This window comes from Delphinus delphis, chromosome 3, assembly GCF_949987515.2.
Source record: "Delphinus delphis chromosome 3, mDelDel1.2, whole genome shotgun sequence".
Lineage (NCBI taxonomy): Eukaryota > Metazoa > Chordata > Mammalia > Artiodactyla > Delphinidae > Delphinus > Delphinus delphis.
This window is the reverse complement of record NC_082685.1, coordinates 62,952,847-63,086,056: the sequence shown is the minus strand read 5'-3', so window position 1 is coordinate 63,086,056 and position 133,210 is coordinate 62,952,847. Positions and strand designations below refer to the sequence as shown.

At 41.0% G+C, this 133,210-nt stretch overlaps 2 protein-coding genes and 1 non-coding gene across 6 annotated transcripts; 1 reads left to right on the top strand and 2 right to left on the bottom strand.

Moving 5' to 3' along the window:
• Positions 1–15,022: 15,022 nt before the first annotated feature.
• Positions 15,023–57,746, bottom strand: ZCCHC10 (zinc finger CCHC-type containing 10). 4 transcript variants are annotated; one of them, XM_060006939.1, is made up of 6 exons: positions 57,608–57,746; positions 50,690–50,744; positions 35,195–35,327; positions 20,611–20,772; positions 16,918–16,959; positions 15,023–16,263 (listed from the first exon to the last, which is right to left on the bottom strand). In XM_060006939.1, exons 3-6 carry the CDS (start codon positions 35,299–35,301, stop codon positions 15,996–15,998), a joined length of 579 nt encoding a protein of 192 aa, XP_059862922.1. In that variant the 5' UTR covers positions 35,302–35,327; positions 50,690–50,744; positions 57,608–57,746; the 3' UTR covers positions 15,023–15,995. The 4 variants fall into 4 exon arrangements, 3 of the variants coding, with proteins under 3 accessions (XP_059862922.1, XP_059862923.1, XP_069396619.1); XM_060006940.2 differs by lacking the exons at positions 50,690–50,744; positions 57,608–57,746 and adding an exon at positions 34,689–34,833 and having other exon boundaries at positions 35,195–35,288; XM_069540518.1 differs by lacking the exons at positions 35,195–35,327; positions 50,690–50,744; positions 57,608–57,746 and adding an exon at positions 34,689–34,743.
• TRNAG-CCC (transfer RNA glycine (anticodon CCC)) lies at positions 49,031–49,103 on the bottom strand. The gene has a single exon. It is a non-coding gene; the product is annotated as a tRNA-Gly (tRNA).
• A 310-nt stretch (positions 57,747–58,056) lies between the features above and the next one.
• HSPA4 (heat shock protein family A (Hsp70) member 4) lies at positions 58,057–100,700 on the top strand. The gene is made up of 19 exons (XM_060008852.1): positions 58,057–58,407; positions 68,846–68,903; positions 70,967–71,107; positions 72,945–73,067; positions 78,063–78,162; positions 78,810–78,943; positions 81,626–81,870; positions 85,807–85,883; positions 87,374–87,525; positions 88,018–88,124; positions 88,549–88,682; positions 89,903–90,084; positions 91,121–91,210; positions 92,960–93,112; positions 93,999–94,124; positions 94,905–95,012; positions 96,727–96,846; positions 98,151–98,312; positions 98,495–100,700. The coding sequence occupies exons 1-19, from the start codon at positions 58,301–58,303 to the stop codon at positions 98,696–98,698; spliced, it is 2,523 nt and encodes an 840-aa protein (XP_059864835.1). The 5' UTR covers positions 58,057–58,300; the 3' UTR covers positions 98,699–100,700.
• Positions 100,701–133,210: the final 32,510 nt, after the last annotated feature.

Here is a 133,210-nt window from a genome sequence, read left to right as displayed (position 1 = left end):
TTTGTCTTTACCTTACTAGTGTTTAACACAGTTAACCATTTTTTCTTGTTTGAGACACTTTCTTCTCCTGGTTTTTGAGAGGCCACACTCTCCAAGTTTCCCTCCTGGCTGCTGCTTTTCAGTCTCATTTGCAGGAGATCCTTTCCCTTTCCCTGACTTCTGAATAGAGGTGTCTCAAGACTTGATCTTTAGCTCTTTTCTCTCTCTTTCTTTCTGGGATCATTCACTTAGCATAATGCCTTTGAGATCCATCTATCGTTGTTGCATGTCTCAGTAATTTATCCCTTCTTATTGCTGAGTAGTATTCTTTTTCTGTAAAGGCCAGATAGTAAATATTTTAGGCTTCACAGGCCAAGTGGCAAAAATCAAGGATTTCGTGTAGGTACATAATAGGTTAAAATTTTTTTCTGTCAATTTTTCATGAAATTCAAAATGTAGTAATTAAGCTTTGTAATTCAAGTCTACTAATGAGAATAATAATTTTTCTTTTTCGGCAGGGAGCGGGGATAACATTTCACTTACTTGGGATTCAAAGTTAATATTTCCTATCATCAAGTGTGATTTCAGATATTCTTCTGTTAATGTTTATCTGTTGTAAAGTTTTATGTATTTAATTTTGAAAACATCTTTTCACACAGATAGGTACTGCCAAATACTGATATCAATACACTGGCATGTGATATTAGTTAAGAATATTCATTGCTGGGAATTCCCTGGTGGTCCAGTGGTTAGGACTCCATGCTTTCACTGCCACAAAGTCCAGAAACCTCCATGGGCACTGTAGTTCAAGCTTAGAAAAAATACATGCTGCAAATCTGTATGGTAATAGACATTTTACTTATAACTTTGAACAGCACAGGAAGTATACAAAACAACTTGATATTGTGATTCAAAAAAAGTTGTTGCTGAAATGACTTGTCTGCAGTAAAATTTCACATATAAACAGTTTGCCTTGTAACTTAGGTTGAACTTGTTAATAAGCATTATTGAGTCTTCAGTAAAAGTTAATTTCCAAGCCATTTAGTGTTCAACAGTCGTTGAGGGCACTTATTCACAAAAACTTCCATCTGACAACATTATTCCCAATAGCCAAAAGGTGGAAGCAACCCAAGTGTCCATTGATGGATGAATGGATAAGCAAAATGTGGTATATTCATTAACAAAATATTATTCAACCTTAAAAAGGAAGAGAAATTTGCACATGCTACAACATGAATGAACCTTGAGGATATTATGCTAGGTGAAATAAGCCAGTCACAAAAAGACAAACACTGTATGATTCCACTTATAAGAGATACCAAGAGTAGTTAAATTCATAGAGACAGATAGGAGAATACAGTTGTCAGGGGCTGGGGTGGAGGAAATGCGGAATTATTGTTTAATGGGTATAGAGTTTCAGTTTTGCAAGATGAAACAAGTTTTGGAGATGGATAGTGGTGATGGTTGCACAATAATGTGCATGTACTTAATACCACTGAACTGTACATTAAAAATCGGTTAAGATGTTAAATTTTATTTTATATGTATTCTACCACAATTTAAAAAATTTCTATCTCAGTCCAGAGCTCAAATAATCACAATAATACTTTACCATTACTAAGCCATCAAACTGCTGTGTCGTACAGCAAGTCAGAATATTCAGGCTTATTTCTAAAAAAATTCCTGGGACACGTGGTGGTTAAGTCCAGAAGAGCAAATGAAATTCACTGTTGATAATGTTGGTCTGATGACACATGATAAATTCAAGTATTTGCAACAGGCTTTAAACACCTTACATTTTCAAAAGCTTTGTAAATCTGTCCAACTAAGCTTTTTCTCCTCCACACATATTGGTACCACCATCAATTATAACACATCTTATTCAGCTCAACGGCAGGTTATACTGAATTAGGGTTTCCTCAACTTCTTTGAAAATATTCTCTTGTGTAGTTGTCCCACACAGACTACTCTTAGTGGTAATTCTTCAAACTCAACATTGATTTCTTGAATAAGCAACTGACTGGTATCAGTAACTTCTGTGTACTCATCAAGAGTCAAGTACATATATATGAATGGAATAGGATTGAAAGTCTAGACATAAGTCCTCATATTTATGGCCAGTTGATTTTCAACAAGGATTCTAAGACAATTCAATTGGCAAACAATAGTCTTTTCAACAACTTGTGCTGGGACAACTGGATACCCATATACAAAAGAATGACATTGGACTCCTACTTCACAACATACAAAAATCAGCTCAAAATGAATCCAAGCCCTAATTGTAAAAGCTAAAACTATAAAACTCTTAACAGAAAACATAGGCATAAATCTTCAATGGTTTATTAGATTAGATATGACACCAAAAGTACAAGCAACAAAAGAAAAACATAAACTGGACTTCAACAAAATTAAAAAGTTTTGTGCTTCAAAGGACAACATCAACAAAGTGAAAAGACAAAAGACAAATACCCAGTTTTTGAAAAATGCACAGAGGTTTTGTTTTGTTTTGGCTTTCCTCAAAAGGTTAAGCATAAAGTTACCATATAACCCAGAGTTTTAAGAATACACCCAAGAGAATTTTTAAAAGTCCTCAAAAAACCTGCACATGAATGTCCATGGCAATATTATTCATAATAGCCAAAAGATGGAAAACAACATCAATGTCCAACTAATGAATGGATAAACAATGTGGCATGTCCATACAATAGAATATTATTTGGCAATAAAAAGAAATGAAATACTGATATATGCTACACTACAGATGAACCTTGAAAACTTTATGCTGACTGAGAGAAGTCAGCACAAAGGACAATACACAATATGCTTCCATTTATATGAAATGTTCATAATAGGCAAATCTACAGAGACCGAAACAGATTAGTGGTTACCTACGGCTGGGTGCCTGGGGGCGAAATGGGTAAGGACTGCTAATGGGTACAAGGTCTCTTTTGAGGGTGATAAAAATGTTCAAAAATAGATTCTGTTGTTGGTTGTACAGCTCTGAATTGTATAGTTTCAATGGGTGAATTGTATGGCATGTTCATTATATCTCAAGAAGCTATTACAAAAACATTAAAGAGTCAAGGAAAACCAGTCGATATGACTTAGCTTGTGTCTTAATTGACTATTGATGTTGCTCTCAATGTCTTCAGCTCTGAGTAACTGTTCTCACAGAAAGGCTAATAATCTTAAGTTTATTTTCTGTGGATATATTTCTTTGGCTGCTACAATCAAACATGATGTAATGAACCTGCCATCAGTCAATGACTTTCCTTGCTTGCATAATGAGTCACTCAGAAACTTGGGTTAAAGCCTCTTTTTCATTTTTTAAATTGTTTGAAGAAATTCAGTTGGAATGAGATATTCCATTTAAAATTTCCAATGTCTTTTATGATCAGAAGTCCCATTCATTTCTGCAATATTCTATTGGTTGCACAAGTCAGCCCTATCCAGTGTGAGAGGGGACTGTACAAGGACATGAATACCAGGACTCAAAAGTCATTGGGAGCCATTTTAGAGGCTGCCTACCACAATGCCTTGTTAAGAAAAGGGGATCAACAAAAAATGTTGCTGTAAAAATGATCCTAATTCAAACATTAAGAAAAGTAGTTAGTACAAATTCACACATTGCTCATAGTCTCTGTACATATCTGCATCCCCAAAATAAAATCCAAGTATACTATTAAGGCAAATGAGAATATTAATGATTTTGTTATTATTAATTTATTCATTCTTTCAACAATTATTGGTAGAGTGCCTATGATACACCAGGTAGCGTTCTAAGCACTCTCGGTCTTAGGGGCAGTAGTGAACAAATAGTCCTTGTTCTCATGGGGCTTCCATTTTAGTGGAGAAGAAAGACACACACACAAACACACACACACACACACACACACACCTCTAAATTTCTGGGTATAAATGTAAAGAACAAAAAGCAGAGCAAAGGGATAGAATGAGTTCAGGGGTTATTTCAGCTAGGTTGTCTAGGAAAAACTTCTCAAAGGAGATGAGCGGAAGCTTGAATGTGGTCTTTGAATAAATGTTTACTTTAAAATATATGAGCATTAGGTTTTTAAAATTATTGCATAACAAATTGCTCAAAACTTAGTGGCTTAACACAACAATAACCAATTATTATCTCTCACAATTTCTGTGGGTCAGGAATTCAGGTGTGGCTTTGCTAGACAGTTCTGGCTTGGGTCTCTTAAGAGGCTGTAGTCATATGAAGACTTAACTCCGGATGGAGGACCTCCTTCCCAGGTGGCTCCTGGATGTGACTGGCAGGTTGTTGCTGGTTGTTGCTTGGAGGACTCAGTTCCTCTCCATACGGGTCTTTCTACAAGGTTGCTTGAGTATCCTCATACCACAGAGGCTGGTTCATCCTAGAGTGAATGTTTCAAGAGACAAGGCAGAAACTGCAATGCCTTTTATGACCTAGCCTCTGAAGTCACACACTGTCACTTTTGTACTGTTCTACTGGTCACAGAGGTTAGCCCTTATTCTTTTTTTTTTTTTTGGTTAGCCTTTATTCAATGTGGGAAGGGACTATACAAGGCCATAAACAACAGGAAATAGGATCTTTGGGAACCATCTAGGAGGGTAGTTATACCAATCCAAACCATAGTTTTCCTTCATATGATTTCAAGCAATTTACACAGGGAAAAAAACTCACTAATGAACAGTAAAGTCTACATTTTTTTTATATTGGTTCAATTTCATTTCCAGTCCTTATCCACATGCATAACCTGCGTACATTAACACTTATAGAAGACTCCACCCAACAATAGCAGAATATACATTCTTTTCATAGGGCACTCAGAACATTTACTAAAGTGTATTTACTAATGTAGTCCATATTCCAGATTGTAAAACAAGTCTCAATAAAGGTAAAAGAATTCAAGTCATACAAGATATTTCCAGGTATTATATCTGACCACAGTGGAATTAAACTAGAAATCAATAACAGAAACATCTCTGGAAAATCCCCTAATATATGGAAACTGAATAATACACTCTATATAACCCATGGGTCAAAGAAGAATTCCAAAGGAAAAATTAGACAATATTTTCTATTTCATGTATAAATTTAAATGTTTATAAAAGTACGAAATCACATTTTTGAAAATGTGAGTTCTCTTTGTGGGAAATTTTTTAACTAAAAATTCAATTCCTTTATAAATATACAAGTATTTAGTTCATCTGTTTATTCTTGAGTGAAACTTGTTAGTTCGGGTTTCAAGGAATTTTTCCATTTTACCTAATTTATTTTATTATTTATTTATTTATTTTGGGGTATGTGGGCCTCTCACTCTGTTGTGGCCTCTCCCGTTGTGGAGCACAGGCTCAACGGCCATGGCTCACATGCTCCGTGGCATGTGGGATCTTCCCGGGCTGGGGCACGAACCCGTGTCCCCTGCATCGGCAGGTGGACTCTCAACCACTGTGCCACCAGGGAAGCCCTTACCTAATTTATTAAATGAGTAAAGTTGTCTTACTATTCCCTTAGTGTCTTTTTAATATATGTGGAATCTGTAGTGATAGCATCTCTCTATTTCTGATATTGGTAATTTGCCTCTTCTCTCTTTTTGTTCTGAGCTGTCTGGCTAGAGATTTATTGATTTTATTAATCTTCTCTTAGAACTACCTTTTATGTTATTTTATTTTATCTCATTTTATTTATTTATTGGCCACACCGAGGGGCTTGTGAGATCTTATTTCCCTGACTAGGGATCAAACCCAGGTCCTCGGCAGTGAGAGCGAGGAGTCCTTACCACTGGACTGCCAGGGAATTCCCATAGAACTACCTTTTAGATTCATTGACTTTCTCTATGGTTTGTTTTCTATTTCATTGATCTCTGCTCTTGATCTTTATTATTTCCTTTCTTCTGTTTGTTTTGGGATTTATTCGCTCTTCTTTTTCTAGTTTCTTAAGGTGCAAGCTGAAGTCGTTGTTTTGAGAACTTTCTTTTTCTCTAATATTTAGTGCTATGAGTTTTCCCTAAGTATGCATCAGAAGCATCCCACAAATGTTCTGCTTTCATCTTTGGTTAGTTAAAAGTATTTTTGGGAAAAAAAAAAGTATTTGGGGGACTTCCCTGGTTGTCCAATGGTTAAGACTCTGTGCTTTCACTGCTGAGGTCCCAGGTTCGATCCCTGGTCAGGGAACTAGTATCCACAAGCTGGGCGGAGTGGCCTATACATATATATATATATATATATATATATATATATATATGTATGTAATATTCCTTTTGAGTTTATGAGTTCATTTTTTTAAATTAATTTATTATTTATTTTTGGTTGCATTGGGTCTTCGTTGCTGCACACGGGCTTTCTCTAGTTGCGGTGAGCGGGGGCTGCTCTTCATTGCGGTGCATGGGCTTAATTGCGGTGCGCGGGCTTCTCTTTGTGGTATGCAGGCTTCTCATTGCAGTGGCTTCTCTTGTGGCAGAGCATGGGCTCTAGGCACTTGGGCTTCAGTAGTTGCGGCACGAGGGCTCAGTAGTCCTGGCTTGTGGGCTCTAGAGTGCAGGCTTAGTAGCTGTGGCGCACGGGCTTAGCTGCTAGGCAGCACGTGGGATCTTCCCGGATCAGGGATCGAACCCATGTCCCCTGCATTGGCAGGCGAATTCTTAACCACTGTGCCACCAGGGAAGTATGAATGAGTTCGTTTTTGATCCGTGAGTTATATAGAAGTGTTGTTATTCAGTTTCCATATATTGGGGAATTATCTAGAGATGTTTCTGATATTGGTTTCTAGTTTAATTCCACTGTGGTCAGATAAACCTTGTCTGTACTGTAAACAAAGAAAAACAAAAGAGCATTTTTGCTCACCACCCAATTCTATAGGGATTAACCTGCTGCAGACACTCATAGACAGTGCAGTCCGTGCTTCAGACAGAGGAAATGACGATATCAGGATGCTCTGCACTTTTGACAAGGAGGCCCCTTAGATGTATATCTCAGGAAGAATTTTAATGAACTCAGATTCTTGCATCTTCCCACACATAGGAAAGCACTAAAATCATATAGACATCATGAGATATCTATCTTTTACCAAGATGTATACTTGAGTGCCAAAAATATCACATATAAACTGGCTTCTCTCCCACCTCTTCGGAGCAGTTTACTCAGAGCTACTGAGTAGCTGTCTGCTGGGCTATAGTCCTCAGTAAGACCTTGAATAAAACTCGTAACTCTGACTCACTTTGCTGTACAGCAGAAACTAACACAACATTGTAAATCAACTATACCCCAATAAAAGTTAATTTAAAAAATTTCTTTCAGGGACCTCCCTGGTGGTCCAGGGGTTAAGTGTCCGCCTTCCAATGCAGGGAACGCAGGTTCAATCTCTGGTGAGGAAACTAGGAGCCCACATGCCGTAGGGCAAGTAAGCTCAAGAGCTCTAGAGAGCAGCAACTGGAGAGCCCTCATGCCGCAACGAAAGATCCTGCATGCCACAGCAAAGATGCCGTGTGCTGCAACTAAGACCTGACACAGCCAAATAAATAAATATTCAAAAAAATTCTTTCAGTTGACTTGAATCCTTTTAGCTTTATTGAGACTTGTTTTACAATCTGGAATATGGGCTTACCTTAGTAAATATTCTGGATGCACTTTCAAAAGAATGTGTATTCTGCTATTGTTGGATGGAGTGTTCTATAAATGCTAATTATGTCAAATTGGTTGGTTGAATTGTTCAAGTCTTCTATACCCTTGGTGATTTTCTGTCTACTTGTTCTGCCAGTTACTGAGTATCGGTATTGAAATCTTTGACTATACTTGTGGATTTGTCTATTTCTCATTTTATTATTTCCATCAGTTTTACTTCACATATTTTAAAAATCTGTTATTATGTATAAATGTTTAGGATCATTATGTCCTCCTGATGAATTGACCACATTGTCATACACAGTGACTTTCTTTGGCCCTGGTAATATTCTTTCTTCTGAAATCTACTGGTCTGATATTAATATAGTCTCTCTAGTTTTCCTTTTATTAGTGTTAGTATACCTATGTGTGTGTTTATATTTAAGGTGCATTTCTGGTTGGCAGCGTGTCTTGCTCTTTTATCCAATCCGATAATCCCTAACTTTTAATTGGAGTGCTTAAATCATTTATATATAATGCGATTACAGACATGATTAGGTTTAAATCTGTCATGTTGATATTTATTGTCTATTTGTCCCATTTGAGTTTGTTTTCTTTTCCTCTTTTACTTTTTTTTTTTGAATTCCATTTATTTCCTTTGTTGGGTTATTAGCTATAGTGCTTCCTTTTGTTATTTTATTGGTTTATAGAGTTCATAGTATATTTAATAATTCCCCGCTAGGACTTTCCCCGAGAGAAATGAAAGCATATATCCACACAAAGACTTATACATGAATGTTCATAGCAGCTTTATTTCTAATAGCCAAAAACTAGAAACAGTCTAAATGTCCATCAATACATGAATGGATAAACGAATCTGGTATATCCATACAGTGGAATACTACTATCAATAAAAAGGAATGAACTGTTGACAGCCATAAGAACAAGAATGATTCCCAAAATAATTATGCTGAAAGAAGGTAGACCAAAAATGTACATACTATATAATTCTATTTATATAAATTCAAAAAATGCAAACTATTCCATAGTTAAATAAACTATATTTGTGGTTGTCTGGGGATTGGTGGGGGATAGGGTAAGCAAAGAGGAATGGGTGGGAAGGATTCCAAAAGGGCACATGGACACTTTATGGGGCAAGGTTTAATTATCTCGCTTGTGGTGATGATTTCATGAGTGTATACATATGTCAAAATCCATCAAATTATACACTTTAAACATGTGCAGATTATTGTAGGTCAAGTGCATCTCATAAAGTTTTAAAAAGAAAATTGAAGAGAATTTCCTGGCGGCCCAGTGGTTAGGCCTCGGCACTCACTGCCGTGGCCGAGGTTCAATCCCTCTTTGGGGACCTGCAAGCCACACAAGAAAGAAAAAAAGAGAGAGAGAGAAGGAAAGAAAGAAAGAAGGAAAGAAAGGAAGGAAGGAAGGAAGGAAGGGAGGAAGGAAGGAAGGAAGGAAGGAAGGAAGGAAGGAAGGAAGGAAGGAAGAAAGAAGGAAAGGAAGAAAGAAGGAAAGGAAGAAGGAAAGAAAGAAAATAAAATTGGAAAGTAAGGAAATAAAAAGTGTAATTTATAATCTTACCACCCAAATATGATAACTATTAGCAACTTGTTCACTATCAAACTCTATAGACACATTTTCAGATACCCAAGTGGTATCTGAAAATTTTCACAAACTGTAATATTCCATTATGTTAAAAATAGTTTGACGTTTCTCCCATTGCTAGCGTCAGTTTATATTTGCCAAGGTAGTAGTTGCTATTATTGTTATAATTATACTGAAATGAATACTTTTATTATACAGTCATCCAGACAACAGATCTTGAAACCTTCCTAGGTATACCTCTCTTACCACCAAAATCAACTGATCGCTAAATTCTGTCATTTCTACCTTCTCAATGTCTCTCATATGTCACCTCCTTTCCACTCTCATCTTTAATGTGTTAAGTTAGTATAATTGTGTTAGGCTTGCATAAATTACAAACAAGAACACAAAAATCATACAACAGAGACTCTACTGTAAGGGGATGTGTTCCCTCTGGCCTTGCAGAGAGTGATGGGGATGAGTAGCTGTATCAAGGCTCTGAGGACCAACGTCCCCAGGAGTGACCCTCATTATTCTTCTGAAAAAGTGAAATAATATCTCTCATTCTTTTATCATAATGTTAAAGATATTAAACCAATAAATCTAGTAAAATGTGAAAAAATCAATTTTTCTTGGACATTTAAATGTTAATTACAAGCTGATCAATTAACTATATTTTATATATCTGAGTATTAATCACACACATATATATATTTGCATGGGCTCAACAACTCTTTCTCAGCCAAATACACCTCCCTTGAAAGGCTTTACCGAACTCTCCCTGCAATTTTCTACTCTAAGCTCTCTAGTGACTTAAGTTTGCACCACTTAAGACATGTCTATAAGTGTTTAATAGCCTATGAATCCTCAGAGGACAAAGACAGGTACTTAATACTAGCTGTTAAATTTTATGTGAATGAGTGTTTTCTCCTTTGTCCACATACACACTGATTCCCCTCAAGGCAGCTAACTAGTTAGGGATGATTTTCTTTGTGCAAGTATCTAGTTGTATTGGCTTATATGTTTAGTGATCCTATGGATTTGCCTAGTACAGAACCAATCTTTTCAGAGTACCCTCAGGACTTCTTAAGGAAGGGAATTGTTTTATCAAGTGTATACCACAATGTCCATGTAAAAATGTTACCCAATAGTTCCATGCTTTTTCATTCTTGATTTTGTCCAGAATTTTGGGGAGAGTAAGATCCAGTGCTGGGGATTTATCAACGAGGTTTAATAGCATTTATTATCTATAACCCAAGTGGCTTGTAGCATATGGCAACTTGTACTATGTCTTATTTAATTTTAAATTAACATAGTATTCATTAATCATAGCAGGTTGAACCCAGGTGTATACTACTGCTAACTCACAGTATGTCACATTCAAGTAATAAAAAATAATAATAATAAAAATAAACCCACTGAAACAGCACAAACAGGAGAGGAGTACACAGGGGCACAGTTTCTTACATAAACTTAGCACCACTCTTTCTGTCTTCGAGCACTCCCTGCACCTTGGCTGATGAGTGTATTGTACCATCAAGTTTGGAGCCTTTGCAAAGTTCTGTGGCATAAATTGGTTTGCTTACTGTTGACTTTCTGTCACTGTAGACCAACAATTTGGCCTTGTTTTGTTGTTTAAGTTGGCATTCAGGATTCTATCAACTTTCCAGCTTCCAAAAGAGTTGCAATTTCTCATGTTTCATCTCCTCTACTTTTCTCTTTGCCTTATGGGTTTATGCTCTTTGTTTCTTTTCTACCATTTTAGTTAGGTGTGTAATAAACATGGGTTCAATTTGCTATGTTTCAATGAAAGTCTTCTTTCCGTTGCTCTCAATGATTTTGTGTGTGTCTCCCCAACGGATAGTGAACTCTAAGGAAATCACTGTTGAAGTGTTATTTATACATCGTGGTACAGTACCTTCCAAATAGGAGTTATACTGTTTGTGTTTATTACTGATTACCTTGAATAGCAGGTACAAGTGTCTTTGGGGGTACACAAAAGACTTTTCAAGGACATTGGCAATTTCCAGGTCCTCAACTTCCATCTGTAACCTCTCCTAAAATTCATCTGAGAATGTCTGCAACCCAGGTATTGTACTGGCTTTCCTTTCTCTCTTCCTCTCTCACACTGCCTTTCTCCCTCTTTCACACACACCACCACCACCACCACCACCACACCTACATCTTTTTATTTATTTATTTATGGCTGCCTTGGGTTTTTGCTGCTGCGCGCAGGCTTTTCCCACTTGCGGAGAGTGGGGGCTACTCTTCGTTGCGGTGCGCGCGCTTCTCATTGAAGTGGCTTCTCTTGTTGCGGAGCACGGGCTCTAGATGCGTGGGCTTCAGTAGTTGTGGCAAGTGGGCTCAGTAGTTGTGGCTCGCGGGCTCTAGAGTGCGGGCTCAGAAGTTGTGGTGCACGGGCTTAGTTGCTCCGTGGCATGTGGGAATCTTCCCAGACCAGGGATCAAACCAATGTTCCCTGCACTGGCATGCGGATTCTTAACCACTGCGCCACCAGGAAAGTCCCCACACCTAAATCTTTTTATGGCACAATTTTCCCAGGATGTATAAACTCACAGGACAGTATATAAAAATACAATTTGAAATATTACTTTGGGCCAATTTCTTTCAATTAAGGCACTATAACCCAAGGTCTGAATATGGATATATATTTGGCCTATGTCTCAATTTAGATATACTATAGAGTGGGGGATGGGAGGAAGTAATGACAAAATTTTTTTTTTTTTTGACTGCACGGCGCAGAATGTGGGATTTTAGTTTCCCTGACCAGGGATCGAAACCTCGTCCTCCGTCCTCTGCATTGGAACCACGGAGTCTTAACCACTGGACCACCAGGGAAGTCTCTAATGGCAATTTTTAATTAAAGACTTTGTCTCTTCCACCTGTTGTCAAAGAGCTTTGCTGCTGAGGAAGAGTCCTGTGAAAGCAAAAAAAGCTAACCTGAGAAATGTTGAATTAACTAATTTCTTCCTGCTAATGGCAGGTCTCCATGTCTTAACTACCTACCTTAGAACACTATTATACAAAATGTATAAGAAACCTACTAAGACAGCACCCAGATCATGGATTCTAAACACCATTCTCCAATTAAAAACCAGGGCAGGCCCCTTGGAGAAGTGGTTGCTTCCAAAGATGGGGCAAGGAGTCCACAAGATGAACCCGGAACATCTTGTGGTCCCACAAAGTAAGGAAGTCCTAACAAAAAGATGAGGATTTGTTGAAAGAATGAAGGAGCCTACGTGAAGGAACTCTTCTAATAGCCAAAGGTGTAAGAATTTGAGCAACAAAGGAACACTATTATTGAATTTTAACCCACAGAACAAAATAAACATCCAGGAGTCCACAGTACCATTGATTAAATGAATGGGGGAGAAGAGGCAGCTCTTCCTTAGAGTATAATTCCAATTAGTGTAGAAGTAAAGAGGGAAATGGAAAATCACCATTTGCAAAACATCACAGTAATAATTGTTCTAGACAAGATCCACTAAAAGTAGTGGCTGACTGTAAGGACAATTTGCAAAGTCTCAAAGTATCTCCTCCAAGATATCTATCAACTAAAAGGGGAAAGACAGTAACTTTGCAATGGAGAAACCTGATGAAACCACCTTCACCAAGTAATCAAGGTCAACATCACCAATAATAAATGACTTATTGACATTGGGAATTCTTCATTTCTGTGATATTCTTCCAAAAAGCATAACATGAGTTCAGTCATGAGAAAACACTAGGCAAACCCAAATTGAGGAACATTAGACAAAATAACTGATCAATACTCTTCAAAAGTGACAAGGGCATGAAAGACAAGGAAAGACTAAGGAACTCAGCCGCAGACTTAGAAGTAACTAAATGTACTTTCTGGGTAATATAATGGAACAGAAATAGAACATTACTGGGAAAGCTGATGAAATATGAGTAAGGCTTTTGATTTAATTAACAGTAGTTTATCAAATATTAATTTCTTGGTTCTGATCATTGTACTATGGTTATATAAGATGCTAACATTAGGGGAAGCTAGGTGAGGTATACACGGAAATTGTAATATTTTTACAAATTTTCTGTAAATCTACAGTCAGTTCAAAATAGCAAGTTAAAAAAGTAAATAGCGAGGCTTCCCTGGTGGCGCAGTGGTTGAGAATCTGCCTGCCGATGCAGGGGACACGGGTTCGTGCTCCGGTCCGGGAAGATCCCACATGCCGCGGAGCGGCTGGGCCCGTGAGCCATGGCCGCTGAGCCTGCGCGTCCGGAGCCTGTGCTCTGTAACGGGAGAGGCCCCAACAGTGAGAGGCCTGCATACCGCAATTAAAAAAAAAAAAAAAGTAAATAAAACCATGACTATAAAGTACACCTTCTCTGTATTTTTTTCCATTTCCAGTGCTAACTTGGCCTAATGCCATCTTTTGATCCCAAGACAAATTTACTATATTATATAGTCATACTAACAAATGTTTGTGGAGTGAAACCTATCATCTAATTATGTCTCCTTTTGATATGTTTGTGGTTGTGGTTGAGAAATAATACATTTATTACATTTGCCAGGGATTCAACATCCAGAGTTCTGCTTTTAGGCAGGATGGAGAGAAACTCTTTGGAAGTTACTCTCCACTTTGCCATTGATTCTGCTTTTTTGAGTAAACTGTGTGACTAGAATAAAGTTCCTGTCCTCTGTACTTTCCCAGGTATACCTTTTAACATCTGCAATAGTAAAAATAATTAGAATTTAAATGCTCTTACCATGTAAATAGATAAGAAGTGGCATTAAGTAAAACAGCAAAGAGATAAAAGCAGCTTACTAAGCTCGTCAGCACAAACTGAGCTTTATTTAACTGCAAGTGATGTAACCTATGTACACATTTGTTTCCCTTCCAAGTTTAACTGCTAAAATTGCCCTTACAGAGATTACATTGTAAACTGTATTTCGTTAGTAATTTATTAAATTTGCCTGTCAATTGACACATTCTGTATGGAGCCTTAAAATGATGTTTTGAGAGTTTATTTACAATCATTGAAAGCAACGGTTCTGTAAAACAGGTAATTACAGCTCTTTAAGCTCACAACATACATATACTTAAACATTTAAATAGAAGTCCATTTTCTTCAAAAGTAATTTTCTACTGCTTTTTCATAAAAATATAAAAAGACAACATCTGTAGTTTTAAAAAACCTATATTTAACCCAAATCAAGATTTTTCTACAAATGATACCTCTTTCCAAAAAGTTTAAAAGACATCACAAAATAATGTGATGTTAAACCAAATAATTTCACCATGGCCTGGTACTTTACTTTTAAGAAATACTGTGCAGTATTTCTTTTTAAACTTTCATGCTAGATGTCAACTGTGTATATGCTATGTCAACACACCAGATTAATCCAAGTCATTCATATTTATGCAGTAGACTGTCATATACGACCAGTTACCATATGAACTGTCATACCACAATTGCAAAATGGTAAAAGGCAATCTTTATGAAAACTTAATATTTTAGTAAAAGGCAACCAACATCACTCTAATTTTCTGTAAAAATTACCTCTCTTCCTCCTACCATTTTTTTTCCCCTTTGAATGGTACCTTTTATAGCATATCAACACACGAAGGTATTTATATCACTTTTACTTAAGTTAGCTTTTTTTTTTCCCGTATGCGGGCCTCTCACTGTTGTGGCCTCTCCCATTGCGGAGCACAGGCTCTGGACGCGCAGGCTCAGCGGCCATGGCTCACGGGCCCAGCCGCTCCGCGGCATGTGGGATCTTCCCAGACCGGAGCACGAACCCGTGTCCCCTGCATCGGCAGGAGGACTCTCAACCACTGCGCCACCAGGGAAGCCCTAAATTAGCTTTTTAAATGACTGTTTTCTTTTCTGATACAATGAATTTATCAAAAGGCACCAAGATTAGAGTCCTATGTAGTTTCAGAATTTTGTTCCTTTTTAAGTTCCTCTAGAATAATTTTTGTCATAAAAGGGTAACTCTAAGAACCAGAAGAAAATGAATGATACAACACAGTAACTTAAAACTTGTACCATCAAAAAGGTATAAATTTATTAATAGATTCCTTGAACTTTTCACTTAGAAGAAGAAGTCAGAAGAACTTTCTGAACATAAACATAAAAATAGAGCACATGTATTAACAGTAGGACAACTCTAAGCTTATAGAGGTATTAAATCTTACATAGTAACATACAGCCAAAAGCATTAGAAATTCACCGCCAGATAGATATTCTGATGCATTATCCTGAAAACGTGTCTGATACATAGCACTAACATGTAACAAAGTATGGCATTTATTTCACAGGGAGAAAAGATAGGTTTCATCACAAAAAGATTTACTAGAGGGGCCTCCCTGGTGGCACAGTGGTTGAGAGTCCGCCTGCCGATGCAGGGGACACGGGTTCGTGCCCCGGTCCGGGAGGATCCCACATGCCGCAGAGCGGCTGGGCCCGTGAGCCATGGCCGCTGAGCCTGCGCGTCCGGAGCCTGTGCTCTGCAACGGGAGAGGCCACAGCAGTGAGGCCTGCGTATCGCCAAAAAAAAAAAAAAGATTTACTAGATTTCAGCTTTGATTAATTTTAGAGATATATTTTAAAGATAAAAAAAAAAAGATTCACCCCTAAAATAAAAAAGTCTTTATATATATAATCCATTATTAATACTCTTTATGCTCCTACAATGTAAAACATTTAGAAACTTTTGAACTCTAAAAATTTTGATCAGTTAACCTATTTGGTCTTAACACATTCTAAATTCCCTTCTGAGAATCGCATTAACGTTTTTAGTCCATCAGTCCAACATGGATGGAACAATTCTATTTCTTTTTCTTCTTCTTTGGTGGTTCATCCTCAGAGCTACTATTTGTGCTGCTGCTGCTGCTACTGGAAGAGCTGGAATCTGAGTCTGAATCGGAGGACGAGGAAGAGCTTGTGGAGGAGGCTGAAGATGATGAACTGGAGGAGCTTTCATCAGAGTCACTGTCCTCTGAGGAGGATGAGGTAGAGGTCTCTTCACTCTCTGACGAAGAATCACTGGCTGAACTGTCACTGCTATTGCTACTGGAACTAGTTACACTCTTAGACCTATTAGACAATTATATGCATGAGAAGCTGACATTTAATAGAATGTTTAAAAGCAATTTCACTTGAGTATTATGTATATATATATATACACTGAAGCTTTGCTAGCATGTTATCTCTAGATCTGATGTTTTGAGGATTCCCTAACTGTAATAACCCCACCGTGCCCACCCTCTCCCCTCAACCACAAGGTCTTTTACTACAGCAATTTAACTCTCTTGGATGGAGTCTGAGATAAGTGTATCTACTATACTATGCTCCAGAGTGAATGATGTTAGAATAAAGTTGCAGTTTAACAACTGGGTTTATTTAAACCTCATGTAGAGTGGTAAATGCTTCATAACCTTAACTACTTTATACCAGATACAGCTGGTCAATAATTTCTTACCACTCTAATAACATTTCCTAATCTAAGACAAGAGAAATTACTATTTCCAGGTATAAGGACTCTAGAAAGTTGGAGAAAAAGGATAAATGAAGGAAGAAACTCCAGATAGGTAAACAGAGGAACATATCAGAAAACAGGATGATATTTAATCATGAATTGCAAACAAGAGACTTCAGATCCAAATCTTTTAACTATTATTTTAAAATCACACACCCCATCCCTCCAACTAGTATTATATATTATCTATATAATACTAAAGCCACACATACCTTTTTTTCTTGGTCTTTCTTTCTACATTAGTTTCTCCAATGCTGATAAATGTGAAGGGGGGAAAAAGCTCCTGTTAATACAGTGATTATAAACAGCTCAAATGCTTCTGCTATCCCCAAAACTTTTTTCATTGGAAAAACACTTTGTCTTTTATAACATGTACTGAGAGTCCAGTGTTTATTGCTATAATCAAGAGGAAAGTTTCCTGTTGCAGGTGTATATGGTACATACAGTCAACTTAACCAGCACTTAAGCAAGACAAATGTTATCAACTGTACTTTAGAAGCGAGGTTAAGTTAGTAGTTAAGATGACCAAACGCACCAATTTGATTGTTTTTTAGTTTTTTCCCATTTTCCCAACTCATCTATTTTATTTATTCATTCTTGGCTGCACTGGGTCTCCGTTGCTGTGCACAGGCCCTCACCAGTTGCAGCGAGCAGGGGCCACTCTTCTTTGCTGTGTGCGGGCCCCTCACCACGGTGGCCTCCCCTGTTGCGGAGCATGGGCTCTAGGTGCGTGGGCCCCAGCAGCCATAGCACACAGGCCCAGTAGTTGTGGCTCACAGGCTCCAGAGCACAGGCTCAGCAGCTGTGGCGCACAGGCCCAGCTGCTCCGTGGCATGTGGGATCCTCCCAGACCAGGGCTCGAACCCGTGCCCCCTGCATTGGCAGGCGGACTTCCAACCACTGTGGCACCAGGGAAGCCCCTCTTTTTTAGTTTTGAACTTAGATTGACATGGCTAAATCGACTATTTAGTGAACAACAGAACAAAGCAAGTAATAGCACAACAGCTGTAATTTATAATTTGGGTTTCTAGAATGGTATTATAAATGGCCATTTCATATAAAAAAAAAAGCAACCTTTAATTTAAAAAACCATTTCTTAATTGATTCACTTTGCTGTACACCTGAAACGAACACAACATTGTAAATCAACTATACTCCAATAAAAATAAAAAGTAAAAATAATTAAAAAATAATTAAAAACTATTTCTTGTGACTTCCTTGGCAGTCTAGTAGTTAAGACTCTGTGCTTCCACTGCAGGAAGCCCGGGTTTGATCCCTGGTCTGGGAACTAAGATCCTGCATGCCACGAGGAAAGGCCAAAAAACAAAAACAAACAAACAAACAAAATACTTCTTTTTCTGCATGTCCCCCAAACGTTCAGTTATTTACTGCTTAAGAACCAGAGACTTAATACTTCAAGACTGTGTTCCCTCACATTATTTATAAAGAACAAAGTCTGGAGATTTCTGAGTGAAATACACAAATGGCTTGCTGCTATACAGCTGCCAAACAACATGCATAGTAAATCAGGCTTTCAAATTACAGATTTACTTCTATTACTATATACTGTCCTGTAAATTTAACATTTTTATATTCTGAACTTCTCTATATTTCCTAGATAACATTATATCCTTATTTCCTGGGTCCTCAAATATAAATATGTATTTATGTAAAGCTGTTTTACACGATGGAATTACTTACTGGAGAATTGTAATTTTTGCAGTAAAATAAGTGGTAGAAGTACATTTGTTAAGTCACACCACAAGAATGCAAGATCACTGAAATTCACACACTTCCATAATTTTATCATTGAACCAAAAAATCAGCAGTCTTTACGTAACAGAGCCAAAACTAAAATTCATGTAGTTCTATGTATTTTTAAGACCAAGATAGTTGTGTAATACAACTAGAAAAACAAAAGTAAATGTTGAAATGAAATTATTCATAACTCTTATATTTTATTCTTTAGGACAGAGGTCTTCAAACATTTTTTGCTTACATTCCTAATAAAAGAAGTTTGAAAAATTATGTTTTTCCCCTCAAAGCTTATAAAGTCTGGCATATTATATATTAAATATTGATATTTTAAAAAGAAAATCGTTACATCATTTTGGTAACTGTAAATACCACAAAATTTGATATGTATCATAATTAATTTTAAAAAAATAAATGAACAAGCTTATCTTTAACAATTGGTACTTTTACACTGTCCTTTTTCCTCTTTGAACTTGAATTTTTATTCTCCTTTCCCCACAGAATGTATCCTAATATATTTTCATGCCTGAAAATTTTAGTGATCACTTACATTTCTCTGCAGTAAAAATATAGACATAACTTAATATTGTATCTTTTAATTACTTGTGATCATAAGGTTTTAAAAGTGTTTAAAAATTCTGAGTTGAATTACTATTATCATTACTACTATACAAATTGATTAAAACAATGTAAAATATATTATAACTTTTTGTAACTATTATACATAAAAAAATTTCACTGGAACTGTACCTCTTAATGACATGGATTTTTTTTTCTAGCTTATGTATCCATGGATCTTATTGCTTGACTATGACAGGGTTCAGTATCAATTTAATTCCTATATTTAACTTTTACAGATTGCACCCTGAGAAAGCTTGTTAACCTGAACAGGTAGATGGGAATAGAAAGAGTTTTGCTGTAGCAATGTCACTCAGTTCTCTGAATTCCTCCCATGTTATATTCCACAAGTCACGTAACGATGTATCATTAAAATATACTTTTAAATTGACAACTCAATTAGATCCTCCTTCAATTTTGCTGAGAAAAAAAATTACAAAAGAACTTGCTCCCAATAATTTGGGCCTTTTACTTTCTTACAAACACCAGTATTTTGAAAAGTCTCTAGGATTTTATACATGAGCACAATATACCAAGGTAAGATTAGAGATAGGCGAGAGGTATGCCTTTCTTTTGTGAAATTAGAGAGGGGTAGGCAAGGTCTCATACAGATTTATCTTTGGAAGAAACATATATGAATATTGATAATCTAGAAACTGATTACCTGTCTATTCCTGTATAACCCTTGAAGAGCCTTCCTGTCCACAAACTGGAAGACTGTTGCCTGGAAAATCCAGATGTTTAAGACACTATTATATTGCTAACGGTCCTCATGAAGGTGCTACTTCTAATATGCAGCATTAAGTAGACCTGACACCTTCCTGTTTCAGTTACTCTGAAACACATAAGCTTACTTATTTCATGGGAATTTGAAAAGCTTTATTCAAAGGGCATGAAAGGATAAATAACAATTTTTCCCTCCTACCCAGTTCTCCTTCTAGAAAAGAACCACTATTATCAACCACTTATATTCCCCCCCCCAAAAAAAGCTCCATTATTCCTTTTTTCTTCCTTTTTAACATAAATGATAGTATATTATATATACTGTTCTCTACCTTGTTTATATACTTAGTATAAGTATCTTGGGTACTTACTTTGGATATCTTTCCATATCAGTTCATATAATCTACCTCATAGTATTCTGCTGTCATTTCATTGGCAGTTGAGGCAAGAAAAGCAAAGTGATTAAGAGCATGGACTCTGGAGACTGGCTAGTTGGTTTAACACTTAACTTTTCCACTTACTTGCTGTGTGACACTGAGCAAGTTACTGAATCTCTCCATGCCTCAGCTTCTTCATATGTAAAATGGGAATTATAATAGTACTTACCTTAACGGTATAGATGTGATGCTGAAATAAGCTAATACTTGTAAAGACCTTAGTACGGTGCCTGGCACACAGTAACACTCATTAAACATTAGCTAATATTACAATATAATCTAAATCTGGATAACCACCGTGAGATATTTAGTCCCTTAATAAATTTTATAAATACAAATAAATATTCCTTTGGATACCATATGTAACCTTACCTTTGCTGTAATAATAATCTGTTTTCTTTTTCTTTTAAAGCTTTCTTTAGTTCTGCTGTTCTTGAAGGCCTATGTAGGTACTTTCTTTTTCCTGTGCATTCATAAGTCCAATGCCCAAATTCCAAGCATTTCTGACATCTTACATGTTGTTTATTTGCTTCACTGCAGAGTAAAAAATAGAATACAGGCCTTAAATTTTTGACCTGACATTTTCTGTCATGAGAAGCATAAACAATATAAGCATAAAATGATGCTTATGTAAAGGTACAATCCAAAAATAAGCATCATTTTACACTTTAAATTATTTGTTAGATTTAATCACAAAGCAATATAGTAAGTGGTTAAGAGCATGGACCTGGGAGTTAGACAGAACTGAGTACAAATCTTCTTTCCTCAATTCCATTCCAGTAATGGCAGACCAGGTAACTCAGACCAACTCTTCAGCTCAGAACTAGAAAAGACAGTCAAAACATTTTTAACAATGTGCTCGAGGTATCAGAGAACTAACAAGAGATTAAAGAATAACCAAGCCAAGATATGGAAGAAGCTGGAAACCCAGAGTGATCAGTCCTACGTTTAAGTCAACTCTGGGTTTTTTTTCCAACTCAGGAGGGTAAGCAAGCATCACTTACAAGGAGCAAGGGAGACAAATTATGCATTCAGAGTTGGGACTCTGAAGGGCTTTACTCTAAGAATAAAGCAACTGCTTATCAAGTGCAGCCCAGATTCTAGTCACCTAGGAGACTAAGAAAAATCTCAGTCCCTGAAATTGAATTAAGGTGTGACAAGTGAAGAAAAATAGATAAAGGAATTAGAAAGGAAGAAATAAAATTGTCATTCCTTACTGATGATGTATCATGTAAATGGCAAATCCAACAGACTCTACAGATAAAAAAAATTTTTTTTGGCCCTGCCATGCGGCATGTGGGATCTTACTTCCCCAACCAGGGATCAAACCCTTGCCCCCTGCATTAGGAGCGTGGAGTCCTAATCGCTGGATTGCCGGGGGAGTCCCAAAACATTTTTCAATAATTAGAATTCATAAGTGAGTTTAGGAAGGTTTTATATTGGGGTCAGTAAACTTTGTCTATAAAGTGTCAGAGAGTCAATATTTTAGGCTTTGCAGACCAAGAGGCAAAATTTAATATATTACAAAGGTATTTATATCACAAGAGAGAAAACAAATTTCTACAAATATTTTATTAATGAAAATATTTCAAATAAAAGAGGTTTATTAATGAGAAGAATAGAATTCTTTTCTATAACATTTCACTCAATTGAGGTTCAAAATTAGTGTTCTCTATCATCAAATTGATCATATATATACAAACATACGTAAAAAGCATTCTTGGTTTGCAAGCCTACAACAGGCAGCAGGCAGGATTCAGTGGACTATCGTTTGCCAAACTTTCTATTAGATATTAGGTCAACACATAAAAATCAATTGAGTTTCTACTTAACAAAAACAGTTAAAAATAAAAATTTAAAAGGTGGTATTTATGGGCTTCCCTGATGGCGCAGTGGTTGAGAGTCCGCCTGCCGATGCAGGGGACACGGGTTCGTGCCCCAGTCCGGGAAGACCCCACATGCAGCAGAGCGGCTAGGCCCGTGAGCCATGGCTGCTGAGGCTGCGCGTCCGGAGCCTGTGCTCCGCAGCGGGAGAGGCCACAACAGTGAGAGGCCCACGTACCGCAAAAAAAAAAAAAAAAAAGGTGGTATTTATAACATTCTGAAAAATAACAAGCACTTATAAATAAGTGAAAGAAAATATGTGCAAGAATTCTATGCAGAAAACAAACATTACTGAGAGAAATTAAACATCTAAATAAGTAGCTAAGTAAAAGGATTACCATGTTCATAGACTGAAAGACTCAATATTGTAAAAACTGTCCATTCTCCCCAAACTGATCTATAGATTCAAAGCAATGCCAATCAGAATCTCAACAGGTGTTTGTTTGGTATGGAACTTAAACTTATTCCCTAAAATGTATATGGACATTCAAAAGGCCAAGAATAGCCAAAATACCCTTATAAAGGAACAAGTAGGGAAGACTTAGATTAAAATAAATTGACTTGTGGTGATCATTTTGTAATGTACGGAAATATTGAATCTCTTTGTTGTACACCTGGAACTAACGTAGCGTTGTAGGTAAATGATATTTCAAAAACAAACAAAAAAATCATAAAAAAAGAGTTCAGATTTGTGGTTAACAGAGGTGGGGGATAGGGGGAGCAGCAACCAGATGAAGGCAGTCAAAGTACAAACTTCTAGTTATAAGATAAATAAGTACTAGGGATGTAATGTACAACACGATTAATGAAATTAACAGCTGTATGTTATACGTGAAAATTGTTAAGAGTAAATCTTAAAAGTTCTCATCACAAGAAAAAAACTTTTTTCTTCTGTTTCTTTAATTTTGTATCTATATGAGATGATGGATGTTCACTAAACTTATTGTTAACAGTGACTTCATGACGTATGTAAATCAAATCATTATCCTTAAACTTATACAGTGCTGTACGTCAACTATATCTCAATAAGACTGAAAGAAAAAAATAAGACAGTGACTTATGATACAGCTATAATAACTTAGAATGTGAGACTGGAGCAAATATATACAAATATGCCAGTGGAACAGAACAGAATGTCCAGAAATAGACTAATGTATACATGAACAATTTATGACAACCATGGCATTAAAGAGCAGTGGGGGGAAAGGTTAGATTATAAATGATGTAGGGACAACTGGTTATGCACATGGTAAAAATAAGACTTAACCATAAGCCCAAAATGATTACAAACTTGGTCAAACAATAAGGTTTAAAAGATAGTATAAAAAAAGTGACATATTTGAGTTAGGAATTCTTAAGAAACAAAAACAAAGCACTAAGACTTCCCTGGTGGTGCAGTGGTTAAGAATCCGCCTGCCAATGCAGGGGATACGGTTCGAGCTCTGGTACAGGAAGATCCCACATGCTGCAAAGCAACTAAGCCCGTGCGCCACAACTACTGAGCCTGCACTCTAGAGCCTGCAAGCCACAACTACTGAGCCCATGTGCCACAACTACTGAAGCCCACGTGCCTAGAGCCCGTGCTCCACAACAAGAGAAGCCACCGCAGTGAGAACCCTGCGTACCGCAATGGAGAGTAGCCCCCGCTCACCGCAACTAGAGAAAGCCCGCGTGCAGCAACGAAGACCCAACGCAGCCAAAAATAATAAATAAATACATTAATTTTACAAAAAGCACTAATCATAAAAGATTGATAAATTAGAATTACTAAAATTAAGAATTTTCAAAAATTAAGAATTTCTGTTCATCAAAATATACTATAAAGAGAGTAAAAAGAGAAGCCAAAGAGTGGGAGAAGATATTTGTAACACATTTTGCCAACAGCTTCATCTTAAGTATACAAAGAACTCTTATGAATCATTAAGGAAATGATGTACAATAGAAAAATAAGATAAAGTGGAAGATGGAAAGGCAGTACAAAAATGGGATTGGGAAACAAATTAATAAACACATGAAAAGGTGCTCATTACTAACATAAGAAAAAGCAAAAACCACTATAGTTGAAGAAATGCATACTCCACAGTCCAGCAATTCCACTTGCAGGTACTTACACAACAGAAATCTACAAAAAACTATACCAGATAACATGTGTAAGAATATTGGAATATTGCTTTCCTTTACGTAGCTTTTAAAAGTTTTGAAATAGTCACAACCTTATAGAAAAGCTGTTAAGTACAGTTCAAAGAACTATTTTTCCTAAATCATTTGTGAACTGTTTTTGCTGAGCCATTTGTAAGTTGCCAACCTGATGCCTCATCAAACCAGAATACTTTACTGCATGTTTTCTATAAACTAGGACATTCTCATATATACAATGTAACCATCAAAATCAAGAAGTTAATGTTGATACCTTCAAGATCCCATTTAAGTTTAATCTTCAGACCCCATTTAAGTTTCATCAAATGTCCCAAAAACATTCTCTATAGCAAAATCCAGTTCTGCATCAATGTTGCACATGTTGTCATGTCTCTTCCTTCTTCTGGAAGAGTTCCTCAGTCCTGTGTCTTGCTTTACATGACCTTGACACTTTTTGATGATTACAGCCAGTTATTTTGTAGAATGTGCTTCAATTTGAGTTGGAGGATTTGCTTCCAAGTTCACTCATGTGGCTAACGGGAGGCTTCAGTTCCTTACCTGCTGGCCTCTCCATCGGGCTGCTTACAACATGGTTTTACCCAGGGAGAGTAACCAAGATAACTCAAGAAAGAAGTCAGTCTTTTATCACCCAATCTTGGAAATGACATACCATTACTTTTGCTATATTCTACTGGTCATACAGACCAACTCTGGTACTCTCTGGAAGAGAGTACACATGAAGCAGGGATCACTGGAGATCATCTTGGAGGCTGGCTACAACATCTGATATCTCTATATGATTAGATTCAAGCCATGTATTTTTGGCAGGAATATAACAGAAATGTGCCGTGTTCTTCTCACTGTATTCCTGTCAGGTGACACAAGACTACAATTTGTCTTGTTACTGATGTTGTTCGTTTTGATCCCTTCATTATGGAGGGTCAACCAGATTTTGCAATATAAAGTTATTTTTTGTCCTTTTGTAATTGAGGTGGTTTTAAATTATGTCCACAAATTCTATGATATCCTTACTTCAAGGGTTGGAGCCTAACTACCCTCCCCTTAAGTGTGGCTAAGACTTAGTGACTTGCTTCTAACTAACAGAATAAAGCAGGGTGATGGAGCGTGACTTTAAAGATTAGCTCATGTAGCTGCCATGTCATGAAAACACTCAAGCAGCCTCTAGGGAGGCCCACGTAGTGAGGAACTGAGGCTTCCTGCCAACAGCCCTGTGAATAGCTATCTTGGAAGCAGATCCTCCAGTTGTGGTCAAGTCTTCAGATGACTGCAGCCCCTGGCAACATCCTGACCACAAACATGTGGGGAGAACCTAAGTCAGAACCACTCAGCTGGGACTTCCCTGGTGGTCCAGCGGTAAATAAGCCGCTTTACAATGCAGGGTACGCAGGTTCGATCCCTGATTGGGGAACTAAGATCCCACATGCCGCAGGGCAACTAAGCCCGCGCGCCACAACTACTGAGCTCCTGCGCCTCAACTAGAGTTCGCGAGCCGCAAACTACATAGCCCATGTGCTCTGGAACCCACGTGCCACACTACAGAGCCCATGTGCCCTGGAGCCTGCGTGCCACAACTAGAAAAGAGAAAACCCACATGCCAATAGAGAGAAGCTCACACGCCACAACAAAAGATCACGCATGCCTCAATGAAGATCCCGCGTGCCACAACTAACACCTGAGGCAGCCCCCCCCTACAAAAAAAAAAAGAAGAAAGAACTACGCAGCTAAGTCACTCCTGAATTCCTGACCACAGAACTGAGATGTTTATTGTTAGAAGTCACTAAATTCTGGGGTAATTTGTTATACAACTATAATTAATATCTAATAAAGCAATTAATAAGTATTTTGTGGGTTGGTATTTGAAAGTACATAAATATCCTGCTCATTAAATTTTTAGTTCATTTATTCATCTATCAGTATGAAGTCTATTTTTCTATTTTATTGAATGAGTTACTATCCATTACCATGATTTATTTTGATGCTCAGATTGCCCTAGATTTGGTCAGTGGGAATCCCTCCAAGTTGGATTCTGTGTTCTTTTGACATGGTTCCTTCATTCTTTGAGCACTTCCTTGCTTTCTGGTACAACAAAAAATTCCAGGCTCATCTTATATTTTCCCTGTCCTAAAATCAGGCCTTTCCAGGCCTGAAATCAGCCTGATGGAACCCTGATGACATTCAGAGTCAAGATCAGGGCACACATGTGCTCACTGTAACTGGAATGTTGCTGCTCCCAGTTACCCTCAGTGGACAGAGCTAGGGAACAACACACACATTACTATCCATGTATCAAATACACACATCTACAGCTATATTTAACTATATATTTTGAAAACCATGAATTCATACCGATACCTTTAATTCCAATTCAACTTCACAGAATTTACTCTATTTTCTCCTTCCCCATACCTCCTCCTCCTTCAGTGAGAAATCTGGCTCCCATTATCCTTAACAGATTTAGTTATTTGGTCAATCTGTCTTATGAAACCAATTGCCCATTGTTGCCCCCTCCCCCTTACAGATGCCCTCTTTACTCCATGTGGGCTCTGGTACTCTGCCCTTTGCTGTCCTCCCACACTCCCCATGTGAACATGCTCCTCACCCTGCTTGGGCTCTGACTTCCACTGCCGGGCCAGTCCACCTCACATGAACTCATTTCTCTTTCTATTTAGACTGTGCCACCCCACATCAAATTATACCTCCCCTCCCTCATGGAGACATTCTCCCCACTAGGGTGACAACTTGTGTTAAATGGCCCTCCCTGTGTGGAAACCCCCCTCACTCTGCTTGGGATCTGGTGCCCTGCATTGGACCTTCACTCAACTGGATGCCCTCTGCACCCTGCTGGCACTGCACGCCAGTTCACGTCCCTATGTGGATGCCCTAGTTACTCCCCTTCAGCTCTAATACTCCAGTGCCAAGTCAGTCCTCTGCATGGATCTATACCACCTCATGGCTTTAGGACTGACTTGTTCAAGTAGGGAAGAGGAAGAGGAAGAACTATAGTAATATTCTTAACAACAAGATTTGTAAAATCCTCTAAATTGGAAATAATATCAAAGAAGAATGGATGATCTGTGGTATAGAATACACTGGAATACTTCATAGTGATAAAAATGAACAAATTCCAGCTTAATATAACTCAGATGGAGCTTAGATATAAGAAGCTAAACTCAAAAGAATCTAAATTGTCTGATTCTGTGTAAAGGTTAAAGACAGGCAAAATTAAACTCTAGTGAATAGTTAGATGGTAAAAGCACAGAACAGAAGCAAGTTAGTAATTACCATAAATGTCGGGATAGTGGTTACTTTAGGAAGGAGGGAGGAGGTTGTGATTGGGAAAGCTTGGTGGCATCTAGTATATTGGCAATTTTTTATTAAATACTTGATCTGGGTAGTGGTTACATGGGTTAAGAATTATAAAAATTGAAAAAAAAAAGAAAAAAAAAGAATTATAAACATTACCTATTAAGGACATATTTATGTTGTCTGAACTTTTTTGTAGATGTGTTATAGTTCACAACAATAAAATTTTTTTAAAATCTTGGCTTTTTCACTACACAGCTTTAGGCTCATTAGCAAGCTAGTTTTTGAACTTCAGTTTCTATTCTAAAAAATGGGATAATTCTACTTCACTAGGTTATTGTGAGAATTAGATAAGACTATAACCGTGATTTATACTTACTGTGTGCCAGGAATTTAGCTAAGTAGTATTTATACATAAATACATCTAATCCCCATGATAACCCAATGAGTTTGAGAACAATATCCCCATTCTACAGACTGGGATGTTTGTATAGAAAGCAGTAAGGAATCTGGCATAAAGTAATAGACAAATAAATGGGAGTTGTGAATATCAATCCACACATTAGGCTAATCAATTATCTGGACTAACGAAACATGGCAATTTAAATTTTCTCAAAACATGGTTGCATGATGGGATGCTAGATTCTTAATTTCGACCTAGAGCAGTCACCTTTTTATCCCTGGAGAACACATAATTGGTGTTCAGTAAATGTTTCTAAAATGACTGACTGTTTAAATAGGCAAGGGTTTAAGAGGACATATATTGTTTATAGTATGCTTTTCATTAATGAATTCCCACATCATCAGCCAGCTTCTGTAATTTTGACAGTAATTTATTTTTAGCGTTTGTTCAAAAATTAAGCCAATCCCAACATGAAGAACTAATGTTTCAAGCAAGGAAATACTACTCAGTAGTAGTTTGTTTTTTTAAATAAATTTATTTATTTTTGACTGCATTGGGTCTTCGTTGCTGAGCAGGGACTACTCTTCGTTGTGGTGTGCAGGCTTCTCATTAAGGTGGCTTCTCTTGTTGCGAGCACGGGCTCTAGGTGCACAGGCTTCAATAGTTGTGGCACGTGAGCTCAAGTAGTTGTGGCTCGCTGGCTCTAGAGCGCAGGCTCAGTAGTTGTGGCGCACGGGCTTAGTTGCTCCGCGGCATGTGGGATCTTCCCGGACCAGGGCTCGAACCCGCGTTCCCTGCATTGGCAGGCGGATTCTTAACCACTGCGCCACCAGGGAAGTCCTGAGTGGTAGTATTGAAAGATAATAAAGAAGAGTCAGCTTTTTACCATAATAGTAATAGTTCATAAATTTCAGTAAGCAACTGCCAGAACCACGACTATAACTTCAGAGCTTATCTGAATGTGTAATGTAGCAAATTGTTAAGGCTATCAATAATAAAACACTCTATGGACTTAATATTAAGTTGCCCACTTTTCAGGCAAAAAGAACCACTAACACACTTAATATATACACAACTGTGATATGCATTCCAGAAATAATAAATTCAAAAACATTAAAGGATAATTAGTAAAAAATGTAAAATCATGACTCTCATATAAATATAAAGTGAACACATGTCAAAGGTTTTATTTAATCATTAATTAATAAGGCAACCAGTAAGATGTTGCAGTTGGTTCAAAACAGAATCCAAACAACACACATATATGAGCAATCAGGAACACAGGAAACGAATTTACAGATAGCTAAAAACTGGTCAAAAAAAACCCAAACAAAACTGGTCAATAGACACAGGGCAAGAATCAGTTGTACTGTCTTTTCATGGGTAAGAATCTTTTCTACCAGCTTTCTACAATTTACAGAGTCATTTTAAAATAGCTCAAAGAGGGCTTCCCTGGTGGCGCAGCGGTTAAGAATCCGCCTGCCAATGCAAGGAACACGGATTCGAGCCCTGGTCTGCAAAGATGCCACATGCCGCGGAGCAACCAAGCCCGTGAGTCTGGGAAGATCCCACATGCCGCGGAGCAACTAAGCCCGTGGGCCACAATTACTGAGCCTGCGCTCTAGAGCCCGTGAGCCTCAACTACTGAAGCCCACGTGCTTAGAGCCCGTGCTCCACAACAAGAGAAGCCACCGCAATGAGAAGTCCGCGCACCGCAACGAAGAGTAGCCCCCGCTCGCCGCAACTAGAGAAAGCCTGCGCGCAGCAACAAAGACCCAACTCAGCCAAAAATAAATTAAAAAACAAAACAAAAAACAAAACATATATATATATATCAAAGACAGTGAGGCACAGGCCCTCACAGAGTCACTAGCCAGGACAGGGAATTAGACAAATCAGCCAGTAATCTTTATTTTTTAATCCATTTCAAAGCCTTTCACAATATTTCCTAACAATGAAAATATGGAGGAGTGTGGAAGCCTCTCAGAATCAAGGAAATAAAGTCTTCTCCAACTCATAGTTTGTTTTCCCAATATTAAGAAACTTATAACCTGAGATCACAGCCATTAAAAATATTATCTACCAGCACTGTGGAGTTTGCTTTTTGTTGTTATAAACAAAACATTCACCAATACCTAAAGCCCACCTATGATGTTCTAAACATTAACACCCCTAAAAATACTTAAATCTTCCAGATAGAATACTGAATGAGGCACACCTATAATTTCAAAATAAACACAAGATCAGCATTTATTTCTTTTCAAATGAATACCCTATTTTTTTTTTTTTTGGTGGTACGCGGGCCTCTCACTGTTGTGGCCTCTCCCGTTGCGGAGCACAGGCTCCAGACGCGCAGGCTCAGCGGCCATGGCTCACGGGCCCAGCCACTCCGTGGCATGCGGGATCCTCCTGGATCAGGTCACGAACCTGTGTCCCCTGCATCGTCAGGCAGACTCTCAACCACTGCGCCACCAGGGAAGCCCTGAATACCCTATTTAATAATATTCCATTTCTATATTCTAAGCTAAGGCTTAAGGAAGTGTTTTAATGGTACAGCCTTTTTGGGTGAAACCACCTTCTTTGATACCATTTCTGTCAGATTGGCAAAGCTGTTTTTTAAGCCGATTGTTGGCAAAGATGGAGAATGGGCACCCTAAATGTAGTAAGATACACATTCTTAATTGCTGGTAAGAATGTAAGTTGCAGATACTTTCTGAAGGGCTATTTGGTAATATGCAACAAAAATCTTAAAAATGTACATACCAAATAAACAAAAAATATAATATAAATGATGATTATCTACCTAGAAAATCCCTAAGAATCCAAAATGGAGCTATTAGGACTACTAAATGAGTTTAATAAGGTCACAGGATACAAGGTCAACATACAAAAGTCAATATACTAGCAACAAACAGTTGGACATGGAAATTTTTAAAAAATACTATTACAATACTTACTTTTACCCTTGTTAAATTTCTTCTTGTTAGACTCAACATAGAGTTCCAGCCTGTCAAGACCTTTCTGGATTGGGATTGCGTCATCCATTGTATTAGTTATCCCTCTCAGCTTTGTGTTAACTGCAGGTTTGATAAACACGCACATGTGTCCTCATCCAAGTCATTTATAAAAATGTTGACAAGACCAAACTGAGGACCAAACTCTGCAGGCCACCATGGGATACCGCTATATATTTACTTAAACCCATTAAACAATACTCTTTGTCCATGATGTTCAACTGATGTACCTAATTGTTCTGTTTTCACAAGAATATTGTGAGAGACTTTTCAAGATGGCTTTTTGAAATCCAAATACCTAAAAGGCAAAAAGGGTATCAATCTGTAATGACTTGATACCTGATGATCTTGGCTTTTCTTTCTGCACGTATTTAATAAATCGAGCCAGAATTTTGGCTGGAATGGATATCAAGTTCACTGGTCTGGTTTGTGGAATCTACCCTTCTCACTTTGAAAATCAAAACAGCATTTGCCTACTTCCAGTCCTTAAGCACCACTCCTGTTTGCCAGGGGTTCTCAGATTACCAGCAGCAGTACAGCCATGTCACCTGGAAAATCTCTGTTATGCTGGGGAGCAATCACATGCGTCAAGTGCCTTAAACACATTCAGAGTGGAATAGGGCTCTATAACTCACTCCTATCTTCTCATGCTGCATATAATTATGTGTGAGTGAAATCTGATTCAAAGTGAAAAAAAGTGATTCAATCAGATTCAGTGAATCAATCAGATTCAATCAAAGTGATTCAATCAGATTCAAAGTTCAATCTGATTGAAATCTGATTCAAAGTGAAATCTGATTCATTCAGCAGATCCCTGAAAGATCTGCTGAATGAAAAGTTCAAATTTCCCCCCTTTCCTCCTTTAGTCCAAAGACTTTTAAAAACAATGTCAATAGTACTTTCTCACTTCTCATAACTTGTAGTTTAAGACTTGTTCTTATGGAAGTGCTATATGCTCTTTATAAATAAAATTAAATCTTTTTGATGAATATAAAATGAAAAGTAAAGGCTCCTCGTCTGCTTTCCCCCCCCAAAATATTCCAAATTCTCCTGGACTCCCCTTGCCTCTAAAGGCCCTCCCTCTCCAACTCCCTGGGAATTGTCCCGACAGTCTGCAAACCATGACAGGTTTCATTATACACCATGTTTTCTTTCCAGTAAGACTAGAAGCTCCTAAAGCTAAGACTGTCTTTTACTTCTGTGTAGCTCATGTACCAAATACAAGCATACTGCAGAAATAGAACATTTGTTTAACTGTGTGATACTCCAAAACTTATGTTAAAAGCACCAGAAGTCTTACTTTCAGCTTCATATTTAAGTGGACATTGGTTGGTTTTGTCAATCTAGCAATCATTACCTCCTCTGACCTACCCACCCATTCGTTTATTTTTATTTTATTTTTTTACCACCCATTGGTTTATAAGGATCCATTCAATTATCCTGGGAAGAGAATGAGGTCCAAGTCAATCAAAGCTTCATAATCCCATAGACATGGTTCAGGGTAGGGTATGTAACCCAACCTAGACAATGAGATGCTATCAACTTGAAGCTGAAAGGATATAAAGGACCCTAGATACTGCAGCCATCTTAGGACCAAAGGAGTGATCTAACCAAGTATGGAACCAACACCCAAAAGGGCAAACCTGAGAGAGATTAGACCCTGGTGACATCATTTACTGCACATCTATTAAGTATTACTGTTACTCCATTCTTGATCTCAGAACCATATGACTTCAAAGCCTTCTTCCTCCACCAAGCATACTACTAATTCATTCTGATTCCTTAAGTCTTTATCCTTATGTTCAAGGAACCTCATCAGGCATAAGAGGTAGTCTGATGAAAGGGAGAAGAGAAGGATCAGGGCTCTTAGAATAAAAAATATAAATATAAAAAGAAATACAGGGCTTCCCTGGTGGTGCAGTGGTTGAGAATCTGCCTGCTAATACAGGGGACACGGGTTCGAGCCCTGGTCTGGGAAGATCCCATATGCCACGGAGCAACTAGGCCCGTGAGCCACAACTACTGAGCCTGCGCGTCTGGAGCCTGTGCTCCGCAACAAGAGAGGCCGCGATAGTGAGAGGCCCGCACACCGCGATGAAGAGTGGCCCCCGCTTGCCACAACTAGAGAAAGCCCTCGCACAGAAACGAAGACCCAACACAGTCAAAAATAAATTAATTAATTAGAAAAAAAGAAATACAGGGGTTTCCCTGGTGGAGCAGTGGTTAAGAATCTGCCTGCCAATGCAGGGGAAACGGGTTTGAGCCCTGGGTCCGGGAAGATCCCTCACGCCATGGAGCAACTAAGCCCGTGCGCCAACAACTACTGAGCCTGTGCTCTAGAACCCGTGAGCCACAACTACTGGGCCCACATGCCACAACTACTGAAGCCCTCACACCTATAGCCTGTGCTCTCCAACCAGACATGCCACCGCAATGAGAAGCCCGCGCACCACAAGGAAGAGTAGCCCTCACTCGCCGCAACTAGAGAAAGCCCGCGCGCAGCAACGAAGACCCAATACAGCCAAAAATAAATAAATAAATTTATTTAAAAAGAAATATAAATATACACATTAGAGCAGACTGTGAGCGATATATTATTAATGGGCAAATGGTGATGCCATGAAAAGCTGACAGAGTGAAAAAGTGTCGGACGTTGTTTGGGTATGCAGACTGATAGAAGAAAAAAAGGTTTCACAAGAAAGGGACATCTGGCACAAACTCCTGCATTATCTGTTCACAGAAAACCTCTTGTGCTATTCTCTCTCGCTCATTATCCACAATGGCCATCTTTCATTTCTTAAAAACTAAGTTCTTTGCTGTCTCAAAACAATTATGCTAGTCTGGGTGCTTTTTCCCCAAAACCTCTCATGACTGGTTCCTTTCTCACATTTCCGATCTCTGTTCAAATACCATCTCTTCAGAGATGCCTTTCCAGTCCAACCAACCTAACCTGTACCTTTTTCTCTTTCCATCACCTCTTATTTCCTTCAAAGCTCTTATCATCAACTGTATTTACTTAAAATGCTTAGTTTATCGACTCTTTCCACCAATAGAATGTAAGCTTCCTGAAAGCAGGGATTCCGTCTTGAACACCTCTTTTTACTTACACCCAAATACCGGCATAGAGCGATAGGTAATGCATAAATTAATATTTGTTGGAGAATGAATGGCAGAAAGTGAGAAGAGAGCTTGACAGAAAAGTCAGGGTGTTCCTAGGGAAGGCGATAGGAATGGGGCAGGAAAAGCCAGTGGGCTGGAGGCTGCACAGGAAGCTGAAGGTTTACGTCGGCGAGAGTAGGCGGTGTTGGACGAGGGCTACAGGCTTCGCCCGGTCACGCGTGGGGTGGGCGGCCGGGTTGGCAAAGGGGCATAGAACTCTTAGCGACCAACTCCTGGGCGTTCCCTTCGCGGGAACCAAACACGAGACTCTCTTCAGGCACCCCCTAGGTCCCGCCCAGCGGTCTTACGCAGCCGTCTTCCACGAAATCGCTAATCCACAGACATCAAACTTACCGCCCCGGCCCGAGCCCCTCGCGGGCAGGCGACGTGTGAGAAAAACGGCCAACCTCCGCCTGACCACGCTGAGGATCCCACACCGACCCCGCATACCGTCGCCCGCTCACTAGCCGGCTGACGCGCTTCTCCCCGCCCCCAGCCCGCCCAGCGGCCCGACTCCGGCCCTAACTTACGCTTGTCTCCGGGCTATGAGGCGATGCATGGGAGTCGCCATCTTAGCGCGGCTGAGGCCTGCCGCGCTGGGTTTTGGGAAACTCCTCGGAGGGGGCGGGGACTTAGAACCCCGGAGGCCGTAGGCGTGGGCGGGACCAGTCGGGCCTGGAGAGTTAATGGGTCAGCTTTTGGGGCAAGTAGTGGTTAGGGCCTGGTCTGTTGTGTTTCCTGTGTGCGTCTGTAGTTTGAGGGAGAGGAATGAGGCAGGTTGATCGGTCAGAATGAGGGATTTTAAGGATGGGTCCACGTATATTGCGTGGAGAGTCAGAGAAGAACATTCTCGAATGAGGGATCCATCTATCCATCTTTATATACAAATGAATTTATATATATATATAAATATAAATATAAATGAATAAAACTGCATTGTTCAGGACACTAGAAGTAGTTTGGATAGCAAAATAAAAAGGAATGAGTTCAACAAGATTGGGACCATCAATTGAAAAAGAATGACTTTAGGACTTACCTGGTGGCGCAGTGGTTGAGAGTCCACCTGCCGATGCAGGGGACATGGGTTCGTGCCCCTCTCCGGGAAGATCCCACATGCGCGGAGCGGCTGGGCCCGTGAGCCATGGCCGCTGAGCCTGCGCGTCTGGAGCCTGTGCTCCGCAACGGGAGAGGCCACAACAGTGAGAGGCCCGCGTACCGCAAAAAAAAAAAGAAAGAAAAAGAGAAAGAATGACGTTAGCAAATTATAAAATGCAAATATATGTTGTTTATATTTTTCATAATGATGTTATAAGGCTATATAGGTAAAACTGCTTTTTCAACTGGAAAAAGATTATACAAATATTAATTAAGGATATTTTAGTATTTAGTGTCAGTCATAGAAATTTATTCTCTTAAATCCAGTCTTTGAAATATAGATAACTTTTTTTTAACATCTTTATTGGAGTATAATTGCTTTACAATGGTGTGTCAGTTTCTGCTTTATAACAAAGTGAATCAGTTATACATATACATATATCCCCATATCTCTTCCCTCTTGCATCTCCCTGCCTCCCACCCTCCCTATCCCACCCCTCTAGGTGGTCACAAAGCACTGAGCTGATCTCCCTGTGCCATGCGGCTGCTTCCCACTAGCTATGGGTTTTACATTTGGTGGTGTATATATGACCATGCCACTCTCTCACTTTGTCCCAGCTTTCCCTTCCCCCTCCCCGTGTCCTCAAGTCCATTCTCTAGTAGGTCTGCGTATAGATAACTTTTTGAAATATATATATGTATGTATGTTTCTGTGTCTCCATTCATTTTTTTTAATTTATGTTTTTCAATTAAAATGTTTGAGGAACTGAAGGCAGAGCATTGAACAAATAAAGTCGTTGTACACATGGAGCTTTCTACAGACAATAAACAAACGCAATGTCCAACGTGTGTGAATACTCTAAAGAAAAATAATTTAGCGTAAGGGGTAAAGAGTGATTCAGCAATGGGAGTTAGAGAAGGTGATGTCATGCAACCTTTGTGCACATCTTGTTCCTTAAAAAGTGGAATCTTACTCTCTGTTCTGTTCCTCAGCTTGCTTTGTTCATTCCTCACTGTGTTTATGGACATCTTTTCCCATATCAGCACATGCAGATCCAATTCATTCTTTTCATGTATTATGTTATATGGATTACATGGATATTCCACAATTTATCCAACCAGTATCCTGTTGTTGAACAATTACATCATTTAACACAAAGATGGAATGAACAGATTTTTAAGCACTCACCCATGTTTCTGTAACTTGACTTCCTAGAAGTAAAAGTGCTGGGTCAAAGGATATGTGTATTTTTAATTTTGATAATTAAAATTAAATTATCAAATTTAATTTTAATTAAATTAAATAATTATTTTATTAATTAATTTAATTAATATTAATTTTATTTTTTATAATAAAAATTTTTTATAATAAAAATTTTTTATAATAAAAATTAATTTTATTAATTTTATTTTTTAAATTTTATTAATTAATTTAATTAATTAATATTAACACATTAAAAATGTGAATTTTTAATTTTGATAGATTATACATTTTGCTCTTTTTAAAAAAATATTTATTTATTTAGGCTGCCCCGGTCTTAGATGCTGCATGCAGGATATTTTAGATGCAGCACATGGACGCTTAGTTGCAACACGCGGACTTCCTAGTTGCAGCATGCATGTGGGATCTAGTTCCCTGACCAGGGATCGAACTCAGGCCCCCTGCATTGGGAGTGCAGAGTCTTAGCCACTGGACCACCAGGGAAGTCCCTATGGCTATATATATATATTTTTTTGTTTGTTTGTTTGTTTGTTTGTTTTGCGGTTCACGGGCCTCTCACTGTTGTGGCCTCTCCCGTTGTGGAGCATAGGCTCTGGACGTGCAGGCTCAGTGGCCATGGCTCACGGGCCCAGCCACTCCGCAGTATGTGGGATCTTCCCGGACCGGGGCACGAACCTGTGTCCCCTGCATCGGCAGGCAGACTCTCTACCACTGCGCCACCAGGGAAGCCCTATCACTTCTTTATTGACTTGAAATGCCACTCTTTCATAACTAAATATGTACAAATTTAATTTGTTTGGACATTCTGTTTTCTTCCAAAGATCTGTTTGTGCCAGGATTTGTACTGCTTTAATTTCCATAATTTTATAGAATATTTTGATATCTGGTAGGGCAAGTCCCTCCTAAATATTCTTCTTTTCCTCAGTTTTCTTTATTGCTCCTAGGTATTTATTTTTCTAGATGAACTTTATTCACAAACTTTCAAGTTTTCCACAAAACGATATTAAGATGTATTTGTCAGGTAACTTTAAAAAAAAAAATTTTTTTTTTTTTTTGGTCACACTGTGCAGCTTGCAGGATCTTAGTTCCCTGACCTGGGATCAAACCCTGGCCCTTGGCATTGAAAGCGCAGAGTTTCTGGACCGCCAGGGAATTCCCATTTGTCAGCTAATTTTAAAAGAAATTGCACTGCAGGGACTTCCCTGGTGGTCCAGTGGTTAAGACTCCCCACTCCCAATGCAGGGGGCCCAGGTTCAACCCCAGGTTGGGGAACTAAGATCCCACATACCACAACTAAGCACGCATGCCGCAACTACTGAGCCCTTGCACTCTAGAGCCCATGCACCACAACTAGAGAAGCCTGTGGGCTGCAATGAAGAGCCCTCGTGCCACAGTGAAGACCCACAGCAGCTAAAATAAATTAATTAATTAATTTTAAAAAAAGGAAACAAATGGCTCAGGAAGAGCTTTAAAAAAAAAAAGAAGGAACTTGCACTACAGCAAATGTAAAATGGCAAGAGACAGAATAAGATATAAGAAATAGAGAGGAGGAAGCAAATGACATTTTTTGTGGTGATTTGGTTTGCACACCTGGAAAACCTACAAGAGTTAACTGAAAGCATCTAGATACAGGGGCCAGATACACACACACACACACACACACACACACACACACACACACACACAATACAATAATGTTTTGCTTTTTCAGGACTTCCCTGGTGGTCCAGTGGTTAAGAATCTGCCTTCCAATGCAGGGGACAAGGGTTCAATCCCTGGTCAGGGAACTAAGATCCCACATGCAGGGCAACTAATCCCGTGCGCCGCAACTAAGACCCGACACAGCCAAAAAAAAAAAAAAAAAAAATCTTTTTTTTCAACGGCAAGACCAAGCCAATGTAGCTCTTTCCCATTGAGGCCCATGGACTTGAGGGACTCACAACTTTGTCCAGAGGGCCCAGGCTAAAATTCAGACACTAAGTACTGTAAACCTTAATGGGTAGAAGCTGAGAAAAATTTAAAACTCTTGTGAAAGCTGCAAGTAATTTCTAGCTGGCAAAAATGAACACTTTAGGAGGGAAGGGGGGAAGGGCAAGATAGAGGTAGGGGATTAAGAGGCACAAACTATTAGGTTTGCTACAAGGATATATTGTACGGGACTTCCCTAGTGGTCCAGTGGTTAAGAATCCACCTGCCAATGCAGGGGACATGGGTTCGATCCCTGGTCTGGAAAGATCCCACATGCCTCGGAGCAACGAAGCCCGTGCACCACAACTATTGAGGTTGCGTGCTGCAACTACTGAAGCCCGCGCCTAGGGCCCGTGCTCCACAACAACAGAAGCCACCACAATGAGAAGCCTGTGCACTGCAACGAAGAGTAGCCCCCACTCGCCACAACTAGAGAAAGCCCGCGTGCAGCAACGAAGGCACAATGCAGCCAAAAAAAAAAGGATATATTGTACAACAGGAGAATATAGAAAATACTTTATAATAAGTATAAATGGAATATAACCTTCAAAATTTGTGAATCACTATACTGTACACCTGTAACATATAATATTGTATATCAACTATACATCAATTAAAAAAAAGGAAAAAAATGAACACTACTAAGACTTAAGCAGACTATCCTTTTATCCTAGGAAAGCTTCCACCAAGTGTCTTATAGTTATGTAAGATGTGGGGGGAAAGGGGGGTTGGGATGAATTGGGAGATTGGGATTGACACATATACACTAATATGTATAGAACAGATAACTGATAAGAACCTGCTGTATAGCACAGGGAACTCTACTTCACATCACTGAACAGTAGAAACTAACACAACATTGTAAAACAACTATACCCCAATAAAAAAAAAATTAAAAAACAAAAAAAAGAAAAGGAAACTGAAATTGAAAGACTGGTTTTGAGAATTAAACCTTACCTCAGCTAATGATTTTAATTGACACTATGCTGCTGTGAAACAAAGTTGGATTTATTTCATAACTCAATGTTAGAAAACAGTAGGAGACATAGACAAAAGGCACATTTTATTATGTGGTATTTATTTTCCATGATATATTCATTTTGGGACAATACACTTTTTTAAAGCTTTATTGAGGTTTGGTATACAATAACTTGCATATATTTATAGTGTATGAAGATGAGATTTGATATTTATAAAATATTTTATATATTATAAGCTTTTTATAAGGCTGAAATCATCACCACAATCATGATCATGAACATATCTATCACCACCAAAAGTTTCTTAATGCAACACTGTAATTCCTGATTACCACCCCTCTGTCACCATCCTTCAGAAACCACTGATCAGCTTTTTGTCACTGTAGATACTTTGCAATGGGTTAAAATTTATATGAATGGAATAATACAGTGTTCTTTTTAACAATGCTTTTTTCACTCAATCATATTGAGATCCACCCAAGTTATTACAATTATAGATAGTTTAATTCTTTTTTTTTTTTTTCTGTGGTACGCGTGCCTCTCACTGTTGTGGTCTCCCCTGTTGCGGAGCACGGGCTCCGGACGCGCAGGCTCAGCAGCCATGGCTCACGGGCCTAGCCGCTCCGCGGCATGTGGTATCTTCCTGGACCGGGGCACAAACCCGTGTTCCCTGCATTGGCAGGCGGACTCCCAACCACTGCGCCACCAGGGAAGCCCCGATAGTTTAATTCTTAATGCTAACTTGTACTCAACTTTATTGCTATTCGACAACTTGCTTATCCATTAACTTGTTGATGTGCCATAGAGCATGCCCAGTTGTTGGTTGTTATAAATAAAGCTATGAACTTTTGACTAAAAAAAAAGAAAGATGTGGGGGAAAGGTGGATGTAAAAGGATGGATGTGCTGGAGGGAGATTTGCATCTCTGAACTGGGTTGCTTTTGGTCAGGATGGTTGTTTCCTGCCCTGACCGGTTCATGAGCATCTGTGGTTAGAGAGCTGAGCACAGAACATAGCTTGCCACCTCATGAGCAGGGAAACGATACACTCCACAGGGACCTGTGCTTAGAAAAGTCCCACACTTGGCTTAATGCTTTGCTATTGCTGTCTTGAAATTCTTAATAACTTTTGAACAGGGAGTCTCACATTTTAATTTTGTACTGGGCTCTATATATTATGTAGCTGATCCTGTTACCGAGTCCAAGCTCACTCTGCTCGCCGCACGGCATGCCAATAAATCGGGAGATGAGGTGTTGAGGCAAGGAACAGCGACTGTATTCGGAAAGCCGGCACACCAAGAAGACTGCAGACTAGGGTCTCCCAAAAACCATCTTATCGGGGTCTGGATGCCAGTTTCTTTCATAGAACAGAGAGAGGGAGGAGGTGAGGAAGTAAAGTAAAAAGGTAATGCATTAGTTTTATCTGGCTTGGCCATCATCGGGAAGGGGATGTGTTAATTTCTTCTTTTCTGCAGCCATTCACAGGTGGGCAGGGTCAGATTGTCTCCCTGTGACCTGAACAAAGGCACTTTAACATTCAGGCAGAGGGGCAGGGTTCCCTGTGGCAGGTCATTATGTATGATTATAATAACAAAAGCAACAGAGAGCAAAGGTTACAGTCAAAGAAACAGATCCAACATGGAGTCCCATTTAGTTCGTCCCTGTTACAATCCTGCACCAGAAGTTGGTGAATGTGTTTTCATAAGAATGTGAGACTAACCACAATGGAAACTAGCTCCACCAGCATCAGGAAGAGGGGAGAGAACAGATCCACCAACTTTAAAGGTTTTTGCCCTTTCATTATGTTTTACAACTAGTTATTGCAACTATTCAGGAAAAAGTGCTGTAAAATTGGACCCTGGTGCAAAATCAAATGTGGGTTCTTCCTTCATATGCCTTTGCGTACCACAAAAAGAGCTCTTCTCCTTCCAGTAGGATAAGAGAATTTGACTAACTTGGTTAAGTAAGGGAGAGGTTCAGAGCAGGGAGACCATTTGTTTTGTAAAGGGGAGTGGCCATGCAAGGGGACTGGTGGAAAGCCATTTGGGCCTCTGTGGATATGAGGCTCTGGTTCTCCAAATGAAAAAAAGGATGGCCCTTCCATCCACCTCTGGGCTTGTGGGTGAGAGTGGTGCCTAAAGCTCCCTGGAGTGGGCTAAGAGCTGCCTTCCTCAATTATTTCCACTTTCCAAGGGGGCTTGAAAACTAAATACTCAAAAATTGTATCGTATTCTCTCATCTTCATACACAGCTGCTCGGGTCCTTGGGCCTTGATGACATGCCTTGCTGTGATATAAAGCTGTGTGCTTTTGAGTCCAGGATTTGCTGGTTTAGGAGAAACGGAAGTTGACATGCTGAGAGAAGTAGAGAAGAGAGACAGAAAGACCTACCTAGACTTGATTGCCTTTTCCTTTGATTCTTTGGGTTATCACAGCCTTCCTTCAGTAAATCTCTTTTGTGATTAAGATGGTTCAAGTCAAGTTTCTGTGCCTTGCCCCCAGAGGATCCCCGTTTTACAAATTAAGGGACTGAGACTCAGACCTCTTTGTTAAGTGATTTATCCAAGGCCCACTGCCCTGAGCTTTTTCCATTATACAACTCTCCTTCCCCTCTAGCCAGTTTTGTTTATAGTCAGCCCTCCTTATCTGCAGGTTGGGTATCTATGGATTCAATCAACCATAGAATGAAAATATTTGGGGAAAAAATTCCAGAAAGTTCCAAAAAGCAAAACTTGAATTTGCACTGGCAACTGTTTACATAGTATTTACATGTATTTACAATGTATATTTATATAGCATTTACATTTATATAAATGTATAAATGCATAAATTTATACATTTATAATGTATAAATGTATAAATTTATATAAATGTATATATTTATATAGCATTTACATTGTATTAGGTATTACAAATAATCTACAAATGATTTAAAGTACACAGGAGGATGTGTGTAGGTTTTATGCAAATACTGCACTGGTTTGTATAAGGAACTTGAGCATCCACGGATTTTTCGGGGGCGTTGGAAAGTGTCCTGGAACCAAGCCCCTGAGGATACTGAGGAATGACTGTATTTTGCGATAATATAGAATGAATGCCCTTATATATTTTAGGATTCAATTGCAAGAAACACAAAACAAAACTTTGGCTAAATAAACAAAGACTTTATTAGTAGTTTATTGGCTGGCTCATAATTTAGAAAGAGGAAGTACAGCCTTGAGAAGGCCTTGAACCAGAAAAGTCCAGATCTTAGTCATAGGAGCTTGTGTGCTACCTTTTTAGGCAATTGCCAGCAGATGATCAGGTCCAACCCCCTGTGGTACCTGTGTGCCTCATTTCAACAGTGAAGTTCCCTTGTAGGAGTTTGCTTGGCTTCTTAGTGAGATGTGCCCATCCCTCTGGTAGGGGGTGGGATCCCACAGTTAGCAAGCCACCAGAATGAAGAAGATCAGAGGAATACTTTAAGGAATGAATGCTGAGCAGAAAAAACAAAAGCTGTACATTATATCCTATAACAGGACCTCTTCATAAGATATTTCCATGTAAAATTTTTCACAAGTAGACAACAGTGGGAGAGGTAACGTGTTTTACAAAGGCCTACAGGTGGCCAAACATTTAGAAATGTCATATAGGCACTTCCCTGGTGGTCCAGTGGGTAAGACTCCGTGCTCCCAGGTCCGGGTTCGACCCCTGGTTGGGGAACTAGATCCTGCATGCCTGCCACAACTAAGAGCTCACATGTCACAATTAAAAGATCCTGTGTGGGGAGATCAGCTCGGTGCTTTGTGACCACCTAGAGGGGTGGGATAGGGAGGGTGGGAGGGAGAGAGATGCAAGAGGGAAGAGATATGGGAACGTATGTATATGGATAACTGATTCACTTTGTTGTAAAGCAGAGACTAACACACCATTGTAAAGCAATTATACTGTAATAAAGATGTTAAAAAAAAAAAAGGTCCTGTGTGCTACAACTAAGACCCAGAGCAGCAAAAATAAATATTTAAATATTTTTTTAAAATAGAAATGTCATATAGCAAAAACAAAGGAAAAAAAAACAAAAAAAACACAAAGGAAACTAGCTGAAATGAAAATACCCATCTCAGCTCTCTTTCTCTCCCTTTTCTGGTGAGGAGGATATAAACTTCTGTGCTCTAAATCCAAACATTTTAATTGCAAGGTCAGATATATGATGGTTGATTTATTAAAGTTCATGTGAAATTTGGAATGATGATCTAATATTTCTTCCAGACATACCCTCATTCATCGAATGTCTCTGGCCGCCCACCCCCTCTAGTGTACCTTTTCTGCGACGTGGGTCCTGAGGCAAAAATGACTTTATCCCGGTTTGAGCTCGAGTCTTGAAACCACACCCCTCCTGCCTTTATTAAAACACAAATGATCCATTTTCATTACGGAAAAACTTAAAATAGAGATTGAGAAAACAATGCATGTTACTTTCCACTATCTACGTATAGAGATGTTTGAGGTTTTCTTTTTTAAAAAAAAAAATTATTTATTTATTTTTGGCTGTGTTGGGTCTTTGTTGCTGTGCGCAGGCTTTCTCTAGTTGCAGCGAGCGGGGGCTACTCTTTGTTGCGATGCGTGGGCCCGTGGGCTCCAGTAATTGCAGCTCGTGAGCTGTAGAGCACAGGCTCAGTAGTTGTGGCACATGGGCTTAGCCACTCTGCGGCATGTGGGATCTTCCTGGACCAGGGCTCGAACCCGTGTCCCCTGCATTGGCAGGCAGATTCTTAACCACTGCACCACCAGGGAAGTCCCACAACTGAAACTTAACTAATTCTAACACATTTTAAAATATCATGGACAATGTTTCTCGAGAATTTTATTTATTTATTTATTTAGCTGTGTCGGGTCTTAACTGCAGCATGTGGGATTTAGTTGATGTGGCATGCAAACTCTTAGTTGTGGCAGAATTATTTCTAGACAGAATTGTTTCTTAAGTTTTTGACTTTTAAAGAAAAGTTTTACTTCTGGTAAATGTAAAAAATATGGAAAAACACAGAATTTACTTTTAGGTCCTTATGTGTACATAGATTAAACATTTGTAAAAATTTAGTATTGTCTTTGAATGTATATCTTAAGGTTTAAAAAATATGAAGTGAGTAATATTTTACCATACCAAACACTCTTTTCTGTGATAGATAAAACAACTGATAAAAGCTTTTTAAATTTTTTTCCACGTTACTAGTGCTACTAGTGAAAAAACCCAAGTTGGCCAAAATACTTAAAAATAAATACCTCTAAATCATTTTTCATTAGAATGCTAATCAGAAAAATACTAAATCAAGATTCAGTTTATGTGGTGTCTAAAGCAAAACAAAATAGTAATTACATTTTTTTAATGAATAAGAGCGGCAAGATAGCCTCTTTCTAAAAAAAAGGAGGTACATCCTAAGAGCACTTAAATTTTTTGTGAGAAGCACTTTATATAGTGCTTCAAGTTCAAGACGGCTCTGGAGTTGTCAACAGATCCTTTTCTTGTACTTGCTATGGGTAAATTTGCTATAAAGATTTTCTTTTTGCACCATCTGGTTTTTAGCAATCTTTTGAGAATTTGGAAAACTTGAATCAACTCCAGACATTGTTAAGAGTTGCTTCAAATTTCCAAGTATTACCAGCATTTGTAAATCTTCTCCATTTTAGGTATTATACACCTTTCCATTCATTACATGTTGAACCAGGATTATTTTTGTGACAAAACATTTATGCCCTGTCTCTGCATTTTAAAAATTCTAACTGTTGGGAGTTCCCTGTGGTCTAGTGGTTAGGATTCAGCGCTTTCACTGCCATGGCCTGGGTTCAATCCTGCAAGGTACATGTCATGGTCAAACAAACAAACAAATAAAAAAACTAACTATTCTGTTTCTTTTCCATTTTCTTCAGTGAAGTTTCATGAATCCATTTAAAAATAGATGTCATGAAGGACTTTTTTTGGGAGGTATAATTGACACGTATTACTTTCAGGTGTACAACATAATGACTTGTATTTTTATATAGTACTAAATGATCACCCCAGTAAGTCTGTTTAGCATCCATATGAAGGGCTTTTTATCATTGCTAAATCCTCAAAGTGAAGTTTTTTTTTCCTTTTTGGCTGCGCTGCGCAGCTTGTGGGATCTCAGTTCCCCGACCACAGATTGAACCCGGGCAACAGCAGTGAAAGCCTGAAATCCTAACCACTAGGCCTCCGGGGAACTCCCTCAAAGTGAATTTTAATCCCAATAATTTTTACATGAAGATACTTATTGCATTTAGAAAGTGGGGCTGTTTTTAAATTATATCTCTGATTTTCTTCTTTTTTAAAAAAAGTATTTTATTTTTGGCTGCGTTGGGTCTTCGTTGCTGCGCGAGGGCTTCCTCTAGTTGCAGCGAGTGGGGGCTGCTCTTCGTTGCGGTGCACGGGCTTCTCATTGCGGTGGCTTCTCTTGTTGCGGAGCACGGGCTCTAGGCACGCAGGCTTCAGTAGTTGTGGCTCGCGGGCTTCAGTAATTGTGGCGCTTGGGGTTAGTTGCTCCGTGGCATATGGGATCTTCCTGCACCAGGGATCGAACCCACGTCCCCTGCATTGGCAGGCAGATTCTTAACCACTGCGACACCAGGGAAGTCCCTTCATTCTGTTTTCGACAACTTTTTTCAGAGTACTTGCCACTTCTCCCATTCTCCCTCAAAGCCCAATTTGCCTTAATGTGGGCTAGAGGTCACAGAAATCCCTGCTCCCACCATCTAAGAGCTTTAAGGCTTGAAGGTATATGAATCAGTATGGTAAGAAAATAGACCATTGTAATAAAGTTCCAGGGAAATTTGATTCCAAAGAAGCAAATATAGACTAGAAGTCTTAGAATCTAAAGAACATCCGCGAGTTTTGAAATTCCTCACTGCTCCATTTCACCAGGCCAACTGCAGAAAAAGCACAGAAGCCCCATCCTGTGAAGGATCAGGATTCTAACTTGTATTGATAGTTAGCCAGATTTAATTTAATCACAGGTTATTTAATCACGCTGCTATTGGTGAAATCTTTTGTGGTTTCCTTCTTTTTCCCTGCCATTAAAATCGTAACCCAGTTGTCACCTAGAGGCTTCAGTGCACTTAGAGAATTGGGTAAACCTGGCTTTGATATCCAGGGTCTGGGGTAATTCAAAGACTACTCTACTCTTCTAGCGGTTTAATTCCTCTTAGGTTCCTGCCCCAGGTCACACCTGGTTATGAAGTTGCATTCCCCTTTCATGTGCCCACCAGAAATCCCATCACACCAAGTGGCTCATGATTTTACTGAAGATTTATGGGCTGCTGTAAAGGGTGGTCACATTGTAGATGACATGACCACTCTCTCTCTCTGTGGCAATCAATGACCTCTCTCATTTCTTCTCAGATCCAGTTCCTTCTGCCCTTCCAAACTCCCACAGTCCCTACACATTACCTTGTGAAGCTCTCTGGAAAGTGAAGTATAGTAAATGCCCTCCCCTATATATATAATGTTTATTTCAAAGCCCACCCAGGACTATCTGGATTCCTCAGTGCTCTAGGATTCTGGGACAACATCTTCTTCCACTGCATCAACACTGTGAGACATGTGTGGGGTGCCTTTCCAGCTCATGATGACACAGTCTTCTGAGACTGGGATTAGTGACCCTGTATTCTCAGGTATACCTGACTGAACCAGTTTGACTGAGCCAAGCTGGACCATTACCTGGGAATTTTATAATAGAACTGAAGGTCTTCAGTTTTCATCTCTGCATAGGGCTGGACTTGAAACATGTACATTCGGAGCTGACAGGCAGCCAGTACATGAAGAGAGAGAAATTGGGTCTACAGAGAAAGAAGTATATTAAGATACTTTTAGCTTCAAATAATAGAAATCTGGAATCAAAAGGTTTTATACTTGCCTGAGTGTGTCTGTAAGGTTCTCTGTTGACTGTCCCTGTTTCTCTAGTCTATGCTGATGGGTCTCTGTGCTAATACCCACTGTGTGGCACATGTCCAGGATAGATGTCCTTGGAGGACCCCTCTGGGCCTCCTACTCCATAGTTCCCTGATGAGGGGATCCCAGCTCCAGCTTGACTATTCCTTCTCAACTGCTGCCTCCTGTTGCAAGGGTCTCTCCCAGCCAGCAGCTTCTTGGGTAGGGTCTGGTGAAACAGTTCAAGTTCAGCCACCTCTTCTAACGTGCGGTAGATCCAGGGGGAATACTTATTTCCTTGTCACACCATATTACTTTCCTCTCTTGGTCCCTTCATATAGCTTGCTGTCTTCAGTTTTCTTTTCTTTTGTTCATATTTGCCCCTCCTTTGTTCAAAGGGGGAAACTGGCTAGCATGCTGCCTCAGCAAATGGCCAACTAAGGCATGGAATGGAGGTCTCCCCTCCCTATGTACCTCTCTCCAGTCTTTACAAGAGCCTCCCTTCTCATTTGTTTTCCCTGGAAAGAGCACCTTCTGCCTCTCTCCTGCTGGGAAGAGAAAATCCCTCCTCATCATGAAGTAATTCTGCACTCCCCGCAAAGCAAATCACCAAGTGCCCTTCACTCCTCCTCACTTCTACAGAGACCTGGAAGGGTGGGGTGGTTGGAGTAGGGAGGAGGCTGGTAATGTCTAGCCTGTTTCTGCTTAGTCTCTTGGGGAGTTGCCTGGCTCCAATTACTGGCAATTTTCTTAAGGGTGCAGGTTAGTTTTCACTTCTTTGTTCTCACCTGTGGGCCCTAATCACCAATTCTGGGACAACTGGGAAAAATCTCACACAATATCCTATTAGAGCAACAACAGTAACGACCACCTCTAATATTTCTTGAGCATATGCTCTGTGTCAGGTAATGTACATTTTATAATAACTGTCTTATTTATGTGTCACATCAATCTTATGAGGTAGGTCCTATTATTTCCCCCATTTTGTAGGTGAGGAAACTGAGGCTTGTAGACTATAAGCCACTTGGAACTGGTATTCAAGCCCAGGCTGTAGGGTTAAGTAGTCTACTATACTCCCTCTCTTGTATACACAGGGGAAGTATGCTTGCCCATCATTTTGTAAGGATATATTCCTTGAAGTAGAACTCTTGTCACAGAGTATGCACACTTTTCCCAAAATGCTCTCTAGAACGACAGAACCAGATCATATTTTCCCTGATACCTTTGCCAGTAAGGTGTATTGCAGTTTGTTTTATATCATATAGTTTTTCCAATATGCTATAAAGAATAGAATTTCACTGTTGTTTTAATTAACATTTTAAAAAATCCCAGGTGAAGTTGAACATTTTATATTTATTTGTCATTTGTACTTATTCTTTCTTTTAAACCATTTTATTTTATTTATTTGGCTGTACCATGTGGCTTGTGGGACCTTATGTATTATTATTTAGTGAACTTTGTTTTCTAATCTTTGGTCCATTTTTTATGATTGACTTACGACAAGTATGTATATATAAAGAATATTTGATGTCACATACCTTTTTTAAAAAAAATATTTATTTTGACTGCACTGAATCTTAGCTGTGGCACGTGGGATCTTTAATGTGGCATGCAGGATCTTTTAGTTGTGGCATGCAGGCTCATAGTTGCAGCATGTGGGATTCTTAGTTGCAGCATGCATGTGGGATCTAGTTCCCCGACCAGGGATTGAACCTGGGCCCCCTGCATTGGGAGTGCAGAGTCTTACCCACTGGACCACCAGGGAAGTCCCTGATGTCACATACCTTAAGGATATTTCTTCCCAAGTTGTTGTCAAAGAATAAAATTTTTTAATGTGGGAAAGTATACAAAACATAAAATTCATCATTTTAACCATTTTTAGGTATACAATTGAATGGCATTAAGTATATTCACAATGTCAGGCAATCATTACCACTATCCATTTCCAGAACATTTTTTATCATCCTTAATAGAAACTGTGTACCTAGGAATTCCCTGGCAGTCCAATGGTTAGGACTCGGTGCTTTCACTGCCGAGGGCGCAGGTTCAATCGCTGATCAGGGAATTAAGATCCAGCAAGCCGGGACTTCCCTGGTGGCACAGTGCTTAAGAATCCACCTGCCAATGCAGGGGACACAGGTCCGAACCCTGGTCTGGGAAGATCCCACACGCTGTGGAGCAACTAAGCCTGTGCTCTAGAGTCTCTGCTCTAGAGCCCGTGAGCCACAACTGCTGAGCCCACATGCTACAACTACTGAAGCCCACGTGCCTAAAGCCCGTGATTGCAACAAGAGAAGCCACCGCAATGAGAAGCCTGTGCACCACAAGGAAGAGTAGCCCCCGCTCACCACAACTAGAGAAAGCCCCCGCGCAGCAATGAAGACCCAACACAGCCAAAAATAAATAAATAAATTCATTAAAAAAAAAAAAGATCAAGCAAGCCTCACCGGCGCGGCCGAAAACAAGCAAACAAAAACAACAGAGAGCTTCCCTGGTGGCACAGTAGTTGAGAGTCTGCCTGCCGATGTGGGGGACGCGGGTTTGGGCACCGGTCCAGGAGGATCCCATATGCTGCAGAGCAACCGGGCCCGTGAGCCACAACTGCTGAGCCTGCGCGTCTGGAGCCTGTGCTCCACAACAAGGGAGTCCGTGATAGTGACAGGCCCGTGCACCGTGATGAGGAGTGGCCCCCACTTGCCACAGCTGGGGAGAGCCCTCGCGCAGAAACGAAGACCCAACACAGCAAAAATAAATAAATTAATTAAAAAACTCCTACCCCCAACATCTTCTAAAAAAAAGAAAACAACAGAAAAACGCTACCCCCCCAAAAAAAAACCCCAAGCTGTGTACCCATTAAAAAATAACTCTGATTCACCCTTTCCCACAGCCTATGGTAACCTCCATTCTATGTTCTATGAATTTGCTTATTCTAGGTACCTCATATATGAGGAAGTCATACATTTGTCCTTTTGTGACTGGCTTATTTCAATTAGCATAATGCTCTCAAGGTTTATTCATATTGTACCATATATCAGAATTTCATCCCTTTTTTATAGCTGAATAGTATTCCATTGCATGTGTATACCACATTTTGTTTATCCATTCATCTGTTGGTGCACACTTAGCTTGTTTCCACACTTTGGCTATTGTGAATAATGCTGCTGTAAACATTGGTGTATGTGTATCTGTTTGAGTCTTTGTTTACAATTCTTTTAGGTTTATACCTAGGAATGGAATTGTTGGATCATATGGTAATTCTATGTTTAACTTTTTCAGGACAAAGTATATAATTTTTAAAAAGTTAAAAACATACAAATATATATAGTGAGGCTATGTCAGTGATTTATTTACCTCAGTGAGGAGACCAGCAGGAGAGTAAAGATCATTCAATGGAGAACTCAAGATCCTGAAGTGAAAGAAACAATGCTGAAATTAGATTGCTAAGTTAAATACAAAACCTGTTATTGTTCTACAGGGCAATGAAAGCATAATCTTTGGGAGTATCTTTTCTACCAGATAGAAATCATTTGCATCTCTCCCAAACAAATACCATTTGTGATATCAATCTTCTACAATCTTTTACAAGTTAACTAAGTTAGCTAATTTTACAGTCTGGCGGTAATCTTTTTGAACTTTGTATTTATTGCTTTTCATTTTGTTTACGGTCTTTTCTGCATTCATTTTTCTATCTTTGCTTTTACTGTTTTTGTCTTTTGTTGTTGTCCTTACAAAAGATCATTATGTGTGTGTGTGGTTGCATAAATATATATAATGTATGTATTCACCTTTATTTTCTGGTAATCATATGTTTTTATTTTACTTATTTATTTTTTAACATCTTTATTGGGGTATAATTGCTTTACAATGGTGTGTTAGTTTCTGCTTTATAACAAAGTGAATCAGTCATACATAAACATATGTTCCCATATGTCTATGTTTTTATTTTTGAAACTTAATTTGTAAACCTTTAAGTATTTGACTTATCAGGAATATATTCTTGCATACAGTTTGAGGTAGGGATCTAAAATTTTTTTCCCAAATGGTTAGCTAATATCTCAACACCACCTCTCCCTCACTAGTGTGAAATGCCAAGTATCATATACTGGATTCTCATACTTGGATATGTTTCTGGAATTTTATTTCTGTTTGTCCTTGTCTTTTCTGGTACCAGTATCACAGCTGTAATTATTACTGCTTCATTACACTGTGTTGCCTCTTATAGAGGGAACAGAATGTCTCTGCTACCAGCAACCACGCCTTTAGTCAAAGGGAGCTACTTCTCACAGAGGCAGGGCAAGTGCCCAGCCTTGCTTCACAAGCACCAGCAGCTCTCAAATATTTCAGTGCTTTAGGAAATTCCACTGAAAATTCTAGAGAAAGTAACCCACCTAAGGGATCTGAAAGTAAAGGCTGAGTGCTATGTGTGTGTGATTGAGAGGTGGGGGGCAGGGGGTGGAGTGAGGAGCTCATTCATGAACTTCCTCTCAACCACGTAGTTTTACTTTCTGTTTGTTTACATGGAGATGCCAGATTGTCACTGTGTCCTCTCTGCTTTAGAAGGGGATTTTACTTTTAGAGAAGAAGCCCTAAGAAAGAACATAAGAGAGAAGCCCTAATGGAGGCATTTTTGTCACTCTACTGACACTCTAAATGACTGGAAGAGATCTTTTAGTGTGATGGGGCCTTCTTGGGGCCCTGGATCTCATCTCATTTAGGGGTAAGATGACATGAGAAAGACGAATATACTACCCTTTCCTGACTTCTCAAAACAAGTGCTAGTACTATTGCAATAAAAAAAGATATCCCAAGCTCTGTTCACTGGCACAAACTACTGAATCAAGTAAGGATATTCAGCTGGGATCTTTTCATTGCTCTTTTCAAAAATAACTCTTGCCTTCAGTGGAAATGGCACAAAATATGGCCATATTTAATAGACTAAATAGTATTCTTAAAGGGCCAGTCATCCATTTCTGAAGAATGACTAATTAACCTCATTTCTACTCTTTGCTGAGTGCCTTATTCTTTCAAAGCATTTCAAGAATACATAAAGTTCTTATCATGCTTTTTGTTTCACAGTATCTCCATAGTGGAAGTTTCTTCCCGCTACCTTTTTCAGGCTTGTCTTTGTCTTGTCTGGAAGAGAAACTGATGCTTCCAGTGAGCTCAAGTCATCCCCTCTGTTGTTTCAGCCTGCTGTAGCTGTTGCTGCTGCCTTTGGCCATGGGGATGGATTCCTGTGCCACTGCCAGGAAAACATGTTAGTCACTCTCCTCTGAGTTAGAGCTTGCACTGCTGGCGTTCAAGTGTCAAACTGTAATCGTCGGTGATATATTTAGATTTTGAGCTCACTTTGCATTTGAACATTAACTACATGTCCATAAGAAAATAAATGGTCCTCCTGTGGTTGTGACGCCATGCCTGGGCAGAGTGCCACATGAAATTTTTCATAGTAACACTGTTCATAGTAACACTGATTCTTTATCAAATTACACATATTCATACCCCAGATTCCTCTTTAATCAGGAAACCTGAAAAGTGAATTATTATCTGAGGCCACAGGGCCTTTTAAAATCATTGTCCTTGAGTCTTAGAGCAAGAAGCAAAGAGCATTCTGTCCTGAGACAAAGAAGCTGTATTTAGCTGAAGGGAAACCAGCACAGGATACACTGAGTCCTGATGAATTTGACACTTTAAACAAAAGATGGTAAAAGAGTTTTGTAATTTGCAGACATGAGATGGCAGGATAGCTCCCTGGGGGGTCCCTCTGTACTCAGGAACAGGACAAGCCAGAGCAAAGCCCAGCCGAGCAGGTGAGTCTGAGCAGGTGAGAGTCACGTTTCTGGTCTCAGCAGACCAGACCAAGAGGATGGACTTTGGGGGTGGAGTTGGAATGTCAGCTGCTATAGAGGTGGAAGAAGGCTGAGTCTGGGGCTGGTTGAGGAGAGGGTGGAGCTTATAGGTAAGGAGGCTATGAATCAGGTCAGGAAAATTATCAGTGATCAAGAGGCCTAGATGAAGGGGTTAAAATTTCCTGATGGTATCAGTCTGTGTGGCCTGGAGAAATCTTTGCAAAGTTCACCCAGCATTTTAAGATTACAAAGAGGGAAAGGTTTGGGATACTGATGATACTGCAGGACGTATGTATAAGTGTAATCAGCCCGAATAAAGGCAAAAGAGTGAGGCTTTGGGAAAGGACCTCAGAATGAGATCATAGTGCTACTATGTAAGCAGACGGTATAATAGTGTGAGGAAGGACACTAGGATTTCAGCGAATTTGGGGCTAGGAGTGAACTGTAATGGTAGTTTCTATATCAGAAGAGTGTTAAGATTAGAAAAATACTTGAGGGAAAAAACCAGGAGACTAAATTGTGCCCTACAACTCCTTATATTTATGCTTGTTATACTTGTACTTATAATTAAACAACATTTAAACAGGTTTTCTTTAGACTTCTCAGAGTCTTTAAAATGACATTATTATTATTATTATTATTTTTTTTTTGTGGTACGCGGGCCTCTCACTGCTGTGGCCTCTCCCGTTGCGGAGCACAGGCTCCGGACGCGCAGGCTCAGCAGCCATGGCTCACGGGCCCAGCCGCTCCGCGGCATGTGGGATCTTCCCGGACCGGGGCACAAACCCGTGTGCCCTGCATCGGCAGGCGGACTCTCAACCTCTGTGCCACCAGGGAAGCCCAAAATGACATTATTAACCTATTCATATCTCATAGAACACAGTTTGGGAAAGGCTGGTTTAACCTAATAAAAAAGGCACAACCAAATTCAACCATCATATATACATAACAAAAACACTGAAAGTAAGGAAAGTATTCCAAAAGGTCTACAATGAATGACTAGTTGAATTAATTTCTCTTATTCTTTTGTTTCCCATATTTACTCTATGGAGCCTTTACAAGGAACATGAGCTTAAAGAAAACAGTGGTGTAGTTGTAGGAGGCCATTTTGAAATTGGAGTTTTAAAAGTTATATAACCTTGGACAAGCTCTTTAACCTCATCAGGTCTGTTTTTTCATCTTCAAAATTGGAAAATGACACCCACCTAATGGGTATGCTGTGAGGATTAAATGGATTATGATATCCAAATCACTCAGCACAATGTCTGGCACATACTGTAGGAGCTAGAGATGAAGTAATTACCATTATTATTGAGTTGTTAGAGTTTTAGAGTTTAAGAAAGGAGCGCTGGTTCTGCTAAGGGCATTGGTCCACTCACTGTGATATCAGGGAAGCCAGAAAACACCATTATCTGAGTTTGTAGCTTACTTGTGAAGCAAATGATTCCAGAACCTGCTCCAGAATATAGAACAGGATTCCACTGGACACCTGGCAGGGAAGACTATGAATTCCCAACTGACTGAGAAACTTTTGTCTTGTGGTAGGCAGGCTATGAACACTGTGTACTGAAAACAAACAGACAAAAAATTTGCTAATTGCTTAGAACTAAATTTGATCATTGTATCAGAGAAAGGCATTTAACAACTTCCTTCTAAAATACTCAAGATGCTCTGCTAAATGAAAAGAACTTGTGCTACACCCATGGTGCCTTTAACATTAAATATTCTGGCAACTTTACTGCTTCACAATCGATTCTTGGAAACTTGCTCCTTTAGATTCTTTGGAATTCTTAAATAACCTTTTCTGACTTCATTTATTTAAATATCCCAGAATAGCCTCTTGAGCTATAAGTCTGATGATCAAATACACTATTTTTAGCAGGAAGAGTGCTCTCTGTAACTGATGTTATGCTTCATTTTGAGAAGGACAAATTGTTCAAAAGATTGATAGAACCAATGGTATTTTAAACTGAAAGCAGTGCCAAGGCAAATAAGGCAGGTAGGTATGAAGTTGGAACACAAAAAGATAGGGATGTTTTTTGCCAGTTTAGCTAAAGGCTGGGGAGGCCTCGCACAAGATGGAAGGCAGAGACAGAGTCCACAACCCAGACGTAGTGATCTTCTAGGTAGTTTAGGCACTTCAGCCTAGGTCAGGCTTGTTACCCCAAAACTGGGTTCCCCTCTTGGTGGGTGTTGAGCCAAAAGACACAACCAAGCCAAAGATATGGAGAATGAAGGATTTATTACTTGAAGTTAGAAAGGAGAACACCGGGGATCTTTCCCAAAGCAGTGTCTCCCTGAACAGCAAAACTGGGGAAGTTTTAAGCCAAGAGTACGTGCATATCCATGAAAGGCCTTGTGTGGTATATGCATATTCATGAAGGGGCTTGAGCTGAGGAGATTTTTAACATTGAACTGGGACAAAGCTTTAGGTGATTAAAGCCACAAGTGTCAGAAAAGATCAACATCATTCCATCCTCCATCTGGGTGGGGGCCTTAGTTCCTGTAGAACTTGAAGATGTGTATCATATTATGTACATCCCTTGAGGAGGAACTAGGACTCTGTTTTATTGCTGAACTACTGTTTCTTGACTGCTTTTCCTTTGTTCCTGCATTCCCTCACTTCCCTTACGATCATTAATTACTGAGACCTGTTCAACGACAAGCATTGTGGCCAGGCTTAGATCAAAAAATGGCTTCGGCCAAATATGGCTTTTCTTACGTCAAGAAAGCCATACCTGGTTCTCTTTCTCTGTGGACCCCCTACCCTATCTGTTTACAGACTGGCTTGTTTGTCCAGTGCTTAATACCCCAGAGTAGACAGATGGAGACAGGACTCTGTCATAGGTAAAGCCAGTAACATCTTTGGTGTTATTGATATCCTCCTAGGTGGGAGAAAAATAGGAGATAGAGGAAGGAAGGTCAAGTACAATTTTTCTTATTTTTCTTTACTTTTAAAATTGTGGTAAAATATACATAAGGAAACTTACCATTTTAACCATTTTAAAGTGTACAAATCAGTGGCATTATGTACATTCACATTGTTGTACAACCAGCACCACTATCCAACTCTAGAACTTTTTCATCATCCCAGACTAAAACTCTGTACCCATTAAACAGTAACTCTCCAATCCCTCCTACCAGCCAGCCCCTAGTGACCACTATTCTATTTTCTGTTTCTATGAATTTGCCTATTCTAGGCACCTTGTGTAAATGCAATTAGTCAATATTTGTTTTTTTGTGTCTAGCTTCTTTGACTTAGCATGATGTTTTCAAGGTTCATCCATGTTGCATCGTGTTAGAATTTTGTTCCTTTTTAGGCTGCATAATATCCCATCATACGTATATACCACATCTTAAAAACACATTCATGCATCAGCGGACATTTGGGTTGTTTCCACCTTTTGGCTATTGTGAATAATGCTGTGAATATGGGTGTACAAGCATCTGTTTGTCCTTGTTCTATTTTTCAAAGGCTTTTTCTTCCTCCCTCCACACCTCCTATTACAGCCTCAGGGAGCACTCAGTGCTTGTTTTTGAAGACAAAAACAGGTTTGATTTAGCCAAAATGTGAGAACCGTGTGGTGATTAGCAAGTTTAAAGGCACCCAACGTGGGCTTTGGGCATTGCTCCTGGAGACTGAGGTACCTTCTTAGGCAGCAGGTGTGAAATAAAATTCATATTTTATGGCAAGACCAGAAAAATTTAAACAAAAAATTTTCTCTGCCCTTTCGCCTCCGCTCCCCCATTATGTGTGGACAAACTTGCCACCAGGTACTGGGACCCCATTTACCTGTCTAGCTACTCTTGTACTGGATTCAGGTTTTGTGAGGTTGAAGCTTATACAATGCTTAAGTATTTACAAAGTAAATACTTAGAATAAGACATCACATCAAATTACTGAAGACATGGAAATTCAAATTCCCTGTCTTCTATCTTTAAGCGATTTATCAGAAATGCTCATTACAAAGAGTTGCTTCCCGATTGACAGCTGGCTTCCGCTCCACAACTGGAAGCCACCATAACTCTCAGCAACTCCTTGCTCTTCCAGGTGCCCATGCAAGCGAGGGGTCCTGATGATTCGCTAGCTTCATTTCATCCTGCCACTTACCGGCTGGTCTGAACGTACCTAGGAGCATGTCATCCACCTCAGTGTCTCTTGCATCCAGCTCAAGACATGTGCTTAGAATGGGTTGGGGATTGAAAGGCTTAAGTGCCGTACGCTCCTCAGTCTGATCTAAGGACAGGAGTGGTTTAGAAAACGGTGCGACGAGGCTGAACGAAAAAAACAAGGCGGTGGACTTGAGGGTGGAGTCCTCCCCTCCGCCGCAGAGGGCGCTGTCTTTGACTTTGACAGCGTCTTAGCTAAGACTGCCGAAGGCCGCGTTCCAACGGCGGCCTTCTCTACCCACCAACCTACCTCAAGGAGAGCAGATGAGAGACGCCTCTGGACTTTTAAGATTAGTTTGTGCTCCCATTTCCCAACACAAGGTGTGGCGTAGGAGGTGCCACAACCAGAACTTCCTTTGAGATAAAGAAAAAAGCGGAAGTAGGACAAAAGCGCTTCCTCAGTATTTTGCCTCAAACCGGCTGTCCTACTTTCTTCTGGAAGGGGAGGTGCTCCACTGCTCTTTGCCGCCGCCCTTAGCGCGGCGGCGGGGTCCGTGTACATGCTCAATGGCCAACCCCGCCTCCCAACTGTCTTTCGCCGGCCCTTCCCAGGTTCTTGGGCCTGGGAGTGACGTACACGTGTACGTAACTGGGGGGCGGGGCCTCAGGAAGAAAAGCGGCTGACCCGGAGTCTCGCGAGAACATTCCCTCTCAGTTCTCGCGCTGCTTCTTTACTCTCGTAGCGACGAGACCTTTCGAGATCTTCTCCGCCCCCGCTACCGGCGCCCAGGCTGCGGCCGCTGAGCCGGAGCCGGCCTGAGTAGTGTCCTCCGCTGCGGCCCTCCTTCTAACAACCTAGGCTCTTGTGTGGCCCTCCGCACGTCTCCCACTAGCCCCAGTTTCCTGGCCCACGCGGCCCGCTTTACGCGCGCCAGCCCCGCCGGGGTCCGTGTCTTGTCTTGCCGGCCGGACCCGGGCTCGAGCCTGAGCTGTAGCCGGCGCCATGTCGGTGGTGGGCATAGATCTGGGGTTCCAGAGCTGCTACGTCGCTGTAGCCCGCGCCGGCGGCATCGAAACGATCGCTAATGAATACAGCGACCGCTGCACCCCGTGAGTGTGGGCCAGGGTAGCCGCGTGCACTGGGGGTTGGGGGGTGGTGGGGAGGTAGCGCTTGCTCGGGTCTGTGACCCTCGCGGCTTGGGGAACGCGGGCCGGGCAGTCACCTCCGTTCCGAGCCGAGGCTCCGGTGGGTAGTGGACCCCCACTGCGTTTTAGGTCACTAGGGGCCGCGACCCCCCGTGTGGGTCTGCGCCAGGGGCGAGGCCTTTTTTCTGTGGCCCGCCGGCCGAGCGAGGGCTCCGAGTGGGTACTTGGACCAGCGGAGGCTGTGGGTAGGAGCTGGGGGGAAGGCAGGCCCGGGATGTGGGATGGACCGAGATTCTCTTTTAGAGGGCACATAATAGGCCCAGGGCGTACTGACGTCTCAAAAGCCCAGCACAGAGTTGGGAGCTTTGCACACAGCAGGAGCTTAATAAAAGTTTAATTGAACAGGTCTGGCGTCTGCCGGCAGGCGGTAAGACAGTGCAGAGACCGGAGTCCCACGTGAGTGGGGGGTGGGGTGGCGCCCGGAAGAGAGGGAGTCGGAGCACCAGAGATCTCCAGATAGGATTGGCGCGGAAAGATATCAGAAAAGGATTTAATAAAATCGATGCCTTTTGGATACCTTTTGCATTCGCTTTGGTTTTTCACGTCGCTTCAGTATATTGAACTGAATGTTGGGTCATTCTTTGCTGTCATTCTTTGCGCACCTATCCCTAACAGCGTTCCGCTTTCACTGTAATACATTCCAACCAGGGTGTTGGCTGCAATTGTTAATGAATGACTCAGGGGCTCACTTTGACTTTTAGAACCTATGGTAAGTTATGGAGCCAGTATAGACACAGCGCTAAGAAATCATGACTGACCCAGGTCTTTCCTTGGATAGGGTAAGAGTCTTGTACGTAGAGACACCTTTCAATCCATTGTCTTCCTCTTGGACAGAATCTCTTTAAGAAGTTTCTGTTATTTGCTAGGTTCTCATTGTGTCTCATTAAGGGCCTCTGTTTTAAGGCTCGTTTTTCACCCTACCTTTTGTTACACTTCTTGAGCAATTTCTGGCCAACTCGATTGCTCCCTATACCAGACTGATATTTGCTACCCAGAAGACTGACAACATTTCCCTTAAACTTATCAAATTTCTATCCCTTATTTTAGACGTAACCCATTTGCTTCCCGCAAAACCCATCCCAGATCCAAAACCACAGTTTGATGTTCCTTTCTCAATTTTATTTATAGTTTTTAACTAATGAGATATAATTCACATACCATGCAGTTAACCCTTTTAAAGTGTACAGTTTGTTTTTAGTGTAGACACAAAACTGTGCAACCATCAACACAATTTTAAAACATTTTCATCATCCCACAAGAGAAACCCTGTACTCATTAGCAGTCACAGCCCAATCCCCAACCCTCCCATCTTAATAGTTTTTAACATTGGGTCTAATTTGTATTTCCAGGGAAGTGTATTGTACAATGAAGTTTTTAAGTATTTAAGCATTAATTTCCTATTTGTTATTTTCCTCTCTGGATCCTAGTTTGCTTCATCTGTAGAGATAGTTTTCCTCAAGAAATTAAGAGGGCTAGAGCACTGAGTTAGGCATGTAACTTTTTGGTCTTTTCCCAGCTAGAATTGAACATACTTTAGCTCCAAAGGTAAGAGAATTCCAAATATTGGAATGAAGTATTCCTGTCCTTTCTTTTAGACTCTTATGACCCCTTTTCTCCTTTAAACAAATAGTAACTACAGCAGTTTTACCATGAATCTCATTATTTGGAACTGAAAGAGTTGTTTCAGAAAAGAATTTAATCTTCCCAGATCACAGTTAAATTTGTCCCAAAGACTATTTGATGGGTGACCAGATACACCATGTAATTGTGATAAGAATATATGTTTAAATACTTAAAAGTAATTTTCCTTACATGTTCCTATATTTCCAGGAACTTAGAGGGATGCCATACATTCAAGTAGTTTTTTTTTTTTTTCCCCCGGTACACGGGCCTCTCACTGTTGTGGCCTCTCCCGTTGCGGAGCACAGGCTCCGGAAGCGCAGGCTCATCGGTCATGGCTCACGGGCCCAGCCGCTCCGCGGCATGTGGGATCTTCCCGGACCAGGGAACGAACCCGTGTCCTCTGCATCAGCAGGCGGACTCTCAACCACTGCACCACCAGGGAAGCCCCCAAGTAGTTTTTGAACTGTGATCTCGATTAGCTTAGATTTCTGTGTTGGAGTCTTTGGCTAAGTAGAACATGGTGGGCAGAAAGGTTGATTTTTTTTTTTTTTTTTTAAGTAGTGATTATGGAAGAATGGATTTATATCTCAGAGGTACACAGGGAATGTGAGATAGGTTTGTTTTAGTGTGAGAGTGGAATGAGATGCAGGTTCTGGAGGGCTGGGTATAGTGAAAGTAACTCATTTAAAATTGTGGGTGCAACAGGATTTGAATTCCATTTTTGAGGAGCCAGTTGAGCCTTACCTAGAAGAGACCCTTGCTTTCCCACCAAATTTAGGCTTCCTTTCATTTCAGCAGATAATGAGTAGCTTCTAATATGCCAGCTGTTGTGCTAAGCACTAAAGGTACTCTGATAAACAAGTAAGATCCTGCCATCATGGACATGGCTAGTGGAGAAAACCAGATGCTAAACAAATATGTAATTACTGACTGTGGTAAAGGTCCAGATGGGAAAGTACGGAAAGCAATGACGGGGACCTAATTTAAATTGGATATGGGGTGGTGATGGAAGGTGCTTCTTAAAGAAGTGTCATTTAAGATGAAACGCAGAGGATGAGTAGGGTTTTACCATGGAGGTTCGTGGTGGGAGCGAGGAAGAGTTGTTCCAGGCAGAAGGAATAGCAAGTGAGGAAGAACTGAGGCACACTTGACAGACTGAGAGGATTATAGCCACTTGAAAAAATGCTGTGAATTGAATCTGCAGAGAAGTTAGGCAAGACAGGTTAGATTATGGCAGGGCTTTGTAAATCATGTTAAAGATTTTTATCTAGGTGCTGTGGGAGGTGATCCAATTGATATTTTAAAGATGTGATTGGCTTTTTTATGGAGAACGAATTTATTTGAGAAGGGCAAGAGAAGAAGCCGGATGATGCTTAGGAGGATATTGCAATCATTTGGTCCACGTGGGAGTTTATGTTGCTCCCCACCAGTGTGGAAGCATGGGAGAAAAGTGTGGGCGGCTTAGAGATAAACTTTGGAGTTTTAACTTACGAGTGTCGTGTTGATATTTCATGACCATAGGCTTTGGAATAAGATGGAAAGCCTATTTTTATATTTAGTTGGATTATTACACTAGAAAGAGTACAACCTTAAAGCTTCTTTGGAATAAAAATGTTAACGGACTGCCAAACATTACAGGAGTTAATTGGGCCGTACTGTACAAAATTTATAGAGTAGATATGAGTTACCTAAGAAGATAATTTTGTGTATGAATAGTTATCATTTTCATGGACTTAGTTCCTCATAAAACAGTATATTAGGAATTTGAAGAGATGAAATTGTCTGTTAATAACTGCCCTTGGGAGCAAAAGCTGAAAGTAAGGTGGGTTCTGGCTAACTGGCAGATTAATATCTGATACCTTATTTGTGCAAGAAAAGTGTTCCTCTATGGAGTGAATATCTTTACACGTTGTAGATCTAAGCGCGTCAGGATGACTGGATCTTTTGGTTTCAGTGAATAGGAAAGTTGATTGGTTAACTAAAGCTTCAGATTGCTAACACTTCTCATGTCTAACTGAGGTTATCAAAGTAGTTTCTTAGACTCATTTAAGAACTAAAATACAACTTTGTATATAGAATTGGTAGGTGTAATCTACAGGAACTTTATGTCATCAGGTTCTAAATTGGGTTTCCTAAATTAAAACTTTTTCTGACTTCATAAAATACTTGTTTGCTTTAGCAACAACAACAAAAATAAAGTGCTAAGTAAAATTGTTTCTAATTATTTGCTGTTTGCTGTCTATCCTTGCATAACTTTTTCTAGACTTCTACAAATATATGTGGGGATGTGTGTGCCCATATAAACAAATAGGATCATACTATATTTTGTAATTATTTTCTTTCACTTATATTTTAGACATCTTTCAGAGTCAGTAAATATGAATTTACCTCCTTAAGTACATAATAGTCCATACTATGGCTTTAACATGCTTTCCTCAGATGTTCAGGTTGTTTCTAAATTTTTGCAATTAGAAATAGTCTTCAACAAGTCTTTTATATTTATGTTTACATGTTAATACTTTTATTTTTGTTGGATAGATTTCAAGATGTGAAATTGGTGAAAGGATATATATGCTTAAAATTTCAGTACCTATTGCCAGAATACTTTACAAAAATTTAAGGGATTAATTTACACCAGGAACGTAAGTGATTTCTCTGTTTCACTGGGGTTTGTGAGGATTATGAGTTATATAAAATATTTAGCATAATGCCTGTTACATAGTAAATACTGCCCAATTATTTGCTCATATTGTTATTATTACCTTTTTGTATATTTTATTAATTCTGTTCATTAATGGACCATATATTGGGACAGTAAAATTAAATCTATGGAAGTTTGCCTTTAGGGTTTATCAAATATGTAGCTTTTAATGTGTAAATCTTACTGACTCAGGAGTTTGTGGTTCTTAAGGAACTGCATATCTTGCTAGTATGAGTTGTTTGATCTGTTCGATATCAACTGTTTTGGGTATTTTCTAGCTCTGGGCTAAGGCAGTGACCGTGGGGTAGTCTGATTAACCTAATAACCATTTCCATGCCAGTCTTGCCTGCTTCTCTTATTTGATAGTCCAAATACTATTGTAGGTTCTCTGAAAAACTCATTTTCTTATATTGTTTAAGAAATTGAATTAGAGTAACAGCTGTCTGAATATTCTGAGAGCGGTCCTACACACACTTATAAACGTGAAACTGTACCTTTTAAGGATCCGTGCCGGTTGCAGCTGTTCATAACATCCTATCAGAATATCCATAAATGTTTGGTCAGTGGTATCTTTTACCCAGGAAAGAGAACAACGGCTATTCTCTGGTTTAAAAAGATGATTATTTCTAGGACTTAAAGATTAGAACAGAAAAGTTTTGAACTTGATTTAAATTAACTTTGTGTAATGTCAGCCTGTAATTTGGAATGGAGAAAAGGTAATATCAGTCAAGTAGCAAGTGTCTTGAGTACTGCCATTTTTAGCAGCATTAACTTGGCCTTGTGAAAAGTATAGAGGAAGTGTAAGATAGAGTCCTGCTGTGGAGATGTAATCATTCTAGTTGGAAATATGAATGACGTAAAGCAACAGTAAATAGAATAAGAATAGAGAGTACAATTATGGGCAAGGTTATTAAATATAGACCTTAATTATACAAGTTCAGAGGACAAGTCATATCTGTGGGAGATAGAGTGATAAGGAAAGGCAGGAGTGGGACTTGAGCAAACAGGATTAGAATACATGAAGAAAGGATTGGGACAGTCTGGTGAAGGTATAGAAGTAGGAATAAATCTAGAGGGTTTGGTAGGCAGTACAAAAGTATGTATGGGGACTTCCCTGGTGGTCCAGTGGTAAAGAGTCTGCCTTCCAGTGCAAGGGTTGCGGATTCGATCCCTGGTCATGGAACTAAGATCCCACGTGTAGTGGAACAACTAAGCCCACACGCCACAACTACTAAGCTTGGGCGCCTCAACGCCAGAGCCTGCGTGCTGCAAACTACAGAACCCACGTTCTCTGGAGCCTGCGTGCTGCAACTAGAGAGAAGCCTGTGCGCTGCAAGGAGGATGCAGCCAAAAAAAAAAAAAAAAAAAGGTTAAAAAAAAAATGTATGTGTGGGACTTGGAGTTTGGTAGTCCTGATTTTGAATCCTGAGCTCTAGTACTAGTTATGTTTCTGGGCACATTAACTTGCCTTTATTCAGTTCTTCATTTACAAAATTGGGTCAGTAATAGTTCTTGTCTTAGAGTATTTGGGAGAATCAAGTGTAGAATGCTTAGCACACTGCCTGGCATATGAAGGCTCAAAAATGAAAGCCGTGGGACAAGGGAGCTTGACCTGCTTGGATGAAAGAGAGGCTTCCTACATAGGGATTGCATGCAGGCTATGTGAAAATTTGGAATTTCCTGGTGAGTGGGAAATAGTATCAATACATATTTCCGTTAAATATCTGTTCCCTATCCAAATCCTGACAGAATCATTCAGACACTGAAGATTTTTTAGAGTGTTTGTTGAGGAGAAACAAACTTAATGGGGGTATTTAGCTTCTCTTTTTAAAAGAATTACTTAATTTATTAGGATTGCATAGCAGTATTTACCTAAATAGTAATGGCCGTCTCTGGTAGGAGGGTGTTGGTTGTAGAGTTACTGATAATCCCTATGTTCTTTTTTACACTTTTCTAATTTTCTACGATGAGCTTGCACTAGAAAGCACGGAATAGGTTCTAGCGTTGGCCCTAAAATTTGACGTAATCTTTTTGGGCCTTTTTCACATTTAAATATTAGATTTCTTTATGTAAGCTTTTACTTTAAAAAACCCTTTCAATTTGTGCTGTTTAACATATCTACCCTCATTCAGTCGTCGTCTTTTTTTTTTTTTGCGGTACGCGAGCCTCTCACTGTTGTGGCCTCCGCCGTTGTGGAGCACAGGCTCTGGACGCGCAGGCTCAGCGGCCATGGCTCACGGGCCCAGCCGCTCTGCGGCATGTGGGATCTTCCCGGACCGGGGCATGAACCCGTGTCCCCTGCATCGGCAGGCGGACTCTCAACCACTGCGCCGCCAGGGAAGCCCTCAGTTGTCCTTTTGAAAAGGAAATGGTAGAACTTTTTATTCCTCATGATTTTAAAGATGGCTGAGTGGGTTTTAGTGGATAGTTTGAGAAGGTGAAGCACAATTTACATAGCAAACTAGTTGGTATATTTTTGGTTTGTACTGGTTTTTTTTTTTTTTTTCTTTTTTTGTCTGTGCCCTGTGTCTTGTGGGATCTCAGTTCCCCAACCAGGGATTAGACCCAGGCTATGGCAGTGAAAGCCCAGAATCCTAACCACTAGGCCACCAGGGAACTCCCTAGTTGGTGTGTATATATATGTGTGTGTGTGTGTGTGTGTGTGTATATATATATATATATATATATATTTTTTTTTTTTTTTTTGCGGTACGTGGGCCTCTCACTGCCGTGGCCTCTCCCGTTGCGGAGTACAGGCTTCAGGCTTCAGGCTCAGTGGCCATGGCTCACGGGCCCAGCCGCTCCGCGGCACGTGGGGTCTTCCTGGACCGGGGTACGAACCTGCGTCCCCTGCATCGGTAGGTGGACTCTCAACCACTGCGCCACCAGGGAAGTCCCGGTATATATTTTTTGTATGAAACTCAGACCAAGGTTTCATTGGAGATTTAGTAATATATAATGTTATTTATGATGTGCCAGTCTCTGATAAATGTCCTTTAAAAGTGGATCAACAAATTTAATCCTTATAGCAACCATATTACATAGGTGCGGTAATTTCCCCCATTTTAGAGATGAACAAATTGAATTTCAGAGCAGTTAATTAACAGGTCACACAGCTAGAAAGGTAGAGAAGGGATTCAGACAGACCCATACTGTCTAATTCTAGAGCCTGAGCTCTTTTTACTGTACATGTGTTCAACTCAATCAAATTGACCATAAAGTGGAAAAGCTAAGGATTCCTTTCTTTAATGTACTAGTTGGCTTGTTATAGAACTTTTTTTAGAATGTAAGAATTATGTAATAATATATTAATGATTTTCTATAATACGATAAGAAAAGTGTGAATTCTGCCCATACTTTGCAAGAGTTATGCCTTGTTTGAGGTGTAATTGCCATATTATGTGGTAAAGATTGATGTTCCATTAGTTACATTTGATTGCTTTGTAAGAAGTTGGGAACTGTTTGTAGTGTGTGCATATATAGACGAATAAAAGGATGAATAATTTGAACTGAGACAAACTTTTATTTAGCTTTTCAAGATATACGAACCATTTCCTATCTATTACTTCTAAGGCAGATGTAGATTTTAAGAGTAAGTAAAAATGTTAACTGACTTCAAAGAGAATATTACCTAGAGCAGCTCCGTACAGTAGAACATTGTGTGATGATGGAAATGTTCTACATTCACATTGCCCAAAGTCCAGTAAGTTTTAAGCCAAGTCTAATAAGTTTTAAGAGGTAGTAACAATTTTTACTTGAGAGAGATTGGGAAGGCATCACAAGTGTGTGATGTCTCTGGAGAATGAGTGAGATTTAGAAGGACCAGGGCATTTCAGGTGGCAAAAGTGGTAGAGCAAAGCAGGAGGATTGGAAGACTGTTTGACTTGTGTTGGGGCACTGTGTGCTTGAGATTGCACCTGGAAAATGGGGGTGGGGTTGGGATTGTGAGAGGCCTTAGGTTCTACATTACGGAATCTGGACCCTATTTGCTGGTAATGTTTTTGTTTGGAAGGTAATTAGAAGCAAGACAGATTCAGAGTTACCAAGGTAGAATAGGAAATTAACCCTTCAACAGACATACAATAAAGTTGGGAACATTAATTTTTTCATTCTTAGAGCTAGTATTGTTTTGAGGAGATGAAGGCTTGAAAACAGGGCTGCAGGAAACAATGGAAGATAAATAATGTTGGCTTTTAGTTATGTTGGGATTGAGTTATTGGTGGGATGCATGTTAGAAATTCAGATCTGGTGGCTTTTAGAAAGATGTAGGTTTGCATGCATAGGCTAGAAGGAGTGGACAGGGTGAATGGAGTAGGTAAGATTACGGTGGGCAATTTCCTAAAGGGCTGTAATAGGGGAGACATTTAAGTGGTACTCAGGATTTTTTTTTTTTTTTAAGTGATAGGTGGTATATTTGCAGAAAGGCTGAGCTTGATACCTGTGCTCTAGAGGGGCTACCCCTCAGCATGTTCTAGGCCCATAGAGCTTAGGGCTCATAGGAAATCTGATGAAATTCCAGGCTGTGTCATTTATTCAGGGCATAGCTGCTTGTAACTTTTCTGGGAGATTGGCTCACAGGGACTCTTGCACCATTGTTTGGAAAGGACCACTGAGGCACAGAGAGGCTGAGCATTCTGCCAGTTTGTACAAGGCTGGTAAGTTTAAGTAAAACAGTTCTACTTAATTAGTAGGTCATCTAGTCCGGTCAGATTTGGACCAAGGCAGTATGGCTGCAGAGCTCTTATTCTTACTCGTTCCACTAAATTCGAAGAATTAGGGGTCCAGGGGGGATAGAGAGAGGGTCAAAGCTAGCTAGAGTGTGAAGTATGGAGAAACGATCTATAGTCCTGACGCCCATTGCTTTCAGATTGTATGACTCTGGACAAATTTACTTATTAATACCTTTTTGGACTCAGTTTCCTCTCCTATAAAGTGGGAATAAGATAGGGTGCTTATGAGGATTAAATGAGATGGTGCATATAGGCAATTTATGCAGTCATTATTATTAAGTAGGAGGAAGAGAAGGCTTTACTAACCTGAGGGAGAAATGGACTCTGGGAAGAGCTTTGTCTTTTGGATTTTTTGGGGGTGGCATGGGTGAATTTGATCTTATTTTAGCTTGAGAGAAATCAGCTACTGGAAAGGGAGATGACAAATATATCCAAGGTTCCAGAGTGAAAAACAGGGGGAAGCATGGAGGCCATGATAGCAAAAACATCAACTCCAAAATAACTGACTTTTTAAGCTTAAACACAGTGTTTTAAAGTGTTTATACCTTTAAGCAAGTTTCAATTTTGCTTTCTAAAATAAGCAGCATATACATCAAACCAGCAGTGTATGAATTGATTTGGAAGAATGTGTTCAGAAGTGGGAATGAAGTTCCTTGTCAGAAATTGAGTCTTTAAAAAAAAAAAAAAAGAAATTGAGTCCTTGGAAACTAGTTCTAGAAAAATAACTTTTTATGTATTCAATATTCACAATAGGACAAGCGTTGTTTTCAGGGTTTATAGACTATTCTCTTGGTGAAGTTATGAGCTGTTCTAAACACAAAGAACATTTTATTGATGTATTGATATGAGGGTATACTATTTTATATTGGAATTTTGAACACCAGACTTGAAGAATTAGAGGACAGTGGAGACTGGTTAGTCCACCTCTCTCCAGTATTTCAGACAGATGGTCATACCAAACTTGTACTTCAACATCTAAGTGATGAACTCCCATTATTCTAAGAAGCAGCGCATTCCATGGACAGTTTACTCAGTAGAAAGGTCAAAATCATAGACTTACTGTGTGCAGTTAACAAAAATAGGGCTTTTCGGCTAAGCAGATTTTTTTGCTGTGCTGCGAGGCTTTTGGGATCTTAGTTCCGTAAACAGGGATCGAACCTTCCCCCCCACTGCAGTGGGAGCGCGGAGTCTTAACCACTGGACCACCAGGGAAGTCCTTGCCTGCTTTGGTTTTGGATGTAATAATTGCAGTAAGGTTTGATGTTTAAATGTTTGTTTTGTCTTCTAGGGCTTGCATTTCTTTTGGTCCTAAGAATCGTTCAATTGGAGCAGCAGCTAAAAGCCAGGTAGAACTTTGTTTTTCCCTAAAGTGACTTTCTTCTGTGGTTTGTCCATCCTTCCCATTCAGCAAGTATTTCAGTGCCCATTATGTGCCCACCACTGTGAGCCCCTGGGTGTACAACTGAGAGATGAACCTGATCCTTCTTAACGTACTTGAGTGAGAAGCAAATAGCTTTTTAAAATAGCATGAACATGTATAATCTGTTTAATGCAAAGTGCTAGGATGTTTGCTTGTTCCTGGGTATTTTATTTTTTAAATTTTTTCCTGGGTATTTTATTTTATTTTATTTTTTTGTGGTACGTGGGCTCCTCACTGCTGTGGCCTCTCCCGTTAAGGAGCAAAGGCTCCGGACGCGCAGGCTCAGCGGCCATGGTTCACAGGCCTAGCCGCTCCGCGGCATGCCGGGACCCTCCCGGACCGGGGCACAAACCCACGTCCCCTGCATTGGCAGGCGGACCCTCAACCACTGCGCCACCAGGGAAGCCCTTTCCTGGGTATTTTAAATGCTCGTTAAAGTGTCTTGTTCTGTCTTCATCATATTCATATTTAAGGTCAGTGTTGATCAAGGTTCTCAAGGAAGGAAAACATACTTGTAGAAGCACACTTACCATTAGTTTACTTTTAAACCAGGAACCTGACATATTTGCTGGTTCCTCTGTAACCAGAGCAGCAGAACCTGAAGAGTTCTATTTCCCTGAGTGTCTGAGGTTGCTGTAAAATTAAGGAGTTGCATGTTAGATGTTTTAATAGTTCAATCTGGAGCAACGTATAGAATGAATAACTGTTTCTTTTTCTGGACCAGGCAGCGCCTAAGATTTATAAGCCCAAGAAAATTGTGCTTGGCCAATTTAATTAAATTGGGTGTTTTATAATCTCATTTTCAGAAAGTTCAACATGTTTTAGGAGACAGTAGATAGCAAGTACAGAGCTGTTTTGAAACGTCTTTCCTTCTAAAAGTCCAGTGAATTCTTCCTGTTTTTAAACTTGCTTTCATTATTGAGAATAGTTATTGTACTAAACTGGCTGCCTAGTTCTAGGTTGACATAGTTATTGTGATACTGAGTTTCTACTTGGCAGCTTACTGAAACAGGGCCTGACTTTGGAGCCCTCATATTGTTTTACAAAAGAACTTCTGTTTGTGCCTTTTGACATTGCTGATGCAGAGGAGCTCTGCTGTTCTTCCTTGGGACTTGTTGCACTTAACTTCTGCATTGGGAAGAGGAGCCTATAAGTCTTAAGCAGAAGTTCATTCTGAAATTTTTTGAATGTCCTTTGCCAGCATTTTTTCCCATAAATTATAATACTTTATTCTAGAGAAATTAGAAAATATAGATGTAAAAGTGTGAGGAATTTAGAAGTTAGCATACTACCATTATCCAAAAATCACTGTTAATATCTTAATGTGTAACCTTTTGTACTCTTTCTAAGCATATAAATGTTTTTCTCCCCACCCCAAGAAAGTGACATCATATCATATAGATACTTGTCTCCAGACTTCTAAAATAATATTAACCATTGTATGGATATGCCATAATTTATTTACCCATTCTCCTGTCATTTACCCTCTAGGCTCTTTGCAGTTTTCTGCTGTGATAAATAATGCTCTATCAGTTTATTTGCATTAGCTTTGTGGGCTTAGTGTCATCTTTTTTTCCATTATGGTAAGTTTTCTTCACTAGAATAACTGAATTGATACATACTGCCAGATTGGCCCCTGGAAAGTTCAAATAACAAACTACGGGTAGTTTTTAAAAGATAAAAATTATTTTATGTAAATGTTTGTTAGAAGTTTAAGAACAGAGAATACTTTTATAAGGGTAATGACCTGTCTTCATGAGGAAGTAAGGCAATCTGGGCTCCGGTCCTAGCCCTGCATGTGACCTGTACAGGTCCCTCACTCCTCACTTCACAAGCTAGCAGGCATCGTTCAGAAAGGTTTAGTGCTAAAGAAAACTAACTCAGAAGGAAAATGATTCTAATTTAATCCTGAGATTGTTGAATTTTTTTTTTCATAATTTCATTGCTATTAGTCTTTCCACTCTTTGACTCTGATACACTTTTTCTTAGGTAATATCCAATGCAAAGAACACAGTCCAAGGATTTAAAAGATTCCATGGCCGAGCATTCTCTGATCCATTTGTGGAGGCAGAAAAATCTAAACTTGCATATGATATTGTGCAGTTGCCCACTGGGTTAACAGGTATAAAGGTAAGGTTTTCAAGATAATACCTTAATGATTGAAATACAGGTCATTGTATATTATACCATTCTACTTTCAAGTTGTAATGAAAATGGTTACAAATGCTTTGGAAAGTCTTTTGCTAGTAAAGACCATTGGCAGTTTTTGAATAATCTGGATTTTATTTGGGAGTCATAGGTGGCACTGTTAATAGGGGTTGGACAGATAGGTGGTAATGATGTGAAGTTGCTACTTGTCTTGTTGACTAATGCAGCAGTCTTGCTGGTATGATTTTAGTGAATGACTTCCGGAGGAGCAGGCAAAGAAATCAACACTTTAAAGTCACCGCCAGATATGTGGTCATACTCTTGACAGTAGGATTGGAAAGGTGTTGTTCTTTTGGGGAAAATGGAGTTTAGTCTTTGCTATCTCTGCACCATCTAGGAGAGTCTCTTTGTGAAGCATGCAGTGAACTGATCATACAAAAAAGATTAGAGGCTGAGGGATGGGTACGGTGAACACATTTGTCTCTCTTGCACTCAGGTGGTAAGAGGAATCCAGAAGGTTGTTTGAGCTTTTCAGGCAACTGAGTTTAGAGAGAGGAAATGTGGTGTTTGAGACACCCCATTTGTAGAAATAAGGATCATGGGAACAGGTTCAAAATCCAAGAGATGATGAGAATTGTGGGGAAAAGGTAGTTAATTGTGCCATTGTAGCTGAGAATTCAGTTGAATTTGGAAGTGAAGAATTTTGATAACTGAAAAATGATCACGGGTTTACTTATGGTATTTTCAGCAATAATTTTAGTACAGTTTGAATGGGCCTGCTAATGGATAAATATGGAGTGCAGAGGAGGAAAAAAGGAAAGGGAGCTGAGGAAATGGGGGATACTTATAGTCAAGAAAGAAATAGGATGCGTATTGGCAGATTTAGTCAGAAGCGTTACAAGTGCCAAAGGAGAAAGAGACTAGGGAGAAGACCTGGGAACAAGTGGATCCAAGTATGAGCTTGGAGGAATTGACAAAGACTTAAATGAGGGAAGAAGAGGTAGCTTTGAAAGAGGCTCACTGGGAGGGTTATTTTCCGATCTTTATCATGCAATAAAGTGAGACACTGTTAAATTCTAAACCAGAATAAATTATGGTTGGACTGGGGAGTGAGAAGGTGGTGTTCAGGTTGAGTTGGAGCAGGAACTAAAAGAAGAAAGTGACATTTTCTGGTCTGGGTTGTACTTGGGGAGTATGGGCATGTGGAATAGGACCTTATCTTACTTAGGCAGTCTTTTCAACATTTAAAGTTTGTAACTGTTGTCAAAGTTGCATACCTTTATCCAGGTTTAGGATATCTTGAAGCTTTGTTTGTTGTTTATTCTTTAATTCAACACGTATTTATTGTGTCAAGTTTGTCCTCCGTGTTGGGGCTATGACAGTGAACAAATCTGACAAAAACCATTGCGTTAGATTGGATCCTAATTGGGACGATGATCATAAAGTCAACACAGTAAACAAAGTAAAATACACACAGTACGTCAGATGGTAAAATAGTTTCCACCACCAGATCCCTTTATGGAGGGACAGTGTGGGTCATAGTGAGCTATACCAATTTGCTTCTGCCCAGGTAATTGTCTTCAAGTTTTGTTGGTGGTCACAACGTGCCATTTACATAGTGGTCCTCATCTCCAGGTATCATGCTTGACAAGCATATTAAAAAGCTAAAAGTGACCTTCAAGTTGTTTTCGCTTCTAAAACTAGCTTTCTTAATTCCTTCCTGAGTTAATGTTCCATTGATGATTTAGAGATTATTCATTTTAGGTTTTTAGGACATGAAGAAGTATTAAGTTTAGATCCTTTTGGTTTTTTATTGCAGGTGAAATACATGGAGGAAGAGCGAAATTTTACCACGGAGCAAGTGACTGCCATGCTTTTGTCCAAACTGAAGGAGACAGCGGAAAGTGTTCTTAAGAAGCCTGTTGTGGACTGTGTTCTTTCGGTGAGTTTGATCCCTACACATTATTGGGATCTTGCATGAAGAAGCAGAAAGAAGAAAGCTATTAATTGAAAATAAAATTGCTTTTTGTCTTAGGTGGTAATGGTTATTTTAAGAATTCATCAAACTAGTTCTCATATTCTTGAATATTTTTTTCTGCCCCCTAGTTTTTGCTCATGATTCTGTTATTCTGTTTAAAGGCTTATCTCAGCCCACTTCTTCCTGGATTCCTTCTAGCACCTAGCATAGTGCCTGGCACATGGTAGACACATGTTTGTTGAATTAGTTGAATACTCTCAGTTAGAAATGCTGTTTTTTTCTTCATTTCTATCTCTGTATCTTTGCTGTTTTTGTATCTAGCACTAAAGGCAAGGCAGCAGTAGACTTGATCTTGTCTTTTCCATTTCCCTATTTAGATGGAAGCCTGGCTGTTTGTAGCTTTGTGCTTGTAGTATGGTGAAGTCCATAGGGACTGTTGAAATTTGGGTGGTTGTATTGGCCTTTCCAATGAATCTCCTCATTCTGCCGCTGTTATCTGATATTTTAGCTCTTTGGCCTCCTATGCCTTTTAAAATTTTTGTTTATTAAAAAAAATTTTTTTTGAAGTAGAGTTGATTTACAGTGTTGTGTTAATTTCTTCTCTACAGCAAAGTGATTCAGTTACACATATGTATGTTCTTTGCCATTATGGTTTGTCACAGGATATTGGATATAGTTCCCTGTGCTGTACAGTAGGACCTTGTTGTTTACTGGCATCTTTTGTCTTAATTTTGGTGCATTGGTTGTCAAAGCAAGGACTGTTAGGTGGCTTATTTCACCTCACAGTTTTTTGACTGATGGATTCCTTGGTTCTAGGCTATCTAGTAAAGTAGTACTGACATTTGTCAGGAAGAATTGGCTTATGGCTCATAACCCACATTTTGGAGATGCAAAGAATAAGAATGCTACTTCCCTTAAAGAGCTCAGATTCAATACAGGCACTGTATTTCTTAGATGGTTTCTGCCTTCCCCCAAATCTCTGTTGGACTTGGTGATTTGTCCCCATTTCCCCCCATCTACCGCCCTAACTTTGATTCTGAATTTTGCTCCATGTAGAAGTAAAAAATTTTTTTTATTTTTTTTCCCTCCCCGGAATGCGGGCCTCTCACTGCTGTGGCCTCTCCCGTTGTGGAGCACAGGCTCCGGACGCGCAGGCTCAGCGGCCATGGCTCACGGGCCTAGCCGCTCCGCGGCATGTGGGATCTTCCCAGACCGGGGCACAAACAAGTGTCCCCTGCATCGGCAGGCGGACTCTCAACCACTGCGCCACCAGGGAAGCCCTAGAAGTAAAATTTATGTAAAATGGCAAGACTGCCTGAGTGGCTTTTCCAGCTTTTGGGATCAAGTTAAAAGGTGATGAATTAAGTTATGTGTTGGGGGTCCTCAAGAGTTTTGGTGATTTGATAGGAGAATTTACAGGACTCAGAATAAAGCCATATTCACGGCTAAGATTTATTATAGTGAAAGGATGCAAAATAAAATCAGTAAAGGGGAAACATACATGGACAATGTCTGGAGGAAGCCAGATACAAGCTTCCAAGAGTCACCTTCCATTGGAGTCAGACCAGAAGTGCTTAATTCCTCCAGCAGCAAGTTGTAACAGCACGTATGAAATGTCATACACCAGCAAAGTTCTGCCTGAGCCTTGGAGTCCAGGATTTCTATTGGAGGTCATTCACATAGGCATGTTATGCCTTGCATGTACCGAAATTCCAGACTTCCAGAAGCAAATTAAGTGTAAAGCATAAACTACATTGTACAGTTTAGGCACAGTGAACCACTCTTATAATTTAGGGAAATTTTTCTGTTGATTTAGGGAACTATTTATCATTCAGATTCCTAGATGCAGAAAAGGGCCAACCTTGCCATCGGGCCTAAGGATAGTGGTCTCTGGCTTCTGTGAACTCTTTTCTGCACAGTCTTCTCTGCACAGTCATTGCTCTAGATTTTGGTACTATGGTATATCTGATTGCTATGTAAATAAGGCCTGGGTGGATTTTGCTTTATTTATAAACTGATTATTGTTAAAATATAAGCTTTATTTTTGGGGGAAGGTAATAGTAGCCCTCGTGTTCAAGTCAAATGAAATGTGTAAAAGGGTATATGGGAAGCTTTAGCACATCTGTTACCTAGTAAAGTAGATTTTCCTTCCTAGAGGTTACCAGTTTTACCACCCTGTTACAGATCTTTCCAGAGGTTTTTATGTACCCAGGCAAATATGTATAGGCCCTTTTTTACTTTCATTTTTCTTTTAGTATATTTTGGACAATTTACCTTATATATGTTCCATAGCAGTAAAGAGGTGCTTCGTTCCTTTTAGTGGAGCAGTGTCGCAGTTTATGTGTACCATAATCTGTTTAACTAGTCTCTTTTTGTTGGACATCCAGGTTGCTTCCAGATTTTTTTTTTAATTGCAAAGAATACTACAATGAGTAAACTTTAACAAGTATCATTTTGCTCTTATGTGATAAGTTTGTAGGTTATAGGCTAAATTCCTAGAAGTGCAGTTGCTGGGACAAAGGATATGTGTATTTTAAACTTCAACAGCTGTTGTTTAATTGCCCTTTAGAGAATTTGTGCTGATTTACACTTATATCAGATGCCTGAGAGGGCTTGTTTGACCACAGCCTCACCAGCACAGCTTATTGGTATATTAAATAATTCTGATAGATAAATAATCATAGCAAAGTGTGTGTGATTTTAATGCTGATATTTACTCTTTAGGTAAGCTAGAACATTTTAAAATTTATGAACCATTTTGTATTTTGCTTTTTGTGAAATGTTCCTATCCTTTCCTCATTTTATTTTGAGTGTATGGTCTTTATTTTGATTTGTAGTTCTTCGAATATTAGAGAGTTTAACTCTTTGCTGTTTTATGATGTGAGTAGCAAATATTTTTCCCCATTTGGTCATTAGAATTTTTTAATGAGTCAAATGTATCAACCCCCCTCCCCGCCTTTTTCTTTTCTTTTCTTCCCCAGCAAAACATTCTCTTATTTTTATCTCAGCAGATGTTCTCATTTGGCACCTGACATCAAACCAAAGACCTTAGTTCGGTGGGCTGAGACCATTTGTAAACTTAGTGTTTGTAGGTCTCAGTGCCTATGAGCATCAGAGCACCTGCCCTCCCTCTGATCCCTTAGGGATGCCTAAATCTGTCTCAGTGTGCTAACAGTGCTGGCCACAGGGTGGTGGAAAAGTCGTGGCACTGCCATCTGCTGGGATAGGAACCCAAGCTGCGCCTTGAAAGCAAGTTCTTTTCAAGTCTCCAGAGAGAGTCCCAATTATGCTTATTCAACATACTCTTGTCTGCCTGGGCTGGAATGAAGAAAGGTCCATTTTCCCCAGTGGCACAGGGGAGGATTCACAAGCTGGTTTACACTTTTTAGAGCTCAAGCATCTAAGGAAGTCTTGTCTTGGGGGCTGGAGCAGTGCGCTTCCAGGTCAGTGCTGCTACCCAGGGGAAACCCCAAGTCCAGCTTGGCAGCCTTTGCACAATGGGTACTTTCCCAGGATCCATGAAAATATTCAGAGCTCATCAGAACATTTTACTTATATGCAGTTTACAACTGTCAGAGGAGTTCAGGACTGTCTGGCCTGGGACTCTTATCAGGATCTCATTTTAGGATTAGTTATTCAAAGCATGAAATAAAGGGGAATACTTTTTTTTTTGCCATACCATGTGGCATGTGGAACTTCCCCGACCAGGGATCGAACCTGTGCCCCCTGCAGTGGAAGGGCGGAGTCTTAACCACTGGACCACCAGGGAAGTCCAAGAGGGAATACATTTTAAGGATCAAGGCTGCTCTTTGTAGCCCTGCTGAGGCAACTATTTCAGACATGATCAGTACAGAGAAAAGTGGGTACTCAGCAGGGCACAGGTGGCTTTCAGACCCAGACTTCTTCAGTGGTGTGGTTGAAGAGGGACTTCAGCTTGGGCATTCTGTCAATAGCTTATCCTCTGCAAGGCTGGTTGACCCAGCAGGTGCAGGTCAAGAGCAGCTTCAGGAGAATGAAGACCAGAGACTTGATCAGGTCAAAGGAGAGCTCTCGAGTCTGCTCCACCAGCTTCTGGCATAATAACATCTTGAAAATGAACTTGAGGCTAAGAACTCTAAGGACCCAGAAAAGGCTGAGCATGGCCAGCTGCTTCTCTCTCTCCGTCCTGGAAGAGATGCACGGAGATGATAGTGGGGAAGTAGGTGCTGAGCCTGTTAGCGGCGAAGAAGGGCACAGACACGTTTCACCAGGAGAGGCTTGGAGCCAGGCTGTCCACACGCAGGGTCAGTAGCACAGAGAACACCAACAGGGCCAGCCAGGTGCACGAAGATCTTGAAGGTAGTGAAACCCAGCCACTGTTGGCGAGAAAAGCATCACGCAGGTTGAGCGAGCCAGGGACAGCTGTACGTCCCACCCACCGGGCTGCGCCTCCAGTCCCCACGGGCCTCACTGATGTCTGCCGTTGTTGCTGCCAGGCGAGCGAGAGGCAGCGAGCAGCCCTGCCCGCTGCAGCCCTTGGCCCAGGTGTGCCACTGATCTCCCGGCCCCGGCTTGGGACCCAGCACTGGCCACCGGCGGACTCCCGCCTTGACCTGCCGGTTCTTTTGGGTTTTGTGTTATATTTAGAAAATTCCATCTTTTCTTTGACGGTAAAGATTCCCTTTTATTATGGTACTCATGATTTTTAAAAAACATTTAAAATTTTGATTTGAAATATATTTTGGTATTAGGTGTATAGTAAGGATACAACTTTATTATTTTTTCTGTATGGCTGTCCATTTGTCCCAAGACCACTGAATAGTCCAGCTTTCTCCTACTGGTTTGAAATACTTCCTTGGTCATATACAGAATAAATTGCTGTAAGTATTTGAGGACGTTTCTGGATTTTACTGTTGTTTGACAGGTATATTTTAAATGAGGGATCTCCATAATACAGTAAACTTTCAAATTTTTTTATAGGTTCCTTGTTTCTATACTGATGCAGAAAGACGGTCAGTGATGGATGCAACACAGATTGCTGGTCTCAATTGCCTTCGATTAATGAATGAAACTACTGCAGGTAAGAGATTATTAACTGAAATTCTTGACTTACTCCATCTTGAAGGTTGTGAAATCTTAAAACCCTAGGGTTTCTTGTTCCCTGTTTTGCTTGGAGCACTTACCACCTGTGTGTCATAGTATTTTTGGATACTCTGTCACATTCTGTGAAGAGTTCACCTGAGAAGTGCTTTTTCTGTATCCTCATAGCACTTACTTTGGTATTTAATTGCATGCTTGTTTGGGAAGGAACGCATTTATTGTGTGTTTGGAGTATTGCTTTGGTTTAAATATTGGGTTTTTCTCCAGCTTGTGGATTGGTGGAGTTACAGGGGTGGGGTATAAAGCAACATCTCGGGGTAGAATATATGGGAATGTTGAGATGGCACAAGGATGGTAGAAGCATGGGAAGAAATGTTTGGAGAAGTGGAGGAAGTGGTTTTGGGAAAAATTGTCAAAGTTGTTGGAATTGGAAACGTAAGGAAGCCTAAGTGAATGTCGGCATGTAACTATTTGAAGTTAGTGTTCTTCATGAATAAATCATGCAGAGCTTATAAAGATTTTGAGTCTTTCATGGATCTGTATACAGAGTCTGTTTTTTCCTACTTAAATGAATTTTAAGTTTAGTACTTAAATGATAACATGTTGAATTTTTTTCTTATTGTGTAGTTGCTCTTGCATATGGAATCTATAAACAAGATCTTCCTGCCTTAGAAGAGAAACCAAGAAATGTAGTTTTTGTAGACATGGGGCATTCTTCTTATCAAGTTTCTGTATGTGCGTTTAATAGAGGAAAACTTAAAGTAAGTATATTTTTTCCAGAAGACTGTATTACAAGTGTATGTTAATTAGGAATTTATGAGAGACAACTTAAAATAATTGGTTAAAGAATTTTGTTTCACTAGTGGAAACTTGGTATGAGCCATCTGAACCTGGAATTAGGTAGGTAGGGGTTGGGTGGAAGTTGTAAGCCCAAAATAATTTATCAAGAGTTGACATGGTATGAAGCAAAGAGCATAGACCTTGAGGAAGAAACTCTTAGAGTCCTGAGCCTATTTTTCTTACCTATAATGTGGGGAAAATAATGCTTGCCTTGCAAGCTTACTAGGAGGAATCTTTAACATGTAGTCCCTTCATATATCTTACACTGAGGATTGAGGAGATGATAAACGTATTCTCTTAAGGTTTTGAGTGGTCTGGGAACAGGATGGAGTGACTAGAACTTGGGTGGCCGAAAGAAACCAGACTAGGAGTGATATTCTACATGTCTGGAGACATTAGAGCTCTGGAGAAAGCAGTTTTGTACACAGAGAAGTCTAACAGTGTTAATGGCAGAGAGGGACCAGAGGGTGATCATAGTCACAGTTGAAAAAATTTTTAAAAAATATGTGTACACATTTCCTGTATTAGTCTCTTCATTAAGGTCAAATTTATATAGAGTAAAAGGTATAGATTTTAGGTGTTCAGTGAGGGTTTTTTTTAAATTTATTTTTTAAAATTGAAGTATAGTTGATTTACAGTGTGTTAGTTTCAGGTATGTAGCACAGTGATTCAGTTATACATATATATTCTTTTTCAGATTCTTTTTCCCTTATAGGTTTTTACAAAATATTGAGTATAGTTCCCTGTGCTATGCAGTAGGTCCTTGTTGGTTATCTATTTTATTTATAGTAGTGTTAATCCCATCCTCCTAATTTATCCCCCCGCCCTTCCCCTTTGGTAACCATAAGTTTGTTTTCTATGTCTGTGAGTCACAGTCAAATTTGGTGGTATATGCTAGTTCCTCAGTGGGATATAAAATCAGTTCTCTGGCTTGGTGATTTTATCTAGAATTTGCTTAAGAGCCAAGGATATTTTGAGTATTTAATTATTTGGGTTCTGTATCAAGGTTCTTAGTGCCAAGTCTAATTCTGCTTCCAATTTAGGAGTTGGTCGAGTGGACTACCTATCCCAAAATAAGTACTTGTTAGGTTTGGAGGGCATTTTGAGTTTCTGTTACAATCCTGCTTCTTTGAAAACTGGGCTTGCCTCTGCTTTATATTCTGATTTGTTTCTATGGTTTATGTTTTTTTTTTTTTAGTACAAATCATTGGGATGGTTGGGAAATAAGAGGTTCACGATTTTTACAGATATGAATGATGGACCAAGTGTTATTCTCACTTTTTAAGCTTTACTTTTATCCATAATAGGATTATTTCTAAATTCCATTTTGTACTCTCATTTTTTAACTTTAATTATTTATTTTTAATTTTATTTATTTATTTTTGGCTGCATTGGGTCTTCGTTGCTATGCGCGGGCTTTTCTCTGGTTGCGGTGAGCGGGGCCTACTGTTCGTTGCAGTGCCCGGGCTTCTCATTGTGGTGGCTTCTTTTGTTATGGAGCCAGGGCTCTAGGTGCACGGGCTTCAGTAGTTGCGCGGCATGTGGGCTTAGTTGCTCCGCAGCGTGTGGCAGCAACATTGGCATTGTTGCTCCCTGCATTGGCAGGTGGATTCTTAACCACTGCGCCACCAGGGAAACCCTCTCACCTTTTTCGACAGAAGATACTGGCCATAATTTAGTCTTGTCTTTGAGTCAAAGTGATGTGTATTAGTTTCTGCTTCATTATCAGCTGTTACTTGTCAGTTTTCCAATTATAATTAAAACTTAATTATCAAAATACTTATTATAAAATCAAATTTTGGAACATTTATGTATAAAGAAAAGACATTCATGATCTTACTACAGTTTGGTGTATTTCATTCTAGTCTTTTATGAAAACAAAATTGGAATTACACAGAACTGTGTCTTGTCTTTTTTTTTTTTTTTCCTCTCCTATGAGTTCACTTATTAAGAAAAACTTCCTGAGGACATTTAACATTCTTTGAAGAGATTGTTTTAAGGGTGTGGGTCATCACTTATTTAGCCAGTCTTCTATTATTGGATCTGATTAGATCTAGTTTGCTTCTAATCTGCCAGAGATTTGGAAAAGGATAACCTAACCTAATTAGTCTTCTATGTTGAATAGAAACAGATAGCTGTGACTTCGGACTTTAGCATATTTTCTGGTAGTAAATTGCGTAGAACTAAATAAGCCTTTGGTATTATTCACAGTTTTGTGGTAGCAATAAAACTAGAACTGTACATGACATGTTAGTGTATTGGGCCTTGAATTATAATTGTTGCTTGGAGTCAGATTGGTGTAGTGGAGAAGGCATAGGTTTTGGAATTGAGGTTGGGTTTTGAATTCTATTTCTACCACTTAATAACTTTGTGACCTGTGACCTATCTGATCTATCTAGGTCTTTGTATCATCTGTAAATTGGGGATTGCAATGTCTCTTTCCATAGTGGTTGTAACCATGATTAAATGACACATGCGCATTGCCTTGTTTCAACCTTAATGTCCCTTCTCGCCTTTTTATTACAGTTTACCAGTTAAATATATACCATGATAAAATTTTAAATTGGTTAGTTTTTGAATTAATTATCATATTTTTTTCAAAGGTTCTGGCCACTGCATTTGACACAACACTGGGAGGCAGAAAATTTGATGAGGTGCTAGTAAATCACTTCTGTGAGGAATTTGGGAAGAAATACAAGCTAGACATAAAGTCCAAAATCCGTGCATTATTACGACTGTCTCAGGAGTGTGAGAAACTCAAGAAATTGATGAGTGCAAATGCTTCAGATCTTCCTTTGAGCATCGAATGTTTTATGAATGATGTTGATGTATCTGGAACTATGAATAGGTAATCATATTAATATTTTGGTGGTAAACTGAACTGTGATGTTTCTCTACTTATATTAGCCTTAATTAGCTAATTGTTGAAATTATATGGATGTTATATAACTTCAGTTCTATAGGTAAAAATCAGAGGCCATTCAGGATCTTGCCTTTATTTTATTTAAAAAAAAAAGTATTTATTTATTTATTTTTATGTTTGGCTGTGCTGCATGGCACATGGGATCTTAGTTCCCTGACTTGGGTTCGAACCCGCACCCCCTGCATTGGAAGCGCAGAGTCTTAACCACTGGACCGCCAGGGACGTCCAGATATTGCCTTTGATGTGAAGGCTGGGTTTGGTTAGTCTAATAATGTAGACTATTTCCAGGAAATTGGCAGTTCCTTTACATGTGCATGTATTACACGTGAGTTACCAGTTTTCATAAATTCAGGGCAAAGTGCTTTAGTGCAGGATTAAACAATTTGCTTTAGTCATTGATTCAGAAATTGGTGGTTTTGAGTAGTTCAGTATCACTTGAGGACAACGGGTCTTTTTGTATAATACTACAAGAATTCTGAGTAACTGACATTTCAGGGCTATCCTCAGAAATACCCAGAATGCTTCTGTTATCTGGTTAGGTTGCTTGGATGTTCTTTAGTATGTGAACTCTACTGGTAGAATTCAGGCAAGACTGATGGCTTGTTTGGAGAAGGGTGGCCTGAGCCATCTTCAGAAAATTGTGATGGAGTCAGAATTGCTTTTAATCTGCCACAATTAGATTACTGTGCCTAGTAACCAGATTTGTAGTCACCTCTCTCTTCTACTTGAAAGTGATGGTTTTCATTATTATTAAACAGCAACTTTTTGTGTATCTATGATGTGTTAGGGGGAATCATACAGTATGTGTTTGGCTTCTTTTGTGTCTGGCTTCTTTAACTTAATGTTTCCTAGATTCATGTATTAGTACCTCATTGCTTTTTATGGCAAATAATACTACATTTGTGTGGGTATATCACATTTTATTTTTCCATTCATCAGTTGATGGACATTTGGGTTTCCACCTTTTAGCTATTGTGACGAGTGTTTCTATGAACATTCATGAACAGGTTGTTTGAGTATCTTGTTTTCAGTTCTTTTGGGTGTATAACTAGGAGGGGAATTGCTGGGTCATGTGGTAATCATATGTTTAGCTTTTTGAGGAATCACCAAGCTATTTTCAACGTGTCCAGTGCATCTCTAGTGGCAGTGCACACTTCTCTTCTAAAAGCTCAGAAGGGACTTCCCTGGTGATGCAGTGGTTAAGAATCCGCCTGCCAATGCAGGGGACAAGGGTTCGAGCCCTGGTCCGGGAAAATCTCACATGCCGTGGAGCAGCTAAGCCCATGCACCACAACTACTGAGCCTGCGCCCTAGAGCCTGTGAGCCATAACTGACCCCTCATGCCACAGCTACTGAAGGCTGTGTGCCTAGAGCCCATGCTCCGCAACAAGAGAAGCCACTGCAATGAGAAGCCCACGCACCGCAACGAAAGGGTAGCCGCCTGCTCCCTGCAACTAGAGAAAGCCTGTGTGCAACAACGAAGACCCAATGCAGCCAAAAATAAAAAAAAATAAATAAATTCATTAAAAAAATAAAAGCTCAAATACTTATTTCACATAAAAATGAGTAAAATATAGAGTTATCATATGATTCAGCAGTTCCACTCCATACCCAAGAGAAATGAAAGCACATTTACACAAAAATTTATATATAAATGTTCTTAGCAGCACTACTTATAATACCCCCAAAATGGAAATGACCCAAATGCCCATCAACTGATAAAATAAACAAAATGTGATATGTCCATACAATGGAATATTATTTGGCAATTAAAAAAATGTTGTAGAGATGCGTACTGTAGCATGGATGAACCTTGAAAAGTTTATGCTAGATGAAAGAAATAAGTTAAACTGGACTACATTTTGTCTAATTCTGTTTATATGAAATGTCCAGAATGAGTGGTTGCTTAGGGCTGTTGGGTTGGTGGGGGAGTTGGGAGAATAATGTTAATGGTGATGAAAATACTCTTTTTTAGGGTGATGAAAAGGTTTTAAAATTGATAGTGGTGATGTTTGCACAATTCTGAATATAGTAAAAGCCATTGAATTGTACACTTTAAATGTGTCAATTCTATGGTATGTGAATTAAATTTCAATAAAACTTTAAAAAAAGGAACAACCTCTACTGCTGCTGCTGCCATCTTTCTAGAATGCTCTCTGTACCTTTGCTTTTCATGTTTTTATTTTGGACATTTTCAAATATGCAGCAAAACTGAAAGAATTTTACAGTGAACATCCTTATCCTGCCACTTAGGGTCTACTGATAATATTAACTGTACTTGTTTTTTCCACATACCTATTGATCTGTTCATCTATCCATCCTTCCATCTACCCATCAATTTATTTATTTATTTAGACAAAGCTAAGAGTTTTAAAAAAATAATCATTCATTCATTCATTCATTCATGCATCCTGCTCCAGGTCTTAGTTGCGGTATGTGGGATCTAGTTTCCCCACCAGGGATTGAACCTGGGCCCCATGCATTGGGAGCGTGGAGTCTCAAACACTGGACCACCAAACCGTCATTTTAAACTGTTTCAGTTGCTACACATCCTCACCAAATATTGGTATTAGTGATCTTGAATTTTTGCCATTCTGGTGGGTGCATTCTATACCTCCACTATTTTTCTTTTTTTTTTTGAGATGTAATTCATAAAAGTCACGCATTTAAAGTATATAATTCACTGGGTTTTAATATATTCATGGAAGTGTGCAGCCATTACCACAACCCAATTTAAGAATATTTTCATCACCTCATAAAGAAACTCTAAATGAGCTATCATTCTGTGAAGAGACGTGGAGGAACCTTAAATGTATATTTCTAAGCAAAAGAAGTCAACCTGAAGAGGCTGTATGATTCCAACTATATGACATTTTAGAACTATGTGACATTCTATATGACAACTATATGACCTTCTAGAAAAGGCAAAACTATGGAGACAGTAAAAAGATCAGTGGTTAGCCAGGGTTCAGTGGAAGGGAGGGATGAATAGGTAGAGTACAGAGGATTTTTAGGGTAGTGAAACTATTCAGTATGATGCTGTAATGGTGAATACTTACACCATTTGTCAAGTCATGTAGAACCCTAATTTATACTATGATGTATCAATATTGGCTCATCATTTGTTAGAAATGTATCTTACTAATGCAAGATGTTAACAGGGGAACTGGGTGTGGGGGTAAGAGGTGTATGGGAATTCTCTGTACATTTTGTTTATTTCTCTGTAAACCTAAAACCAGTCTTAAAAAATAAAGTGTATTAATTAAAGAGAAAAAAATATCTGTACCCATTAGCTGTCTTTCCCCATCTGTTCTTCCTCCCCCAAGCCCTAGGCAGTGGTTAATCTACTTTCCGTCTCTTTGGAGTTGGCAGTTCTGAACATTGCATATAAATGGGGTCAGTTATATATAACGTGTTCTTTGTGATAGGCTTATTTCACTTAGCATATTGTTTTCAAAGTTCATCCATGTTCCAGCATGTATCAGTCACTTTTATTGTTTTTGTTCCTTTTTGCTGAATACACTTGATGGATAATAGGGTTTTTCACACTATTTTGCCTGTGAATAATGCTGATATGAACATTCATGTGCAAATTTTGTGTGGTCATGTGTTTTCAATTGTCTTGGATAGATACCTAGAGTGGAATTGCTGGGTCATATGGGAGCACTATATATAACATGCTGAGCAATTGCCAAACTCTTGCAAAGTGGCTACACCAATTTTACATTCCCACCAGGAATGTGTGTGAGATCCAGTTTCTCTCCATCCTTGCCAGTACTTGTTATCTGTCTTTTTGATTATAGAGATTTATTTTACATAAAAGTGGAATGTGATTTAACCTATTATTGTTCTTTTCCATAGAGGCAAATTTCTGGAGATGTGTGATGATCTCTTAGCTAGAGTGGAGCCACCACTCCGCAGTATTTTGGAACAGGCCAGTAAGTATTATTGTGACTGTTCATCTTGGACTCTTTGGAAAATGTTAATTACTTTTTTTTTCTCCAGTTTTACAAATTTTCATTGTATGAACTACTTCAGTGCAATATGAAACTTCTTTTTATCAATATCGTCCCCCTGGAGGACCTCCAGTAGTGTCTAGGGAAATCTGATAGTTTTCCCAGGAAATGTAATTCAGATTCAAAGATGGATTTAAAGTCTCAGGTATTTCATGGTGGTAAAAATTGTCTTTAGCAGTGTTGCTGTGGTAGTCTTGTAGGTTTTTTTTGTCAGTGAATCTTTTGTTGAAAAATAAGTAAAGGGAGGATATGATAATCACATACTTAACAGGATGCTTTAATTTTATCTTGGGCTAAAAGGTGGAAGTTTGATTTAGGAATGCATTACTAATGTTCTGCAAACCTTTGACAAACCTTTTCCTAGAGTCCACTCTTGTGTTGGTTGCTATTTCATGGTGTTGAGATGTACTCTAATCTTGACACAGGCTCAGCTCTTAAATCAGAATGATTATCACAGATGGGCATGTTCTTTCCATACTGGGTCAGCCCATTTCTTTAAATAGCCCTTCTCAACAAATTGTCAGTGTTTGTTGCACAAAATGTGACCAGGAAATCAGGTGGGTTTTGTTTTTTTTTTTTAATTTTAATTTTTGGCTGCGTTGGGTCTTTGTTGCTGCGCGTGGGCATTCTCTAGTTGCGGCTAGTGGGGGCTACTCTTTAGTTGCAGTGAGTGGGCTTCTCATTGTGGTGGCTTCTCTTATTGCAGAGTATGGGCTCTAGGTGCGCAGGCTTTAGCAGTTGTGGTGCACGGGCTTAGTTGCGGCATGTGGGATCTTCCTGGACCAGGGATTGAACCCGTGTCCCCTGCATTGGCAGGCGGATTCTTAACTACTGCGCCACCAGGGAGTTCCCAACCAGGTGGTATTAAGAGGTGTTTTATGAGTGACAGCAGAGCCTTGGTGTGTACCTTCTCTCCTTCTGATATGAGGAGATTGTACCTGTGTTATAATCTGGCCTATGCTTATACTCTGGCTGGAGTGCTGGAGTGACTAGATGTGCATCTGCATACTTTTTTTTTTTGCATGCCATGTCAGGGATAGTCCCAATATTTTGAGGCCCTTTTATTTTCCTTATGGCCAGCTCAATTATTGATGTTTTAACATTTATTTGTGTGAGGCTGTTTCCAAGATTGTAGGATTTGTGTACTGTAGGACATTAGGTATTCCTGACTCTCACCTCTTAAGTCCCAATATTGTCGTGCCACTCTGCCCTCATTATTTTGAGCGTGCACCTGTCTGTGTGTGCGCGCTCACGTGTTATTGTGGAGGGGATTAGGGGTGGTGGGGCTTTGTTATACATTTGTGAATTATTTTGTTGTGATAAGATGTTATATTGCTCTTTTTATTTCACTGTAAAATACTAATTAAAAGATTCTTTTAATATAAATGTCTATTCTAATTGTTTTTAAATAGAGTTAAAGAAAGAAGATATTTATGCAGTGGAGATAGTTGGTGGTGCAACACGAATCCCTGCAGTGAAAGAGAAAATCAGCAAATTTTTTGGTAAAGAACTTAGTACAACACTAAATGCCGATGAAGCTGTTACTAGAGGCTGTGCATTGCAGGTGAGCTTGCTTTCTTTCACAGGTAGCCATTTATAGGTCATTGTAAATACAGCAGTGGTTTTATGTATCCAGCTAGTCTGAGATCAGCTCAGTGACTTAAGGTCTAAGATTCTAAAACTTCTGTTTTAAAATTGGTATCAGAAGTTGTGTTCATAAATGGAATTGTTTGTACTATATAACATGTAACAAGATGAAATAAGTTACTAGAAACATACGTAAGCCTGAAATACCACTAGAATTTGACGTATTTGTTGCATGAAGTAGTGTTATACATCAGTTAAATAAAGGTTGAGGTTAATGGAAAAGTAATGAGGAATAGCTAGATTATATGGGTGGTTTGACAAATGATAGACATTTATAAAACCACTTATTTAGGTACTATTAAGTTATTAATGTAAGTAGATGTCTTCTGAAGTCATTCTTTATAGGTATTGTAATAATTAGTTCGTATGTCTACTTGCCAAATGGAATTTTTAAAAATTATTATTCTAGTGTGCAATCTTATCGCCTGCTTTCAAAGTCAGAGAATTTTCTATCACTGATGTAGTACCATATCCAGTATCTCTGAGATGGAATTCTCCAGCTGAAGAAGGGTCAAGGTAATAATGTTTTTTAATCATTTTTTACTTAAGTGTTAAGTCTTAGAAAATACTCTCCATTTCAAGTTATACACATCTGTAATATTTTGCCGTAGTGCATGAAGCAAAGTGATTATTTAGTCATTCATCACACAAATAAGTTTGTGTCCTTACTAGCTTCTTTTATTTGATCCTGCTGAAATAATTGGTGCCTTTTATGTGCTGATTGAAGTATATATATATGTTTAAAACTGACACTAGACACACACACACACACACACACACATACATATTTTTTTTCTTAGGAACTCCTATAATCTGCAAACAGTGCCAGTTGAGAAGAGTAACTAGAGCTATACAGTGATTACAAATCTAGAATACATGGGTAAAAAGTGTTAGCAATGTCCTAAATTTGTGTTTTTGTCTTTTTCCTCTCTCTGTTCAGTGACTGTGAAGTCTTTTCAAAAAATCATGCTGCTCCTTTCTCTAAAGTACTCACATTTTATAGAAAGGAACCTTTCACTCTTGAGGCCTATTATAGCGCTCCTCAGGATTTGCCCTATCCAGATCCTGCTATAGGTAAGTAAAGAATTGGGAATTAAAAAAAAAGAAAAAAAAATTATGTGTGCTTGGGAGAACTGGAATAGCAAAGCAAGTAGAGTATGCTGAAATTTAGGTATTTTAGATCACACGCACAAAAAAACCACTTGCAGTCGTATTACCAGGTTTAGAACCAGCAGGATGGTCATTATTTAATTGGATCTCCTATTGTGGGCTGTAGTTCTTGTTTTCTTTTTTTTTAATTAAAATTTTTTTAGTTTAGTTTTTATTTTTATTTATTTATTGATTGATTGATGCTCTGTGCGGCTTGCGGGAAGTTAGTTCCCCGACCAGGGATCGAACCCACGCCCTCGGCAGTGAAAGCACAGAGTCCTAACCACTGGACTGCCAGGGAACCCCCTGGGCTGTAGTTCTTGGTTAATGCACATTATTGTTATACCTTGTGCATAATGTGGTGCTAGTTACTGAAAGGAGTTGAAGAGATTCAATTCTGACCCTAACATAGAGTTAGGTGTACACAGAAAATCATTAGAAAATTGTGATGATCAGTATCACAGGTTATGGAACCATGTTGGCTTGAGTCTTCATTGACTCTGAGAAACTTAGAATCTGGATATAATACCAGTCGAGGAGAGAGAAACTAGAGTTAATATGATAATTATGGAACTAGAATACATGGGTAAAGTATTAGGAATATCTTGAATGGCACTTAGAAGCTTGGAAAGTTAACCTACTCTATTTTCCTCATTTGTAAAACAGGACTAGGTGTGATAATTCATACTTTACAGAGTTTTATGAATTAAAAAACATAAGCAAAACCCTGGTATAGTAACTGAATCTAGAAATGTCAGTTTCTTGATAAGTGACAAGCAGTATGGAATCACTGGGGTTTTCAGTAGAGGAAAGTGGGACAAATCTATTCTAGGAATTTATCTGGCAGTAGCCTATAAAGATGAATTGGAGTAAGGCACTGGAGGGAAGGACATGTTTGAAGAGTTAGGAGGTACTTGAGTCCTTAATTGAGACAAGATAAATAAGAGTTTGACTCTTTGTGAGAGAGGAAGGAGAAATCTGATGATTTAGTAAGATTCTAAGAGTGCCCACTTCGCTTATTTGAAGTATCATGTTACTGACCTTTCACTGAGAAATGGACATAACCTGGCAGTATGGGCATGTATTTGTGTTTGAATTCATCCTCTTAGGTTATGTGTTCTCTTTTGTCTTTCTTATGTCCTTAGCTCAGTTTTCAGTTCAGAAAGTCACCCCTCAGTCTGATGGCTCCAGTTCAAAAGTGAAAGTCAAGGTTCGAGTAAATGTCCATGGCATCTTCAGTGTGTCCAGTGCATCTCTAGTGGAAGTGCACAAGTTTGAAGAAAATGAGGAACCGATGGAAACAGATCAGAATGCAAAGGAGGAGGAGGTAATCTAGACAATCTTATACCATTTTAGGCCATTCATAATGGCTCAGAGGTGACACTTGTCTAGAAATTCTAGCAAATAGACTGGGTGACAGAGCTGCTGAGAGTAGGTTTGCATACGTACCCCATCATATGTGAACTAGCACAAAGTCTTTATACAGAATTTGTATAGAAGTGGGACATAGTTGGCTTCCTCCTTCAGACCATGCACCTCTCAATTTGACTTATTCTTGGTTCTTTCTGATTACTGGGGAATGCTGAGTCTCAGTTGATTATTTCCACAGGTAGCATAGAATTCACTCATTTGTTGGAATCATGCACTGGGTCTTGTACTTACTGTGTATAAAAATCAAGGCTTTATAAAACTATAAATGTTTGGGGTCTCATCCCCACAGATTTTGTTCGACTTGGTCTGGGCTAGAGCCCAGGTGTCAGTTTTAAAAGCCTCCGAGGTCATTATAATGTGCTGCAGGCATTGAAAGCCAGTGTGATTCAAGGTCTCTACAAACTTCTCCCTTCTTTGTCATTTCTGTCAGCCTTTGTTCTTTTAACACCTTTAACAGAATTTTCAAGGTGTCCACCTCCCCTAATGTACACAGTGGTTGTACTTTTGAGGATGGAAAGGCTGATTTAAAAACTGCTAGAAAAAGTTAAGACTTTTGAGAGAAATGTATTCATGAGGAAGCTAGGAGAAACTCATGCTTTCTTCAGATTTTATTGTGTTAAATATTGCCACGCTGTTTGCTTATAAGTACTGCTATGGTTTTACAATGTAGTTCTATAGCCGCTCCTATTTATATAAGGACAAGGCAAGAGTTATTTCCATTGTACAGATGTAGTAACCGAGATCCAGAGAGGAAAACTTTCATGTTCTAAGTGTAACATATGTGTTATAGCTGGAATTTGAGTCTGGGTTGTCTGATTGTTGGTAATTAGTAGGAATTCCACATCATGTGATTTTGCCAATGTGTCATGAAGGTTGCTTAGTCTTTCACTAGTATTTCCTAGTTTCAGGATTTGATGTGACCTGTTTTTCAGAAGATGCAAGTGGATCAGGAGGAACCACATGTTGAAGAGCAACAGCAGCAGACACCAGCAGAAAATAAGGCAGAGTCTGAAGAAATGGAGGTATGAATTGTGTTTTAGAGTATGATTTGCCGTCTTTTTACATAATGGTTTTGGCTGACATATTATGTCTTGGAAGGGAATTATATTAGAAATCTTCATTTATCTGAACAGTCTTTAAAGCAAGATTTTGTAGTATGGTTGGAAAGTATCTTTGGCAAAATGGTCTTTGAACTTCAGTCTGGATGGTTTGTGGGAAGGAAGCACTCAGAAGCCCTAGTTTTACTAGGCTAGTGATTGGTTCATGCTGGTTTCTGAATGGCTGTTACTAATAGTCATCCTACCCATAATTTATTCTTTACTAATAAACAATGAAAGATGTTTCTTTCAAGTTTTGTCAACTCTCTGAAACTTGTCTTTTTGTTGAAATACAGTTTTCAATAATAATGTTTTGAAATATATTTTGTAAATAATGTTAATATTTATCCCAAGTATTTAAATGAATATGTAGCATTTTTGGATCCTTTACAACCTGTTCTTTAACTTTTGAGTTTTCATGTTTAAATTTTGTCATCAGCATTGAAAACAGCTTTTCTTTCAAATTATTTGACATTGCAGTGTATAATTTCACCTTCTAATGTATTTCTGATTGTGGCATTTAAAAAAGTTTGGCAGAGCCTTTAGGAGGCTTAAGTCTGGTACCCATTTTCATGTCAGTTAACAAATTTTATTCCTTTAGCTGTGCAAATAATTGTAAAAAAAAAAAAATGCAGAGGAAATCATCCTCATAGATGCTTTAGTGTACTGTAGGCCTTTTCCAAGGTGGAAGACCTGTTATTGCCTGGGTTGGGGGCAGCAGTGGGCAAGAGAAGTACGTATTTTTCTGTGTTTGGGAAGGTCGGGGAGGAGAAAGGAGAGAGGTGGACCCGCCTGCCCCCCCCCCCCCCCCCCCGCCAATTTGTGGATCAGCAAGAGCTTTCAAAGCGTAAAAGCAATGAAAGTAATCACAAAGGAAAAGGTGAATAGATTCAACAATAAAAGCTTGCATAGACAAATAATAGAAGATTAGAAAAAAGCTAGAAGAGTCAATCACTTGGGGGGAAGAATCACAAAGATCCCAAGAGAACGCTGGATGAAATATGACTAGGCTATTTGAAGAAATAAGTATGCCTTATAACTTTGTGAAAAAAGGTTATTGACCCAACGAAAATAATAGATCATGGTAAATGAATTCCTTTTTTTGGCCGGGGTACAGTGGAATGGATTCTGTTACTCCTTGTGAGAATGTAAATAGGTGCAGATACTCTGGAAGTCATATTAGTACTGGATTTCTGATCCTTAAAAATTTCATACCCTCTCCCCACTAATTTCCTATGCATGTTCATATGTTTAGATAAGAGTGGAAGAAAATTAGAGAATATTTAATAGTGATTATATGTTGATAGTGGGATTATGGCAGGTTGTTTTTGTGTGTATGTATGTAAATAAGTGTATGTGTGTGTACAGATCAGTAGTGTTAAGTATAATCACATTGTGCTACAATCTTTTTCATTTCGCCAAACTAAAACTACCTATTAAGCAACAATTACCCATTCCTCTATCCCTCCTCCCCCCGTCCCCTGGCAACCACCATTACTTTCTATCTCTATGGATTTGACTATTTATAGGCAAAAATATTTATATTTTTAACTTTCCAGATATTGTAAGAACACAAACTAAGTTAATAAAAGAGCAAAACCAGCTTTTGAAACATGACTCATTTGGAAGTTTAAGAGTCTGTATAAGTGTTCTTAATGATTTCTGTTATTTTAGACCTCTCAAGCTGGGTCAAAAGACAAAAAGATGGACCAGCCCCCTCAAGCCAAGAAGGCAAAAGTGAAGACCAGTACTGTGGACCTGCCAATTGAGAATCAGCTGTTATGGCAGATAGACAGAGAGATGCTCAACTTGTACATTGAAAATGAGGTGGTTATTTTAAGTCTTCTAGAACAATAAGCTAAAAAGTTAACTTGACCGTAACGTTCAAACTCTGTATCTAGTGACCTTCATGTATTTTAGGTTGTATGGGGTTTGAGAACAGTTTTAGGTTTTGGGGTAGTGGAGGACAAGTTTAATAGATCCCAAGACATAACATCAAAATTCTTTTATGGTGATATTATGTCTTTATTGCTAAAAACTCTGTTTTGAGATCTTTGACATTTAGGGGAGGTATCATTCATGTTTGGGTGTGTGAGTTTGATTGTTCACTAGCGATTGGGATGTTTGAGGCCAGGGTCAGGGAAGTTGATCAGCAGGAGAAATTACATTAGCCTTAATATTTTGTTTATTAGTTCCTTTCCCTGTTGCCAGTCAATATGTAACTCTAGTTATGGTGAGCGATGCAAGGTTTGGGACCCTGGAGCACAGTTATTCAATTAATTATTGTCTGTGAGGTTTCTCATCATATATACATTGGATCTTAGAATAGTTTTGTTTCATAGACCCTTTAGCCTCTATACTATATGAATAATTTGATTTTCCTGGGTATGTAATACAAGCAGAGTATACTCACCTTGTGACATTGAGCTAATAGTTTCTTAAAGTTCTCTTGTCTTAAATTCTTTTCCTTATTTTTGCTTTTGAGTTTCAACATCTTGCTATTTCTTCTATTGCTCTTTTTTTCTAAGTACACCCACAGAACTCTCACTTGATCTTAATAATTTACTAAGGACTGATGCTTCCAGCTCTCTTTCCGTGAATGATTCGCAGAACTAAAACGATTTGAGGAAGAAGGCTTTTCTATTTTTATATTACTTAATAGTTAAGGGGAAATTGTCTCAGTTTTCTGAATGTCTAACTGTACTGTTCACAGGGTAAGATGATCATGCAGGATAAACTAGAGAAGGAGAGGAATGATGCTAAGAATGCAGTAGAAGAATACGTGTACGAAATGAGAGACAAGCTTAGTGGTGAATATGAGAAGTTTGTGAGTGAAGATGTAAGTATGTGCTGCAGTGTGTCTACTTAGTGTGCGTCTTCCGGCAGGATCCTTAAATGTAGTTAACAAGGGGAAGTTTGTATCTGTAGGTATACAGAAAAATGATTAAAAATGCACTTTTTTGGGGAAAAGTTTTATATCGTTTTATTTTCTATTGATGGAGTGTTTCCCACAGGTTAGATGTTGTGCATCACTCTTTTTTTGGTGTGTCACTTTTTGATACATTTTTGCATGCTATTATTTACCTAGTATTTTTCTTTAAATCAGTTCACTTTTCCCTGATGTTTATTTTAACTCACTTCTTAAAAAAAATTCAGTATAATTGACATATAACTTTATATTAGTTTCAGGTGTACAGCATAATGATTCGATGTTCATATACATTGTTAAATGATTACCACAATAAGTCTAGTTAAACATCCGTCACTACACATACTTTTCTTGTGATGAGAACTTTTAAGACTTATTCTCTTAGTAACTTTCATATATGCACTACAGTATTATTAACTATGTAACTCACTTAGTTTTAAATGTAGTTTTTAATTCTGAAATTTTCAAACATATTCATATGTCCCCTACAGTGGAGAAAATAGTGTAATAAACCCCTTTGTACCTATAAAGCAAAATAACATTTTGTCAGTCTTGTTTTCCATATCCCCATCTCTCCACTCCCCCATATTTTAAAGAAAATCCATATATATCATAGTTTGTGCCTGTTTCTTCATTTGTGAATCTACTGATTTTTGACTGACTAAATTGCAATGTTTCCTTCATCTTTAGGACCGTAACAATTTTACCTTAAAACTAGAAGATACTGAAAATTGGTTGTATGAGGATGGAGAAGACCAGCCAAAGCAAGTTTATGTTGATAAATTGGCTGAATTAAAAGTGAGTGACTCTTGAAAGCAGAAATGCTGTAGTTTCCATGGAGAGTATCTCAAAATTGAGAGTAATTCTCATGTTAAGTAATTGAAGGCAGATTGAAAGTGACTGAAGAGCTATACTTTTTATCACTTAGGTTCACTTTCTTTCACAACTTTGTAACAGCAAAAGAATTTTTCTGAAAATTGAGTTTAGCCCTAAACTGTTTCACTGAATTGGAGCTTGACTATGTTCTTGGTGTCAAGAGATTGAAAGACTAGCAAGATGCATCCCTGTCCTAAAGGTACTTGCAATGCAGTTGGAGCAGGGCTGCGTGTATACAGCTTTGATTCTCAGTAGAGCAGAAGTGTCTGGTTTTGTATTTAAAGAAGCTGATAGTTACACCTTAGAGTTAAAAGTACAAAGAATTATTTAAAGTTGAGTTGAGGCCTTTTTTTTTTTTTTTTTTTTTTGTGGTACGCGGGCCTCTCACTGTTGCGGCCTCTCCCACTGCGGAGCACAGGCTCCGGACGCACAGGCCCAGCGGCCATGGCCTATGGGCCCAGCTGCTCCGCGGCCCGCGGGATCTTCCCGGACCGGGGCACGAACCTGCGCCCCCTGCATCGGCAGGCGGACCCCCAACCACTGCACCACCAGGGAAGCCCGAGGCCTTTTGTTTGGAAAAAGATGCAAATACACAAGAAGAACTTTTTGCATTTCTCTGGATTACTTAGTTTCTTGTCAAACTGGGCCATTGTGACTAACCTCTGGAATGGAATTGCTGAAGGACAGTGCCTGCAGTTTCCTGTCATTCTGGCAAGAATATAAAGAGTCTCTAGTGAGATCCTTGCCATTGAGGTTTTTGATTTACTTTTTATTATGGGAGATGTCCAACACGTGAAAGTAGACAGAATTATAGCTTCAACTGTTGTCAACTTATGTCTGGTTTTGTTTCATTTCTGCTCGTTTCCACTCCCAGTTATTTTAAGCAAGTCTCTCAGGTTATATTTAATCCAAAAATATTTCAGCGTGTATTTAAGAGAAAATGTAGCCTTAAGCTGTACCATTATCACATGCATAAAAATTTCTTAATGTCACCATTAATATCACCATATATTCAGTCTGTTTTCAGGTTCCAGTTGCTTCATAAATTATTTTTTAGTTTGTTTGACTCAGGATCCAAACAGGGTCCATACATTCTGTTGATATGTCTCTTAAATCTGTGTCTGTACTTCTCCTTCCACCATTTCTCCTCCCTTACTTAGTTGATGAAAAAACTTGATCATTCGTGCTCGAGGATTTATTCCTGGTCTGGATTTTGCTCCTTTTCAACTCTGGTGTTTAATCTTATCTGGTAAATTGATGGTTACAGCTGGAGGCTTTGTCAGATACAGGTTTAAAAGAAAATTTATTTTTTATTTTTCCAAGTGTACTTCATATATGGTGAAGTATACCATATCACTGTCTGGAGGCACCTAATTTTTGGTTGTCTCCCTAATGTATTTTGAGAACTAGGGTTCAAGTGACAAGTTGAAGTGGCTCCACTTGGAACAGTATTGAGGTATATTCTCATGTAGACTGAGGATATATTTCAATTGGCTGGGGAAAAATATTCAACTTCTTATATATAGAACATGGAGATTAAACGTATTTTAATTCATAATCAGTCTTAGTAGAAAGATAATACTCTTAAAGTTTAAACTCCCCTGTGAAGAATTTGTATATTCTCTCTTCTGTTAAGAATCTAGGTCAGCCTATTAAGATACGATTCCAGGAATCTGAAGAAAGACCAAAATTATTTGACGAACTAGGGAAACAAATCCAACAGTATATGAAAGTAATCAGCTCTTTCAAAAACAAGGTATCTTTTTTTTTCTTTTTTTTTTCTTCTCCTCTTCCCTACTGTTGTTTCGGTAGAGTTAAGTATTGAGACATTTACATAGCATTTGTTTGTCTTCTTTTTAACAGTTGTTTAATGATAGTATTTTCTTTTTGGATGTTAATGTAATGTATAATATTTTATCTAATCTTACTAACAACCCTGGGATTTGCTGCTTCTCTTTAATAAGGGGACTATGGAATTGAGCAGTATTATTCAGCTTCCTTTTCTTGTTTTGAAATGTTTGATCATTGACTTAACTTGCTCTATTTTGGTGTTAGAACACATTAGGCAAATAATTTGGTTTGTTATGCAGATGTAGGACTGTCTCAACAATAAACTACTTTCATTATTTTTGAGCACTATATGATATATACTCCATAAGTATATTATCTGATTAAATTTGCACAGTACCCTTATGAAGTAGGTGGTAGCATCAACATTTATAGATAATTTCTAACATCTTTAATCCTCACCCAAGGTTACTATTGGGGGAGCTGGGATTTGGCCTGAGGTCTGATTCCAGAGTTTCGATGGCTCCCAAACTTTGGTAAATAGTTTGGTTAAGTCCACTGCTATACTCAAGGATCTTGATGTATTGTCAGGGTAAGAAACTTTAAGACAGATAAATTGAGCTTTCTAAAAAAATTACTTTTAATTAAAAAATTGTGCTTCTTTCGAAAGGACTCTTTTTTTTTTTTTTTTTGCGGTACGTGGGCCTCTCACTGCTATGACCTCTCCCGTTGTGGAGCACAGGCTCTGGACGAGCAGGCTCAGCAGCCATGGCTCACGGGCCCAGCCGCTCTGCGGCATGCAGGATCCTCCCGGACCGGGGCACGAACCGGTGTCCCCTGCGTTGGCAGGCGGACTCTCAACCACTGCGCCACCAGGGAAGCCCTGAAAGGCCTCTTATAAAAAACTGTACTCATTATTATTTTGGTTCCTAACAAGGATGCCTAAATCTCAGGCCTCATACCTAATGACATGTAATTTTTTTTTTGCGTTGTATAAGGTTTTGTGTAAAGCATGTGCTATGTATACTGCTGAAGCATTTTAATTACCACCTTGTGTAATTTTGGCCTTTAAATGTATTTCCTCTGTGTTTTAAAAATTGGGGTTACTTTTCTGAATTCTTCGGGAATTGAATGTCTATGTAGTTTGCGAGGCTAGATGGGCTTCATTTTGGGAAAGATTGTAACTTTTTGAAAGATGGTGAAGAACTAGGCAATGTTTGAGTAGGGACAGTATCATCCTTTGACACTTGTCTGGTTGGCTACTGGTTGCAGGAGGACCAGTATGACCATTTGGATGCTGCTGACATGGTGAAGGTAGAAAAAAGCACAAATGAGGCCATGGAGTGGATGAATAACAAGCTGAATCTGCAGAACAAGCAGAGTCTGACCATGGATCCAGTTGTCAAGGCAAAAGAGATTGAAGCTAAAATTAAAGTAATGTATGATTTTAAAGATTTAATAGTCTTTTCTAGTCAGTCTTGTTATTATATTATTAATAGGAGAGAATTTCATTATTGCATCTTTGCTTCTGGCTTGGGGATAGGGTGGACTTGGATTTTAGTATGCCATGTAAAATTTGTTACAAGAAACCACAGTTTTCTCTCCTGCTGTTCTAGGAGCTGATGAGTATCTGTAGCCCTATAATTTCAAAGCCGAAACCCAAAGCGGAACCTCCAAAAGAGGAGCAAAAAAATGCAGAGCAGAATGGACCAGTGGATGGACAAGGAGACAGCCCAGGCCCTCAGGCTGCTGAGCAGGGTACAGACACAGCTCTGCCTTCGGATTCAGACAAGAAGCTTCCTGAAATGGACATTGATTGATTCCAACAATTGTTTATATTAAAACAGACTATTATAAAGCTTTAAGTTGTCAACTTTGTTCTAAATATCAACTAGAGCAATTAAATACTGGAGATTTCTTAGTTTTTAGGGGATTTGGGTGGCGGGAGATATAGGTAATGTATGGAGCATTTTGACTTCGAAATAGTTAGATACAGAAATGAAGTGCATTGTATCTTTTTCATAATGGTACTATTTAGAAGCCCAGTGAGTCTTACTGAGCTTATGCTTCACTCCTTTTATGTTTAATCATGCTTATACAAAGAGAAGTTTGTTTTAGAAAGTTGAGCTATAGCACAAGCTATACCTAGCTATCAAGCAGACTTGTTATGACATATATGGCAGGAACTCTAATTGTGCTTCACAGATCTGCTGTGGAGATTGCCACAAAGGCTCCCCGCTTGGTGTGGGGATGGAGGAGGGGTCTCCCTCTGTTTCTGAGGACTAGAGAGCATGGCATGGATTAACAGAACAACTAAAAGGTATGCTCTGAGCTTCATCACGTGTCAGTCAGCTCCGCTGGGACTCCCACCCCGTCTTCCTATCTTCCCATCTTCCCCCAGTTAAAGGAGCTCCTATTACAAATGCCGTGTGTTGCTCCTGGGAAAATAGATCCTTTCACCTGGAGCAAGTTGTTAACTGAGGATTTTAGACCTGCAGGCTCTTTCTAAGAATGTATGTTCCTGAAAGTATGTCCACTAATATCCCAAGTATCAAAGTCTAAATAATTTTCTCTTCGGAAGGTTAGAATTGGGTAGATGTGCTGTTGGATATAGGCCTGGTAAATTTAACTGAGGGACTGATTCTTGTTAATTATGGTGTGAAGATTTGTATCCTGGCCTGCTTATTCAGGTGAGATGTTCTGTGTAAATTTGAGGTATAGCTTGAAGTCTTACGACAAGAGTTAAAAGTTCTTTTTTGCTCATTCACAATCACTTATGTGTTGTGTTAATATCTGTCATGAATCTGCCAATTTGTATGTGTTAAACAGCGGACAGATCATACAGAAAACTAAGATGCACTGGATTGTACTGGATGAGTCTGAAATAAGTGTTAAAGAAGTGTGGTGCTGACTTTAGCAACACCTCATTCTTACTGTGCAGCCAGTGTCAGGAGCACCAAAGCATTCCCTGTGACTGCCCTTTGGGCAGTGTTGATAAGAGTGAGGCATTTTGGAAACTAAGGGAAACCTGTAGTATTAGAGGCCAGAGCTGGTACCTGCCCTAGAAACTGTTACAATCTTTGTTGGTTACTTTTTGGACCTTTGTAATTGTTAATCTGTATTAACAGAGAGCTGCTCTGTTAATTTTGGCCTATGTTGTTAGAAATAAGATTATACCTTGCATATCTAGAATATGTTTCTGTCCATCTCATGCACTAAAATATTTAGAGTGTTACAAGCTCTAAAGTGCTATAGAGAAACATCACTTAGAGGAGGAAGGTGGAAGTGTATTTATATTGGAGTGTAAGCATGTGTGGAAGCCTCGCAGCACCAGGACTTTGGCCCTGTTCTTAGAGCCTCCTCTATCCATTCTCTACCTGTCCTGCTTCAAGAGTTCCAGCTGGCCTGCTGTGAGGCCAAGAGCTACTTAGGAGTGCTGGCTGCAGGATTAAGCCAATTCTTAGGCAACTGACTCAGTTCCTAATGGCCATTTCTTCTAAAAATTTTCTTTTGTGTGTGGGGGAGGGTGTGGGTCTTGGGATGGGGGTGAGGTTGAGGTTTAAAGTTTAAACTAGAAATAAGATGATGTGGTCTGCTTGCTCTCTGTTTAGATAGGCTTTAAGACCAATTGGATTTACATGGAGGCCAGGCCAGAGAATCGTAATCAATGACTTGTGTGCAGACAAGCATTTATCCAGGTTGCATTGTCCCAATTGGTTTGTTAAAGCTCCAGGTTATGTTCTTACACAAAGAAAAACATTCAGTAAACATGAGACAAGTTTTAGGAAAACTTAATAAAAAGAAACCTGTCTTACACTCAAAGGAATGGTTTTCTTAATTTCATAATGAAGGGTGTGTATGTGTGTGTTTGTATGTTTTTGTGTTTTAAATAAAAACTCTTCTCTAGAGGTAAGAGTCCTCTAAGCTAAATTCCAAGGAGTTAACATTTGTCAGAGACCTCCATTCTGAAGAACATTTGAGGCTTAGCACACTGGGTGGTAAAAAGTAGCTCTTTCCATACTTATTCTCCCATGCTGAGTCTTGGCCCAGTTCTCTGACTTAGAAATCCTTACCTTGCTCCTGTGACTGGGCCTTTGAGGGTTTTGGTATTAGCAGGAGGTGGGTTACGGCCCTATAAAGGCCAGTGCCAGGACTGATGCCTGCCCCTTCAAAGAACAGGACATGGCCCAGAATGTGCTAGTAACAGTTGTTACCAGTGACAGTGTGTGCATGTATGTGTGTCTTGGTGTGTATGTGGGGTGGTGTTGAGTGTTGAAGGGGGGTGAAGCCACCAGAAGAGACACTAACTATACAAAGCATAGGGCCTAGATGGGGAGGGGTCTGGGGCCTTCCTCGCTGTAGTCCTGCTACTTAATAGTCCCGGTGCCAGGCCTACCAACAGGGCCTGTGTCCACCACCTTCAAGAAGTGTCTGGAGTAAAGTCTTTTTTTTTTCTGGGCCTCTGTCTTAGGGAGAAAAGTGGACACCTGGTAATATGAGTGGGAAGCCAGCTAGCTAGTGATTATCCAGAGTGTAGCCATTTTATAGGGCTGTTGGAATCACCTGGAAAGAGTAGCATACCTGTTTACCCAGGAGAGATACCAGCATCCCCGGTGTCACTGGGGAAGAGGGTGTTGGAGGCAAGCCAGGGCTGTTGGGACGGTTTTGCAGTGGGGCAGCTTCAGCTTAACGTGAAGAACTTCTGTGGCTCCCGTCGGGTTGATGAGAATTCACACAGAGGCTTTAGACCAGTGGCCTTTGACATGCCTATCAAACATCTTGAGGGGTTTTTGTTGGGGCGCTGTCAGAGGTGGTAGGGCTGAGAGACTGGAGTCCTGGTGTGGAGCACTGGGGCTTTTAGCCTGACCTGAGAGTGACAATGTTTTAGGGATGCTCATGTGATATGTGCAGGGTGAGTGGGGCCTGGGGGAAGTTGGAGGTAGTGGAACTTTTAAAATAATCCATGTTTTAGGGGGATGAGCCAAATGAAGGGGGAAGTGGTAGGTCTTGGTACAGGAGGAAGGGGGAAGATGGAAAAGTAACTAAAACAACCATGCTGTTAGAAGTAGAGGAAGTAGTTAACCTTTACGGGGTAATGACAAGGCAACTCAGGCTAGGCTTCAGGGGCCTACTGACATTTTATATTGAGCTGGCTTTTGGTAGTACACTTTGTATACTTGATTGATTTCAATCATTCTTCTTTAAGTAGCTTAACAGATCATTTCGTATGTAAAATTATAATACAGGTTATAAAACAATACGCACAGCTTCCCATGTTTGGAAAGAACATGGAAGGTGTTTGCATAAATATCAAAACTGGATAGGTGTTTCAAAATGAAATGGTTTTCTCCCAGTTGTGGGATTGTGAGTGATTTCTGTTTGTAAGTTTTTGCTTGTTTGTATTTTCTAAGATTTCTGTAATAAGCATTTTGGAATTTTATAATGTTAAATTAAAAATATATTTCAAAAAGAATGGCTCCAAGGTTTCAAACCTGGAATAAAAGACATAATAGACATGTGGAGCTTCCGGTCTGCAGGAGTCAGTGCAGATGTTTGTGAGAGTCTGGATAAGATTAGGAAATTGTACAGACATGGAATCGAGAGATCCTGAAGCTGCAGTTGGGTGTGGAAGGAAGCTTTGGGCGTCAGGGTGTGTTCTTCCTGCTTTAGAGAGTAAAGGATGGTGTTTGGTTGTGTCAGGAAGAGGAAGTGGAAGCTTTGAAGGAAACGAGCAGCTGCCAAAATGATCATCCATGAGGCATGTTAGGGAGGAGGGAGATTTGAGAAGTGAGAGGTGGCAGTGGCCAGTGGGGTTAGATGCTGAGAGGATGCTTTAGAAGGGTAGCTGGGCTTTGTGGGCGTGCAGTGAGGCCTCAGGTGGAGGAGAGTATCTGGTCAGGAAGCTTGGCCTAGTTGAAATGAGGGATCTACTTGGGGAGGAAGGAGGTGGGCAGCATCCTAGGCCCGCTGTCTTGTGTGCAAAAGGGGATAGTTTCCTTCAGTTACCCGGAGACCATGGCATTCCTTTCCTGGGTGGTGCTCCCTTGCCTCTGGCTGGAGCAGCCCTGGGATATGACTCAATGCCCTGGTCCTCTGAGCTGGATTACTGCAATTTGGAGCAGGTGCCGTAACTGTAGAAATCAAGGAGGTGACCTCTTAAGCAGCAGGGTAGGAGGCAAAATGGAAAAACAGCCATGTTGTTGGGATAGGAGCAACATTTCCAGGATGGTAACGGAGGGAATACATTTCTGGGGGATCAGGGAAGGGAAGATCTCAGAGGATGTGAAAATACAGACTGGTTTCTAGATCCGTCCAATAACCATGAGCAAGTGCCACGCTAATCCTGACCTTGTCACTCCAGTTTTGACACATGCTGTAAGGGCAGGGAGGGAGAGAAGGGGAAATACTTCTAACCTGGGATTTGCCAGGTTCAAGGACAACAAGCAGAAAAAAAAATGGAGCTATGTTTGGGGCCATTTCCATTAGTTGTGTCTGTGTGTACATCCTTCAAAGTCCAGGTAGACTGGTAAGATATGGAGTCCTGGATCAATGGAGGGAGAGAGCACTTAAAATTCTTATCATAAGTAAGCAGGCCCTTACCCACCGCATACATTGTTTTTTCTACCTGCACATTATTTTAATTAATTTAGTTTTGGCTGTGTTGGGTCTTCGTTGCTGTGCGCGGGTTTTCTCTAGTTGCGACGAGCGGGGGCTACTCTTCGTTGTGGCGCACAGGCTTCTCGTTGCAGTGGCTTCTCTTGTTGCGGCGCATGGGCGCCTGGGCTCTAGGCGCACGGGCTTCAGTAGCTGTGGCTTGAGGGCTCTAAGCGCAGGCTCAGTAGTTGTGGCTCACGGGTTTAGTCGCTCCACAGCATGTGGGATCTTCCTGGCCCAGGGATCGAACCTGTGTTCCCTGCATTAGCAGACGGATTCTTAACCACTGCACCACCAGGGAAGCTCCCTCAACATGCACTTTAAAATTTAAAATAGACTGGTCTACTATTTGGTCAAGACTTGGCTAAATGCTCAGGGGAGAGAAAGCTAGAAACACTTGGGAAACCGCCTCAATGCCTCAGCTTCCAAGATGTAAATCCCAGCAGAGCATTTCTGAGGATGAGCAGGATCAGTAGATGTTCCAGAAAAGGATGACCCAAATGATAGGGTACCTTTCAGCAATGCCGGTAGGCAGTCTTCTAGAAATCATGTGAGACTGCCATGAAGACCAGGAGGGTTGTGTGTAACAGAACTTAGAAAATTGAGAGGGCCCATGCAGTCATAAACAAAGCCCCAGGTTGGGTGAGGGGCCTTTCCTCTGTGACGGGTCCTGTCTGTGTTTATTCTATATGTTTCAACTGAAGGATGGACTCTGCCTAGTTCACAACTGCCCCCTGCAGCCAGCATGAAGCACGGGATACTTGAATACACACGTGCAGTATTTTCAGTGAATAAAAAACTCAGAACATGAGAACTATTCTTGAAAACATATTCAACTCTCCGCTTTGTGGATGAGGAAACAGCCAAAGCAGGCGAAGCTGACAGAGCAGGTGGATGGCAGAGTCAGGAATCCCTATTCCAGCTATTTTGAAAAACGTTTATCTTCTGGAAAGGTGTGTGCCTAGAATATGGGGCTTTTGCCCCCCAAAACAATTGCTCTGCATATTACATCATCTGGCTCCCTGAAAATACGATGGCCTTCCTCCAGTCAGTTCTGATTTGGTGTTGTGTGAGCTGCAGTGTTGAAGCTGCCACTTGAGGGCGGCATCGCTCTTCGTTTGCCTGGGGTGACACCAGTAAAGGCTTTATTCCTTGAGGAGTCCCAGAGTTCAAAGAATGCAGACCTCCATCTCCTCTCCAGGGTAGCTAAGAGCAAAACAAGTGTGGTTTAACAGAGCCCCCAGGTGAGAAAGCAGAGAACTTTTATGGACTTTTGCTAGTAAAAGGTCCTTATCACTCAAAGTGTGGCATCACTTGTTGTAAAAGAATATTGGGGACTTCCCTGGTGGCCCAGTGTTTAAGAGTCCGCCTGCCAATGCAGGGGACACGGGTTCGAGCCCTGGTCCACGAAGATCCCACATGCCGCGGAGCAACTAAGCCTGTGTGCCACAACGACTGAGCCTGCACTCTAGAGCCTGCAAGCCACAATTAGTGAGCACACATGCCACAACTACTGAAGCCTATGTACCCTAGAGCCCGCAAGCCACAATTACTAAGCCCACCTGCCACAACTACTGAAGCCTGCAGGCCCTAGAGCCCATGCTCCGCAACAAGAAAAGCCACTGCAATGAGAAACCCGCACACTGCAACGAAGAGTAGCCCTGGCTCGCTGCAACTAGAGAAAGCCTGCGCACAGCAACGAAGACCCAACACAGCCTAAGTAAGTAAATAAATAAATTTATATATTAAAAAAAAGAATATTGGACTGGCCCCAGATCTTGAGTAAGTACCCAGCCCAGTGCTTCTCAAATTCAGGTGGGGCTCTTGCTAAAAGGCAGATCCTGATTCTGTAGGGTCTTGGGAGACTACAGTTCTAACAAGCTCTCAGGTGATGCTGATCATGGACCATATTTTAACTTGGAAAAAGACCTCTAGGAGCCTTAGTTTCTTCATCTGTGTAATTGTGATCACACCAGTTCTGCCCATTACATGAAATGATGGATGTGGAAGACATTCTAGACAAACAAGAGGGATAAAGGTATTGTGAGCACCAGGCATGTAATTTGCCTTTTTATGCCCTATTAGCAGTGCAAGGAGCAGCTGACCCAGGTATAAGCAGTCCCAGGGCTGTGGAGGAAACTTCTTTCTTGCCCTTGTCCTGCCAGTAGCCCAGATTCCTAAGGAACGTTGTTGATGGGCAGCCTAGGGAGCTGAGAGGCACTGACCTCCTTCTGGGGGGCATGGTCACTAGCCCCTGGGTTGGAGAGGGAGTGTTGCTTCCTGCCCCTGAGCTGCACGTGAATCCATCCTACCTAGTGCCAGAGGACACTACTTATGACTTGAGCCTATCCTGTTGACTCGGTGTGATCCCACTGGTAGCCCCAGAAGGGGGTTGCTCCTGACCTCTGTAGAGGTTAGGGTCTCCAGGTGTGCATAGAGATTCCCAGGAATCAGCTGTATGACTCTCTGAATCCTGGGCTCTGCTGCAGAGGATTAAGACCAGCTTCAGAAGAACTGGGGTAAATTTGAGCCTCCAGACACCTAGTTTAGTGTCCCCTCCTTGCCTTGTGGTAGGTATCCCCGTTTGAGTGATATGAAAGACACAAGGTTCCCTAGTGTATGAGGGTCCCCAGGCCTTCTCCTCCACCCCCAACCATTTAAAGAGGATTATCTCCTGCAATTGCCCACCCTCTGTGAGTTCTGTCTTGGCTACTTGTTCTCCAGATTTCTTTAATGCCAAATCAGGAGAACAGGTACAAGAGATTGAACTGAAGCAGCAGGGCAGAGAGTGGTGGGGAGGATCCTCCCTGTGGATCAGCTCCTGGGCTCTCCTCTGAGGTAAAGCAGTGGCTCAACTGTGCCTCTGAAAGCCTTGGGGAGCCTGTTAAAACCCAGGTTACTGGGCCCTACACTCAAGAGTTTTTGAGTCAGAAGGACTGCTGTGGGGTCCGAAGATCTGCATTTCTAACAAGTTCCAGGTGATGCTGATGCTTTTGTTCTGGGAATAGAGAACCTGGGTAATGGGTGAAGGGGAAGTGAATGAGGCTGTTGATTGACAGAATCCGCAGTTGAGGGTGAAGGTGGTTGTGGGCTGGAGGTGGAAAGGGAGAGACTGGAGGAGAGTCGTGGGAAGCAGGAGGCGAGGAAGGTGCAGCGTTCCTCTGGAAATGCCAAGTCAAGTTTGGAATTTGTTTGAGACTACTTGTGATGGCAGGGTGATGCGTCTCTTTGGACACAACATCTAGTTTACACTTGTCCTGGCGTGACTGGGGCACTAGTGTGTGGGGCTTCTCTTCTCCAGGACCAGTGGCCTTCGGCCTATCTCCACGGTGCATCTTACTTCCCTGGCCCTCACAGGGTAGGTAAGTCTTGTGATTTCTTACTCTGCGTGTGTCTTTCTCCTGGCTGTAATAAGAGCTTCTCCAGGGTGGAGAAGCATTTGCTGGGTTGAGTTCCCTTCTCGAATTGGGCCCACAGGCTCCAGAGCCTAGCTTCATGTATGCACACCCCTGTCTACCCCCTCCTCAAACTGGAGGAGATATCTGTAGCTTGGAGGGGTCCTCACAGTTCAAGGGAAAAGCCTCGGCATTTCGATATTCTCAGCTGAGACATAATATCATGCGATTTCCATTAAATCAGACTCAGCTCTTCAGCCTGCTCCACACAGCTTTTAAGGACACTTTAAAAATAAGCCCTGAATTGGAATGAACTCATCAGGCAGCACTATCTGTTAATGAAATTGCTTCCTGTTAATTTGAGTTTACAAAATAAATGGTTCCCGACAATCTGGCATTGCTGTGATGGCACCCACCTCTCAGACTAGGCTGCCGGCAGTGGCCACCAGAGGACAGCACCTGGGAGCCATGGCAACCGCCGCAGGAAACCTGGAGGTTGCAACAAATGGGGAGCCTGGACTTCATTTGTTGGCTCACTGGTCCTTTCCACAAACATTCTCTGAGTAGCCCTGGGGCTCTGCCCTGTCCCAGGGATGTAAATACAACAGGGCCCAGAGCTGTCTTGTTGTAGCCCGTCCTTTGCTGGGGCCTACAAATAAATAGGTAATTGACCATCAATCCCAGGGTGGGATTGGAGCTGAGAGGTAAAGGGTGAGTGGGCGGCAGCTACATAAGCAAGTAAAAAGGAAGCGGTTGGTGCAGGAGCCCTAGACAGAGGAGAAAGAGTGACCAAAGGTGTGCAGGGATCGACAAACAGCTCTGGGTGGAAAGTGTGGGCAGGGCAGGGAGTGGTCAAAGATGAGGGGTGGGGGGCCACTGGGTGGAATCACATAAAACACCCCTCCCCACAAACCCTTTTTGCAGCCATTATTTTATATGGGGATTCGGGGCCTTTTGAAATTGAAGATGATATCACCACCAGAGATGGGGGTGGTGGTGAGCAAGGTCAGATTCTAGGAAAGGCCACAGGGACCCATGAGAGGGTCTATAAAGCAACCAGGAATCCAGCCTGGTGATAGAGGAGGGAGGAGAAGCACATCCTCACCCTGCCCGCTGCAGCTTGAGGACACCTGGGTGTGTGTGTGGAGACAGCTGGCCCCCAAGCCTGCAGTGCCTCGGCCCCAGGCACCTTTGCCTGAGTGTGGCTCTCTTGAACAGGAAGGACAAAGGGGTAGGTGGTTTAGTAGGTGTCTCACGTCTGGGGACTGACTGTGGCTACAAGCACAGCCTCTGGGCCTGTGCTGATGTCTGGCACCCCTTGTAGGACGTGGCAGGTAAGTCACCTGTGCAAGCAGCATCCTGGGAAGTCCTAAGTACTTGGGGAGGGAATTCCTGGGGCTTGGATCCTTGTATATTTCATAAGAGACAAAAATGGCCTTGATTTTCTCCTGAGGGTGTTGATGAGCCCTGGTAAGTTTCTAAGCAAGGACACAGTTCGTGGGATTTGCATTGTAGAGAGGTCCCGCTGTTTGGGGGTAGGGGGGAGGAGGGGACGGACTGGCAGCAGGGAGGCTGGTGAGGAGCTGTGTGAGGCCGAGTGGTTGGCTGTGGGGTCATGGCAGAGGGCCTGTGTCTCTGGGAGATAGTGATCCTACGGTTGGGTGGTTCACTGTGGAGGAGGGTGGCCAGAGATCTGGCCAGGTTTCTGTGATTAGGCGGGGGCTCACGTGTGCTATGAGCAGAATCAGAGGGAATCAATCTGCTTTTTAGGAAACACACAGTTTCCATACGTTAAGAAAGGCACGGCATGTGTTCAGAGTGGGGATCCCGTGAGCACAAGCAGGACAATCCGTTTGGGATGTGTCTTCTCTCCAGCCACCACTTCCTCCAGCTCCTGGCCCTTCGGCAGGGGAAGTTGAGGGTGAAGGATGAAGGCTGGGGGGCTCTGCAGGAGGAGAGGCCTTGGTGAGGATGCAGGTGACTTGGTGAAGATGGGCAGGCGGAGCTCAGGCCCCAGGGGTCTCTGGAAGTGCTCACTCGAGGACACACTGGCCATTTGCTGTCCTTGTTCAACCCGGCTCCTGAATTTCCAACGTTTAAAATGGACTTGGCTAAGGTTTCTCCCCCCACTCATAATTGCAGTGATCAAGGTCATTCCTCAGCTCCCTGACAGCTGGGTGACCTCATCTTTTGCAAGGGAGGGGGAAAGAGGAACACCTGCCCTGGATCTCAGAGAAAACGGCCCAGCGTGTGGGTGTCGGCATCACAATTGCCATTCCCAGTTGGAGGACACGTGTAAGTCATCTTTCGGGACAGTCATTTGTGTCTTTTTTTTTTTCTTTTTTTTTTGTGGTACGTGGGCCTCGCACTGTTGTGGCCTCTCCCGTTGCGGAGCACAGGCTCCGGATGCGCAGGCTCAGCGGCCATGGCTCACGGGCCCAGCCACTTCGCAGCATGTGGGATCTTCCCGGACCGGGGCACGAACCTGTGTCCCCTGCATCGGCAGGCGGACTCTCAACCACTGCGCCACCAGGGAAGCCCCCATTTGTGTCTTTTCTGTTCGGCCCTCTCTCTCTCACGTAGTGACCTATGTGACTGACTATCAGTGGCAGTTTTTGTCTCCTGGAGAAAAGGTAGATGGATGTTCCTGCCTTCTTTTCATACTGGGCTCTTGGGGAACAAGCTGGGCAGTATTTGAGGGAGCTTCTGTGGAGGTTCTGGTGATGCCCCCTTCATGCCATTTTTGAACCTTTTTCTTCTTATTTCATAGGCCCACTGGTGTTGATGAAAATTCCTTTCTTTTCAGCCCTATTTGTGTTAAAATGGCCCAGTTAACAACTTCACCAAAAACATGGGACCACGTGAACACCTTAGTAGGGCCTTTCACAGGGCCTGGAGGAGGCTCATGTTAGGGGGGGCCCGCTTCTGCCCTGTCAGCATCCCAGTGACAGTGGGGTGTTTGTTTGCTGGGGCTGCTGTAACCAAGTCCCTCACGCCAGGGACTTACACAACTGAATGATTCTCTCACAGTTCTGAGGGCCAGAAGCCTGAAATCAAGGTGTGGGCAGGGTTGATTCCTTCTGAGGCTGTGATGGAGAATCTGCCCTTGACTCTCTCCTGGCTTCTGATGGCTTCAGGCATTCCTTACCCGTGGATGGCGTTCTTCCTGTGTCTTATCATCGTCTTCCTTCTGTGTGGGTCTGTCTCTGTGTCCAAATTTCTCCTTTTCATAAGGACACCAGTCACATTGAGTTAGGGTTTACCCTAATGAGCTCATTTCACCTTGATTAACACTGTAAAGACCCTATTTCCAAATAAGGTCCCATTCTGAGGTACTGGGGTTTAAGACTTCACCCTATCTTATTGTGGGGGAAACAGTCAACCCATAACTGGCCCCTTTATGTGTGGGTTTCTCAGAGACTTCAGGGCACACGTGCTCAGAGACGAGGGTGGGTCGGCTGAGTTGCTGGGATTGCCCTGTGAGCAGGTCCAGGGGCTGGTCTGTCAGGAAGGGCCTCTGGGTTTGAGCAAAATGTCGAGAAACTTTGCTATTGAGAATTCTGTGCAGGGAGTTCCACTTTCACAGACTCCTTTTTCTGTGTCCATCCTGCATCCACTCCTCCCACTTCCTCTGTGGGCAGTTGTGTGAGGAGGCACGTGATGTAAGCAGTGCTGGTTGCAGTGCTGGCTTCCTGGAGTCCCTGCTGTGGGTGGCCCAGGGAAGTCCCAGAGGTCCAGGTATAACCTTAAATGCTAATCACATGCAAATGTGCAAGAACTCACCTTCCTATTTGGCCCGTATAAATGTGCCGAGAATCAGGCTGATTTGGGTTCTGGAAGGGTGGTCTGCTGGACCAGGTTTGGGTCACCTAAAGTATAAACTCCAGAAGGCAGGGGCTGGTGACCCCTTTGACCTGTACTCTGGGGTCATCAGAGGTGAGCCCTGGGGGCCTGTCCTCTGCTGCACTTCGTGCCAGTTTGTTTCTGTATGTTGTTCCTGGGGTTTCAGAGTAATTACCAGGACACCAACTCCAAATGCAGCCTTGGCTTCAGAAACATGGGACAAAATGGCAACAACTGAATTTCAGATGTAGATCTTGCCGCATTTAACATTTATGTGTGGCAATAAAAGGGAAGGTTGGAATTGTATCTGCAGTTCTCAACCACAAGCCATAATTTTACACACTCCAACATCTGTTTTAAGATCATAGCAGAGAGTGTCGGGTAATTGGCTCCCTTTTGCCCTGGACCCATCAGTCAAGCCCCATCAACTTCGTTATACATTCTCAGGGATTTATTAGTAAACAACATTTAGGGAGCCTGATGCTGCCACACTGCAGCCAGGGAGTTTGAAGCATCTGAGCATGGACCTGCCAGTCAGTGCTTTCCTGGGTAGCCCAAGAGCTTCTAACCTGGGGAGCCCCAGGACAGGAGGTGGGGAGAGAAGTTAGAAGGTACAGCTCCCTGGGAAAGAGGCCGTGCAAGCATGGGCAGGGGTGGTGGTGGTTCCCACCGCCTGATGCACTCTGGGGTCTGGTGCATTGGAGATTTGGGTGCAGAGAGATCTGATAGGGCTGGAGGCTGAGGGAAAAGGTGGAAGGCTTTGGAATTGGACAGGCCTGGCTTCAGTCCCAGCTCTACCATGCACCAGCTGGGTGACCCTGGCAAGGCATTTAAGTCTCCTCATCTATAAAATGGAGATGATGCTATAGTCCCGCCTGCGAGGATGATGAGGAGGAGTAACAAGACTGCGTGTGAGGGCTCAGCACCATTCTGGGCACACAGAGAGATCCCACAAAGTGGGATATTAGTACCAGGCAGTGAAGGGAGAGGGCTAAACCAAAGAGCTGGGAGGGGTGGGCAGCTGGCTGTCCACAGGAGCAGTTGAGGGCGCTGGGTTTGGTGGGTTCTGTATGGCTGCCTTCCTTATGGCAGGTGTGGGCCTGTGCAGGAGAGGGAGGAGGTGCTGACTGCATACTACTGCCTGGGCTGGGAGAGTGGGCAGCGTCTCTGTATTGCAAGGTCTTTCCTGGCTCATCTGGGCCTCCATCCTAGCTGTCACGTTGTTCTCCTAGTCTTTTGGCCAGACTCTTCATCTACCAATGGGTCCACCCACCCTGCCTCAGCTCCTGTGGGAGCAGAGGTGCCGAGCAAGGCTCAGTAGGAGTTGTGGTTGGGTGTAGGGGACCTGAGGTGGGGTGGTCCTCAATGTCCTTTGTCTGGGGGTGGGTTCTGGCTTAACTTCCTCTCTGTGTCCATGTGGTGGGGCATTCCCAGGACACAGGGATGATGGGGACCTAACAGGTCTGCAGACCTGCACTCCAGGGTTTGAGGTGCCGTAGGGCAGAGGAACTGGTTGGCTTGGGGCTTCTCTTTTGACCCAATGGCCTTGACACAGCGTGTCTGGCTGACCTGCCTGGAAGAGCTGGAGCTGGGCAATTTCTTTGGGGAGGACATAGCCCAGGATAGCTCTCCCAGCCTGGCCGCAGACAGGCTTCCCTTCCCTGCAAACCCCAGTCTGGCCTCCTTCGCGGCGGGCCGGGGGGTGGCAGTGATGGTGACAAATCCCTGACTCAGTCTGCTCCAGAGCACTCCAGGGTGACGGGTTCCCAGCAACGAACCCATGACTGGTCATGTAGCTCACACAGCCCTGAGCCCGAAGCCATGCCCCTGCCACCCAGCCCTGGAGCCTGCAGTTAGCTTCCTGACTTGTGAAATGGGGTAAGGACAGAATCTGTCTGCGGGGATTAAACAAGATACTGTGTGTCAGCGCTTAGCGCCGCACCTGGCACCTAGTAAGTCCTAAATAAACGCTAACTCATCTTATTCCTCAGGGTACACGAATCATACAGGCATTCAGTGTGAGATAAGCCCACCTGGATCTCGGTTGTGAAAGGAATCCTCTTGATGAGGCATAAACAATACAGACTCTGGAGTCGGGCAGGGCCCAGTTCAAATCCTGTCTCTGTCACCTGTGTGACCCTGGGAACGTTACTGTCCTCTCTGAGGCTCCACTTCCTCATCTACAAAATGGGCATAAGAACATGGCCTACATCATTCACTTGTTGTGAGGATTAGATGAAACATGCTCAGTAAGTGTCTGGCTCAGTGAATGTTGGTTTCATTGTTATGAACGTGTTTATTCACATTAAGGGAACAGTTTTTTTTCTGAGCCGTGTTCTTCCTCCTCACGTCACCCTGGTTCAGGGCTCTGATGTACATGGAGGTGGTGACAGAGGGGAGAAACCCTGTCAGCATGTGGCACAGACGGTGAGGATGGGCTGGGGCCCAAAAATTCACCCCGCTTTTCTCCATGTTCAGCATACATCCGTATTTTTCTCACCCGAACTCTAAACTATCAAAGAAAACCTTGGATCTCATGGCACAGGACTGTGGTTGTAATTAGTTTTCAGGTACTTGCAGATCTGGGAGGGAATAAAAAGACAGTTTTTGCCCCAGATGGGAAATGAGTGGCAGGAGAGGCCAGCTTGGCAGGGAACTCATGCCACATTGTCTGCCAGCTGGATTCTGAGGTGCCCTCATGGGCAGCTGGGGCTCTGGCCTCACCCAGGAAAGGATCCTGCCCTTCCCATCCCTCACCCTGGGGCAGCTCCATGCTACTCTCCGGAAGTTTGGCTCCCCAGGGGAGTGCATGAGATCTCTGCTTTCTATCAACAATAAGACTTTATCTTATGTGATCTCCCCAAAGGCCCCAGAACGTGCAGGGCCCCCTGGCAGATGAGGAAATGGAACTCAGTGTCAGGGCCCTGCCCCACGCCCCCGCCATCCAGTGGGAATCAGAGCCCTCACTCCACTGGTTCAGCGTGTGCTCGCCATGGACTGGCTTTTCGTGTGCTTTGAATCAAAGCCTCCCTCTTTCTCAAGGAGATCTGGGTCTGGTCTCCTCTGTAGCCCCATCGGCGCCCACTGCCCTCCTCCTGCTCTGCATCCAGCCTCAGCAGCCCTCCTTTCATTCCCTGGTCGCGCCCACACTTGGTTTTGCATCTGGAGTTTGTGGTGCAGTTTCTGCTGCTTGGCAGGCTGCTCCCCAGGTGCCCCCACCGTTCCTTGCTTCCTCAGGTCTCCATCCCTCCTCAGAGAGGCCGTTCTGGGTTCCTGTAAGTAAAAATGTCTCCCCCCAGTTGCTCTTTCCCGTTACCCTGTTTGTCTCCTTTATGGTCTTATCACAAGAGACGCAGAGTGAGGGGGTTGAGAGAGAGAGCTTAGAACCAGACACATCTGTGTTTGTGGTTCATGACCCTCCATTTCTGGGCTTGTGTGACCTTGGATGAGTTATTTAACCACTTTGTGCCTCCTGTGTAAAATGGAGATAATAATAGAACTTTCCTCATAGGATTAGATGAGTTAATACATGTAAAATACTGAAAATAGTGCCTACCAATAGAGTCAGGCTTAGGGAGTGTAAGCTTTTATGATTATGATTACAGTCTGTACTTGTCCTATTTGCTGGTATCATAGCCACTAGACTGTAAGCTCAGTGGAGGAACCACTGAGCCATAGTCTTCAGACGAAGGCAGGAACCACGTCTCACCTGTTCATTGCTGTGTTCCAGTGCCTATGACACACCCAGGATGTCATGGGTGATCCATAAATGCTCATTGAATAAACCAACAGTACCAAGGCCGTCTCAGTGGATGGCAGAGTTCAGGCCCTGGAACGGGCCTCAGGTGAGAGAGGGCCTGAACTTTGTTCCCTTTGTTTACCCTACACTGACATTCCTAGGTAAAAACATTCTAAATTATTTAAACTCAACTCTTTTGGTTCAGTTTTATGCCTTCCCTCAGGAAAGTAATTTGTAAAGGAAAATAAAAGGGTATCTTTCATCACCGGCTGGAACTGTGCTGTAGCAGGAGAGTGGCTCGGTCACAGTGGTGTGGGTGAGATGGGAGCAGGGGGCAGGCTTGTCCTTGCCTTCCCTTCCCTTCCCTTCGTTCATCACAATGGTCATCGGTCCCAACAAAAGACCCACAGCGATGCTGGGGTGGGAGCGTGGGGTGTTGTCTGCCTTGTCCTCAGCCCTCTGGTGCTAGGATTCCCATGGGGGTCTGTAAAAGGCCTGGCCTTTATCTGGTGTCCACTCCCACCCAGCCTGGTGCTTGAGTCTGGGAAGAGCAGTGGGGAAGCGGAAGAACACTGGGGAGAAGGCGCTTGGGCAAGGATGGAGGGGACTTTGGGGAGTGGTCCCACGTCCAGTTGCCCTCAGGGTGTGCTTGGTCCACGTAGAGGGACATTAGGGGAGATGTTGGCATCTGCCACCTAGGCAGGAGGAGAACCAGGCGGCTGAGCTGACCCAGCTGCCTCATCTTGGATTATTCACGTAAATTCTGGGAGCCTCAGTGTGTAAAATGGATATAGGAATTCTGTCTTCTTCTTCCCCTCCCCTAGGCCACACTTCTAGGGCTGTAGTGCCACCAGGACTTGTGAGTCCACAGTTCAGGAAACATATAGGGGGATGAGCTTGAATCTCCCTCCTGGCGGAGGAGGGAGAATCTCCCTCCTCTCCCGAAGTTTCCACGCAGACTTGGGGGCCGAGCATCCTCTCTGCTCCTCCTCTGGGAGGGGACCTTCCACAGTTTCTGGGCAGGAGGGGTGACAGGGTGTATAAGGGCCTGCTTGGCCATGTCTTAGTAAGTGGGCAGAGCTGTTCTCTTTGAAATGTGTGGGCCTTTCTTCATGGTGTCCTGAGCTTTGTGGCTCAATCCAAACTCCAACCCGGGAAAATCCCATCGACTGAATGTTCTCCTCTTCCCCAGGAGATCGGCCTGCTCCAGGAACAGCTCTTTCCGGGGCTTGATCCTCCCTCTCTCCGGACCTGGCTGGGCACCTTCATCATAGTTGGCAGCTATGAGAACTGCCTATTGCATCAGACTCAGCACACTAGGAACCAGATTGTTTCTGCCTCCCGAGCCTGAAGTCCAAGGGCAAAGGATTGAGGTGGGTTTGGTTGGGGTGAGGGGAGTGAAGCTCAGGCCTTGACCCTTCCCTGTCCCCCACCTGCTCTGAACCAGTGTTCCTGAGATTTAGGTGCTGCTGGCCTGTGTCCATGTCTCATTACAGATGGGGCTGCAGGCTTATTTGTCTGATTTATGTCTAATAGTCTCCTGGTTCTCATCAGTTTAATAATGATCCATAAACCTGTCTCCCTGGACTTAGATTTGGAAGGTCTGAGTCTCTGGGGACCATTTTGATTTTATACATTTTGTAAAGTAACTGGGGGATTTAAACTCTCTCCTGGCTGGCCCACCTTCACACACATTTCTTTGACTCTCAGCTCATCGGGAACCGCTTCCCATCATGGTCTCCCCATGTATTTTGTGATTGCCCTTTATGTCCTTGAACAGGTTGAGCCGGGTTCATGGTGGTGTGTCTGGGTTGTGTTCTCCTTATTTGTTCCAGGTCCATCAGCTGGTCTCTGGTAGGTCCCTTGGGCCCTCCTGACTCTGGCTAGGTCCTCCTGGTTCTGAAGGTGCTGCTGTCTCTCCCTGGAGCCTGTTTCTTGGGTATTTCAGGTTCATGCATATAGCCCTGAGCTTCTACAGAAGTGAAGAGAAGGTACATCTTTCTCTTTCATGTTTCCTCAGCTGGAGGGAGTGTAGTGCAGCCAGACTGCTGACGTTCTGCAGCACTGCAGTGTTTGTAGGAGAGGGGCTGTTGGTTTTAATTTATAGCCCTCTTCTCTCTTACACCCAGGTTGAATCATCAGGGACAGAGCTGGTCACATCATCAGGCTTGGTCTCTGGGTTAAGTTCGTCAGACTTGGTCATTTTTCTCTCAGGACAAGTCCTCTCCTGGGAGATGCTTCAATGTCTTAGCAGATGGACACCCAGGAAGCCCATTTTACTCTGTTGTCAAGCTTGCTGGTCATGAGCCCAGCCCGGCTTAGCCTGAAGTGTCTCCCCATACACATGTTTTTTCCTGGGGATTGTTTAGGGATGATGTTTTTCTCTGAAGGATGTTGAGAGGCCTACAAGATGAGGGCTGCATGCGGAGTGGGGACAGACAAGGGCAGATGGAACTGCCCATGAGGGAGTAGGTGGTTCCAGTTTAGTGGACCCCAAATTTCTGAGAGAGAAGCCTATTGCTTCTTCTTTTTAAATTTAAATTAATTAATTAATTTTGGGAAGGGCTGATGGTTTTTATTTTATTTATTTTTTACTTTATTTTTTTTATTGAGGTATAGTTGATTTACAGTGTTGTGTTAATCACTGCTGTACAGTAAAGTGATTCGGTTATGCATATATATATACACAACTATATCTGTATGTGTGTGTGTATATATATATATATATGTATATACACACACACATTCCTTTCTAAAAATATTCTTTTCCATATGGATAATCACAGGATATTGAATATAGTAGGAACTTGTTGTTATCCATTCTATATATAAAAGCTTACATCTGCTAACCCCAACCTCCGACTCCATCCTTCCCCCAACCGCCCCCCCCCACCTTGGTAACCACCAGTCTGTTCTCTATGTCTGTGATTCTGTTTCATAGATAGGTATATTTGTGTCATATTTTAGATTCCACATGTAAGTGATATCATATGGCATTTGTCTTTCTCTTTCTGACTTCACTTAGTATGATAATCTCTAGTTGCATCCGTGTTGCTGCAAATGCCACTATTTTGTTCTTTTTTATGGCTAAGTAGTACTCCATTGTATATATGTACCACATCTTTATCTGTCCATTGATGGACATTTAGGTTGTTTCCATGTCTTGGCTATTGTGAATAGTGCTGCTATGAACATAGGGGTGCATGTATCTTTTTGAGTTATAGTTTTGTCCAGATATATGCCCAGGAGTGGTGTTGCTAGATCACATGGTGTTCTGACTGGTGTGAGGTGGTAACTCATCATAGTTTTGATTTGCATTTCTCTGATAATTTGCGATGCTGAGCATCTTTCATGTGCCTGTGGCCATCTTGTATGTCTTCTTTGGAAAAATGTCTATTTTGGTCTTCTACCCATTTTTGGATAAGGTTGTTTTTTGTTGTTGTTGTTGAGTTGTATGAGCTTAATATTTTGTAAATTAAGCCCTTGTCTGTTGCATCATTTGCAAATATTTTCTTCCATTCTTTTTTTTAATACATCTTTATTGGACTATAATTGCTTCACAATACCGTGTTAGTTTCTGTTGCACAACAAAGTGAATAAGCCATATGCATACACATGTCTCCATATACTCTCCCCCTTGAGGCTTCCTCCCACCCTCCCTATCCCACCCCTCTAGGTCATCGCAAAACACCAAGCCGATCTCCCTGTGCTATGCTGCTGCTTCCCACTAGCCAACTATTTTACATTCGGTAGTGTATATATATCGATGCTACTCTCACTTCGCCCCAGCTTCACCCTCCCATCCCATGTCATCAAGTGCATTCTCTGTGTCTACCTCTTTATTCTTGCCCTGCAACTAGGTTCATCAGTGCCATTTTTTTTTTTTTTTTAGATTCCATATATATGCTTTAGCATACGGTATTTGTTTTTCCCTTTCTGACTTCACTCTGTATGACAGGTGCATCCACCTCACTACAAATAACTCAATTTTGTTTCTTTTATGGCTGAGTAATATTCCATTGTATATATGTGCCACATCTTCTTTATCCATTCATCTGTTGATGGGCATTTAGGTTGCTTCCATGACCTGGCTATTGTAACTAGTGCTGCAATGAACATTGGGGTGCATGTCTCTTTTTGAATTATGGTTTTCTCAGGGTATATGCCCAGTAGTGGGATTGCTGGGTCATATGGTAATTCTATTTTTAGTTTTTTAAGGAACCTCCATACTGTTTCCCATAATGGTTATATCAATTTACATTCCCACCAACAGTGTAGGAGGGTTCCCCTTTCATGACACCCTTTCCAGCATTTATTGTTTCTAGCTTTTTTGATAATGGCCATTCTGACTGGCGTGAGGTGATACCTCACTGTAGTTTTGATTTGCATTTCTCTAATGATTAGTGATGTTGAGCATCTTTTCATGTGCCTCTTGGCCATCTGTATGTCTTCCTTGGTGAAATGTCTATTTAGGTCTTCCGCCCATTTTTTAACTGGATTTTTTTTTTTTTTTTTTTTGATATTGGGCTGCGTGAGCTGCTTGTATATTTTGGAGATTAATCCTTTGTCTTTTGTTTCATTTGCAAATATTTTCTCCAATTTTGAGGGTTGTCTTTTTGTCTTGTTTATAGTTACCTTTGCTGTGCAAAAGCTTTTAAGTTTAATTAAGCACCATTTGTTTATTTTTATTTCTGTTACTCTAGGAGGTGGGTCAGAAAAGATCTTGCTGTGGTTTATGTCAAAGAGTGGTTTTCCTATGTTTTCCTCTAAAAGTAGTATAGCGTCTGGTCTTACATTTAAGTCTTTAATCCATTTGGAGTTTATTTTTGCATATGGTGTTAGGGAGTGTTCTAATTTCATTCTTTTCCATGTAGCTGTCCAGTTTTCCCAGCACCACTTATTGAAGAGGCTGTATTTTCTTCACTGCATGTTCTTGCCTTCTTTGTTGTAAATTAGGTGCCCATACGTGTGTGGGTTTATCTCCCATTCTTTAGGTTGTCTTTTTGTTTTATTTATGGTTTCCTTTGCTGTGCAAAAGCTTGTAAGTTCGATTAGGTCTCATTTGTTTATTTTTGCTTTTATTTCTACTGCCTTGGGAGACTGGCCTAAGAACACATTGGTACAATTTATGTCAGGGAATGTTTTGCCTATGTTCTCTTCTAGGTGTTTTATGGTGTCATGTCTTATGTTTGAATCTTTAAGCCATTTTGAGTTTATTTTTGTGTATGGTGAGAGGGTGTGTTCTAGCTTCACTGATTCACATGTGGTTTCCAAATTTCTCAACACCACCCGCTGAAGAGACTTTTTCCCATTGTATATTCTTGCCTCCTTTGTAGAAGATTAATTAACTATAGGTGTGTGGGTTTATTTCTGGGCTCTCTATTCTGTTCCATTATACATATGTCTGTTTTTGTGCCAATACCACAGTGTTTTGATTACTGTAGCTTTGTAGTATTGTCAGAAATATGGGAGAGTTATGCCTCCTGCTTTGTTTTTTTTTCTTCAGGATTGCTTTGGCAATTCTGGGTCTTTTATGGCTCCAAATGAATTTTAGGATTATTTGTTTTAGTTCTGTAAAAAATGTCATGGTAATTTGATAGGGATAGCATTAAATCTGTAGACTGCGTGGTTAGTATGGCCATTTTAACAATATTAATTCTTCCAATCCAAGAGTATGGGATATCTTTCCATTTCTTTGAATCATTTTCAGTTTCCTTTATTAATGTTTTATAGTTCTCAGCATATAACTCTTTCATCTCCTTGGTCAGGTTTATTCCTAAGTATTTTATTTTTTATTTGGTATGATTTTAAAAGGTATTGTTTTTTACATTACCTTTCTGATATTTCATTGTTGGTATAAAGAAATGTGACTGATTTCTGTATGTTAATCTTGTATCCTTCTACCTTGCTGAATTTTTTTTATCAGTTCTAGTAGTTTTTGTGTGGAGTCTTTAGGGTTTTCTATATATAGTATCATATCATCTGCATATAATGACAATTTTACCTCTTCCCTTCCAATTTGGACACATTTTACTTCTTTTTCTTGTCTGATTGCTGTGACTAGGACTTCCAATACTGTGTTGAATAGAAGAGGTGACAGTGAGCATCCCTAACTTGCTCCAGATTTTAGCAGGAAGGCTTTCAGCTTTTCACCATTGAGTATTATATTGGCTGTGGGTTCGTCACAAATAGCTTTTATGATGCTGACATATGTTCCCTCTATGCCAACTTTAGTAAGTGTTTTCTCTTGAATGTGCGCCACCAGGGAACCCCTTGAATGGATGTTGAATTTTGTCAAATGCTTTTTCTGCATCTATTGACATGATCATGTGGTTTTTGTCTTTTGTTTATGTGGTGTATCACATTGATTGATTTGTGTATGTTGAACCATCCTTGTGAACTTGGTCATAGTGTATGACCTTGTTTATGTATTGTTGGATTCAGCTTGCTAATACTTTGTTGAGAATTTTCACGTCTATATTCATCAAGGATATTGGCCTATAATTTTCTTTTTTTTTTTAACATCTTTATTGGGGTATAATTGCTTTACAATGGTGTGTTAGTTTCTGCTTTATAACAAAGTGAATCAGTTATACATATACATATGTTCCCATATCTCTTCACTCTTGCGTCTCCCTCCGTCCCACCCCCCTATCCCACCCCTCCAGGCGGTCACAAAGCCCCGAGCTGATCCCCCTGTGCAATGTGGCTGCTTCCCACTAGCTATCTACCTTACGTTTGGTAGTGTATATATGTCCATGCCTCTCTCTCGCTTTGTCACAGCTTACCCTTCCTCGTCCCCATATCCTCAAGTCCATTCTGTAGTAGGTCTGTGTCTTTATTCCTGTCTTACCCATAGGTTCTTCAAGACATTTTTTTCCCCTTAAATTCCATATATATGTGTTAGCATACGGTATTTGTCTTTCTCTTTCTGACTTACTTCACTCTGTATGACAGACTCTAGGTCTATCCACCTCATTACAAATAGCTCAATTTCGTTTCTTTTAATGGCTGAGTAATATTCCATTGTATATATGTGCCACATCTTCTTTATTCATTCGTCTGATGATGGGCTCTTAGGTTGTTTCCATCTCTGGGCTATTGTAAATAGAGCTGCAATGAACATTTTGGTACATGACTCTTTTTGAATTATGGTTTTCTCAGGGTATATGCCCAGTAGTGGGACTGCAGGGTCATATGGTAGTTCTATTTGTAGTTTTTAAAGGAACCTCCATACTGTTCTCTGTAGTGGCTGTACCAATTCACATTCCCACCAGCAGTGCAAGAGTGTTCCCTTTTCTCCACACCCTCTCCAGCATTTATTGTTTCTAGATTTTTTGATGATGGCCATTCTGACCGGTGTGAGATGATATCTCATTGTAGTTTTGATTTGCATTTCTCTAATGATTAATGATGTTGAGCATTCTTTCATGTGTTTGTTGGCAGTCTGTATATCTTCTTTGGAGAAATGTCTATTTAGGTCTTCTGCCCATTTTTGGATTGGGTGGTTTGTTTTTTTGTTATTGAGCTGCATGAGCTGCTTCTAAATTTTTGACATTAATCCTTTGTCAGTTGCTTCATTTGCAAATATTTTCTCCCATTCTGAGGGTTGTCTTTTGGTCTTGTTTATGGTTTCCTTTGCTGTGCAAAAGCTTTGAAGTTTCATTAGGTCCCATTTGTTTATTTTTGTTTTTCTTTCCATTTCTCTAGGAGGTGGGTCAAAAAGGATCTTGCTGTGATTTACATCATAGTGTTCTGCCCATGTTTTCCATTAAGAGTTTGATGGTTTCTGGCCTTACATTTAGATCTTTAATCCATTTTGAGTTTATTTTTGTGTATGGTGTTAGGGAATGTTCTAATTTCATTCTTTTCCATGTAGCTGTCCAGTTTTCCCAACACCACTTATTGAAGAGGCTGTCCTTTCTCCACTGTACATTCCTGCCTCCTTTATCAAAGATAAGGTGACCATATGTGTGTGGGTTTATCTCTGGGCTTTCTATCCTGTTCCATTGATCTATCTTTCTGTTTTTGTGCCAGTACCATACTGTCTCGATTACTGTAGCTTTGTAGTATAGTCTGAAGTCAGGGAGCCTGATTCCTCCAGCTCCGTTTTTTGTTCTCAAGATTGCTTCGGCTATTCGGGGTCTTTTGTGTTTCCATACAAACTGTGAAACTTTTTGTTCTAGTTCTGTGAAAAATGCCAGTGGTAGTTTGATAGGGATTGCATTGAATCTGTAGATTGCTTTGGGTAGTAGAGTCATTTTCACATTGTTGACTCTTCCAATCCAAGAACATGGTATATCTCTCCATCTGTTTGTTTTGTCTTTAATTTCTTTCATCAGTGTCTTATAATTTTCTGCATACAAGTCTTTTGTCTCCTTAGGTAGGTTTATTCCTAGATATTTTTTTCTTTTTGTTGCAATGGTAAATGGGTGTGTTTTCTTGATTTCACTTTCAGATTTTTCATCATTAGTGTATAGAAATGCCAGAGATTTAATGCCAGTGCATTAATTTTGTATCCTGCAACTTTACCAAATTCATTGATTAGCTCTAGTAGTTTTCTGGTAGCATCTTTAGGATTCTCTATGTATATAGTATCATGTCATCTGCAAACAGTGAGAGCTTTACTTCTTCTTTTCCGATTTGGATTCCTTTTATTTCCTTTTCTTCTGTGATTGCTGTGGCTAAAACTTCCAAAACTATGTTGAATAAGAGTGGTGAGAGTGGGCAACCTTGTCTTGATCCTGATCTTAGTGGCAATGCTTTCAGTTTTTCACCATTGAGGATGATGTTGGCTGTGGGTTTGTCATATATGGCCTTTATTATGTTGAGGAAAGTTCCCTCTATGCCTACTTTCTGCAGGGTTTTTATCATAAATGGGTGTTGAATTTTGTCAAAAGCTTTCTCTGCATCTATTGAGATGATCATATGGTTTTTCTCCTTCAATTTGTTAATATGGTATATCACGTTGATTGATTTGCGTATATTGAAGAATCCTTGCATTCCTGGAATACACCCCACTTGATCATGGTCTATGACACTTTTAATGTGCTGTTGGATTCTGTTTGCTAGTATTTTGTTGAGGATTTTTGCATCTGTGTTCATCAGTGATATCGGTCTGTAGTTTTCTTTCTTTGTGACATCTTTGTCTGGTTTTGGTATCAGGGTGATGGTGGCCTCGTAGAATGAGTTTGTGAGTGTTCCTCCCTCTGCTATATTGTGGAAGAGTTTGAGAAGGATAGGTGTTAGCTCTTCTCTAAATGTTTGATAGAATTCGCCTGTGAAGCCATCTGGTCCTGGGCTTTTGTTTGTTGGAAGATTTTTAATCACAGTTTCAATTTCAGTGCTTGTGATTGGTCTGTTCATATTTTCTATTTTTCCTGATTCAGTCTTGGCAGGTTGTGCATTTCTAAGAATTTGTCCATTTCTTCCAGGTTGTCCATTTTATTGGCATAGAGTTGCTTGTAGTAATCTCTCATGATCTTTTGTATTTCTGCAGTGTCAGTTGTTACTTCTCCTTTTTCATTTCTAATTCTATTGATTTGAGTCTTCTCCCTTTTTTTCTTGATGAGTCTGGCTAATGATTTATCAATTTTTTTATCTTCTCAAAGAACCAGCTTTTAGTTTTATTGATCTTTGCTATCGTTTCCTTCATTTCTTTTTCATATTTCTGATCTGATCTTTATGATTTCTTTCCTTCTGCTAACTTTGGCGTTTTTTTGTTCTTCTTTCTCTAATCGCTTTAGGTGCAAGGTTAGGTTTTTTTTCGAGAAGTTCCCTGTTTCTTAAGGTAGGATTGTATTGCTATAAAATTCCCTCTTAGAACTGCTTTTGCTGTATCCCATAGGTTTTGGGTCATCGTGTCTCCATTGTCATTTGTTTCTAGGTATTTTTTGATTTCCTCTTTCATTTCTTCAGTGATCAGTTTGTTATTAAGTAGTGTATTGTTTAGCCTCCATGTGTTTGTGTTTTTTATAGATCTTTTTGTAATTGATATCTAGTCTCATAGAGTTGTGGTCGGAAAAGATACTTGATACAATTTCAGTTTTCTTAAATATACCAAGGCTTGATTTGTGATCCAAGATATGATCTACCCTGGACAATGTTCCATGAGCACTTGAGAAAAATGTGTATTCTGTTGTTTTTGGATGGAATGTCCTATAAATATCAATTAAGTCCATCTTGTTTAATGTATCCTTTAAAGCTTGTGTTTCCTTATTTATTTTCACTTTGGATGATCTGTCCATTGGTGAAAGTGGGGTGTTAAAGTCCCCTACTATGAATGTGTTACTGTTGATTTCCCCTTTTATGGCTGTTAGTATTTGCCTTATGTATTGAGGTGGTCCTATGTTGGGTGCATAAATATATACAATTTTTATATCTTCTTCTTGGATTGATCCCTTGACCATTATGTAGTGTCCTTCTTTGTCACTTGTAATAGTCTTTATTTTAAAGTCTACTTTGTCTGATAGGAGAATTGCTACTCCAGCTTTCTTTTGATTTCCATTTGCATGGAATATCTTTTTCCATCCCCTCACTTTCAGTCTGTATGTGTCTCTAGGTCTGAAGTAGGTCTCTTGTAGACAGCATATATATGGGTCTTGTTTTTGTATCCATTCAGCCAGTGTGTGTCTTTTGGTTGGAGCATTTAATCCATTTACATTTAAGGTAATTATCAATATGTATGTTCCTATTCCCATTTTTTAAATTGTTTTGGGTTCGTTGTTATAGGTCTTTTCCTTCTCTTGTGTTTCTTGCCTAGAGAAGTCCCTTTAGCATTTGTTGTAAAGCTGGTTTGTTGGTGCTGAACTCTGTCAGCTTTTGCTTGTCTGTAAAGGTTTTAATTTCTCCATCAAATCTGAATGAGGTCCTTGCTGGGTAGAGTAATCTTGGTTGTAGGTTTTCCTCCTTCATCACTTTCAGTATGTCCTGCCACTCCCTTCTGGCTTGCAGAGTTTCTGCTGAAAGATCAGCTGTTAACCTTATGGGGATTCCCTTGTGTGTTATTTGTTGCTTTTCGCTTGCTGCTTTTAATATATTTTCTTTGTATTTAATTTTTGACAGTTTGATTAAAATGTGTCTTGGCGTTATTTCTCCTTGGATTTATCCTGTATGGGATTCTCTGTGCTTCCTGGACTGGATTAACTATTTCCTTTCCCATATTAGGGAAGTTTTCAACTATAATCTCTTCAAATATCTTCTCAGTCCCTTTCTTTTTCTCTTCTTCTTCTGGGACCCCTATAATTCGAATGTTGGTGTGTTTAATGTTGTCCCAGAGGTCTCTGAGACTGTCCTCAGTTTTTTTCATTCTTTTTTCTTTATTCTGCTCTGCAGTAGCTATTTCCACTATTTTATCTTCCAGGTCACTTATCCATTCTTCTGCCTCAGTTATTCTGCTACTGATCCCTTCTAGAGTATTTTTAATTTCGTTTAGTGTGTTGTTCATTGTTGCTTGTTTCATCTTTATTTCTTCTAGGTCCTTGTTAAATGTTTCTTGCATTTTGTCTTTTCTATTTCCAAGATTTTGGATCATCTTTACTATCATTATTCTGAATTCTTTTTCAGGTAGACTGCCTATTTCCTCTTCATTTGTTAGGTCTGGTGGGTTTTTATCTTGCTCCTTCATCTTCTGTGTGTTTTTCTGTCTTCTCATTTTGCTTATCTTACTGTGTTTGGGGTCTCCTTTTTGCAGGCTGCAGGTTCATAATTCCTGTTGGTTTTGGTGTCTGTCCCCAGTGTCTAAGGTTGGTTTAGTGGGTTGTGTAGGCTTTCTGGTGGAGGGGACTAGTGCCTGTGTTCTGGTGGATGAGGCTGGATCTTGTCTTTCTGGTGGGCAGGTCCACGTCTGGTGCTGCGTTTTGGGGTGTCTGTGGCCTTGTTATGATTTTAGGCAGCCTCTCTGCTAATGGGTGGGGTTGTGTTCCTGTCTTGTTAGTTGTTTGGCATAGGGTGTCCAGCACTGTAGCTTGCTTATCGTTGAGTGAAGCTGGGTGTTGGTGTTGAGATAGAGATCTCTGGGAGAATTTCGCTGTTTGATATTACGTGGAGCTGGGAGGTCTCTTGTGGACCAGTGTCCTGAAGTTGGCTCTCCCACTTCAGAGGCACAGCACTGACTCCTGGCTGCAGCACCAAGAGCAAAAAGAGGAAAAGGGGAAAAAAATAATAAATCTTGCTCTCAAAGTCCACCTCCTCAATTGGGATGATTCTTTGTCTATTCAGGTATTCCACCGATTCAGGGTGCATCAAGTTGATTGTGGAGATTTAATCCGCTGCTCCTGAGGCTGCCGGGAGAGATTTCCCTTTCTCTTCCTTGTTCGCGCAGCTCCCAGGGGCTCAGCTTTGGATTTGGCCCCGCCTCTGCGTGTAGGTCACCGGAGGGCGTCTGTTCTTCGCTCAGACAGGACGGGGTTAAAGGAGCCGCTGATTTGGGAGCTGTGGCTCACTCAGGCCGGGGGGAGGGAGGGGCACGGAGTGCGGGGCGAGACCCTGGCATTGGTGGGCTGCACAGCCTCCTCGGAAGCGGGGTGTGGATAGTAACCTGTGCTCTCACACAGGCTTCTTGGTGGCGGCAGTAGCAGCCTTAGCGTCTCATGCCCGTCTCTGGGGTCCGCGCTGATAGCCGCGTCTCGCGCCGGTCTCTGAGCTCCTTTAAGCGGCGCTCTTTTTTTTTTTTTTTTGTGGTTCGCAGGCCTCTCACCGCTGCGGCCTCTCCCATTGCAGAGCCCAGGCTCCGGACGTGCAGGCTCAGCAGCCATGGCTCACGGGCCTAGCTGCTCCGTGGCATGTGGGATCCTCCCGGACCGGGGAACAAACCTGTGTCCCCTGCATCGGCAGGCGGACTCTCAACCACTGAGCCACCAGGGAAGCTCCTAAGCGGCGCGCTTAATCCCCTCTCCTCGCGTGCCAGGAAACAAAGAGGGAAGAAAAAGTCTCTTGCCTCTTCGGTAGTTCCAGACTTTTCCTGGATTCCCTCCCGGCTAGCCATGGCTCACTAACCCCTTCAGGCTGTGTTCACGCCACCAACCTCAGTCCTCTCCCTGCTCTCCGATGAAAGCCCGAGCCTCAGCTCCCAGCCCCCGCCCGCCCCGGCGGGTGAGCAGGCAAGCCTCTCGGGCTGGTGAGTGCCGGTCGACATCGAGTCTCTGTGCGGGAATCTCTCCGCTTTGCCCTCCGCACCCCTGTTGCTGCGCTCTCCTCCGTGGCTTCGAAGCTACCCCCTCCGCCACCCGCAGTCTCCGCCCGTGAAGGGGCTTCCTAGTGTGTGGAAACCTTTCCTCCTTCACAGGTCCGTCCCACTGATGCAGGTCCCGTCCCTATTCTTGTGTCTCTGTTTTTTTCTTTTGTTTTTTGCCCTACCTGGGTACGTGGGGGAGTTTCGTGCCTTTTGGGAGTTCTGAGGTCTTCTGCCAGCGTTCAGTAGGTGTTCTGTAGGAGCAGTTCCACGTGTAGATGTATTTCTGATGTATCTGTGGGGAGGAAGGTGATCTCTATGTCTTACTCTTCCGCCATCATCCCCCTCTCCCAGGCTTTTTTTCCCCGGCAGGCGGATTCTTAACCACTGCACCACCAGGGAAGTCCCTAGTCCATTGACATTTAAGATATTTATTTATTTATTTATTTTGACCACGCTGCACAGCATGTGGGATCTTAGTTCCCTGACCAGGGATCGAACCCGTGTCCCCTGCATTGAAAGGTGGATTCTTTACCACTGGACCACCAGGGAAGTCCCAAAGGTAATTATTGATAGATGTGTATTCATTACCATTTTAAACCTTGTTTTCCCATTGATTTTATATTTCTTCTTTGTACCTTTTTCTTTTTTTTCCTTTTGTTATTTGATGATTTTCTTTTTCTTTTTTTTTTTTTTGCGGTATGCGGGCCTCTCACTGTTGTGGCCTCTCGCGTTGCGGAGCACAGGCCCTGGACGCGCAGGCTCAGCGGCTATGGCTTATGGGCCTAGCCGCTCTGCAGCATGTGGGATCTTCCCGGACCGGGGCACGAACCCATGTCCCCTGTATCGGCAGGCAGACTCTCAACCACTGCGCCACCAGGGAAGCCCTCATTTTCTTTTGTATTATACTTATGTTCTTTTCTTTTTGGTTTTTGTGAATCTGTTGTATGTTTTTGATTTGTGGTTACTCTGTTTTTCAAGTATACTCACTCCTTCCTATCTCTACTTGCCTTAGACTGGTAGTCATATAGGCTCAAATGCATTCTAGGAAAAAAAAATCTACACTTTCTTATTCTCCTCCCTAACATTTTATGATTTTGATGTCCTCTTTTACATCTTCATGTTAATCCTTTAGCTGTTCATTATCATCACTTCCACAGAATTCTGTTGATTTTTTTTTCAATCTGTGTACTGGCTTATTTAATGATTTACTTTCCGATTGTGATTTTCTCTTTCCTATAGATTCTTCTTTTCTATTTAGAGAAGAACTTTCAATATTTCTTTTACGATAGGTTTAATATTCTTTTAGTTTTTGCTTGTCTGAGAAGTTCTTTATTTCTCCTTCTATTCTAAATGATAATCTTGCTGGGTATCCTGGATTGCAGATTTTCCTCTTTCAGGACTTTGAATATATTTTGCCACTCCCTTCTGGCCTGCAGTGTTTCTGTAGAGAAATCAGGTGATAGCCTTATGGAGGTTCCCTTGTAATTAACTCTTTGTTTTTCTCCTGCTGCCTTTAGAATCCTCTCTTTATCTTTAACTTTTGCCATTTTTATTATAACATGTCTTAGTGTAGGTCTGTTTGGGTTTATCTTGTTTGGGACCCTCTGTGCTTCCTGTACCTGGATATCTGTTTCCTTCTTTAGATTTGGGAAGTTTTTAGCTATACTTTCTTCAAATACATTTTTGATCCCCTTTTGTCTTTTTTCCCCTTCTGGAATCCCTATTATGCATAGATTGGCACACTTTATATTATCCCATAGGTTCCTTATATTGCTTGCTTTCTTTCCTTTTTTTTTTTTTTTTGATCTGGCTTTCTGTCTGCTGTCCTGATTGGGTGATTTCCATTATTCTGTCTTCCAGCTCAGCTTTTGTCTCTGCAAATGAGTTTTATAATTTTTCTTTGTTCCTTTTTATAGTTTCTAGTTCCTTGTTATAGTACTCTGCCTTTCTGTTGATAGCCTTTCTTAATTCCTTCAGTATTTTCATTACCTCCTTTTTGAAATTGTTGTCTAATAGGCTGAAGAGCTCTGTTTCATTGTTTGTTCTTTCAGGGGAATTCTCTTGGTCTTTTAACTGGGAGTGGTTCCTCTGCTTCTTCATTTTACTTATATTTCTCTTACTCTGTGAGTTTAGGAGAAACAATTATCTACTCTGATCCTGGAGGGCTATTTATATGTATGGGTGTCCCTGTGTAGCTTGTGTGGCTTTAATATATTTGGTGCGAGGGCTGTTTTTAGTACCGATGCCTGTCGTCTCTTTCCTCAGCATGTGCTCGTCATTATCCCCTTGATAGGGGGTGTGCAGATGTGGTGGCTGGTTTCCAGTCCTAGGGTTCTTGGCAGCAGTGGCAGCTCAGGTGTGCCCCTGGAGCACATGATGGGAGCAGAGGTAGCTCCTGACCACTCCTAGAGTCTGTGAGGACAGTGGTGGTGGCTGGCGACCACTCCCAGGGTCTGGGATGGAGGCAGTGGGGGCTTGCAACCACTCCTGGTGTCCGGGAGGGAGACATCAGGGGCCTGCGACCACTCCTGGCCTCTGGTTGGGCGGTGGTGGAGGCTTGCGACCGCACTTGGAACCCGTACAGGTAGTGTCCTGCTCTCTGCAAGTGTGCACACAGGGAAAAAGACTACAACCCGGGTTCCTCCTCTCACCTCATGCTCCCCTCAAACAATGGCGACTGGCCTCTAAGGCAGCCCAGACTTTCTCTGCTTACACCCTCAGTTGTGGGCGCACTGGATTCCAGCCTCCTTAGGCTGTTTCCACACAGCCAACCCCAGTCCTCTCTCTGGTTCTGATATCTGAAGCCTGAGTTCTAGCACCCAGCCCTCAGCCACACTGGGGGTCATGTGTCTAAGGCTGGAGAGTGCAGGGTGGCAGCACTGACTGTCTGGGTAGTTCTCCCTCTGCTCTGGCTGCCACAAACCAGCTGCTGTGTTCTCCTCCGAGGCTCTGAAGTCCCCTCTGTCCCTGCAAATCTCCCTGCTGATGAGGGGGCTTCCCAGGGTGCAGGAACATTTCCTCTTTCACAGCTCCCTCCCAGGAGTGCAGGTCCCATCCTGATTCCTTCCTCACTTTCTTTTTTTTCTTTTTCTTTTTTCCTACCTGGTTACATGGATATTTTCTTGCCCTTTCAGCAGTCTGAGGTCTTCTGCCAAAGTTCAGTAGATATTCTGTGGGAATTGTTCCACATGTAGTTTTTTTTTTTTTTAACATCTTATTGGAGTATAATTGCTTTACAATGGTGTGTTAGTTTCTGCTTTATAACAAAGTGAATCAGCTATACATATATCCCCATATCCCTTCCCTCTTGCATCTCCCTCCCTCCCACCCTCCCTATCCCACCCCTCTAGGTGGTCACAAAGCACCGAGCTGACCTCCCTGTGCTATGCGGCTGCTTCCCACTAGCTATTGGTTTTACATTTGGTAGTGTATATATGTCCATGCCACTCTCTCACTTTGTCACAGCTTACCCTTCCCCCTCCCCATATCCTCAAGTCCATTCTCTAGTAGGTCTGCGTCTTTATTCCCGTCTTACCCCTAGGTTCTTCATGACCTTTTTTTTTCTTAGATTCCATATATATGTGTTAGCATACGTTATTTGTTTTTCTCTTTCTGACTTACTTCACTCTGTATGACAGACTCTAGGTGTAGATGTATTTTTGATGCATTTGTGGGAGAAGTTGAGCTTCACGTCCTACTACTCTGCCATCTTGATCACTCTCTGCCTATTGCTCCTTTTCCCATTGTGTCACTGGTGTGCCTACAGGGTGTGCCTGGGAGAGCACTGGGGTGTATGTCTTCAAGTATGTGGACAAGTGGCCCTGAGCCATCCACAAACTCTCACTCAAGGGAGGAATAAATGAGGGGCTGGCTCCAAAGTCAGTTTGCTATTGGGGCCAAGGGTCAATCTAGGGCCACTGGGGGCTGACATTTTGGCTGAGTCATGTGGAGAGTATATTCTTCCTTTGAGAAAAGGCACTTGGGCCATGACAGAACCCTGATTTTGTCCTTATTCATTATTCATCTACATAATAATTACTCACTGGAGGCATGGTGATAAGCAAAATCTATGGTCCCTGCCCTCATGGAGCTTATATTCTAGCGGTGCCAGGTATTTAATAATCATATGTATGAAAGCATTATCGTAAACTGTGATGAGTGCTGTAAGGAAAATGTGTACATGGTAAGGAAGACTTCCTACCATGGGAAGGCATGTTTAAGCTGAGACCTGAAGGATAACCTGAGATAATTAAGCAAGAAAGGTGGGGTATGAATGGAGGGTAAGGGCCCTGTGATGGGATGGTCGAGGTGAGTTCAAGAGACCAAATGATAGCTGGAGTGCAGAGAGCAAGTGTCTGTAGTGGGAGGTGGAATGGGAGAGGCAGGCTGGAGCCAGAGCACACAGAGCCATGAAGGCTGGAGAGGAAATGTGGTCTTTATGTACAAGCAGTGGGATAGTACTGAAGGTTTTAAGCAGAGGGTAAGTGACCCTGGCTCCTGATTGAGAATGAATTGTCCAGGAGCCAGAATGCAAGTAAGGAAGCCCATTAGGGGATGAGTGCAGGTGTCCAGGTGAGAGACAGTGGTGGCTTGGACCAGGTGGTGGAGGTGGAGATGCAGAAAGGTACACTTATTCAAGAGGCAATAAAGAAGTGGAATCACTGGGACTTGGGAGGGTCAGGCATGTGGTGTGAGCAGAGGGGAGGTGCTGAGGGTGGCTTCCAGGTGTCTGGCTTGCCCTGTGGGATGGCTGGCTGGAGGAAGGTGCCAATCCCTTAAGTAGGGAAAGTCAGGTTTGGTGGAGAAAATCACTAGCCCAAATTTGGATGGTTGAGTTTTAAATGTCCATGACTTTGTAATGATGTTGAAATGTCTGAGAGGAAATGTCAAGATGGCAGTTGGCTATTTTAGTCCGGCACGTGGAGTAGAGAGATGGCCGGAGATAGCAATCTGAGGGTCACGTGGGAATAGAGTCCACAGGGGTGCAGGGGATGGCCTAAGGGGAGTGTCTAAGTGAGGAAGGGTCACCCAGCTGAGCAGGGTGCCCAGTACCCCGCTTCCTTCTTGTCTCTCCATCCCAGGCTTTGTGGAGCTGCTCTCTTTGAGATTCAGGAACCCAAAAGTGCAGGAGGTAAGTTCCTTCAATGTGGGGCTGTGGCTGAAGAAGGCCAGTGGTCCTGCCTCCCTCTCTCAGTGACCGTCGCCAGCCTCTGTGTGGGTTGATGTCTAGATACTCCCAGAGTCCATCTGTACCTGGGAGCTGGGTCCCCACCCCCTCCAGGAGCCCTTACCATAAATACCCCTGGACTTGAAGGCCAAAGATGCTGACCCCCAGAGTCCAAGGCTCTCTGGGAGTCTGCACGAGGAACACTGCCATGCTGACTCATGTGGGCTGCTCCAGTGAGGGCCGTCCAGCCTTCAGTCCCAGCAAGAGGACTTGGTGGCTTTCTCAGGGGAGGAGGGAGGATGAAGCTGTTTGCACACACAGTGTGACCCTCATCATTCCTACTCATCATTTTAGGTGGGC

Excerpts from the sequence above, each read along its gene's own strand:
- ZCCHC10 (XM_060006940.2), bottom strand. The coding sequence starts at position 35,273 with ATGTGGGATCTTCCCGGAGAGGGGCACGAACCCATGTCCCCTGCATCG. Across the intron at positions 34,834-35,194 it reads CTCAACCACTGCGCCACCAG|GCCCGACTGGTCCCGCCCAC; the intron begins GTAAGTCCTAAA and ends TTAACTCTCCAG. Across the intron at positions 16,264-16,917 it reads AGAAAGACCAAGAAAAAAAG|GTCTAAGAGTGTAACTAGTT; the intron begins GTATGTGTGGCT and ends ATTGTCTAATAG.
- HSPA4 (XM_060008852.1), top strand. The coding sequence starts at position 58,301 with ATGTCGGTGGTGGGCATAGATCTGGGGTTCCAGAGCTGCTACGTCGCT. Across the intron at positions 68,904-70,966 it reads GAGCAGCAGCTAAAAGCCAG|GTAATATCCAATGCAAAGAA; the intron begins GTAGAACTTTGT and ends ACTTTTTCTTAG. Across the intron at positions 78,944-81,625 it reads TTAATAGAGGAAAACTTAAA|GTTCTGGCCACTGCATTTGA; the intron begins GTAAGTATATTT and ends TTTTTTTCAAAG.